We start from the raw sequence: 144,179 nt of genomic DNA on the forward strand, positions 1-144,179 counted from the left end.
AATACCAAATACCAGTGTATTCAAAGTGCTCTGACAGAGGAGGGAAATGAAATGCATGTCTGCTATGAAGACATTCAATTAAGGTAATCAGATGCACACGTTCCAATCTGAAGATCATGCATTGATCTCAAAAGCATTCTTGGAATATCAAATGAAAGACTAAAGTTTCCAATAAAAATGTTTTTTTAAAAATAAATATCTTCCTAACTAGCCTTAAGAAAACAGATCATCTCCAATCACTGTATAGCAACAGAAAAACAGGATGGAACCATCTATTTATTCTTTCAGAATCAGCCAGCATCCCACAAATCAGAAAATGAGTGCAACAGACCATTTGTCCAACATACAGACAGCTAGAAAATTTTATAGCACCCCATAAATGAAGATTGCATTCCAAAACACTGTGTAGCAGTAAGAAATTATCAAACAGTTCGTCAATTTACAAGTCAGAATTCTAGAAGAATTTCAGCTATCAAGCAAATTTTATCTACATATTGATTTGAACTTCTGCATAATGCCTTCCACCTCTTCTACTTTAAGGCTGTGAAATGCAGAGCCATGACACTAAGAAACTGCAGTATTTCAAGCTTAAAGAAATCTGCAGTAGCCACATTTCAGCTTAATATGGAAAATTAATTAATTTGCTTTCAAGCTCACTGCATCAAGAACATAACCTACCTTCCAGGTCAACACACAAGTTAAATACTCATAAAGACCCAGTTGCTTATGGACTGCATACCTTTCCAATTGGCAGTAAGTAAAATAGAGCTTGAAGGGCAAACCACAGAAGAAACACACCAAACACTCTAGTTTCCCAAAGACTTTCAAGTGCTGGGAGAGGAGGAGGGAAGTTCATAATACTGGGGTCATCTTGTTTGCACATCAACAGCAAGTAGAACACAGTAGCAGGCAGGAAAAATATCAGCATGAAGGTCCCTGTAAACAAACATCATGCCTTAGTAGAAGATAAACATAGAAAATAAAAAAAGAAAAAAAACGAGTTTTGATCCCACTAATAAAGCTCAATATTAACTTCAGTTATCAAGATGACCTTGTCATTATCTATTCCTGAAGTCAGAGCAGCAATCCCCCAGTTACCTAATGAGCCAGACACACTTTCCAAAAATCCCACCAAACAGGGAAAACCAACCAACCAACCAAATAAAAAACCATACAAAAAAAGAATACTTTACTACTGACTTCAAACATTTTTAAAAATGTAAAAACTTTGTTAATCCCTTCTGAATTTGGAAATATTTAAATCTCACTGTTGAAAGGAAGACTCAAGACCTTCACTCTATTTCACAAGGGAATGAAGTACAGTAACTGTTCTTTGACTGCCACCAACCCCACTGCAGACTACATGGAACACTGTCATCTGACTATGGATTCTGCAGTCAGGGTCCAAAAACTATAAAACCAGTTCTTGATGTAACAGCATGGTCAATAACTAAAAAACATAAAGGTACAATTTTCAACTATAAAGACAATTTGCATACATACCAATTCTTCCTCCAAACTCTAACTCCTTGGTTTTTGGTGGTGCTTTCTCTGTTTTCATAGTCTCAAAAATCTTTTTCTCTGAATATATCTCTTCTCTTTTCTTCTCCTCTTTTCTTGGACGCAAGCTGTAGTGTTCAAGCACACGCTCTATATCCAGGTCTGGTTTGAACTTCTGCTGTTAATGAATGAAAAAAAATTACTAGTGATTTTAATTACACCGCTATTTCATTTTTAGGCAAATATTATTCAGTATAAAACACCAATATACAACCTGCTCCATTTCTATGCAACGTTTAAGTTTGTGAATTTATATGAAGAGACTGGCAAAACCAGTTTTACACCTATGCCATGATTACATATCAGCACCAGTTCCAGTACAAGTAATCCATTCCCACTCCCTTTTCTCTTCTGTTAGCTAATACACGAAGAGCAATCAGGACTAAGGAACAGATTTAACTTTAAAATACTAATTCCCTTTCTATGGCCAAACATCCACACTGTAAAAGCATGGGAATGAACACAAGCAACCAGTGAGGGCTTGATGGGAATAAACACACAAGAAAAAAAATGTTACACAGCTCTAGCACTCTTTCCTTCTGAGAACTTCATCTCCCTCTCTTCTGAATTTAGCTCACAGAACAACAAACTTATTTAACTTAAGTTTTTTTTATGTTGCATTCTATTTCTCCTTGTTGACTGCATTGCTCCTTTCTAGGGATATCTAAGTGAGATACGAATATAACATAAAACTAAGAGCAAGTTAAATGTTCTTACCTCCAATGCTATGAAGGATGTGTCATTTCTTTCTGTACTCTCAGGTTCACCGTTGTAGCTTCTGGTGTTATTCTCACTTGGTTTCTGGTTTTAAAAAAAAAAAAAAACTAAACAACTATGGTTTGAACAATTTTCCCATATTAATGAAAACAGAACTCATTTTACATCAAATTCTAATGCCTACCTGCCATGTACTGAACAATACATCTTAGAAGTCAGCTACCTTCCTTCGCCCCATTTCACAAGCAGAAGCATATGGCTAACAATTGCTTCAATAATAAAATATGAAAGCATTTGTGTTTCGATGATGGTAAAGTTCTCAGAAAACTGAACTGGAACTTAAAAGTATGTTTACATGTCAAGAATTTCCTTACAACTCAGCAAGTCAAAAACTTTTCTTTCAAAGAAAAAAAAGTAGTTCTGAGATACACTTTTGCAACTGATTATGTTGTTTAGGGAATGTAAACTACAGCTATTTTTACAGTAATAAACCCAGTATGCATAAACCAGATTTTTGTAAACAGCAAACATTTGTTTTTAGAGAAATTCAGCAACCCCACACAAAGAACAAACAAACAAACAAAAAATGTAATACCAGTGGAACTAAGTTAGTTTCCTGAACAGTTTTCTTCTTGTCTTCTTTATGTTCTCTGCTTTGGGACGAAGAACGACGTCTGCCTTTTGCTGGCCGACCAGGAGATCTAGATCGAGATCGAGATCTGCTACTACTTCTTCTGGAGGGAGAACTTGAAGAGGACTGGCTCTTCCTGTGCTTGAATGATGACAGTGTCTAAAAGAAAGAGGGAAAGAAAGCAAAATCTTATCTTGAGGTGGCAAAAAACAACAACCTGCAAGCAGAAAGCGACAAGTTAGAAAGCAGGGAAAAGAGTTGTCTACCTCAAGGCAAAAACATTTTGTCCCAGAAGAAAAGGCCAGTTACAGGGCATGGACACTGCCACCAAAAGGCCAAACTACAGTTCCCAAAGACACACAAGTCAGCTTTGAACTTACGCAGGTTTCAGAATGGGCCTTAAAAATCAACCACAGCAAACATTTGAATAGCTGTGTCTCATGCACTATCACATCTTAAATTGAAATAAAACTTGTATGCGGAGTTTTAAAAGCCTTTATTAGGAACATGAAATGAAATAATAAAGGAATCTGAAAAGGAAGGGATGTGCTCATAAACACATAACCCTTTTTCCAAAGTCTCAAATTGTCACAAATAGAGCAGAATACATTTTGAAGCCTTTGGGGACCTCAGACTGTACAAGCTATTCAGAGATATTTTAGGTGTGTGCTCAAAGGGTATGTGCTAGTTATAATTACAGTAATACTTAACTGCATGCTTGCATTTATTTTCAAATTTTCTTATTTAGAAATGGAAAAAAGTTGAATTAGCACCAATCCACCCCAATTACTACATTTGTAAGATACCCAAAACTATTTTTTTCATGAGCAATCATGCCATAGACTTCCTGTATGATCAAAGTTGTTTTCCCCCAAATGTATCACTGCTATTTCCATCTAAAAGAAAAAGAAAATCATGCTTTTTTTGAAAATAGGGTCACCATTGCGAACTTCTACTTGAGATGTCACATAGAGAAGAGGTACTCTTTATCACCAATTCTTTGAAAGTACAGCTAATGAAGACTTGCAAGACCATTATCCAACATTAAGCTTTATTTGTATCAAGACAATATTCCATTCCAAATACTCATTATATAAATGTGTACTCACCCTTATATCACTTTCTTTCAACGCAAGTTCAGTCCCATCTTTGTACTTAACAGTATAAAGATGAGCAACATCATCATAACTAGCCACTTGTACTTCATAGTACAGGACACTTCCGGGCCAACGGCCCATCACCACCTCGCCATCAGCAAACTTTCGGCTCGGCATTTTCCCAAAGGAATCCCTGTAAAATAAATCAGTACATATGGCATTTAAACATTAGGCTTGCTTTCCCCCCCTATTCTTTCCGTATCATTTAGGCTGGAACAAGTGAACTTTAAAGTAAACAACTCTTCACCTTAAATTGGCAAAAAGCTGCCATGTAAGAAAGAAAAGCAATGATCTCTTTTCAAAATTAACAGACAGAAAAAAACAGGCTTAAAATACAGCAAAGACTGAAGTTACATGTTATTAAAAAATATCTAAAGGTATTAATAGTACATCTAGACCAGTATTCAACTATGATAAACTATCTCAGAATCACAGAATTGTCAGGGTTAGAAGGGATCTCAAGGATCATCTAGTTCCAACTCCCCTGCCATGGGCAGGGACACCCCACACTAGATCAGGTTGCTCAGAGCCCCACCCAGCCTGGCCATAAAAACCTCCAGGGATGAGGCTTCCACCACCTCCCTGGGCAACCTGTTCCAGTGTCTCACCACCCTTATGGTGAAGAACTTCTTCCTAACATCTAATCTAAATCTACCCTCCTCTAGCTTAGATCCATTCCCACTAGTCTTATCACAACCAGACACCCTAAACAGTCCCTCCCCAGCTTTCTTGTAGGCCCCCTTCATATACTGGAAGGCCACAATAAGGTCTCCTCCGAGCCTTCTCTTCTCCAAACTGAACAACCCCAACTCTCTCAGCCTGTCCTCATTGAAGAGGAGCTCCAGTCCTCTGATCATCCTCATGGCCCTTCTCTGGACACATTCCAGCACATCCACATCTTTCTTGTAATAAGGGCTCCAGAACTGGATGCAGTACTCCATCAAGAGACCATCAAAACCAGGCAAAGGTTATATTTGACCAAAATTACATAACGTAATCTTATCTAGAGGGGAAAAAAAGTGAATTAGATGGTATCTCAGAGTCCTCCTACCCTCTTTTCCTGTGGTTCTACAGAAATTACAGCAGTAATGATTTCAAAATATTGAAATAAATCATCCCCAATCTATGCAACACACATAACCACATTACATACTTTCTTCAATTTATTATGCAAAACATTCCTCATTTTGGAATTTAGGCTCCTGTCTGGGTTGAGTATTTTCTCTTTTCCACCTATTTAGCACAAGGCATGTAATACCTTTTGCAGGGGTCTGCAGGAAAACAAAGTACAGCATCACTGCTACTGCATAATATGAAAAACCAAATTCTCTCCTCTTGTTTGCACCTAAGGTTTTTACTTGACTTTAGCAAAACATGGTTTAAGTGACTATCACCCTTGGTCCACCATACCAGGGTGCTAGGAAAACCACAAGTTCAGCTTAAAGGAAGTTACATGCAGAAGATATTTTTACCTGAACTTCTCTAACTCAAGTCTAAACATAAAAAGTGAGGGCATCCTAAAAGTCTAAGGTAAAATACATACTAGTTTCTGTAATATCGCCATTTGTATGATGAATACAGGAGCTTGGGAGGGGGGAGAACAAACCAGGAAATGTTTTTGTTTCAAAGCATTTTAATTTGTTTGCTATAAATTAAGATATGAAGCCACACAAAATAAGGGGAAACTAGGTATTTAACTACATACTCATTTGTTACACATTAACTGACCTGCAGTGAAAAGTTAAGATTCTTTGGCAAAAAAAAAAAAAAAAAGAAAAAAAAAGAAGACCCTGTTAATATGCAATCACAGACTTTCACAGAACATTGGGAAATGAGGCTAAGTGAGGGGTTTTAATCAACATCCATTCTGGCATTTCCTGAAGCTGTTGCTGTAGTTGGATTTACACCTGTGTAACTCTCCAAGCCAAAGAAGAAAGGAGAGACTTGGCAAAACCCCTTCATGTGCACTTCACTGCTAATATGCCTAATTGCTTCAGAACAGAAATATCTGGCCATCTCCTTTGCTATATAATAATTGAAAGAGTGAAAAAAGTGAGGTTTAGTATTTAGTTTCACTGATACTTGCCAGTCAGAAAAATTACCAGAGGTCTAGTCTGTGCTTGTAGGCACATGCACTTCCAGCTTATCTATCTTCTACTGTCTCCTTACTTTCTAATTCTTCTGAATTCCCACTTTTCAGCTGCTTTATCCCCTTCACTTTAATCCCCTCAAATTCACAGCTTTGTTTCTTACAACTCTGAAATACTTCTCATATCACTATTTCAAAGTCGTCTTCATTCTCTCCTTACTCCCCTTTAATTCCTTGGGAATTTTCTGCTTTTTCTGCCCTTGTTCACCAGACTAGTTCCAGTTCCTCTTTGCCACTTCTGGGCTCAAGATCTGACCTCAATCTCCACCTGTCTCCTTGTCCATTTTTCTCACAAAAAAACCCAATTCTTTAGGAGATTCACAACTACTACTGCTCTTTTCCCAGTCTCTCACAATTCCAGCTTCTTCCTCCTCTTCCATAAATAGTCTAAACACTAATCCTCCACCAAGCGCAGTCAGAGCTTTCACCAGATGTCATAGCCTGATCTAAGACTTCATTTCCTCTTTGCTGTCATACTTCCTACACTCCAGGCAGCTATTTCTTCTCTTGACTTGGAACACCTCAGGCATCATCTGTAAACTCAGAGCCTGACCAGAACAAAGCTGCCAGATCCTAGGATAAAGTTGTGAAAAACAGAATCTTTGCAGTTTACGTCCTTTTTGGGAAAGGCAAACTATTTTTCACTAAGTTGTTACTAAGGGCACACAAAACATTTTTCACCCCTCTCTGTCAAACTTCAAAACCTAGCACTTTTGCACACAAACAGGAAGACAGCTCAAAGAAAAGGTAACCTGATTATTTAACTCTTTTTAAAGACAGAAAGCCCCTCCCCTCCTCCAAGCTTGTTCTCAAAAGGAGCCAAGGTTAATTTTAAAAAGTTGGAAAATGTGGTTCAAGGACCTGAAGCTAAATCAGTGTTATGCAATTCAGCCTGAGGTATCTATCAACCATATGAAATTCCAGAATAATAAACTTAAGCAAGTGAAAAATATTATCACATAATTCAAAAGTAATGAACAATCTTATTAATAGACTGTCTTACTTTTCCATTCTTTCCTTGAATATTAAAAAGTAATAATGAGATCAAACATTAAAAAGTATTACTTCTTACCCTATCAAAAACTATCAGCTTTTTCTACAGCCCTGTGCCTTCTGTGAGAAAGGTTTGCAATGCTCATTCCATATACACTACTTTAAAAAGCTACAGCTTTTGAAAGCCGCTTCATCTGTTCAGCTAACAAAAGCCATTACTGGCATCAAGAAAAATAAAGAGAGGAAGTCTTCAAAAAAACAAAATAACATAGTTTACAAACTGCATTTTGAGTTTACAGTTCTTTCATGTTTTATACACACCCCTGATGATTTTCAGGGTATCAAAATTTGTATTAACTTCAAAATAAAATTATTTCATACAATGAACCCTGTACTGTACAAGAAGTTGATTGTAAGTTTGTTCACTTCCTCACAGGATGAAATTTGTGGTTTCTGCAGAATTATGATTTTCCTTTGGGAACCCAGACTATAAGGGAATGGTTCTAAAGGATTTTGTATCTTACACCAAGCCAAGACAATTAATACAAAATTCCCTGGAGCTTAGAATTTGGTCAGGAAGAAAAATTACTGCTGACTCAACCAAGAACAAAACAATTAAAAAAGAAACATGACAGCAAAACATATTGCCCCATATATCCATTTCTGGTCTTTGTTAAAAGACCCTCTCACCGTGTATGTGGAAAGATACTTCAGTCTTGTCAAGAAAATAAGACTGCTAGCTTGAGATCACTAGAGGATCATATCCCATGATCATAAGTTTGGTGTACAATTTTTAGAAGAAATACACAAACCAACCACTAAACAAAATTTTCCCTCTTGGAAGAGGAATATTCGTATGCATCCAGTAATTCTATTTACTGATTTCGACATCTCCCCACTGTTAAACAAGGTGTAAATGAGAGGAGTGAGCCATCTGAGCTTAAGTAAACAAGAAATACAAAAAAATAAAGAAAACGTTGCCAGCTAAGGCTAACACGACAGACTCCTACATGGAAAATAACTACTGAATTCACCAAAGAAAGCAAGCTATGGAGAACCTTTGGAGGCTTACAATTACTCATGCCACATTTCTAGTTCTTTACCTCCATAACGGTGGAGGCAGCTAACACTGTTCAAGGCCGGCTGGACTAAACAGCCAAACTAGCTTCAACAGCTAAGATCAAACACAATGCTCAAGGCAAAACAACAAATTTTAAAAAGCTATTACTGTTTTCAAAAGGCCTTTCACTATAAGCACTACAAGCAGAGAGCAGCTCGGCTCCCCGCGAAGGGCCGCCAGAGGTGGAAGCAGCGGCGGCGCGGTGTTGACAGGAAAGGACCCACGTGCCGGGAGCGGGGGCAGGGCTGTGCCCCCACCCTGCTCCGCGGCCCCGCCCCGCCCGGCTCCTGGCCCAGTCCTGGCGCGGGGCCTTTGCCGCGGGGGGAAGGGAGGAGCCGTGCCGGGCCAGGCCGCCCCTCCGCACCTCTCCTGCGACTCGCTCTCTGTACACGGAGTGGCTGCGGCCTTTCCCCGCACCGGGCTCAGCGGCGGTAGCGATGTGGAGATGAACGACAGCGTTCCGAACAAAGCACGGGTGCCCAGCTCCACCCCCACCTACCCCCGCCCTCAGGTCTCAGCCAAACTGTCCCGGCAACATTAAAGAGCACCGTTCGTGCGCCACCGGGAGAGAGCGGCCTGAGCGAGGCCGCTGTCCGATCCGACGCCCGCGCAAGAAGGAGGGGGGGAACGGGGAGAGGCGGCGGCAACGATTGGCCAGAGCGCTTCCCCCCGGGAAGGCCGCGAAGGGGGGTGTGTCCCGGTTTGCACCTGCCCCGGTCCGCCATTCCCTTACCTGGTGCCCGCCCACACCGGGCCGGGCAGGAGGCGCTTCCGCGGAGCAGCGGGAACCGGGCCCGAGCACGACACTGACCGCTGATGGGAACAACCGCCCTGAGCGACGGTTACAACAGCGTAACCTCCCGCCCCTTCGGCCCGCCCCCTTCCCGCCCGCCAACCGCACCCATTGGCTACGACCCGCCGTTTGAATCCTGGGTGGCCGCACGCTATTGGTTGCCGCCCGATGGCGCGGTGCTCCCGCCAGAGGGCCGCTGCTTGCCCGCCCCGGTGAGGGGACGAGCGGGGCGGTTTTAGGCCTTTCACGGCAACGGGGTGGGGACGGTAGCTAAAGGATGCGTGTGCTGAGGGGAGGAGAAGGGAAGTTCGGGGGTGGAGAACGGGGCCGCGGTGGCTGGTCGATGGGGGAGCCTGCTTCAGGCGCCTGCGCCATAGAGGCCCTGCCGCAGGGTAGTAAACAAAACCAGGGGCTTTGTATACATAGCTCTGCGCCGCTCGCCTTCGCGGCGTTTGAGACGGCGAGACTAACGCTCCTACATGGAACAGCTGCCCGTGCACTCACTGAGGCCGAGATGTGGTAAAAACACACCTCTCTCTCTAAAAGAAGAAAAAAGTGGAAGAAAAAAACAAAATAAACAACAACAAAAAAGGCAGCAGTGAGGGGTTGTCTTTTTGAGGCAACGTTTCCACAAAGAAAGTCATTCGAGTTCTGGCAGGTTTTGAAATCAGGAAGCCTAAGCAATACTTCAGCAGGCAGAAGAAAAATTGGTTGTGAAAAAGTTAACGACTTGTGCACAGTGGGTGTTGATGTAAGTAGTCTCAAGTGTTTGGATCTTTGAAGTCCTTTAGGCATGAAATACAGATGTGTTTGTAAAGTCTTTATGGATCTCCCAAATTCTCTTTAATCCAGGTACAAGCAGCTAAATTGCGTTCTGGCATAATAAAGCTTCCCCAAATCAAGGAAAGATCGCAACAGGCAAGACCACTGTTTTGCAATGCAGAAGGAATATCACACAGGCAGAGGAAAAGTCTTGTATTAAAATAAAAAACTCCCCTCAGAACTAGCATTGACATCACCACAAAATAAACAAAAAAAAAACTCCCAACGCCCACAACCAAAACCAAACAAACACAAATAAATAAAGCATATAGAGAGCATGGGCTTAACTTGTCTGAGGTACCTTGTTATGTATTTGCTCACAAATTTGTGATTTAATTTTACTCTTCATAAAAGTTTCTACCTATGATGTTTCAATTAAGCGTATGGCAAGCTTTTTACCTAATTATTGCAGGAATCAGGCCTTCAAGTGTGAATTAATTTTTTTAAAATTATTCTGCCTACTTTGGTCTTCACCAAATAAGTGATTTTTTTTTTAATTTCTTTTGCATCCCCTCTTTTTATATACCAAATTAATCAGGTTGTATTTTCTTAAGCTTTCGTTATTCTCATGCATTTTTAACACATTCACTGCATTTTTCACTACATGATGCTGTTAGAGGCATCTAAATGAAGTTAAAAGTTACTCAGTCAAACCAGAGTCATGTTTAAGCCTAGGTTTAAATAAGCGCCATCCAAATCAATTTGTTCTTTAGTCGTGCAATGCAATCAGCTTTTATCTGAATGACATTTGAGAACTTACTATGCAAAAAGGATGCAACTGAAGCATTATTTCTGGTTTCAGATAATTAATGCTTTTTGTTCCAGCTAAGATTTTTGCTTTACTATTATTATTGCACAGTTTATAATTAAAGTTAAGAACTGTTTTCAGTAGATGTTTTAATTACAGCAGCTAATGCTTAGAATTAGCCTGCTTCATTCTATTGGCAGCAGAGGCCTAACATTAATATGCTTTAAATATTAAGGTTTTCATTTGTCATCTCATTTAGAGAATAAACTTGCCTTCAGAGAAATGGTTTGGTTTTGGAGATTGTTTATTGAAGTTGGATTAGAAAGCTGTTGGGCCATGAAGAACAGTTTATTGCAATTTAGCCAGTGAACCTGCTGATAATTGGTACACATTTGAGAGACTATTTCAGAAATATTTATGGGTCCACTAAAGGTCAAATGGGGCATTATGTGGAATAAATGTGAAATCAAATCAGACTGTCCTCCTCAAATATTGCCTGTGCACTGCTGGAAGTTAGCTTTTCAGTGTCTCTGTGGAGGACTCAGAAAAAGATAAATTTGCCAATCTGTAGATAAAAACATCTCAATCCTACAACATAAAACTGAGAAAATAATTCTCCAGGCTTTCATTTTAATGATAAATATTAAGGACTACAATATCACATCTACCTGTGAGCACAACAGCCATGCCACTGTGAGATGTTGATGCTTTAAAATTCAACCCTCTGTTCTGCTTTTGATTTCAGTAAAAAAATATAGAATCATAGAATGGTTTCAGTTGGAAGAGAGCTCTAAGATCATCAAGTCCAACCATCAGCCTACAACCACCATGGCACTGAATCATGTCCTGGAGTACCATGTCCACGTGTTTCACAAAATGTTTGGATATTTAATGCATAGAGGTCGGTATCCCTAGAACTGCTTGAAAGTCAGATGGAATGCTTGTCCACATACCAAGACTTAAGTATACAGAAGCAAGCAGTAAGAGTTTGCCATATGGTAGCTAGTCGGAGAATCATTAAGGTTGGCAAAATCCTCCAAGATCATCAAGTCCACCCTTCTACCCAACATCTCCATGACCATGTTTCAAAATGCCACATCTACTCTTTTTTTTTAACACCTTCAGGGATGGTGACTACCACCTACCTGAGCAAGCTACTCCAATGCCTGACCAATTCAGATCATATCAAGATTGCTTTGATGCTGGAGTTGGTCCCACCAAGGATGCCTGCCATCTTTCCTTCTCTGATTCCTGTCTCTGAAATACTCTTCAGCAAGGGGGGCAGATGTTTGGGAAAGAGCTATTGAAGAATCACTGGATGGTGGGTGTTGACTGTGACCAGGCTCAGGAGAATGGTGGAAAACAATACTGATAAAAGCCAGGAAAAATTGCTTCAGATGTAAGTTACGATTCTCAAATCTCTTCAGCACACACACTTAGCAGTAAAAAGTGCTTGACTTTAAGAGAAAATATAAAACTCTTGGCTGTGTAGAAATCTAATATGAATAATACTGTCTGTGCTCTGTAAAATCTGAGTGTTGTCAGAGTGGAATTTGGGATTTCCTGCAGGCCTGAAGTCTCGAATCAGTTCTAATTAACAACCAGGAGGACCTCTCTATGAACTTAAGTAGTCCTGGGAAGTTCAGTTGTCCTGATTGGCCTTGGGCAAGGAGGGACTTTTTACAAGGGCTTGTAGCAATAGGAGAGGGGGGATGGCATTAAGCTGTAAGAGGGGAGATTTAGGCTGGATATTTAGGAAGAAGTTCTTTACAGTGAGGGTAGTGAGACACTGGAACAAGTTGCCCAGGAAGATTGTGGATGCCCCCCCTGCTGGAGGTGTTCAAGGCCGGGTTGGACAGGGCCTTGAGCAACCTGGTGCAGTGGAAGGTGTCCAAAAACTTACAGTTTAGAATTGGCAACCGTTCACAGCCCCTGAATTGTCATTAACCAGGAGATTGCTGCCTGTGACATTAACTACTGGTATTACTATGTGTAACTGCTATTTAAGATAATCCCTGTAGAGACTCATGCCATGCTTTCTCAATGCCATGTGAAAACTCAGATTTTACAGTAGAGCCCTCAAATAATAAAATCAGGTTATATGCAAACAATTTCATGATCTGTAAACACTTCTGGAAACATTAAATTTTAGTATAAATCTTTTGACTTTTATTTTTCATTGCTACATAATAATACTTGCATACTTGTCATACTCAATGTCTATCTTGCGTTTTTTCTCTTCTTATTTTTCATTTTACATGATGCTAGTGGCTGACAAGTAAATCCTGTCTCAGAATAATTCCAATACAGTTCAAAGACCAAAACATTAACTAAACTTTCATTGACCAGGCAAATAAATTCTTACATTCATTTTTACACTTTCCTGGCCATCTGCTTATCTCTTTTAATGTAGTAAGATTCATATCTTGATTATTTCAAAATACAAATATTTTTAAAGAAAATTCGTATACCAATACTTGTCTTTCACAGAATTAAACTCACTTTAAAACTCATCAAACCACTTATGCAAGCATCAAGGGAAAAGTATACCAATATTCCCAATATTCATGAAATACAACCTTAAAATACTGTAGCCAAAAGGGCTGACCATGAACTCCCCTATGTTCAAGAATCCAACTTTAACACACTGTAGCAATAAGAGCTGTCCATGAACTCCCCTAAATCTGTTTACCTCTGAAGTACTTACAGCATTTCTGGTCAAAGTTGATCTTTTTCAGTCCCACAGCTAGATCTAACAGCCTGGCTGTCCAAGGAATTCCCATGTATCTGTACCATACCTAGCCATCTGTGCTTATTTACTATGGGGTTATTTTACCTTTTTTTTTTTTTTTTTCTTATAGCTGTTGTAAAAACATTGCAAAAATTAGTCCTCCTATAAAGCTGCCAGCCCAGGAAAGTTGAGAAGTGTGATGATAAATGGCTGTAGCAGAGGCTTTGGCAGTGGGTGGGGTAATCAGCTTCTATTTCCTCTCCTGATTAGCCCTTTGCTTCTGTAGAAGAAAACACCCATGAGACTCAAAGTGGGGTGTTTTTTGTTAAATAACATGTATATGTATGTGTGTGTACCATATGCATATGCTATATATACATGTACCATATATACATATGCTACCTATACATATACTACATAGTGTGATTATTTCTATACACACACTATATATACTCTCTCCTTCTCTCTAGTATTAGTATATAGATCAAAGCATCCTGGCCTGGCTAGGGAGAGTACCTCTACTGTTTGCATGGAAGAAGAAATCTCCTAGCTGACTGCTCTCTTCGTGACACATGCAGTCAAGCACTTACCTGCTCCAGCCGAGTAGATGGTGATGAACACAGGCATTGTCTATCTTAGATCACCAAGCATAACCTGGGAGAAAAGGCAGACTGAATTCCGTCAATGTGCAAAATTCTGCCAATATTGCACACTGACAAAAAACATCTCTCTGTTTCTCAAGCTGCTGTTCAAAAACTAAGGACAATCCACTTTTTAAAACTGTTGTGAAGGTTAAAGAATGCGATTGTGCTCAGGCACTTTGGGGATTGTTTTAATTAGTATAAGTAATTTTTTTTTTCAGTGATAGAGTGATTCTTTAAAAAGGAGCAGGAAATTTAGAATTAACCTGTGGATTATATTGCACTGGATGAGTAGAGGTTTTGTTTGTATGGGCCTCAGGCGGGTAGGGGTTCCAGCCTTGACCATAGAAGAAGTGTCTCATTCCATATTAATTTATGATGCATCAAATTGGAACTTAGAACCCACTGGAAAAGAACAGCCTGCTAACAAACAGTACAGCTCTGGGTAAATTCAGCTCTTGCATTCTGGGAATTTTTGACAAATGTTTATCTTTACAAACAGCTTTAAAAAAATGCCAAGGCTATCAACACTGCTGGACTTAGCAGTAAGGAGAGGGATACAGACACAAGCAAACTGACTTCAGTTCTCTGAACAGGAGGAGAAAAGATCCACGTTGAAACTTTGATATCCACAGCAGCACACCAAGCTTCCTTTCTGTATTGTATGGGAATTTATAAAGAAGTCTCATTATTAACTAAGGGAAGTTGGTGCAATTCTCCAAGCAATGGGTCTTGAGATAAGAGTTTTGGGTACTTTATCTTCTGCTGGGCTGCTTACCTTCCCATTTTTGCAGCACAAGTTAAATTACTCCAGCAGTAAAGCCCTTGAAATAGTCCATTTTCTGAAGGCTTGTGAAAAACACAGATTGTTGCCACGTATTTGTAAGACATGTCAGAGGTATGTGCATTAGCGAATTGTAAATGTTTAAACAGAAGGTGATTTTAATTCCAGAGAAAGACAAAAAACTTTATTACTTTGAGATACAAAGGGGGGAAAAAAAAAAGCCCCTTTGGCCTCCCAGACATCCCCTGACTCACAAGCACTTTCATGGAAGGCTTACGGGTTCTGAACCAATATCTTCTGGACTTCAGAAAGAGGTTACGCAGCAGAGGGTGACTTCAGCTGACACTGCAGCCATCTGGAATCTCTGCAGGATGGTAGGGACAGAACATACCTTCCTGGGTGACAACCTGTCCTGGATGAAGGGAGAGGCTTCAGTCCCCAGGTATGGTGTGTTAACAGTCTTTACATCCCTAAACTGTGAAGGCACTCTGGTATCTGGGGACAAAAAAAAAAACAACCCAAAACCATGGTAAGTGCAAACCAGAACCCAAAGTAACAACCCAGTCAACTACACATGCATATGTATATGTGTGTGGTGGTTGAATCCATGGAACCATGGAACTGTTGAGGTTGGAAGAGACCTTTGAGATCATCAAGCCCAACTGCTCACCTAGAGCTCACAATCCCACCACTACTACTAAGCCACTAACATTAAACCACCTCCCTAAGCACCACATCCACACATCTTTTAAACGCCTCCAGTGATGGGGACTCCACCACCTCCCTGAGCAGCCTGATTCTGATTGTGTATCTATGATGCATCTAGACGGTGAACACAAATGTTAGCTCTCCAGTCTTACTTTTGCATCCAGCTTATGATTTTTTTTCATGTGGCTGGCAGTATGCACTACTCCCTGCAGGAGCTGAAACTAATATTTTAGAGGCTTTGTAACACAAGCTGAGGAGGGCCACATGCTGCTGGTCCAGAGCAAACAAGCAGTGCAGCTGCTGGTGCTCAGCCAGGCAGGGATCAGCGGCTAGGCTGCAGACTTGGCCAGGCCAGCAGGAAGTGAGGTCCTCCATCAAGGTGGAATACTACACCCACAACCAGCTTCAAAAACTTATTGAAAATTCATTTTAATGTTTTTTATTGATTTATTTTTTTTTTTTTTTAGGAAATCACTGTAATTCTAGGGGGGTATGTAAGGAAAATAAGTTGACTAAATTTGTATGTCTTTCTTTTAGTTCTAAATGTGGCATGTAAGCTTTATAGTCCGAACAGGAAATTTGAGCTTCTAGCTAGAAATAAATGTATGCTGAACGGCTTGATTATATCAGTTCTTATAGTAAGGAGCCACACAGCAGTGTGAAATACACTTTTCTTCCAACGATAGCTTAAATCGCCATTATAGATAGTATAAATAGATTTAGAATTAAAATATATGTGAGCAGTGAAAGAAAACTAATGATTCTTTTAGAGACTAAAGCTTATATCTAAGCCCATATATCTATATGTAGATATATAGAGAGATATATCACAGAATCACAGAATGGAAGGGGTTGGAAGGGACCTTCAGAGTTCATCAGGTCCAGCCTCCCTGCCAAAGCAGGATCACCTAGAGCAAGGCCACACAGGAACCCATCCAGGTGGGTTTTGAAAGTCTCCAGAGAAGGAGACTCCACAACCTCTCTGGGCAGCCTGTTCCAGTGTTCAGTCACCCTCACAGCAAAGAAGTTTCTCCTCATTTTGAGGTGGAACTACCTGTATTCCAGCTTATATAAAAAGTATCTATAAATATATATATATATATAAATACATTAAAAAAATAGGTGTTCTCTGTTTTAAACCAGGAAAACTTCTTTATTGTGAGGGTGCTGGAGCACTGGAACGAGCTGTCCAGAGAGATTGTGAAGTCTTCTTCTGTGGAGGCTTTCAAAACCCACTTAAATGTGTTCCTGTGTGACCTGTCCTAGGTGATCCTGCTCTGGCAGGGGGAGTTGGACTTGGTGATCTCTAGAGGTCCCTTCTATCCCCTAACATTCTGTGATTCTGTGATTTTGAGAGATACTTGTAACAAATATTTCTAACTGCAATATATAGAATAGATGATAAACTTTTAACAGACACCAAAGAAATTATTTTATTTAACATGATGATGCTCATATTCAGTCTCTTGTATGTACTGGTACTGCTATCCTCACTACTTATTCTATTAAAAAAAAAAAAAAAGTAAATCTAATCACTGAAAAATGCAGGCCCACACCAGGAGTGATAAGTGAAGAAATCAGCTTGATGGATCTTGTAGAAAATGAGCTCACATACCTTGCCTTTAGGAGCTGGTGTTGCTGCTTATCTACTCTCAGTTAAATTGACTTCTTCTCTGCTCAAACCTGTCCAGCTAGTTTTTGGGGTTTAAAAAAAAAATACAGTAATTTAAAAGTTAATTAACTCTTTGAACTTCCACAGTTGTATTTCTCCTAAAATGTTAATATATATGCATGCACTTAATTTTCCCACCATGCTTTGTAAAGATAGAGGGTTTGAACAGATGCTGGCAAGAAACAAAGAGCACAAAGGAAGATTCATACAGATGTGGCATTCTTTCTTCAGAAGGGATTTCTAAAAGAACAAACTAGCAAGTTATACATTTTCAGAAGGATTAAGCATTGGAGCAGACCTTCAATATGTGTGTGGTCCTTCTTAGACATTGTTGCTCAACTTTTTCAATCCCTGTTATACAAGAATACCCACATAAAGTTAGTTTCATTAAAGTAATTTCAGTAAATGAATCAGAACCCTTCAGGGCAGAATTTGCATGTAGAAGTCTATACCTCTCTCGTTTCCACAAATCTCTCTTGCTTTCCTCCCTACACTTCAAAATCTGTTTATCTGTACTCTTTATGTGTGGACCATTCACAACACGACAACAAATTCATCTCCAGATTCTTGGTTAAGTAGTGAGCTGCTGGAACAGAAGAGCAGAAAGGCAGAGCTAATGAGAAGAGTTTCAGTAAGCCAATACCCAGAAACAAAGAAGCAGCAAAGATAGTTACATACTTCAGAGTCTTTTTGTCTCTGCCTTTCTCTCCCATTTCTCTAGTTCTGTCGTTTTCCAGGCAGGATGAACTAAGCCCAAAACATGAGTTATGGGAAGCAGAGGCAGATTTCTCATTTAATTAAAGGAGAAAGGATAATTAAGATGGTTTCTAGCCTAAACTATACTCATATCTGAATTTGTAATTAATTCTGTCACTAGGCAGACTGCCAATTTTCAGACCTTTCCTATGCTAAATTTTCAGTGTGGAATTGTCCCTGATGTTACTGCAATAGTCATCTGTACCTGCCATGGGTACCTACCTCCATAGCCTCCGAGTTTCAGATAGCAGTAGCAGGCATCCCCAAGCAATAAGCAGGTCAGCATTCTGAAATGAGTGACTCAGCTATTTAAAAACAAACAAACAAACAAACAAAGGCATTTCTGTTATGACCAATTCCTGCACAATGTTTATTTATTCAGCACAGAAAAGGAAGCTGTGCTTTGTTCTCAGAGAGAGCTCACGTTGCTGCAGACATCGTTATGTTGGCTTCAAGTCCTGGTAGTGCAATTTGAGGGGGGAGGGAGGGAGGGGGGGCTCACAAATATTTTTCCCAGCCTGTGCAAAGCTAGCCAGCCCCAGAGAGATCTGGCAAGGTTTTTAAGGCTGAATTGGACCGCTGTGCACACATGCATCTAGTGATTTTGTGGGCAGTAGGTGGCAGGACTCTGGTTTGAGATTCAGCATTGTTCTGAATTGCCTGCAGGTCTAGGGATGTGATTGTCTCCTTCTACTCAGCACAAGCGAGGCTGCACCCCAAGTATTCTGTTCAGTTTTGGGCCCCTTACTACAAGAAACATTGGGGTGCCAGAGCATCTCCAAAGAAGAGTAACTAAGCTGATGAAGTACTTTTAACACAGGTCCTATGAGGAACAGCTGAGGGAACTCAGTTTGTTTAATCTTCAGAAGAAGAGGCTGAGGGGAGATCTCATCACCTCTACAGCTTCCTCAAAGAAGGTTGGAGCCAGGTGGAGGTCAGTCACTTCTCACATGGAACAAGTGACAGGCAAGGGGAAATGGCCTCAAGTTGCACCATGGGAGGTTTAGTTTGGATATTAGGAAAAATTTCTTCCCAGAAAGGGTTATCAGGCATTGGAGTCCCCATCCCTGGAAGTATTTAAAAGTTGTGTGGATGTGGTGCTGAGAGACATGGTTTAGTGGTGGTAGCTAAGCAGTAGTGGTGGGATTGTGAGCTCTAGGGTGAACACTTGGACTTGATGATCTCAAAGGTCTCTTCCAACCTCAACAGTTCCATGGTTCTATGATTCTATATGGTGTTAAATACAAAAAAACCCTAAAGATGCAGGTACCTGACACTGAACTGCATGTAATTGCTTCCTCCCTGCTAGGTAGCACAGTCTCCCTGCCAGTGCAAGCCATTATTTTGCTGGCCAGAAATGCACCTCTGCGATAACCTGACTTGAAACCACTCTCCCACACACAAAAACAAAGACGCTTCCTGCTCCTACGTGCTTTGAGTTTATGCCAACAGGCAGCATGACTCACTATATTTACTCTTAAAAAGTGCTTTCCCTTCAAAATAACTCCAGCTGACCTGGTCTGGATGGAACCCTCTGCTGCGATGGCCAGAGCTGCAGGGTGTCCAAGCCCACATGCTGAAAGATTCACAGATCATAGTACTGAGTAAAACCAAGCTGTGCTGGCCTTGTGTTCCCTTTGTTTCTCTAAGACGAAGCTGCTGCTGTGTAGCTCAGAAGTTATTATTGCTGCAAAGCATCAGCCTTACTCTCACACACACTCGTGAGAGCACACAGCACATGACAGGAGGACCCTGCAGTGTAAAGGGAACTGAATCTGGAGAACACACCGCAGTCTAAAACAGACCAAATTTGCTTCTTCCTCTCTGCTGTATGTAAAAACACAGTGGGGATCACGTTTCCTCCAGTTAGGAGCTTTGTGGACATTGCAGTGGCCTTCTGGTGAAGCTGTGGTGGTGCAGGGCAGCTGGCTGCAGAGTGGTCATGGAATCATGGAACTGTTGAGGTTGGAAGAGACCTTTGAGATCATCCAGTCTGACCACTCACCTAGAGCTCACAATCCCACCACTACTGATAAGTTGCTACTGCTAAACTGTGTCCCTAAGCACCAAATCCACATGTCTTTTAAATACCTCCAGGGATGGTGACCCCACCACCTGCCTGGGCAGCCTCTTCCAATGCCTGGTAATCCTTTCTGGCAAGAAATTGTTCCTGATATCCAACCTGATCCTTCTTGGCACAACTTGAGGCCATTTCCTCTTATCCTGTCACTAGTTGTATGTGAGAAGAAACCGACCCCCACCAGGCTCCAACCTCCTTTGAGGTAGTTGTGGAGGGTGATGAGATCTCCCCTCAGCCTCCTCTTCTGAAGAGCAGTGATTTCCTGGACTAGCTGAATTTAGGCTCTAGGGAGGTGCAGCAACTGCCCCATGTTTGCTTGCCAGTTTGACACTGAGATATCATGTGAGCTTTCACCTGAGAGAGGGAGAAGGAAAACCCATATGGAGTTGTAGAGCAACCACTGATGGCCCGAAGTGCCAGGCTGAAACCGGTAGGCTCTAGGCAAGGCAAAACAGAAATCAGATTACCACTGTGTCCTCAAGCCTTCAAAGCTGATGTTTCAAAAGCATTTTCAGGTTTGAAGGAGAGATTATTTTCCGTGCAAAGAGGAGAGCATAAACCAGCATCACCTGACACAAAAAAATACATATTTTTAATAGTCCTAGTGGCTCAGATAAGCTTGGAGTAGGGTGAGATGGCCAAAATGTTCCTGTATGAGGTATTCAGGAACACCTTACAATGCTCAAACCACTTTGTAGACAGCTGTGAAATTAACCTTGTTTGCAGTTCCACCTTCTCCCTGCAACCCTCAGTTTGAAAAGTAGACATTAATTAGATTTTTAAAATTAGAAGTAGAAAAATTACATTTAGAAAATTAGACTTAGAAAAAGTAGGTTTGGATTAGATTTTAGAAAAGTCTAATCTGTATGTGCACAAAATCTGGGGAGGTGTCTCATGTTGCTTCAGAAGAAAACCTTAGGGAAAGGCCTTTCTGTAAATGCTTTGTTACCTACATATTAACATTTCAGTGAATAAACTACATAGGTCACCCAAAACATAAATGGTGCCAATACTGCTGTTGCTCTAGCCCTCATTTGAAACTGACTTTTGCTTTCAAGTGCAAGTTGATTTTCTCTTCCTGCACACAGCTGCCAAGTGCTTCTTGAGCCTTCTCGAGCACTGCACGGTTTCCTTTGCTGGGAGAAGGGAATTTCCGCTTTTCAAAGTACCCAGACCCTCCCTGCACCCCCTTCTATCCCCTGGCTGCTGTACAGAGTCTCTCAGAAGACCAAAAAAAATGCAGAATGCTGACTTGTTTGGCCTCTTTGTGTCGATTGAGTCGCTTTGCTCGTTAACTGTAGGCGTCTAAACCTTCCTTCCCTTGCCGAAGCCCTTAACACTAGCACTTAAATGCAAACAGAGCCCAGCTTCTGGTTTGCTTCCCTCCTTACTCTCCACTCCTGAATAAATCAGCATCAGTGACTTCCACTGACTCTCTCTTGGAGAATGAGAGCCTTGCTCATCTTTAGAGACTGATGGATCCTTAGCCTGTATATTTTACCTTAATTTTATTAGCACAGTAGTGCTGGCACATGCACCCCACTGTGCTGGTCTGGCTTTGCAATGCTGATTTTCATGTGCATACGAATAGACACGATGTCACAGCTCTCAAAGGGCCAGGGAGGAACTGAGTCATACACCAGAGAGAAGCCTTCTTTAACTCAATAGTTAATTGTATACCAGAGAGAAGTCTTCTTTAACTCAATAGTTAACAAACAGTGCTAAGCAAAGCAGCTACAACAGGCTTATAAACACAGAATCATAGAATCACAGAATGGTAGGGGTTGGAAGGGACCTCTGGAGATCATTGAGTCCAACCCCTCTGCTGAAGCAGCATTACCTAGGGCAGTGCACACAGGAATGCATCCACACAGGTTTTGAAAATCTCCAGGGAAGGAGACTCCACAACTTCTCTGGACAGCTGTATCCAGTGCTGCATCACCCTCACACTAAAGAAGTTTTTCCTCATGTTGAGGTGAAACTTCCTGTGTTCCAGTTTGTATCCATTGCCCCTTGTCCTATCACAGGACACCATTGAAAAGAGACTGGCCCCTTCTTCTTGACACCCACCCTTCGGATATTTGTAAATGTTAAAAAGATCTCCTCTCAGTCTTCTCTTCTCCAGACTAAACAGCCCCAAGTTTCTCAGCCTTTCCTCACCAGACAGATGTTCCAGTCTCTTAATCACCCTCCCAGCCCTCTGTTAGACACTGTCTAGTATATCCCTGTCCCTCTTGAACTGGGGAGCCCAGAACTGGACACACAATACTCCAGGTGTGAGAAGCTGTGTTTATAAAGATGTGAGAAATTTACAAGTGCAAATCTGTACAATTATGTGGGCTCTGTATTGCACATAACCAACAATATGGAATTAATGTAGGATGAATAACTATACAGTTATGCACAATCATATCATTGATCATTAGGGCCTTTGTAATGCACAACCTCCCCCCTCCCAAATTTTTACATGTGTGTAATACAAGCACTTCAAAATTTTATAATGAGAATTTCACTTGGGAAGTGCTTTTTGCTTGAAATCTAGACCAACCCAGTTAAAGTCTAGGTTGTGGCTCCAGCACATTCAACGTGTAAAAATGTTGCCTATGAGCAAGCATTTCCTGAAGCAATGTGTGTGGGGCCTATTGTTGTGCTCCTCAGGCAGGAAAAGTATTGTGCTGCGGGCATCCTCAGCTGGGCCAGTGGGGGCTGTTCTCAGATACAGCATTCAGCAGTCCTCTAAAGCTGCTGCAGAGTAGCCTGCCTGAGAACACACCCCAGTGCAAATGTAAGACAACACAAGAAGAGGAAGAGGGAAAGAGAAGGAAAGGAAAAGAAAAGAAGAGAAAAGGGGAAGGAAAGAAAGAGAGAGAGAGAGGGGAGGGGAAGGGGAAAAGGGAGGAGGAGGGGGAAGGGAAGGAGGGGAGGGAGGGGAGAGGGACAGGGAGAGGGAGAGGGGAAAAGAGAGGGGGAGAGGGAGGAGGAAGAGGAGGAGGGGAAGGAGGAGAAGGAGAGAAAAGAAAAGGGGAAAAAAGGAAAATAAAAGGGGGGAAAAAGAAAAGGAAAGGGAAAAGGAAAACGAAAAGGGAAAAGGAAAAGGAAAAATAAAAGAGAAAAAAAAGAAAATAAAAAAGAAGAGAGGAAAAGAAAATAAAAAAGAAAACTAAACCTTTTCTTTATTTCATTACTGCTCTACACATTTCTTCCCACCTCTCTTTATCCCTCTTAAAAGTAGCCAAACTTGCCTTACCTCTCCAGTACTGGCAAAGGAGCAGAGGTGAGCTTTGATCTTGTGCTCTGGGTGGGTGTAGCTTCATAGGAGGATGAAAACAAACCCTCATCCGTTTACTGCTGACTAAATGTCATGCCCAGGGTGTAAGTGCATGGTTGTGTGGCACAGCAGGGGGGAGCATCAGGAGGCAGAAATCAGCACTGTGCTGTTCCCAGAGCAGCATTACTGATGTGACACCACAAATGTACAGACTCATTTCCAATCTAAAGTATCAAGGGGCTGGGATTTAGGACTATCCCTTTGGGGCCTGGGTCTGGAAACCCCACAAGTTAGAAAAGTTTTTGGGTTTGTTTTTTTTTAAGTCATCCTGTTTCCTCTCAGTAGAAATACATTTCAGAGTTCTCTAAGAAACCACTGACACCAAGATCATGGTGAGCTGCCTCTGATCTTCACTTTATGGTCTCAGGGGCTGGTTTACTGCAAGATCATACAGATGGAGGGAAAAACCTTCACTTTATGATCTCAGGGGCTGGTTTACTGCAAGATCATACAGATGGAGGGAAAAACCTTCACTTTATGATCTCAGGGGCTGGTTTACTGCAGGATGGAGGGGAAAAAAAAAGGGATGAGGCAGAGAGGAGAAACTCTGCAGTGAATGATACGTGTTTTGCACAAAGTACAGCTAATCACAGCTGTAGGGCCCTTACTGTCAAGTCTGTGCAGTCTAATCTAGGATTAGTTGCACTCTGGTATGTATGACAAAGAACAAAATAATTTTAAGATACACAGATCATTAAGGGAGACTCTTTTTTTTTTTGGTAACAAGAATAAGACCTTCACCTAAACTGGTGGAAGATGGAGTGCTTCTTGTCATTCTGGCAAGAAACATGGGAGCATGTGTGGTAGGACACCAAGGCTGTGGGCTACACCAGGTTCCTGTCTGTTAGGAACACACATTTCAACTGCTGTAGTTTATGCATGATTTTTACTGAGCGAGGTACCAACAGCCCCCTCGCCTGTCTGCTTCCTGTGCTTACACTGAAGTCCTGTCTTGGGGACTGGCTCCTTGTGGACATTAGCTGCTGCAGGCTAGGGGCTTACTTCAGAGAGGAACAGCCCACACAGTGTTCACAGCATGAAAGGAAATAGCATGCAGAAATTATCCTGGTTTCTTCCCATTCCTTCATTCAAAGTTGCTCCTCTCAGCTGTTCTTATGTCCTTCTCAGCTTAAGCCTTCTGAGGGGTGATGGATGATGCAGAGCGTTTGTACCATCTGTGTGTGCACATCAAGTTGCACTATGGGAGGTTTAAGTTGCGTATTAGAAGAAACTTCTTCACTGAAAGGATTCTGGAATGGGCTCCCCAGGGAGGTGGTTGATTCTCTATCCCTGGAGGTGTATAAAAGATGCAGAGATGTGGTGCTGAGGGATATGTTTTTAGCACCAACCTTGGTAGAGTTAGATAATGGCTGGACTTGGTGATCTTCAAAGTTCTTTTCCAATCAAAACAATTCTATGATTCTGTGATCATCCTACTCCTTCCCAAAAGGATGGCAGGTAGCAAGCAGTGTTTTCAGCCCAATCAAACCTGAGGACTGTGCAGGAGGAGGTTGTTATGGGGCTTTCACTGGACCAAAGGCAGCAGTCTGCAAGCCTGAACTGATGAAGATACATCCACAACTTCCCTGGGCAACCTGTTCCAGTGTCCCCCTAACCCACCCTATCCACCTAACCCTAACCCTAATTTCTTCTAATACCCACTCTAAATCTCCCCTCTTCCAGCTTAAAGCCATTTTCCCTCATCCTATCACTACAAGCCCTTGTAAAAAATCCCTCCCCAGCTTTCCTGTAGGCCCTCTTCAGGCACTGAAGGCTGCTCTAAGGTCTCCCCAGAGCCTTCTCCAGGCTGGACAGCCCCAACTCTTGCAGCCTGTCCCCATCAGGGAGGTGCTCCAGCCCTCTGATTATCTCTGTGGCCCTCCTCTGGACCCTCTCCAACAGTTTGATGTCCTTCTTGAGTTGGGAGCCCCAGAACTGGAGGCAGTGCTCCAGGTGGGGTCTCACCAGAGCAAGTGTTAAAGCAGCCCCACAGTTTGCCATTTCAAAATGTGTATCTAGGCACAAGAGCTGGGCTCCAAATGGATTTGTGTCCAACCCCAGGACACTGCAACAGCCTTCAGGTCACATAAGGCAGCAGATTGGCAGAGGGGTGTGCAAAGCTCCCCTCATTCTTGGGCTCACTCCTCTTGTTAAAAGAACATCTGACACAGCATTTTGTATGTGTGTGCATTCAGCCAACCTTTAAATGTCAGGGCTCTAGGAAGGGTTTCACATCATTAGCAGTCCTCTCTGAGTGAGTACCACAGCACTAAGAGACTTCGAGGTAAATTATACTCTTCTCAGCAAAAATCCTAAACACCATGCCACTACAGCAACTTCAGATACCAAACCAGAGAGGACAACACACTTGGAGCACAGGAGATTGGGACTGGTTAGCCTGGAGAAGAGGAGGCTGAGGGGAGACCTCATTCCTCCCAACACCTACCTGAAAGGTGGTTGGAGTGAGGTGGGGGTCCCAAGTAACTAGCAAGAGGATGAGGGGAAATGGCCTCAGGTTGTGCCAGGGGAGGCTTAGGTTGGACATGAAGAAAGAATTCCTTTCCTGCGAGAGTGGTCAGGCATTGGAACAGGCTGCCCAGGGAGGTGGTGGAGTCACTGTCCCTGGAGGTTTTCAAAAAACATCTAGATATGGGATTTTGGTTTAATGGTTTAATGGTCATGGTGGTCTGAGGTTGACAGTTACACTCTATGATCTTAGAGGTCTTTTCCAACCTAAATGATTTTGCTTAGACTGCTCAGGCACATTAGAGCATGCACTATGAATTCTGGTTTGAAGTGCTGCAGTTAGAGCAGGGGAAGCAAAGTAAGCAGTGTAGACCTCTCATACTAGGTGTCTGTCACACATATCACAATTAGCATGCCAATTATCTGGGGAAAAAATGGCCTGCAAGGCCTTTACCCCTATCTTTTCTTAGGAGAAAAAAAGAAAAAAAAAGGAACATAGGAAAAAAGATGCTTTCCATCAACCTGCTAGGCTTTGCCTAAATCTCCCAGTATTCAACTTTTCCTCTTTACAATGGACCTGCACACCACTGGTAGGACTCTAAAAACAGGCTTGTATCTCTTCATTCTCCTCTGTGTTTTCTTTGGAGTCAATGGCAGATCTCCAAAGCTGCAAATTAATCCCAGAATTGTTTTGGTTGGAAAAGATCTTTAAGATCATCCAGCCCAACCATTGATCTAACACCACCATGGCCATTAAGCCATGTCCCCCAGTGCCATGTCTGCACACCACCACCTCCCTGGGCACCCTGGTCCAATACCTGACTAGTCTTTTCAGTATGGAAATTTTTCCTGACATCCAATCTAAATCTCACGTGGTGCAACAGTTCCTTTCATCCTGTCACTTGTTACTAGGGAGAAGAGACCAACCCCCACCTCACTACAACCTCCTTCCAGGTAGTTGTAGTGAGAAATAAGGTCTGTGTCAGAGAGCAGTCTGAGATGGCAGCCACCAAGGCATAGACCAGGATACCCTCCACACACTGGGGTCTTGCTGCACCCCTGAGCTCAATTCCAAAGCCAAATACCTGCATGTGCCCCCCTCTAAGGAAAACAGAGTTGTGAATCAGTGAGATGAGTACAGAGAGAAACTGAAAGAAGCTGGAGGCTGGGGGTTGTGCTGTCCTCCCCAGCATGTGGCTGTGACCTACTTTAGATGTCGTTCTTGGGCTTATGCCCCACTTACCCAAGTAAACCCAGGTCTGATTTACTAGGTGGTGACCTTAAACAGGCTGTGCAAAAGAGATTTTGAGGCTGAGGCACATCACGTCCTTGCCCTTTCTCCCTCCTCACCCTTGTTTATGGAAAATAACTTCACAGTGTGAAATCTTGATCTGATGCTTCTTTTGGGGTCTCTTCCTTCCCCATTTTATGACCGTAGCTGATGCTGCTTAGAGCAGCTCTTGGAATAGCTACCTTGATGCTGCTCTAAGAGCAATGATTGCATTTGCTGTGCCACAGCACTGGTGTGTTACTACCCTTCTGCAACATGGGATGAATAAACTGAAATGCAAAAACATTTCTCTACCATTTAACAAGAATAATTTCAAGCTGTGGGAATACACAGCCTCAGTTTTTAATCTGTGAGTTCAGCATCATGACATTTGCTATTAGCACATGGTTTAATTCATCTGTGAAGGCACTGAGCAGCACCAAAGAAACTGATTTATGTGCTTGCTGGATTCATCATCAGCTCCCAGCTAATGCAGAAAGCTGGGAAGGCTGCTTTAGCTGGTGAATCAGAGGAACTAATTGGATGCTCTTTTTCATCAGGAAACAGCATCCAGTTCTGAGCACTGCACTTTGAACAAGCATCTGAATTTAAATCTGGAGAGAGTTCGTAAACCCACCAACCTTGGGGACCTCCAGGGAGCAGATCTCATCAGAAGCTGCTAATGACACACAAATCAAAAGCCACAGTGTAAATGCACAAGAATACGCTGTTTGTGAGAGCCCAGGAGACTCCAAGGGCCCTAACAGAGTGAATTGCTGTGAACCTGATGCAAAACCCCAGCCACCATTAGTGCCCCTGTGAAGCTGTGACCTACATTGCTCTCCCCAGCTTCAGACACGCTCTGCAGAAGTGAGCACCCATCAGTGACAGCCAGCACAGCATCATTAGCAGGTCTGGCAGCCCACAGAGAAATAATTAACATGCATTATGAAGCAGTGACAGTGATGACAGGCTCAGAAAGCAGCCCATAATCAAATGGCTGTATAGATAAAGAACAATAACAACATACAGTATCTCGAAGAAGATAACAAGTGGGTTATTGAAATATGCTTTGAGGAGAAGCAAGAGCAACTCAGACAGGAGGGAATCCAAACTGGCATCTCTTTTGATTCAAGTTCAACATCAGCTATAACTTATACATTCACAGCTAAGTCCAATTCAGACTACCAACAGACACCCACCCACACCCCTAGCACAACACTTCATGTATGGAACCGAGCTGGATCGCCTCAGACTTCACCTCCATGAGAAATATTTTGGAATGTAAAATTATTCAAAGTTCCCACAAATTTCAGAAGCTAATTTTTCCTTAGGGCACTTTTTTTGTTGCTAGGCAAAAGCTGCAGAAACCCTTCTGACTAAATTAAACGGTAGAATGATGATTTAAGTCTGGTTATTGAAATCTACACTTTATAAGAGTTTTTGAAAGCATTGACAGTCTTTGGGAAATGACATTCTTTTACCATACTAGAAGTTACATATAAAAAAGCTGGAAGAGAGGAGATTTAGACTGGATATTAGGAAGAAATTTTTTGCAGTGAGGATGGTAAGATGCTAGAACAGATTACCCAGGGAGATCATGGATGCTTCTCCCTGCACCTCCCACCTGGAGGTGTTCAAGGCCAGGTTGGACAGGGCCTTCAGCAGCCTGGTCTAGTGGACGGTGTCCCTGCTTATGACTGCGGGGTGGAACTAGATGATCCTTAAGGTCCCTTCCAACCCAAATCATTCCATGAACATGGGACTTCACCCTGTGAAGTAGTTCTTGCTTGTAACCACCCAAATGAACTCTATAGAACATTTTGCATACTAGTAAGTGTATCAAAGCAACTGGATTTGAGGGGAGAAGTATCTTAGAAAGAGGGAAGATCCACACTTGTTACAAACAGAGCAGTATTTTCTAAGTGTAAATACCTCATAGGCACAAGCTGCATTGTGTGAAGTGTGTGGCTGACATGCTGGATGGAAGGGAGATCATCCAGAAGGACCTTGGCAGGCTGAAGAGATGGGCCCAAGTCAGCCTCATGAGGTTCAACAAGACCAAATGCAAGGTCCTGCGTCTGGGTCAGGGCAATCCCAAGCACCAATACAGGCTGGGCAGTGACTGGCTTGAGAGCAGCCCTGAAGAAAAGGACTTGGGGGTGCTGGTGGGCAACATGAGCCCCCAGTGTGCATTTGCAGCCCAGAAAGCAAATCACATCCTGGGCTGCAGCAAGAGAAGTGTGGCCAGCAGGGCGAGGGAGGTGATTCTCCCCCTCTACTCCACTCTAGTGAGACCCCACCTGGAGTAGTGTCCAGTTCCAGAGCTCCTATTACAGGAAGGATCTGGAGGTGCTGGAATGTGTCCAGGAAGGGCCATGAGGATGATCAGAGAGCTGGAGCTCTTCTGCTATGGAGACAGACTGCGAGAGTTGGGGCTGTTCAGTCTGGAGAGGAGAAGGATCTGAGGAGACCTTATTGTGGCCTTCCAGTATCTGAAGTGGGCCTACAAGAAAGCTGGGGAGGGACTTTTTAGGGTGTCAGGTAGTGATAGAACCAGGAGGAATGGAACAAAACTAGAAATAGGTAGATTCAGATTGGATGTTAGGAAGAAATTCTTCCCCATGAGGGTGGTGACACACTGGAACAGGTTGCCCTGGGAGGTGGTGGAAGCCTCATCCCTGGAGGTTTTTAAGACCAGGCTGGATGTGGCTCTGGGCAACCTGCTCTAGTGTGAGGTGTCCCTGCCCATGGCAGGGGGGTTGGAACTAGATGATCCTTGAGGTTCTTTCCAACTCTGACAATTCTGTGATTCTGTGAATTTACTACTCAAAGCAGAAGAGATAGTGAATAGGGAAACTGTGGTTCAAGTTCAGTGAGAGTTCACACAAAAAACTGCTCTAAGTTGCCAAGTGTAGCCAGACAGGCTGTGGAGCCAAGCCCTTAGCAGAAGGAAATGAATTCGTGGGGTTGGTGAGGCTGCGCCAAGCAGCCGCCCACACTCAGGACGTGGTGCGAATGTTTGCAGCAGCATTTCCAACTTCATTCAGCTCTTGTGCACCCTCAGGACAGGCTGGTGGCATCTGAAAGGTGGGGAGGAAATGGCATGGGGGGTGGCTTGGGTTTTTTTATTTATTGGCCTTTTTTTTTTTTGGTGCTCTGGGCAGATGAAAGCTTTTTGCAGCACACATTAAGTAGCTGTCCCAGCAGCAGTTTCTGTGCCTTGGATTATCTCCTGCAAGCTGCCACAACCCACTAATTTCTCTGCCTGTGTGCTGAAGTGCTCACCATGCAGCAAGGATTTTTGTTATATACAAATGCAGTTCCACTAAGCTGTCAGGAATCAGCTGTCCAGACAGCATGGAAAGAGTTTTAAAACAACATATTGGATCATTTAGGTCGACATTAAACTCCTTTATGTGTTTTGTTACTCTGTCCCAAAACAGACCCTGCTGTAATATCCCCAAAACATAATGCACTGTTACCAGAGCATCAGTCCTACTGAGTTGTCTCAAAAAAACATCTCAGACACTATTTAGGATCAATTTCCACTCTACTGAAATAGTCCCAGTTGTGCTCGGTTTCTGCTGTCACAGCTCTGAAACATAACAAAAAAAATCATAGGATCATAGAAGGTGATTCTGAGGCAGAAAGGATTGCAACTCACAGAATTGTTATGGTTGGAAATGACCTCTAAGATCATCAAGTCCAATTATCAACCTAAGACCATCATAGTCATTAAGCCATGTCCCAAAGTGCCATGTCCACGTGTTTCTTGAACACCTCCAGGGATGGTGACTCCACCACCTCCCTGGGCTACCTGTTCCAAATGCCTGACCACTCTTGCAGGGAAGAAATTTTTCCTCATATCCAACCTAAACCTCCCCTGGTGCAATTTAAGGCCATTTCCTCTCATCCTACCACTTGTTACTTGAGAGAAGAGACATCTTCCACTAGACCAGGTTGCTCAAGGCCCTGTCTAACCTGGCCTTGAATATCTCCAGGGAGATGAGCATCCACAGCTTGCCTGGGGAACCTGATACAGTTTCTCATCACCTTCACTCTAGAGAGCTTTTTCCTAACATCCAGTCTAAATCTCCTCTCTTCCAGCTTCAATCCTTTCCCTCTCATCCTATCACTACAAGCTCTTGTAAAACATCTCTCCTGAGCTGTCTTGTAGCCCTCTTCAGGTACTGGAGGTTGCTCTAAGGTCTCCCAGAGCCTTCTCTTCTCTGGGCTGAACAGACCCAACTCTTTCAGCCTGTCCTCACTGGGGAGGTGCTTCAGCCCTCTGATCATATTTGTGGCCCTCCTCTGGACCTGCTCCAGCAGTTCAATGTCTTTCTTGTCCAGAACTGGACACAGTACTCCAGGTGAGGTCTCATGAGAGCAGAACAGAGGGGGAGAATCACTTCACTGGTCCTGCTGGTCACTCTTCCTTTGATGCAGCCCAGGACACAGTTTGCCTTCTGTGCTGCAAGCTCACATTGCCAGCTCATGCTGAGTTTGTCATCAGCTGACACTCCCAAGTCCTCTTCAAGACTGCTCTCAAGCCATCCTCAGGCCAGCCTGTATTTGTGCTTGGGATTGTCCCAACCTAGGTGGAGGACCTTGCATTTGACCTTGTTGAGCTTCACGAGGTTGGCATGGGCCCACTTCTCAAGTGTCTGTTAGACTCTTGATGACCCTGTATCTTTTATGTTAGTGAGCCTTGGGGGAAAATAAAAGGGAGTTTTGCTTGTTTAAATCACTGAACGTCTAAAAAGTACCTTCTGCAAAAGAGCTGAGTGCCTAGTGGTGAACTACAATTCCCCAAACATGCATGGCATTTGCTGGGTTTTCACAACATTAATTCATGAGGGATTTGCATCACATCTGCTTTCTTTTCTACATGTGAGCATCAATGACTTAAATTAGCTCCAAGAGGCTGCACACGTCTAGAGGAACACCAGGGCAACACACACACATAGCTGAAGATGTGCTCAGTGTTCTTCAGGCAGCACTTTTGGCTTGCATTACTCTTCCCTGAGGGCATACTGCTTGCTTTGACAGCATCCCACTGGAAAAGACTGGAATTGCCTGGCTTGACAAGGGACTCACATTCACATGGCTCAGTCATTATTTTTTCATCTATGCCAGACCTCAAAAGAAAGGTGACTTCAGCAGGGCTGAGCTGTTCCAGGCCTGACATTGATTCAGGGAAAGCAAATCCTTAAAATAAATAAGTAAATAAAAATCAGTGAGTTTATTCCACCTTTTTTTTTTTTTTTAAAGCAAACAATTAAGTTTGTAGAGTGGATTACAGGGAAATTCCATCTGGAACAAACCCAAGCAGTGCCTCAGCCAACCTCTGGCTCAGACCAAGGTCAGCTATGAGGTTAAGCCTGCTCACTCAGAGCTTTGGATGTCCTTGGTATGGCATCTTAAATAGGTCAAAAAAACATGCACTAATACCCAGCTCTCCCATCTGTTGTCACTGAAAATGCTGCAGTTGGAAACTTTTCCAGCAGATGCCACTACAGGAAGCAGGGATAAAATAGACAAGCCAGCATGTAGAACTTCTGTTCCTTGGTACATCTTTGTGCCTACTGTGGGATAACTGCCAGCTCATGGTGGGCCAGGAAGGCAAGTTAATTTAATGCACTTCAGGACAAAGGCTGAGATGCTTACAGAATCATAGAATCAACCAGGTTGGAAGAGACCTCCAAGATCATTAAGTCCAACCAATCACCCAACCCTAACTAGTCAATAAGACCATGGCACTAAGCACCTCATCCAGGCTTTTCTTAAACACCTCCAGGGCATTTACCCCACCACCTCCCTGGGCAGCCCATTCCAAGGGTCAATCTCTCTTTCTGTGAAGAATGTCTTCCTAACATTCAGCCTAAACATCCCCCTGCATAGCTTGATACTGTCCTCTCGTTCTGTCACTGGTTGCCTGGGAGCAGAGACCAACCCCCACCTGGCTACAACCTCCCTTCAGGCAGTTGTAGTCAGCAATGAGGTCTCCCCTGAGCCTCCTCTTCTCCAGGCTAAACATCCCCAGCTTCCTCAGCTGCTCCTCATAGGGCTGTGCTCCAGACCCCTCACCCCCTTACAACCAGGAGATGTTTCTGTTATCTCTGGGAATGAAGATGTGTGGAGCTGGTGTGCCAGGCAGCTGAAGGAGAGAGCCTTGTGAAGATAAGATGGCCCTGTTTCAGCTAAAACTAACGAGGCAAGGCTGAAATAACAAAACCCAACAAGTGCAAAACAGATTTTGAAGGCTATCATGCCTGAGTGAAGACCACTACCTAATTACCTGCAAAATGGATATTACAGTTAACACCCCTCAGTATGGTAATCAGATAAACACCTATGACTATGTTACTCTCCACTGGAATTGCTGACCAGCAATGTGCTACCAATGTGCTCTTGTGGCCAAGAAGGCAAATGACATCCTGGGGTGTAATAGAGGGGCTGTGGTTAGTAGGTCCAGAGAGGTTCTCCTTTCCCTCTACTCTGCCCTGGTGAGGCCACATCTGGAATATTGTGTCCAGTTCTGGGCCCCTCAGTCCAAGAAGGACCTCAGAGAACTGCTTGAAAGAATCCACTGCAGAGCCACAAAGATGCTGAAGGGAGTGGAACATCTTCCTTCCTTATGAGGAGAGACTGAGGGACCTGGGGCTCTTCAGCTTGGAGGAGACTGAGAGGTGACCTCATTCATGCTTATAAATATATAAAAGGGTGAGTTGTCAGGAAGATGGAGCCAGGTTCTTCTCAGTGATGTCCAGTGACAGGACAAGGGGCAGTGGGTACAAGCTGGAGCAGAGGAGGTTCCACATAAACATAAGAAAAACTTTTTTTTCACTGGGAGAGTGGCAAACACTAGAACAGGCTGCCCAGAGAGGTTGTGGAGTCTCCACCTCTGGAGACATTGAAAACCCACCTGGATGCATTTCTGTTTGACCTATTCTAGGTGATCCTGCTCTGCCAGGGGAGGGTTGGACTGGATGATCTTTCGAGGTCCCTTCCAGCCCCCAATATTCTGTGATTCTGTGATAAAAGGGAACCACAATAACCTAAGCTGTGTAAATCATGTTAAACATCACCTAGAATGCAGACACTCATGGTTAGGGTATGAAAAAAAAAATGAGAGGAACATCTGCCTAGGTGGGAAAGACTGAGGATTTAACAGTGATGGGCAGAGTTAATGAGTTGTGTTCCTTTTCCTCCACCCAAGACAGTGATGAGAACTGTGCATTCAATATACACCTTAACTTTTGCTGCATTACCATTTCTATTATATATCAGTGCTATAGCCAAAATGTGTATTTCTGACTTTACTGGATGTTACCCAAGATTTATTAACTTGAGCTTAATCACTTGCAGTTGGGACATTTACTACTAGCAATCCCAAATTTGTTGTATCTGTCACTTCAATAAATCAAACCAACCTATTATTTTAGTTTTCTGAACCCATTTCAGTGGCAGTCCACATTGGGGCACTGATAGAGGCAAACACTGATTTTGCCAAAGAGTTTCAGTAAGAGTCCTGGGGCTCTGAGATGGGCAGATGTCAGGATAACATCAACACAACATCTACCCATCAGCATCACAGAATGATGCCCCCACAATAAGAAGGGCATTGAAATGCTGGAGCAGGTCCAGAGGAGATCACAAAGATAATCAGAGGGCTGAAGCCCCTCCACTGTGGGACAGGCTGTGAGACTCAGGGCTGTTCAGCCCAGAGAACAGAAGGCTTTGGGGAGACCTTAGAGCAGCCTTCCAGTACCTGAAGGGGCCCTCCAAGAAGGCAGTGGAAGGATGTTTTACAAGGGCTTGTGGAGACAGGATGAGGGGCAATGGACTGAAGCTTGAGTAGGGGAGGTTTAGAGCAGGTATTAGGAAGAAATTTTCTACAGTGAGGGTGTGACTTAGTAACAGACTTCCCAGAAAAGTTGTGGATGCCCCCTCCCTGGAGATGTTCAAGGCCAAACTGGATGAGACCTGGAATAAAATAGCATTCCCCAAATCCCACTGTCATGTTAAGGATAAGATCCTGATGTTTACCTGCCTCAGAGCGCAGGACCTTTTACTGGAATTATTTGGCAAAAATTAACATTCACCTTTTCCCAGTGCCCCAGGAAGGATTTGCACTGACACAGCTTCCAAAAGCTAAAACAATCAAACGGCTCAATTGTTCAAAGGGAGAGATAACAACAGGTTGGGGGGTGCTGGTGATCAAGGCACTGACTGACTGCAGGGTGATCTCAGGTTGGTAAATCCCGTGTAACATCTGACACAGTCACAGACATGAACCTTTGCAGCAGCTCTCAGATAAAATAGAAATGAACAAAAGTTCAGCCATGTATTGAAGGTGTAATTCTCACCAAGAAAGGTGTCCCCATCTTGGATGAATTAAAAAGGAGCACAGCCCATTGATCATCCTTGTCTGTGTCTGCTCCCCCCTCACAGCTGCTGTTGCTGCAGCTGGTGCTGGCCATGCTGCACCCCACCTTGGTACCAGTGCCAGCAGTGCTGTGCCAAGAGATGTCCCTCTCATGGGTTTTATACCCCACAGCCCAGGCTGTCTCTGCCTTGTAGGTGACATTTAGCATGATTTGAGAGGAAAGTTGAGTGACATAGTCATATATGTCTACACATACTTAACTTTCCTCATTAGCACACTGAAGGGTGTCAACCTTAATATTAAAATTGCAGTTAGTTAAGCAAAGGTCTTCACTCAAGCACCCTGGCCCTCAGAATCTGCTCTGGAGTTGGGTGTTTCTGTTATTTGAGCCTCGCTTCATCAGTTTTAGCCCAAACAGGGCTGTCTTATCTTCACAAGGCTCCCTCCATCAGCTCTTTGGCAGCCAGCTTGGTGGATCTTCATTTAACACAAACACCTGCTGACTGGAAGTGATCTTGGTGTTGAAGCCACTAAATCGATTTGGCTTCCTGTGCCATGGCAAGCTGGGAGGTTTTTCCACACCCACACCACCACCATTCTTCTCAGGGGACTGAATTTACTTGGGTTTAGGATAGAAACAAAAGCACAGCAATGCAGGGCAGGAAGGTATTACTTGATGCAAGGAAAAAGGCTTGGGCATGGCAGATGCTGATCACTATGTTTAACCCACAATGGCAGATGCTGAGGCAGACAACAAGGGTCATGAAAGAAACCTCAAGAGAACTACTTACACTTGTAGCATCTTGCCTGCAGTTTGTGCTGCCTGAATCCTAATGGACTTGCTGCTCATGCAGCCTGAAGCATCTGAGCTCCTTCCGTGAGGAGAAATGGTCTTGGGTTTTGGTTTGGGTTTTTTGCCGTTTTGTTTTCCAAGTTTCACCACAAACTATTAGTTCTTGATACAAGAAACGTGGCCAGGCACAGGCATCATAGGCCAGCAATCAGTAGGCACCAGCAGCCATGTCTAGGGAAGATCAGGCTCCACCTCAGGTAGAACATTTTCTTGGTTAGGTCTCAGTTTGACTCTGCTTACACTCTTCAGAGAAGGAAAGAGCACTGCTATTGTTAGGAAACTGCCTAGGCATTTTGTGCCTGACCTTAGAAAGACTGTGGGGACACAGTGAAAGAACCCTTCTGCTTTTCTTGGCCTGTGTTACCTATAGCTACTCAGTGATAGGAGAAGCCCAGATGCAGAAGCACTCCTGCCTGCTGCCAATTAGGCAGTCTGAGAAGACTGATAAGGCATAAAATGCTGCGCTGGGACTTGATGGTGTTGGCCTATGACTTATCCAAGGAGGAGTGCATCACAGCAGCACAGAAGGCAACACCACACCCTGACCTCCCACAGCTGCCTGGGGATCTTAATTGCTTTATCTGAAACCTCTGGTTACAAAGGTGTCACATAGGATGTGGGGTGGAGGATCGTGTACCGTAAGGAAGCTGTGTGGTGCAGCAGACACGCTGGAAGGGAGATCATCCAGAGGGACCTTGGCAGGCTGAAGAGGTGGGCCCAAGTCAGCCTCATGAGGTTCAACAAGACCAAATGCAAGGTCCTGCGTCTGGGTCAGGGCAATCCCAAGCACCAATACAGGCTGGGCAGTGACTGGCTTGAGAGCAGCCCTGAAGAAAAGGACTTGGGGGTGCTGGTGGATGAGAAGCTCAACATGAGCCACCAGTCTGCACTTGCAGCCCAGAAAGCCAACCAGATCCTGGGCTGCATCAAGAGAAGTGTGGCCAGCAGGTCAAGGGAGGTGATTCTCCCCTCTACTCTGCTCTGGTGAGACCTCACCTGGAGTACTGTGTCCAGTTCTGGAGCCCCTGTTACAGGAAGGATCTGGAGGTGCTGGAACATGTCCAGAGAAGGGCCACCAGGATGATCAGAGGGTTGGAGGTCCTCTGCTGTGGAGACAGACTGAGAGAGTTGGGGCTGTTCAGTCTGGAGAGGAGAAGGATCTGAGGAGACCTTATTGAGGCCTTCCAGTATCTGAAGGGGGCTACAAGAAAGCTGGGGAGGGACTTTTTAGGGTGTCATGTAGTGACAGGACTAGGGGGAATGGAGCAAAAATAGAAATGGGTAGATTCAGATTGGATGTTAGGAAGAAATTCTTCCCCATGAGGGTGGTGAGACACTGGGACAGGTTGCCCAGGGAGGTGGTGGAAGCCTCATCCCTGGAGGTTTTTAAGGCCAGGCTGGATGTGGCTCTGGGCAGCCTTATCTAGTGTGAGGTGTCCCTGCCCATGGCAGGGGGGTTGGAACTGGATGATCCTTGAGGTCCCTTCCAACCCTATGATTCTATGATAAGAAAGGTTGAATGATATGGAGATGGACCTTCAAATTGCAGAACAACAATATAGGTGTCGCTGCTTCTGAAGACAGTTGTGGTGAGGAAACACATCTATAATGGCTTAACTTAGATAGGGCAATACAAACAAGGCAGATCCTTAAACAAAAAACATGGTGTCCACACAGTTCCCCATGGAGCCCACTAGCTTCAGAAAGATGGAGAGGGACTCAAAAGAAAAGTGCTTCCTCCTCAGGAGAGACAAGGAAGGTGCTTGGATTTCTTAGAAGGGAATTGCTCTGCTTATAATGCCGTCTGGGAAGGAGATGCATCCACAGAAGTCCACTCCTTGTTTAATGAGTCTCTCTTCTTTTGTAGTCTCACCAGTCTCAAGCTGGATGATAGAAACCAATTTATGTTACTACCTAAACCACCAGCTGCGAGCAGTCGGGGAACTGGAAAATTCCTTGCGACAAGAACAACCAGAAGGAAGAGCTCCTTGAGGAACTATGGCCTGGTGTTGGTAAGCCACAGCCTTAGAGAGATGAAACCTTTCATCCTCTGGAGGTTCTGGTTCCTCTCTGTTGAATACTATCTAGGCTGAGTAGTTTAGAGTCGATGGTCTAACCCAGATGTGAAAACTGAGATGGCACCAGTCTCTCCTGAAGCTGTAGGTTTCCTGTAGGGCTATCAGATCTGACTTGGGAATTAACACTCCTTACCTTCTGCTGTTCCCAAGAAGTAGTGATTTCCTTCAGACACACAGGGAAAAAAGGATTACACAGCATCACAGAATTGTGCCCCCAGAATAAGAAGGACATTGAACTCTTGGAGAGGGTCCAGAGGAGGGCCATGAAGATGATCAGAGGGCTGGAGCACCTCCCTGATGGGGACAGGCTGCAAGAGTTGGGGTTGTTCAGCCTGGAGAAGAGAAAGCTCTGGGGAGACCTTAGAGCAGCCTTCAGTGCCTGAAGAGGGCCTATAGGAAAGCTGGGGAGAGACTTTTTACAAGGATGTGTGTGACAGGATGAGGAAGAATGGCTTTAAACTGGAAGAGGGGAGATTTAGACTGGGTATTAGGAAGAAATTCTTTCCCATGAGCGTGGGGGGACACTGGAACAGGTTGTCCAGGGAGGTTGAGGATTCCCCCTCCCTGGGAGTGTTCAAGGGCAGGCTGGACAGGGCCTTAGGCAGTCTAGTCTAGCAGAAGGTGTCTGCCCATGGCAGGGGAGCTGGAACTAGATGATCTTTAAGGTCCCTTCCAACTCAAATCATTCTATGATATCTTAGCATTACTGCGGAAGTACTTCTCTCCACGGACAGAGTAGACTTTTAGGAAGACAGCAGAGGGCATCCAGTCTGCAGCAAGGTGCTGAGGATGCAGTAACTCCCCAACACACTCCACTGTGTATTAGCTCCAGTGTTCAGCTTAATAACTAGTATTTCCAGGCTCCTATCGGTGCCAACTCTACTAACTCCCCAAAGCCTTTTTGCCATACCAACATCAAACTCCACTGGCCAGGGGATTGTACCACTTGCATGTTTCTATTCTGAACACATTGGCAGAATCCTGCAGCAGTTCTTACAAGGCAATTTTCTGTTGGCTTAGATTAACTGCACACTTGAGGCACATGAGCATCTTGCCTAACTTCAGGAAATAAAGTAACTCAAACCACAGAAGCAAGATTTCCTTCTCTCTTCTCTTTTCTTGCAATGTTAACAGCAGGGGTTTGGGTCAGCTCTTTGAAACTCAATGGAATCACTGACAGATCTTGTTAGAAGATAAAATCCAGGGTTTGTTATTGGCTGATTATTTGAAGGGTAATTATTTTTGCCTTTCAGAAAAATCTACTTGGAACATAAAACCAAGAGCTAAGATCAAGAGTCATTCAGCCACTGGAGCAAAAGAAAAGAGCTAGAGGAATCCTGTCATAAAAATCACTTAGAAGAAGGAACATACTTGAGTAAAAACATCTCTAATTTACACCAACTGCACGTCTGACAGAACTGAAGCAGCAGATGCAGACCTCTTCTCCTTTTATCCTGCTAACTGTTGGTATGTGATGGGACTCTACCATCATCACTTGGCATCCTAACTGCTTTTTGTGTAACACATCCTGCTATTTGTGTTTTCTCTGTACATATTTTGGGCCACAGGCAAAGCGGACTAAACACACCGTCCTGAAGGGTCAAACCCCAAATATGACCCAGCCCAGACAATGGGCTAACCACCTGGGAATGTGCAAACCTGGACACTTCCTGGGGTCCAGATAAACATGTACCACGTGTGATACATTGTAACAGCTGTGAACTGTGTGTGCCCCTGGACGTGTTTGGATATGCCCTATCCCAAAGGTCCAGTTATCAGGGCTTTGTGGTACAAAAGGGCATTCATTGTCTTGGGACAGTATTTAAACCAGCCAAGAAGTCAGGCAACTTGCCTTGTTCTCACACAGCAAGCAACTATACCCAAATGCTGCCAGAGCAGCAGCTGAGGGTCTGCTTACCACAGACACAGCAGCCAAATGCTGCCAGAGGAGCAGCTGAGGGTCTGCTTACCACAGACACAGCAGCCAAATGCTGCCAGAGCAGCAGCTGAGGGTCTGCTTACCACAGACACAGCAGCCAAATGCTGCCAGAGGAACAGCTGAGGGTCTGCTTACCACAGACACAGCAGCCAAATGCTGCCAGAGGAGCAGCTGAGGGTCTGCTTACCACAGACACAGCAGCCAAATGCTGCCAGAGCAGCAGCTGAGGGTCTGCTTACCACAGACACCAGAGCCAAATGCTGCCAGAGCAGCAGCTGAGGGTTTGCTTACCACAGAAACAGCAGCCAAATGCTGCCGGAACAGCAGCTGAGGGTCTGCTTACCACAGACACAGCAGCCAAATGCTGCCAGAGCAGCAGCTGAGGGTCTGCTTACCACAGACACCAGAGCCAAATGCTGCCAGAGCAGCAGCTGAGGGTTTGCTTACCACAGAAACAGCAGCCAAATGCTGCCAGAACAGCAGCTGAGGGCCTGCTTACCACAGACACAAGAGCCAAATGGTGCCAGAGCAGCAGCTGAGGGTCTGCTTACCACAGACACAAGAGCCAAATGCCGCCAGAGCAGCAGCTGAGGGTTTGCTTACCACAGACACAAGAGCCAAATGCCACCAGAGCAGCAGCTGAGGGCCTGCTTACCACAGACACAAGAGCCAAATGCCGCCAGAGCAGCAGCTGAGGGCCTGCTTACCACAGACACAAGAGCCAAATGCTGCCAGATCAGCAGCTGAGGGCCTGCTTACCATAGACACAAGAGCCAAATGCCGCCAGAGCAGCAGCTGAGGGTCTGCTTACCACAGACACAAGAGCCAAATGCCGCCAGAGCAGCAGCTGAGGGTCTGCTTACCACAGACACAGCAGCCAAATGCTGCCAGAGCAGCAGCTGAGGGTCTGCTTACCACAGACACCAGAGCCAAATGCTGCCAGAGCAGCAGCTGAGGGTTTGCTTACCACAGAAACAGCAGCCAAATGCTGCCAGAACAGCAGCTGAGGGTCTGCTTACCACAGACACAAGAGCCAAATGCCACCAGAGGAGCAGCTGAGGGTCTGCTTACCACAGACACAAGAGCCAAATGCTGCCAGAGCGGCAGCTGAGGGTCTGCTTACCACAGACACCAGAGCCAAATGCTGCCAGAGCAGCAGCTGAGGGCCTGCTTACCACAGACACAAGAGCCAAATGCTGCCAGAGCGGCAGCTGAGGGTCTGCTTACCACAGAGACAGGAGCCAAATGATGCCAGAGCAGCAGCTGAGGGCCTGCTTACCATAGACACAAGAGCCAAATGCTGCCAGAGCAGCAGCTGAGGGTCTGCTTACCACAGACACAAGAGCCAAATGCCACCAGAGGAGCAGCTGAGGGTTTGCTTACCACAGACACAAGAGCCAAATGCCACCAGAGGAGCAGCTGAGGGTCTGCTTACCACAGACACAAGAGCCAAATGCCACCAGAGCAGCAGCTGAGGGCCTGCTTACCACAGACACAAGAGCCAAATGCCGCCAGAGCAGCAGCTGAGGGCCTGCTTACCACAGACACAAGAGCCAAATGCCGCCAGAGCAGCAGCTGAGGGCCTGCTTACCATAGACACAAGAGCCAAATGCTGCCAGAGCAGCAGCTGAGGGTCTGCTTACCACAGACACAAGAGCCAAATGCCGCCAGAACAGCAGCTGAGGGTCTGCTTACCACAGACACAAGAGCCAAATGCCGCCAGAGCAGCAGCTGAGGGTCTGCTTACCACAGACACAAGAGCCAAATGCTGCCAGAGCAGCAGCTGAGGGCCTGCTTACCGCAGACACAAGAGCCAAATGCTGCCAGAGCAGCAGCTGAGGGCCTGCTTACCACAGACACAAGAGCCAAATGCTGCCAGAGGAGCACCTGAGGGTCTGCTTACCACAGACACAAGAGCCAAATGCTGCCAGAGGAGCAGCTGAGGGTCTGCTTACCACAGACACAAGAGCCAAATGCTGCCAGAGCAGCTGCCAGACTATCAAGGAGAAACTAAGTAAAAAAAAAACAAAAAAAACAAGCAAACAAAAAAACCTCCATTGAGAAAAAAAAAGGCTAGAAAAACTAAAATTCCTGTTCCTGCCTCAAAATCCAGGTCAGGCTCTGCCATGTGTGTGGTAGGAGAGGACAACTGACAAATGAGAGGACAGAGGAACAGTACAAATCTGTGTCCATGTGTCTGCCTTTAAAGATTCATTTAAGCCTACAAAGACCATGGCTGAACAGCCTCTATCTTTTCTAAAGCTATTTGAAGTCAAAGAACACCTGAAAGAACTTGTTCTCCAGATTTTGGAGGCAACAGCTCAATTAACAGTTCAGAGATGCTTCAACTGCACCACAGGATACCACCTAGAAGGAAGCCGTGATGACAATGAAATAAATCTAGTTGGATTTTTCTTGTTCTTGTACATGTTGAGCAGCTAAATCTTTTTTGTTAAAAGCAAGCCATCACAGAGCAGACACTTTGCTGGTTTTCTGCCGTCTCTCAAGTACTTCAACTACCTTTCTAAGACGTCATAAAAATCATGGAATGGGTTGGGTTGGGAGGGACCTTAAAGATCATCTAGTTCCAACCCTCTGCCACAGGCAGAGACGCATCCCACTGGACCAGGTTGTTCAAAGCCCTGTCCAACCTGGCCTTGACCACCTCCAGGGAGCTCCAAAATGCACCAGCTGATGATGCCATCCACCTCCTTACTCAAAAAAGAGATTTTTATTGCCAGTAATTGCTGTTCATTTATTTGGTAACTGGATGTCAGTTACTTGGTAAATCAATCTTAGCTTAGAAATCCTGCCAAATGCTTTTCATTCTTTACTCACAAGAAGCTATAGTTGCTAGAGCATAGGCCTCTTACAGAATGTGAAGTTACCATGACATGGATAGCACAGAATCCCCTACCTAAGGACATTCTCTTCCAGAGCACATCGGTTGGAAGCAAGCAATTGAAAATACTCAGTTATCTTGTTGCACCCGATGCACAGATTCATTTTGGTCGGCAAAGACCTTTCAGATCATCAAGTTCAACCACTCTCTAAGTCTACCAAGTTTGGTGCTAAACGATGTCCCTCAGTGTTGCATCTCTGTGTCTTTTGAACACTTCCAGGATGGGGATTCAGCCACCCCCCTGTGCAACCTCTTTCAGCTCCAGAGATGGGGATTCAGCCACCTCTCTGGGCAGCCTGTTCCAATGCCTGACCAGTCTTGCAGGAAATAAATTTTTCCTAATATCCAACCTAAACCTCCCCTGGCACAATTTCAGGCCATTTCCTCTTGTTCTATAACCTGATACTGGGGAGAACACACACACCCCCCTCACTCCAACCTAATTTCAGTGAGTTGTAGAGAGCAATGAGGTCTTCCCTTACCCTCCTCCAGACAAAACAAGCCCAGTTCCCTCAAGACACTCCTCACCAGATTTGTTCTCCAGACCTTTCACCAGCCCTTCTCTGGATGGGCTCAAGCACCTCAACGTCTTTCTTGTAGCGAGATGCTCAACATTGAACCCAGTACTCAAGGTGCCGAGTACAGGGGGACAATCACTTTCCTACTCCTGCTGGCCACACACACATTGCTGATCCAGGCCAGGATGCTGGTGGCTGCCTTAGCCACCTAAGCACACTGCTGGCTCACGTTCAGCCAGCTGTTGATCAGCACCCCTAAGTCCTTCTTTGCTGAACCACTTTCCAGCCACTCTGCCTCAAGCCTGGAGCATTTGCATAGGGTTGTTGTGACCCAAGTGCAGGACCCAGGACTTGGCCCTGTTGAATCTCCTATCATTTGCCTCAGCTCCCCTCCCCCCTCCTTCAATCCAGCCGATCCAAAAGCAGGATTCCTCACCTGTGCTTTAGATATTGATAAGCATTGAGAAGATCCCTTCTCAGTCTTCTCCAAACTAAAGAGTCCCAGGTCTCTCAGGCTTTCCTCAAAAGAGATGCTCCAGGTCGCAGGCTGACTGACACTTCCAGGCTTTGTTTTCTTCCTCGGAAGACCAATGACTTCATGCCAATGAAGGTACGTAAAATGCAATTATCAATTTATTACACAATGAAAAAGGCAAAACTTTATTGCTGGCATAGGCCCTGTTTGTGCCCAAGGCTTCCCAAGGTCTCTCCATACAACATTTATCCTTTGAGCTGCTCTGCAGTTTAGGGGCCATGTTTCAGACCCAAACACTTCCTCCTTTATAATAATCAAACATGGTAAAAACACAACTTCAGTGACATATTTCACCTTATGTTGCTATGCCACTAACGAAACAATAAAAGCACAGCAGTGAAGTTACACAGTAAGAAAATATCATATTTTATGAAGTGCTCTTTTGCCTCTCCTTAATTATTAACAGCTATCAACATCACCTCTGGTATCCCTCACACAAAACGCTTGGGAACACATGAACTCCAGATGCACTAGCCAACATTATTTTGACCATGCTAAACATGCCACCATCATTACAGCCTCTTGCAGCTTCATCCCTTCATTTTCAAGGAAAGAATCTGTATTTTTTATTACCGGATACTCTTTCTTCTACCACTCTTGTAGGCTTCTGATTTCTTCACCTACTTTTCTTTACATACTTTCTGGGTCAGGGACAATCCTCATTGTCAATACAGGCTGGAGGATGAGGAGATTGAAAACAGTCCTGCAGAAAAGGACGTGAGGGCACTGGTTGATGAGAGGCTTGACATGAGCCAGCAATGTGCACTTGCAGCCCAGAAGGCTAATGGCATCCTGGGCTGCATTGAAAGAAGTGTGGCCAGCAGATCAAGAGAGGCAATTCTGCCACTTTGCTCTGCTCTGGTGAGACCTCACCTGGAGTACTGTGACCGGCTCTGGAGGCCCCAACACAAGAAGGTCATGGACCTGCTAGAGCAGATCCAGAGGAGGGCCAAAGATGATCAGAGGGCTGGAGCACCTCTTCTATGGGGACAGGCTGTGAGAGCTGGGGTTGTTCAGCCTGGAGAAGAGAAGGACGTGAAGTCAAGGACATTCAAACATCTAATGTCAATATTCCACTGTAAAAAAAATAAATAAAATGGAGCCAAATTGTCCTTAGTGTACAGAGAGCTCTATTAATCTTTCATGGTAGGTTTTCTTTATTATCAGTATTGAAAATAAATCAGGAACATAAAAGCAGCAAGAGAAATACCTAATTGTAGTTATATTGTTTCCCCCTCCCACAGTCTTTGCCTCTCCCTCCCCTTCTAGATTCTCTGTGGATACAGAGGTCAGTGTGAGAATGTAAATCAAATCATACATTTCAAATGGATTTTAATTTCTGTACAGCAGTTACCCCTTCATGAATGTTAGTTACACAGTCCCTTGCAATTACATTCTTTTGTTAAGGGAAGTCTTCACTCAATCTTCTGATGGAGAAACAGAAAAAGGAAGGGTGAGGAATGATCGTCCAAAACACTGGGAATCAACCAGCCTCAGAGAGTTTCCTACAGAGTTCCCAGAAATAAATGGTTGCAAGGTATAGATATTGCAATTTTATTTCATTCGCTCAAACAAAACGTTAGCAATGTAAGAAATTTAAAATGACACAATGTGATAAAAAATAGCAGAGAAGGAACGGAGAAACTAAAAAATAAAAAATTAAAAATTAAAATAAAATTAAAAAAAGAAGGTAAACCTAAAATGCATGAAAAGTCAACATTCATTAGTGATCATCATAACTTTTTTTTTCCTTCTAACAACAAACTGGAAATCATTATGACTATCTGAAGAGATTTCAGCACCAGCACTAAGTTTTTGTTTTTTTTTGTTTTTTTTTTTTTTTTTACATTCAGTTGGTTTGCAGTTGACTTGGTAGCCACTTGTCTATAGTGCAGGTTTATCACGGGTCAGATCACAGTGTTGAGGAAAGCCAACGCCTTCCTGGCATTAGAAAGGATCCCTTAAACTGCCCCCAGCTTAAGACATCCATTGTACAAAAGCACAGAACCACCACAACATGGGTTTGGTTGGTTTGGTTGTTTTTTTTTTTTTTAAAAAGAACTTAGTTAACCAGTTAAGCAAAACAATCTTAGCTTCTGCAGTTCATTTTCAATACTGAAATCTCTGGAAAGGGTGCAACTGCCAGTAGGACAGGAAATGTCTACAGTAATCTTGAATTCAATCTCATTTTTCTGGAAAGAACCTATTGGGCAGTTTGGGATTACAGAAAGTATGATGTAGAAGCAGCACAAAAGACAACATCTGTTCTTTTCTTTTTTTTTTTCCTTTTAAACAGAAATCATGTTAATTATAGACCAAGGCACAAAACGTTTAGTGCATAAGCCAGTTCCTTGCACAATCTAGTAGTTCAGCCTTTAATTTTGGACCACTTATACCCAATTCCCACTATTCCCACTATGCTACTCCTGAACTCTCCTAGGAAACAAAAAAAAAAAATCAAAGATGACTTCTGACAAGGGTAAACTTCGTTAATGCTGAAAAAAGACCCTATCAAACAAAAAAGTTACATCAACAAAGATGAAAATGCCTCCTCTTGTTTTGAGAAAAAAAACAAACAGAAGTGTTTGACAAACTTACTACAGTTTTTTTTTAATGCCTTCAATAAATGCATGCAGCAAAATGTTTTTTGTTTTTTAAATGATTAATAAATGGAGTTAGGTTGTATTTCCACTGTAGTCTTCTCTTAGAATTTCAATCTATAGAAACAGGAAATGTTTGAATCAGAGAAAAATTTCCCACTGAGGCTGTAAATGCTATTTTGCTTTGGTGTCCAGCACTTAAGACAATATGTTACTGAATGCATTTGTCCTACTAGTGGAGCTGCATAAACTTGGAAGCTGAAACATTAATCTGTCTGAACGTTGAAAGTAAACTTCTCTTTTGGATCAGCACAGATCCCAAAGCAAACGTGGCACTGTTACTGCTCAGAAAAAAATTGACAGTGTAAAAGAAATGGGAAGATTTTAATCCATGTTCTTTGTCCAAAGCATTACAGATCCAATTCACAGGATTTCTATTCCACTGAAATGTACCATGTTTAAAAAAAAAAAAAAAAAACCAAAACAAATCAAGCATACAATCTGAAAACCCTGGGAAACAGGAAGGTATCATCTCTCCTAAAATGATTCTCAAACTGTTGACCAAAAACCATTGCTGTTTTTCAGGGTTTGGGTTGTGTGGAGCTGTGGGGTTTGGGTGCTTTTTTGTTGTTGTTAGGTTTGAGGGTTTTTTGGAAGGAGGGTGGCAGATAAATTAGAAGGGGCACATTTATTGTGACCCGATGCTCTGTCATTCTAAGGCAAATAACTGCTGCTCTGTGTGACTAGGCAATCAAAAAAGGAGTCTCAGAAAGAAGCAGAGGGTCATGGTAAAAAGGAAAAGGACAACACACTTCCACAGGGGCACCCTCAGTCATTCAGATGTTTGTTCTCTCACTGAGAAATGAGTTCGGTTCACATGGGAGTTTCAGAACCATTATGGAAATATTACTGAGTTCCAAATAGAAAAATTGAAAAAAGGATATAAAAGGATTAAGTACCTGGTTCCATTAACATGGTTACTGATAAAAGTCACATTTTCCTCATTGTTACACATGCATGTAAGATGAAGAAAAAGTGCAGAAAGTAATAATAACAAAAAAAATGTGTCACCTTCCCCCTCCCCTCACCCCGCATCTTCCTGGGCATAAATTAAGCCTTACAAATGAAAAGGCTACTCTGTGACATGCAATTTTTCTTTTAATTAAAAAGCTGGCTGTGTTGTGTTTACATTACAAAAAATGTCCACATGCATAAAATCTAAAAAATAACAAAACAAAACAAAAACAAAACAAAAAAAAGCCCCAAAATCTACTGTAAATCTACAACATACTAATGATTTACATTTTGACTGCTGATTCGCATTATGTAGAAGTCTTAGATTTGGTAAAGCATCGTAACAATGTAGGAAGGCATCTACATCTTTAAAGTCTGGACTGTATTTGCTTCTTTTTTTTCCTCTTCTCTTTTTTTTTTTTTTGTGATTTTTCTTTTCCTATAAAATTGCATGAAGGCTAACTAGAGAGGCTTCCTATCATAAAATTCCCAAATCTTGATATGTCATCACCGTCTAAGGTCGTTTGCTTAACAAATGTTGGTCTTTCTAATTGCTCCGTGTTTGGTGAACAGAACTTCTACACATCTGATCTTTTTAAATTAGGCATGGAAATATCAGATATGATAGGAAGACAAACCTGAGATACATTTGAAGTACAACAGTATAACTTGCTAACTCCTTCATTAATAAAGAAAACCTCTCTGAAAAGCCTTCCCAAGCTTTTCCCTGTTTTTATTTGTTTTTGTCTTAACAAATTCAGAAATGTGTGCAATTGGATCTTGACATGAGTAGACTTCAAAGCACTGTGATCTTGTCTGATAGGTGTAGGAATTTCTGCATAATCGTTACAGTAACTTTAAGAGTCTTTTCCACCCTGCTGTAAAGGTCAGAAAAAAGCTGCAAACTAGGAGGGGAATAGCGTTATCACCAGAGTGATGTGTCTGAAGCTTCTCAGAATAGGTTGTTTCTCCCTCCTTCCAAGTGTCTGTCTCCGTTCTTCTTCTAACAGCTCACAAAATGTAGTCAGTTTTATAATCAAGTTAAAGAGTCACATCGGCTTAGTACTAGTCTTTCTATGCAGTATTCGACTTGCTGAGTTCCTGCCTGATGGCTGCAGAGACAGAAAGAGTAAAGTTAGCAAAACAAACAAAGGCAGAAAGTCAGAATACACAACTGACCCCTTCAAGAGGGCTCACCCTGCTTCCACAGTCTGTTGTAGGTTAGAGACTAAGTGTCCTATCACAGAGACAAATTCCTCTAGAAGACAGAGTCCAAGGGGCTGGACAGTACATCCCAGAGAGCAGACACAGGAAACTGTAATTTTGTTATTAGAATAGAATAGAATAGAATAGAATAGAATCAGGTTGGAAGAGACCTCCAAGATCATCCAGTCCAACCTATCTCCCAGCCCTATCCAATCAACTAGACCATGGCACTAATTGCCTCATCCAGGCTTTTCTTGAACATCTCCAGGGAGGATGACTCCATCACCTCCCTCGACAGCCCATCCCAGCAGGCAATCTCTCTCTCTGTGAAGAACTTCCTCCTAATATCCAGCCTATACCTCCCCTGCTACATGGTGTCAATTAAAACAAACCACACAGAACAGAAAACATCGATACAGAACAATCAGAAAAAGTCTGGCACAAATGAAAAGACTAAGAACAAAGCTACTTTTACCAATATATCATTCTCATGTTAGAAACATTATATTTACATTTTGTGCACCTGTAGCTACTTATTCTAAGTAAGACTGAACAGCAGCAAACAGATTGATACCTACCATCAATGAGTTCTTCCTTTAATTTTGTTAACTCCTTCCTCATTTCATCTAAAATGTCCTATGGTGTCAGAGCATAAACAATAGATTAGTTTTGCAACATAAACAGGTTAGTTTTGCCACCTGTAATTTTTCTGCAGAGAGATATCTGAATGTCTTCCAGTTTTAAAATCAATCTTTTACCCTTCTGAAATGCATAATCCACCCTTCAGCTTCCAAGCTGAGCCTCAAAACCTAAAACATCCTCACTGCAGGTAAAAATCAAGAAAAAAAATATCAAATGTGTAGAAGTTCTATAAATTGATTCCTACAGAACTTAGGAGAGAAGAAGGGACCAACTGCAGTTAGAATATTACACTAATGTAACTGCTTAAGGAAAATAGAAAATAAACCCCATACTTGGCATATCCCTTTTAAATAAGAAAGCTTTGCTACAGATGAAATCACAGAATCACAAAATGTCAGAGGTTGGAAGGGACCTCCACAGATCACCAAGTCCGACCACCCTGCCAGAGCAGGATCACTTACGGTAGTCTGCACAGGAATACATCCAGGTGGGTTTTGAAAGTCTCCAGAGAAGGAAACTCCACAACCTCTCTGGGCAGCCTGGTCCAGTACTCTGTCACCCTCACTATAAAGAAGTTTCTCCTCATGTTGAGGTGAAATCTTCTATGTTCAAATTTGTATCCATTGATCCTTGTCTTACTACTGTGCACCACCAAAAAGAGCCTGGCCCCCTCCACTTGACACCCACCCCTCAGATATTTATAGACATTGATCAGATCCCCTCTCAGTCTTCTCTTCTCCAGACTAAACAGCCTCAGGGCTCTCAGTTTCTCTTCATAGGGAAGGTGCTCAAGTCCCCTAATCATCCTCATGGCTCTCTGTTGGATTTTGTCCAGCAGGTCTCTGTCTCTCTTGAACTGGGGAGCCCAAAACTGGACACAATATTCCAGGTGTAGCCTCACCAGGGCAGAGTAGAGGGGGAGAAGAACCTCCCTAGACCTGCTGGCTACACTTCTCTTGATGCACCCCAGGATACCATTTGCCCTGTTGGCCACAAGGGCACATTGCTGTCCCATAGAGAACTTGCTGTCCACTAGGACACCAAGGTCTTTCTCCATGGAGCTCTCCACCAGGGTGGCCCCTAACCTGTACTGATGCCTAGTGTTATTCCTCCCTAGGTGGAGAACTCTGCACTTGTCCTTATTGAACTTCATGAGGTTTGCCTTCACCCAGCTCTCCAGCCTGTCCAGATCTCATTGGATGCCTGCACAGCCACCCAACAATGATGTGGAATGCAAAAAAACTAGCTAATTAAGAACTGCAAGTCAAATATTCAAAGAAAAAAGAACAACAACAACACAAAAACCCCCAAAAACCCCAGCAGATGAAGTTTCCAAGGTATTCCAAGTAGATTGTGAGGGAAATAGGGTGCAGTACCACTCCTCATGATGTTTTTTCTATACTTTTATGTAAGTGATTCTAAATGATGATTTGGTGACACCATTTTTACAAGCAGAGTTACACTAACCCCATGTCTGTTTCTGCAGAGGAGACCTTCACCTCCTGACCAAATTTGTAGTCAGCAGGATCCTTATCCAGAAGATGATTCCAGCTGTTTTTTTTTTTTTTTCTTTCAGCTTTGGAGTTAGCATGCTGTTCACAACAGAGAGTAGTGTAGTGTACTCTAGTGTACTCTAGACTTGTTGAGTCCTTTATGAACTGTTGATGGAACACACCTCCCCTGCCCGAAGTAATTTGTAGTTGGTCTCCCAATTTGTCCAGTCTTAGACAAGACTCTTGAAAAAAGAGCAAGAAACCTTTGAGCAGGAGCATGACCACTAGTTGCTGGGGAGGGCACTCCGGCAAGTAACAGATTGCCCCATATCTGGTAAAAGTAGAGTAAAAGATTTTGCCTCCAGAGAAAAGAATCTTGACAAAGATAGTCAGAGTCAGCAGGCTGGAAACTTGGGAGAGCTGTGTTTTGTGGGACAACAGGATCCCCATCCTCTATGCTTTCAAGTTGAAAGGAGCACCAAGAAGGAGAAAAAAGAATCCCACTAATCTCTTCTGATAGGTCCTGTCTTCATACAAGCCACAAGAGACCCTTGCCAAGCCTCTGGTTGTGTTGGTTTGCTTCGTGAGGGCACTTGACAAAGTCCTGCCACATAGAGGTTGTTACCAAACAATTTCTAAAGCATCCCGTAACATCTTTTCCTCACCAGCAGGCAACTGCCACCTTCCTCCCACAAGACTCTCCCTTGCTGTTAGCCAGGACAGCTACAAAAGGTGGTATCACTGGACCTTCTTTCACCACAAAACTCATGACCATGGATGGTCACATGTGATACTAAAATGGGGCAATGCTTGTTCTGCTAGAACTGTTCTAGGGGCTTGTTGTTTGTTTCCTTGCTTGTTTGCTCAGATAGAGAGGGAAGGTTTTCCAGGCAAACCCATTTCCCAGTTCCATCCATAGCATGAATACAGTCTTGTATGTGCTGTCTAATGCAAAAGCAGGAACAAGCATCTCTGTGAAAAGTAATCACAGAATGGTAGGGGTTGAATGGGACCTCTGAAGATCTAGTCCAACCCCCTGCCAAAGCAGGGCCACCTAGGGCAGGTCACAGAGAAACATGTCTAAGTGGATTTTGAATGCCTCCAGAAAACCAGATCATGGCGAAGGACCTTGGGTCCTGGTGGACAGTAAGGTGACCATAAGAGAGCAATGTGCCCTTGTGGCCAAGAGAGCAAATGGTATCCTGAGGTACAACAAGAAAAGCAGGGCGAGGGAGGCCCTCCCCTGCCTCCACTCTGCCCTGGTGAGACCACATCTGGAGTACAGTGTCCAGCTCTGGTCTCCCCAGTTCAAAAGGGACAGGGAACTACTGGAGAGAGTAGAAATGAGGGCCATGAAGCCTGTCCCAGGAGGAAAGGTTGCGAGACCCAGGCCTGTGAAAGGAGCTGTAATTGTAGGGTGGTGGCTAAGAATTTCCCCACACTTGTTTCAGTAAATAATGACTAGTAATTACTAAATCATTATTTAATTTTGGAACTAGTTAACAAAACATTTAAAAACTAGTGTTGGCCAGCTACAAGTCCTTCTCTAGTGAGAGCATCATGTACATACCTGCTTCAATCTGTCATAATCTAGACCTTCTGACTGTACTCCATTGGCACTGGGTTGCCCCGTAGGTGTAGATTTTGGTCTGCAGTACAAAAACACATCCAGAATTACCACCCACTCATCATGACAGGCTACATAGCACTTCCCCATCAAAAAGTCTATTGAAAACATAGCAAAGAATCAGAGTGGAAAAAAACCCAAACAAACGAACAAACAAAAAAAAAAAAAAAAACAAAACAAAAAAAAACCCCAGTCATGTTGGGAGTTAGAGGGTAGGAAGAATCAGGCAGACCCCAAATACCACACAGAATAAAAAGCAACAATCCAGAAGATTTTCCACATACTGGAAATGAATTACCATAAGAGTTATTAGTTCAAAACAAGAACTTTTCAAGTAGCAGCCAGATTTCACTGTCAGTGGTTTCTGATTGTTTTTTTTTCTTTCATAATGGGCATGAAAAGATGAATGTCTCCAGATGTCAAATACTTTCTCTTCTGCATTTTCAACTGCTTACTCACTTCAAAACAGGACCTCTCAAAGAATCACTCCCACTAATGACTGCATGTCGATGCTGTAACTCTATGAAAGCTGTGGAACCACCTTGGCAGATTCTCAACACTTGACAGGACACAGATGAGCAATGTTATCTAACTCCCAACATAAGGTATTCCATTGATTGCCTTCTAAAGCTTCTTGAAAGCAAATAGTGTAACAGCAGCAAGATCTGTAAGATCATACTTCAGGTGAAGTTCTGGTGTTTTGGAGTCTCTGAAGAGATCAAAAACTTGCTTACCAAGACCATCTTGCATTTTTAACACAAATTCCAGAAGCAGATTTTCTACCTTCTCACTTCTCCTTTTGATCCCCACTGTTTACACAAGGTGTTACTCAGACTCATGTACTTACTATGGTTCCACAGAACCCTGCTTATCTACAACTATGAGCAGAGACAGAACCTAGATGCTAACAGCAGGAATACAGAAACAGTTCTCTGGGATGGATGGATGGATGGATGGATGGATGGATGGATGGATGGAGTGGGACAGAGATGGAGGGACTTTTTACAAGGGCTTCTTGTGAGGGTGAGAGGGAACAGATTTAAGGTGGAAGAGGTAAGATTTAGACTGGATATTAGGAAGAAATTCTTTCCAGTGAGGGTGGTGAGACACTGGAACAGGTTGCTTGGGGAGGTTGTGGATGCCTCTTCCCTGGAGGTTCAAGACCAGGTTGGATGTGGCCTTGAGCGACCAGCTCTAGTAGAAGGTGTCCCTGCACATGGCAGGGTAGTACTTGGAACTAGATGAATCTTCAAGGTTCCTTCCAACCCAAACCATTCTATGATTCTATGAATGTGCTGCTGTTTTTAATTCCTTTTTTACATCTTGGTTAACATTCTTTCTCCATTACTCTATAGAATGTTAAGCCAAAAAGAAGCTGTTGATAAAACTGCTGACAGTTCCTGTGAAGAGGTTTCCCCAGTGTTAGGATTATCACAGTATGCTAATGTTAAGGAAGGGCTGGGTAGCAGTAAATTAAACTAGGTCCTATTTCAATGTCTCTGTGTACAGCACCACTGAACCAAAAACCCCAGCCTAAACTCAGTGTCTCACTTCTTCAAAATTTGTACCTAGGAGGAATTAAACACTGCATTTTTCTGGATTTGCAACCTCAAAGTGCAGCCTTATTTATTGTGAAATATGTCCATTCCATTGTGATGGAAGGTGGCCAGAAACAAAAAAAGATAAATCAGCAGGAAAGGTACAGTTCTGTGCTTTAGCTTCTTCCACATACAGAGCACAAAACTACCTTTTTCAGAAGAAAGCAGTATATCCATATTTTTTTTATTTAGCTAACAAAACCAGCTGTGTTCTCACTCAAGAAAAAAAGTTAACATATATATATATATATATATCTTGTTTCTTTCTAAAAAAATCACTACTCAGCTTTCATGCATCTTCATAGAATGGTTTGGATTGGAAGGAACCTTCAAGATCACCTAGTTCCAACCACCCTGCCATGGGCAGAGACACCTTCCAATAGACCAGCTTGATCAAAGCCTCATCCAACCTGGCCTTGACCACCCCCCCCAGGGAGGAGGCATTCACAACTTCCCTGGGCAACCTGTTCCAGTGTCTCACCACCCTCCCTGTAAAGAATTTCTTCCTAATATCTGGTCTAAACCTACCTCTCTTCAAGCTTAAATCCATTCCCCCTCATCCTACTACTACAAGCCCTTGTAAAATGTCCCTCCACAGCTTTCTTGTAAGTGTACTTTCTTCTTCAGTAAAAGCTGAATGAGCCTCATACTTGATTGTCTTGATGACTTTTATACCCTGACAAGACTGTTTTCTTGATTTGCTAACTGAAGGAAAACACTCAAAATGCACCTCCCTTTAAAAGGGAAGGTCATCCACACCAAAATGTCATTTTAGTACGACAGAAACTTTCTTAGATTTCTGCTGTCCAGCAGATACTTCTACCTCTTGCAGATTCCCTGTGTGCAAAACATTAAGGAAGAACATGGGACACAAGAGCTGCCTATTTCTCTTCCCCTCAACCTGTAATGGTGTGCCTTTTGCAGTGAAGAGCCTGGTATATTAAAAAAATTAAAGCCTTCCTACACATCCATAGGTACCTTGTGAAAGGGTATTTTTAACTGGTACACCCAAGCCCATTTATCTTTTCAAAAGGCAGTAACTCCAAGTTAACTCAGGTTGTGTATCAGGAAAAATGTCTTCACAGAAAGGGTTCTCAGGCATTGAAATAGGCTGCTTGGGGTGGTGGTGGAGTCACCATCCCTGGAGGTATTCAAAAGATGTGTGGGTGTGGTGCTGAGGGACATGGTTTGGTGGTAGAGGCTTAGAAGTAGTAGTGGGACTGTGAGCTCTAGGCAAGTGGTTGGACTTAATCATTATCTCTAAAGTCTCTTCCAGCCTCAACAGTTCTATGATTTCAGTGCAGGTGACAAACTCCTCAAGAATTTCTTTAATGCTTCATGGTAATTTCTGTGCAATGACAAGCCTGGTGGCACTCATTTAGGAAAAAATTGCCAGCAGTTAACCACGCAAAACAGAGTCAGCAGAAGGGATTGCAGTAACTGTCCCTTTGCTGTTGGACTTTGTATCAAAGCGTAAGAGGTACAGCAACGTCCTGTGGTGTTATACCAGCTTGGCTCTTCACTTGGGATCAAAATGCTCAATTGCTACAGCTGGTTAGATGTAGGAATACAGATGTTTAAACATAAGTTCCAAAAGAGAAATTGCTAACATTATTGCTTGAAACACATCAAAATGAAATACACGACCCACCAAGTAAGACAGAACACACAATATTGTAGGAACTTGAAGATGGAAAATAGAATTCACCTTGCAACCACCAGAAAATCTGCAGTGTGTGCTCATGCTATGAAGACAAACCACAGAGTTCAGGATCTTTCAGAGAACGCTTTTCTGTATCAGCTCAGTTTGTTATGAAAGAATTGCTTGCTTGAAAACATTCATCAAGATGAGATCTTTGGCAATGGCTGCTTCATCGCACATCTGATATTTAAAAGCATTACTTGTAGTTTACACCTCATACTGTGAACACTTAGTCCAAGCACAATCACTTCGAGTTTTTCAGACTCTCCATATAGTTTCTGACCATTTCCTGTGACTAGCACTGTGTTCCCAAACACTATGGCATGACAGCATGAAAATAAGAATCAATGTCCTCTCAAAATGTAACTCTTGGCAATTGACAAGAGGCACCTACTATCTGCCTCAATATAAGAAACCCAACCAAGAATATAATTTAATATTTTAATAAAATTACTTATGACTGTAATATTTTCATGAGATTAAAGAAGAGCTCTCCACATACAGACAGCTTCATGGCTTTCAGATATTCAGATTGAAAAGACAGCTCTACCAATCATATACAAAATATTCCTGCTGTCAAAAACATCAAGAGGAAAGCCTCTTGAGGGGCTCTTACCACTCAGTCTGAAGAATGTATTAACTTTTTGCTTCCCGAAATGCAAGACATTCTTGCATTTCTTTCACATTCAAATATGAAAGACTAATTTGTGAAGTAGATGGTTTCTAACATTGGACAAATCTAGCTGTCTTGCCCCAAAATTACCTTATTTTTCTTCCTTTTTTTTAATTTTCTCAGGGAAAAAGATTAATGGTGAATGCAGTTGCCATTAAGAAAAACATCCATGAGTGAAACTTAGTGAATAAAGCACCCCAAACATTAGATCCTAAGATGGCTAAAGAGCTCTCCCGTGTGGTTTTTCATAGCATTGCCTAACAGGACAGTAAGGCAACCTTGACAGTCCCTAAGACACCTTAAATCAAGCATGCAAGAAAAAGATTTTTTTCATGCCAACATGCAGAACACACCATCCAAGATAAGTAGCTGAAAGGGGAGCTTTTCATACAAAAGATTAAGTAGTCACCACAGTGAGTGCCTTCATGAAAAATAAAACTGGAATCTGATGTTTACCTGTGGAAAGCTGTGAAAATCTAAAGGCTTTCAGTGTCAGTATTTTGTGACTGCCACTACAGAGAGTGAAGCTGAGATCTACAGCTTGAAATACAAATTGTGTTAATTCTAACTTGGGAATACACTCCCAACAGAAATTACTAAATTTATTGTATGCTTAGCAAGTCTTTTTTTTTTTTTTTCCAGATGTTTAAATCAGGCAAAATGTATTTGTTATCTTAGTTTCCGAAAAGCAGCTATAAATTGACCTGGGGAATTAATTGCTATTCCTGTGTGTCTGAACTTACATTTTAAAAAACCTGCTCCTCAAAATACTACGAACAGTTCACTAAATCCTGGCATATCCAGCAGAAATCTGTGCCTTTGCAGGTGGTGACTGCCAGAAAAACACAATTTATTACGAAATCATAGCTGCTTCTTAAGCCATCTCAATTTGCTTTCTACATTATCTGCTTTCAGCTGGACCAAAAATGGGTTCAACTGGACAGACAAAACATGAGAAGGAACGTGGTGGTGCATGTGGTGATTACCAAATCCATGTACAAAAAGTCCAACTGTGAACTGGTCAAAAGGGTTATTACAAAGTCTCAAATCCCAACAGGATGATACCTGTTTAATGAATCATAGAACCTGTTTTCAGAAGCAAGCAGATTTTTCCATGGAGATTCCCGTCTACGAAGGGGAGAAACACTACCTTTAACAAGCTATAGTAAGTCTGCAGTTTCTTCAGTTTTAGCACCTTCAATACCATGGAGTTTCACTAGTTGTGCTCCAAGAGTTCCTATTTGAGTGTTTCAGGAAAGCACATGAAAGTCTGCTACAACCCCCCACCCTGATTTTAAACAGGACACTAGTTATTTTAAAACACTTTGAATATTCTGAGCAACAAGCCCTTCATTACCAATCTCTTTGGAAGGTCTGAAGAGAAAACGTTGCCTACTTGCCTGTTTCTTAGGGTATGCTATATTTAAGCCTCCTAAATGACTCTCATGCTCCCTGCTGAGGTCAGAAGCAGGTTCTCAAGCCTTACCAAGCAAAAGACATCCCCTTCTGACAAACATGATACTAGTATTTCAAATAGCAGCAGCCTCTGACTAACTCAACGTTACTTAAGCAAGCTGCTTGCTGAGGTAATTCTCTACAGTTGCCAAATCTAAGAAAATGCAAGGATGTTCAAGAGAGACTTCTACTAATACCTATTACTTCTGAATCCATCAATCATGCCTCATCCTGGCAGGGCAAATTGCCATCTCTGACTACAAAACTGCATCAGCAGTCTTAAAATATATGCTATGGCACCTTCCAGTAGGTTATGGCAGCAGTGGAAAATAATACTGACATTCAATAAGCAAGGAATACTTATTTTGGAAGTACTTTTGGGGTATACACCCAGCAAAGCTCTCATCAAGCTGAATTCTACCAACATTTTCCATTGGATGACCAAACACAAAAGCTTGATGGAAATCTTTCTCAATACATCTCAAGAGAAATCTCAAAATTCCCCTGTACTCCTGTACTTTTCTAGGTCAGAACACATTTTTAAACAGACCTTGGCGGCCTCTGAGTTTCACCAGCTGAAACAAGATCAATTAAATAAGATGCACGAACAGAGAAGCTGTGGCTGTAGGGACACGCAGAATGAAGACTCAAAGACATCCCAGGATCCTCAATTTGAGTCTGATATGGAGAGTTGCCCTATTCATTAATCCCTTCACTTTCCTTTCTCTGATTGCTTATCCATAGGGTATCTATAGCCAAAGGGGCAGGTCAGCAACTGTCATAATATAAAATCTAGAATGTTCTTTAGGATTCCCTACAAAAACTATTTCTATGACAAGTTCCCCTTCAATGCAATGTATTGATACCTCAATCTGCTTGAGGTGGGACTGTGAGCTCTAGGCAAGTGGTTGGACTTAATCATTATCTCTAAAGTCTCTTCCAGTCTCAACAGTTCTATGATTTCAGTGCAGGTTGACAAACTCCTCAAGAATTGCTTGAAAACAAGAGGTCTTGGTTGAAAGTAGGTAAGATCTAATGGGGACTGAAGGGGAAAGAAGGTAGGTTAGATGTTAGGAAAAAGTTGTTTACAATGAGGGTGGCTGAGCACTGAAACAAGTTGCCCAGAGAGGTGATTGAGGCCCCATCCCTGAAGATATTCAAGGTGAGGCTTGACAAGGCTCTGGGCAACCAGATCTAGTTGAGGATGTCCCTGCTGACTGTAGGAGGGGATTGGACTAGATGACCTTTAGAGATCCCTTCCAGTCCAGGTGACTCCATGCTAAGTCAAGGCTAAAGGTAGAACACTATTGTTTCACTGACAGTACAGCCAATAGGACATCACCACCAGTGTCACCTGCTTTTTGACCAAAAAACAAACAACAAAAAAAATCAACCAGAATCAAGTCTGTGGACATTATAAGCTCCCGAACTTAGTTATTTCTGAAAGACAGACAAGGATACTGATATAGGCTGAGAATGTTAAGAACCAAAGACCTTGATGGCAGCCTCAACCACAAGTAATGCCACTTAAGAGAAGAATTGGTTTTTTTTTAGTTCTCTAATCACCAAATCTTGCATGGCTGTTTCCAAGAGACCAGAATTCTAAAGAGAATTCAGGTCATTTCAAGCACAGCATTCTCAAGTTTAATGTGTTCTTTTGTTTTCTCTCAAGAAATTCAAGTAACTTTGTCAGCTTATCACAAGTCAGGATCTTTTAATCTCTGTGGCACAGAATATACTGGAATTCTAAAAACAAGCCTTCTGTTGAACGTAAATGGAAATGAAATATATCTATTTATTTCTTTAAATAAATTACTACATGCAGCTATTTCACATTCTGCATTACTGAAATGCCTACCAAAATGTCCAGTGCCTACCAAAGTTCCAGCTGATCAGTTACCAAAGGCTCATTTAAGCTCTGAAGGATGTATACTATTTCTACACTTCTTTAGGATGGACTTCCTTGGAGACAGCTACCGAAAGCAGTCACAGAAGCAAATCTTACCAAGAAAGTTTAAAGATCTAGATAAGGATTCTATGTCTAGCACAGAAATAGAAAGGAGAAAGCCTGCCCACTAGATTTACTACTAAATCACAGCATTGAATTTGTTTTTTCCCTTGTTGGAAACTTAAGACTTGAAAATTTAAAGGAATAGAAAGAAGTAAACATTGCCATAGGCAAATGCACACCTTGACCACTGAAGTTATACACCAGCAATTGCTCCAAAAAGCAACTCTTCATTCCTAATTAAAACTGCCAAATGCAGCTTCACAGCAGTAATTTTAACCCCATACATTTTGCTTTTAGTACTATTAAGGTGATTTTTCACTACTTTTAGTCCAGGATCTCTAGCAGCAAGAGCAACAGGAATAAAAACATAAAGATAACTGGTGTAAAAAAGAGTACCTGGAGATAACAGGAGACTTGCTTCCATTCACTGTATTTGTTCTTTCCCAAGGCTTTCTTGTTAGTTCTGGAAAACAGAGTGAGAAGATTAGAAACTGTCTTTTTCCATTTCTTGTGTAAGTTAAGCAAGAAATTCAAGTCAGGTCAGCTGTTTGGGGGGGGGTTTTGTTACCACATTGCATTAATTCTTTCATATTAAGCTACCTCCTGGACTATTCACCTTATTTTTAGTCATACTACCATTTATGTTGAGATAATAACTTAAATTCTGCCTTTTGTTCCAAGCACTGCCATTTAACTCTTAATTCAACTGGGAAAAGGTCTATTGATATTTGATGTATCTGATTGCTCCAGTTGTGAAACATGGAATGGTGGAACTATAAGCAAATAGCTTCAAATACTGGGGGAAGATGTTTTTAAGCTGAAAGACTTTTCCTGAGCTGTTAATGAATTATATAAAATTAATTCAGTGTCAATTTCAATGAAGAAACAACCTGCACAAGTTCAGTCTTTCTATAGTGTGACTTGTTACTACTTCACGTTACATCATTACTTATTCAAGACTTGAATGTGCCACTAATTTTACAAGTCTTTACTTCAGATCTGGAGTTTGTTTGCTTTGTTCCCTTTTTGCCCAGCTCTGCTAGGCTGAGATGGAGAAATGCCCTTTCAGAGTCTCACTGACCAGGCAGTTCTCTGGGATGAAATCTAGATACTGAGAAGAGTATCTGAACTGTAGAAGCCTGCTTAGCATAGCCTGTGATCCAGTCAACTAGAAGTTACCAGAGCTAGTAATAAGACTTAAACTTAATTTGATACACCAGGCTCCAGGACTTGTCCTACCACAGGAGTTATTTTAGCTCTATCTGCAAAACTGAGAAACTTTTGCTATGGCTGCAGGTTGCTGAAGGACCACATGATTATTCTTATCTTGCTGAAACAGCAACATTATCCAAGGGTCATATATCTGTTGCCTATTCCATGGTTTTGAGTTTGTTTTGTTTCTATTATGCGTTTGAACTTAGGTTTTACTTAGCTTTCTGTGACTGTGTGTTTCTTCCCCTAAAAGGTATATACCATATACAGAAAAGCACAAATATGAGTAACTCACCAAATATGGTATAACTCTCTCTATAAGCAACAGGAGAAAGTACAGCCCCTTAGAACTGAAATGTATCAAAATAAATGCAAGGAGACTCAAGCTCAGGGTAGAATAAATCATAGAATGGTTTGTGTTGGAAACAACCTTAAAGATCACCAAGTTCCAACCCAGCCACTTCACTTCCAACTTGTTTGGATTTCCCTCTTTTGGGCCTGTACTATTAGAAGAAGTGTTTCAAAAGCAGTTACTTTCCCAAGAGGAACATCATTTCTATGTTTAACAGAATGAAGCAAGCTCCTAAGCTAAGGAAACAAAAAAAAGGAAAAAAAGATTAAAAAGTTGATTTGTATTAAGAAATCTATTACTTTGCAGTCTAACTGCTTAAGGCTACCAACTGTATCTCAATACTAAAAGCTTTGTAGCTAATGTAAATCCAGGACACATTTAGCTCCTAGCTCTCCTTCAACATCAAACTGTTTGAGTGGGTCCAGAAAAGGGCCACAAAGATGATCAGAGGGCTGGAGAACCTTCCTTGTTGGGACAGACTGCAAGAGGTGGGGTTGCTCAGCCTGGAGAATCTTCAGTGGAGACCTTACAGTGGCCTTCCAGTACCTGAAGGGAGCTTACATGAAAGCTCAGGAGGGGCATTTTACAGGGGCTTGTAGTGATAGGATGAGGGAGAATGGATTGAAGATGGAGGAGGGGAGATACTGGATATTAGGAAGAAATTCTTTATAGTGAGGATGGTGAGACATTGGAATAGGCTGCCCAGGGAGGCTGTGGATGCCTTCTCCCTGGAAGTGTTCAAGGTCTGGTTGGACAGTGTCTTGAGCAACCTGGTCTAGTGGAAGGTGTCCCTGCTCCTGACAACCCAAACCATTCTATGATTCCAGCAGTGACTGCCTGGGTTTTGTTAGCCCCATGGCAGTGGTTTTCAATATTAAGGCCTGCAAAACCATGAAGTGGCTGAACCATCTAGTGGAGAAGTGTACACATGTAAGCACCCAACAGCAAACCCTAGAAGATACTCAAGACTGGTATAGTCATTACTCAGTCATTTTCTTCCTGCTTCTACTATCTTTTGGGATTAACTGCAGGCTGTATGGTACGTCCTGCCTCTTCTGTATGCATGTAGTGGGAGTTGGCCAGGGAAGCTAAGGGTACAAGAAATATTATTAAATGACAGGAAAGAGTCTTGAATGTCACTTGCATCCTTATAACACCAGTGTTAGCAGTATGAATACATATGCATGCTGACAATACATGTTGGCCAAGCAGGGAGGTGGTAAGAGGCAAGCTTTCCCTACTTACTGCAGAGGTGCTGCAGTTCCAGACCCTCTCACAGCAACTCAGGAAAAGAACCACGGCTAAAGAATTTCTATCCCATACACTTAAAATTGATTTAGAAAGGATACTTTCATGTGAGAGAATCTATACTGAAGTACCTGAAAGAAGCAACTGTTTCTATCTGACTCTGATACAGTCTGGTACATCTGCCTTGAAAGAAATACTGTCCCTTTGTGTCCTGCAGCGACTGAGACAACACATTCACTACCAACTGCTTTCCATCCATCAGCCCCATAGGTTTGACACAGGAGGACCCTCTACCAAGCACAGTGTTTCATGTTCTTTTTATCTGTCATCTGAAACACTTCTCAAGCAGGACCCATTCTACAGCAGGCTCCAAAATTCAGCAGACCTGACTTAGATGTGCCATTAGATTTTAGCATTTATAGCATCACAGAGTTCAGAAACCTGTGCTACTTACCAGGTGTGCTTGTTGAAGAAACCTTAGAAGTTGAAGACTCTATTTCTTCCTGATTCAAAGGGAACAGAAATGGGAGAAAAAGTGAAAAAAAAAAAAAAAACACAACAAACCACAAAACAAAACACCTTTGACTTTTGGGAATCTATCAGATAAATCTCAACTGTTTAAATATTTATTTCAGTTTTTATAAATATGAATGATTCTGATCAATTGTGTGTAGAAATGTGCAAGCACTATGCACCTCACAAAATAGTGATATGAGATATATATATATAGATATATATATATATATAAATATATATATATATAAAGTACAAATAACCTCTCATGTACACCATTAGAATCTCTCTTACAATCCAATATTGAACCACATGAAGCAGATAAAATTTCTCAACTCACAGTTTTATCTTCTTTCTGCTCTGGTTCTGTTGATCCCTTTTCAGCAATTCTTCTCCTGGAAGCAGAGAAAAAAAGTTACCAAAATCATTCATGCCTTTAAGATGGAAGTAATGTAGGTTTCTTTAATTGAAGACATACACAGCTTGAAAGCTAGATAATTGAAAATTAGTGTTAAAAAAGTACTTTCAAAATACTTTCAAGGACAAAGCCCTCCTGCCAAAGCAACTATACAATTTTTTCTCCTCGTGAAGTCTGCATGCCTTCCCCTACAGCTGCACAAAGACTTACAAAGAAGAAAAGTTCTTGATTACATCCAAGTGAAAATAGCTATTCATATGTGATGGTTATCAGCTTCATAAGCAACCACATGAACAAGCCAATGTTTGTTTGATCCTTAGCCAGCTGCAAACAGGCATCCAAAATCCTACCTCTACAATGACTAAGCAGCTGGAGCACAGCAGAAACAGGTGCTTACCTCCTGGCCAGCAGTGCACTCATTTCTTCCATCAGCCCACTGCCTCCCAAGGGAAGTGGTCCATTTCCACGGCCACTGTCTGTTTTACATGAAGCAGAGCCTCCTCCTCCTCCACCTGAACTGGAGGAGTCTTCACCCTTCATAACATACAAAATAACAGCAGATGTACAAATAAAATGATAGCTGACTTAATGAAAGAAGCAAAGTTCACATATGAGCAAAAAAAATGTATAAAGAATAGGATGGGCTAGGAGTACCATCCTCTAATGCTTTTTTAACAATAAATTAATCCTGGGCCAGAAGTCCTGATTAAGCTTTAAGAAAAATCACAACAAATTTGGTAAGGGTTTAGAGACAGGAATCAGGAAAGGAAACAAGAGTTGCATTTACCCGTGAGACCTTCCTAAGCTTGGCTCCAGCAAGGGCAGCTGCTAGTCCAGTTAAAGGGCGATTTTCTTCAGACACAAATCCCACTGAAAATCCAGAGGCGGGAAGAGGGGGAGCAGGAGGTGGAAGAGGAACTTGAGGAGCTTGGCTAGGAAGTGGAGGTGGTGGTGGTGGCGGCGGTGGCCCTGAAGGTGGAAGTGGAGGTGGTGGTGGTGGGCCAGGAGGAGGTGGGGCTGCTACTGAAGACTGAGCTGGGCCAGGGGGCAAGGGGGGTGGGGGAGGAGGTGCAGGTGGTCCTTGGACAACACCTAGTATCAAAGAGAAAACAAATAGACTATATTAAGGACTTAGAAAAGAAAGATCATCTTCCCATTGAAATAGTGGTTCTTTTGCTCAGTGTATGAGATAGTAACACTGGTAAAGGTCCCTTTTATAGGCAAGAAAGCACTCCAAGCTTCAGCAGGAGAGAAGCATTCTTATTAAATGCACTAAAAATACTACATAGTATGAGAGATCAGACAGTTCCGGAGACATTTACATACGAAACCCCTCCAGTCAGGTTCTGTGCTGCAACCAAGAAGAATCTTAGACAAGAAACAGGCAAAGCTTTTATGAAGAGTCAAGTAAGGCACGAGCACCATATGGCATAGGAACAACAACTCGTGTTTAATAGCACTAAACACAGAGTGACTTCTCATCCCAATACGCAATCAACACACCACCCAAACATCTGAATCCTTCAACTGCTTGAGATCCAGTGCTGCTTTATAACCTGTATGAAGATCTATCTTTCCTCTAAAAAACATCTCAGGAATAAGCCTTAATAATTTAATACAAATACTAATTAGTGAGTTAGAAGACTGACATATTTCAAGCTGATAGATGAAAAACAGAAAAGCTTGTTCCTATGATGCCTCTAATGCTTTAAATCCACATTGATCTGCAATCCGAAATGTGTTTTGAAGAAAGAATACTCTGATAATCACTGTTACTATTACAGGAACACTAAGACAGTGTGACCACGAAAACAGCCCTACACATCCTTTCCACCCCTGTGCCCTAAGCTACTAGAGGTGCTTCACAACTACCTTAAGCAACCTCTACAGGCACAAATTCCTTCCTAATTTCCTACTCTGCTAACCACTGTGTGAATGCAAATCTTTTTAAACTCTCTTGGCATCACTCACCATCCAAGAGCACACTTTTGTTCTGTCATACAAGTGAGGCCATTCACTATTTCCACTCCCATCCTAGAGTAGCTCATGCCTTCATTTAAGACAAAGGGTATGAACGGGATCTACTCTGCATGGCTCCTGTGATGAAGCTACAGTTTGCTCGTACCCTGGGAGCTCCTCTGCTCGTACCCTTAGCTGAGCTATTGTAGTCTTGCATATAAAGACTTAAATCTACTAAACCCAGGGTTAACAGAGACACTTACATCCATTGTTGCCATACTGTTAGAGTGTCCATCGAGACTGCCACCTGCTTAACCAAGCTTTTCTTCTGAAGTCTTACTAGCTATGCTGGTGGGATACCACAGGTCATTGACACGTCTAAAGCCACACACACATTCTTCCAAGTTGGCTGCCATTAGGAAACCAACGATGCTGCCTATTAAAACCGTGTTCCAAATAAACTAACAGTGCAAAACGTACCTAGCCAGTATTCAACAAGCTCTGTTCTTGACAGGTGAGAGCTCGAGAAACCGCAATTTAACTTAAGATAGGCCATAGAACACCAACTCTGATCCACGAAGCTTCAACATTTCTCTTGTCCCAGTTTTCCAAATGTGTTTTTTTTCTTGTGGTATTAAGATCACTGCAACTTTGGAAGCATTATATTAATTTTTTGTGGCAGTTATGGGCTTTAATACCACCTGGTTTCGATTGCATTCCTGATTAGTGCATTAGTAGCAATAACAGAAAGCCTTACCCTGCTGGGTCGTAGGTTCAATCGGCTGAGAGGCTGCCTGCAAGACTGGCTCAGAAGCAGAGGAGTCTCCCAACACAGAGTTTAGAGAGTTCTCAACAGAGGCAGGGGTAGCTGCAGAGGGAGAAGGGAGAACACTAGGCTTGGATGAGGGAGTCGAGGCATTCGGGGAGTTGGGAGAAGGAGAAGCTTGAGGTCCAGAGAGTGACAGAGGCGGAAAGGAAGGCAGTGGGGGAGGAGGAGGTGGTGGAGGCGGAGTTGGACCTGAGGTAGAAGGTGAAGGAGCCGGATAAGCCAGGTTTTCAGGAAGCCCGTTAGGAGCCGTGGGAGACGTGGACATTTGGGTCACTGGATTAGAAGCCGACACTGGGAGGACAGGTCTCGGACCGGTAGCTTTGCCTGGTGGACTGCTTATCATTACTGGAGGAGATGGGGGAAGAGGGGCGAAACTGGGCGCAGACCAGGCAACAGGCTTTGTATTTGGAGGCAATGTCGCTGGGGCATTGACAGGAGAAGGGGGACGAGAACTTTTGCTCAGCGGACGAGGAACCGTAGCGTAATGGGGGAGAACAGGGTGGAAAGCTGAGCCTAAAGATGTAGCAAAACGTGATGCAGAGTGCCTTAGAGGCGGTGTAGGGGGAGTGGAAGTCGGTGGTGCAGAAGTCACTACAGCGTACTCCGGTGCGGCCTCTGACATTGGTGCTGAGACTGCTTTTGCATATGATGGAGGAGGTGCTGAAGGAGGCTGGCAACTGGAGTAGTCAGGAAGTGGAGTGCTATACGGGGAGTTGTCGAAAGATGGAGCTGGACAGAAGATGGAAAGCAGCAGCAAAGGCAGGATAAAAAAAAGGAGAAAGAGAAAAAGGGAGCTAATGAAGCAACAAAACCAGCATTCAAACAAAACGTATAAACGTAGACTACAGTTAGTACCAGAGGATTAGGCACAAGTGAAAATACTGTTAGGAAAGTCTCACATCTTATCAACAGCTGCTTTGAAATTTTACCAACTATTTTTGTGCCAACACTTGAGTTTACAAGTAAGTTCTAGAGCAAGTTTTCTCAAATCCCATCTGTGAGACGGATTAGATATAGGGTTGATTAATCAGCTTTTATCTTCTTGTTTGGTTGCAAGCTGCAAGCAAGCGTAGTGATCTTAACATTTGTTACAACTCCCTACCAAACCTCGTACCATAGGCAGCAGGTATCATCCTTCTCTTCTCCAGAAAAAGCTCCATCACAAACTTGAAAGTACTGGGAATAAAACTACCAATAAAATTCTCTGCTCTAAAATTGCTGGCTCTTAAATAGCTGATAGTGTAAGTCAAGGAATACTGACTACTTATATAAATAGACTTTATTACTAAAGAACATCCAAGTGCTTGACTAATGTTCCATTATATTACCAAAATGAGAAAGCTTTCAGTTATCACTGGATACATTTCTGCAGGCAGTGCATTATCTTATCTACAAATACATACATTTCACTGAAATGTTGCTACAACGATAAATTAAGCAAGACTTCATACTGAAAGGCTTTTCTCACACTATTACTCTGCATTATATAGGTACCTTCCACATTATATATATACATGCCTCACACCATATATATATACACACACACACTCTCAACCTGATATGTTGAGGGGTTCTTTTTCCAGATTGTCAAAAGATATGTCTCAGTGAATAGAGCAAAGATAAGGTATTTTGAAATTTTAACTCGTTTTTAACCACTGTTGGAGGTGCACAATATGATTACAGTTCTTCAAGCAATCAAGAGAGTATGGCAATGGAGTGAGCCAATAGTGTGAAAATATTGCAAGTTAACGAGAAAATTGTGACAGGAAAGTCAAAGCTCTTAGACTTCTTGCCATTAAAAAAAAAAAAAAAAAAAAAAAAGAAAAAAAGAAAAGGAAAAAAGAAGCAATTCCTGCAAACGGAAGCCTCAAATATTGACTGCTGTTACACAACTGTACTCACTGCCCTTTGTTGCTTCACTCCCCACTCCATCACCCAAACACATCAAGAGTAGCCTGGTACATGAAAGACGCTCAATTTGGAAATTCTTACCAGCATTTGTAATTCTTCTCTCTCTTTCCCATTCCAATTGTTCCCTTTCCAACTGTTCCTGTCGTTCTCTTTCTTGCCTCTCCCGCTCAAGTCGTTCAAGTCTTTCTCGATCCTGCCTCTCCTTCTCTTGTCTCTCCCTTTCTAGTCGCTCTTGTCGTTCCCTTTCTTGTCGTTCTCTCTCCAGTTGCTCCTGTTCTAGGCGCTCTCTTTCAAGTCTTTCCCTTTCTAGCCTCTCTCTCTCCAGCCTCTCCCGTTCCATTCGTTCACGATCCAGCCTCTCCCGCTCCAGCTCCTTCTGCCTCTGTTGCTCTTGCAACTGTCTACAATTGGGAAAAAAGGGAAAAGATTAAGCTGCAAAGTGAGCACCAAAAATATCAAGCAACTGTTAGAGATCAACTGAACAACAGTCTTTGCACCAGCAAAAAAAAAAAAAAGCGCACAATATTTGTAACCTACATAAAAAATATCTTGATTTTGCATGTCATTTTCTGAAGTAGATAATAGTTTTATTATGTTTACAGCAAAAGGATCATATATCCAATTTCCTCTTAACTAACTGAACATTCTGAGAGACAGCTTTCAGGAGGTAAGAACAGAACACAGCTGATCATAATTTAGTTACTGATACAATCTTCCCAGCTATGGGATATGGAGTCACATTTCTTCTTTGCATGGTATTTTATACTCGAGGTAGTGAACAAAAGCACAGTGCAAAGTAGCAGTAACAGAAATCCTCATTAAGAAAAACACACCCCAAACAAATTATGTTTCTCAGATAAAGTAGTCAGCTTGCATTTATCCATATTTTACAGAAGGATCACAATGTACATGTGCCCCTCTCTGCTTGGATAATATTACATGCACACACAACTTAACCAGCATCAAGACAAGAACACCCTGAAGACTGCAGAAAACTGGACACAGTCAGAAGAAAGTCCAGGGTGCACTGCAGGGAGATGGCAGGGTTTCCAGCTTGTGGGTGTCTTTGCAAAGGAAAAGAGAAGGAAGGCGTGGAGAGGAGGAAAACAAGTCAGGCAGAGGAAATCTAAAGAACTGCTAAGGGTAATTAGGAATCAAGCAAACTTTTCTGCCAAAGCCACTAGGTTGGCTGAAAGGATGAACCTTCCTGAAAAAACAACTGTGGGAAAAGCTGTAAACAACCCTTCTGGCTTTTTCCCCCTCAATTTCTTTTGTACTTTTTTTAGTGTTTAGGGTTTTACTATATTTTTTAAAGATATGTTTGTAGTTGGATGAAATACAGCTTTTTGATTTTCAAAGCTTTTTCATCTCGAGGGAAGTCGCTATTAAAACAAAAAAAAAAAAAATAGGCACATCCTCCTCAAAGCTGTGGCCAGTACGTTCTTGATCACACAGCACTGAAAATGTTGTAAGTTATCCTCTGTTTGAATTCTTATTTGGACAAAAAAAAAAAATAATCAAAACTTAAAAATTACACTAAACCAAAAACGTTTCTATATAAAGCACACTGCCATTTTCTTTTGTCCCACTACAAACTAAAGACAGCTTCTCAACAAACAAAAAGCCAGCTTTTAACTATGCATCAAAAAGGAGACCTAAATTTTGACACCTTAAGCTACTAGAAATGTATTTTATAGAGACTGCCAGTGTGCAATCTTATTTGGGAAGGTCATTGGTAATTCTATGCTACGTGCTTAGAGACTTGGTGATCTTAAAGGTCTTTTCCAACCAAAACAATTCTACAATTCTATGCTCCTGCATTAATTAGTTCTTCCCCCAGCTCCTGCTCTCTCATATAACAAAAGTTGTAGTAGCAGTCACCAAAATATTAAGGCTGAAACTCAGCTTGTTAAGTGCTTGATTTTTAGCCTTTGAAGTCCACCAAAAGGTCTGGTAATTGACTGATACATATCTGGAACTAGTAAAGGATTTCTACAAAAGATCAAAAGAATAGAATACAGTATAAACCACTGACATTTAGGCTCCAAAAGAGATGTTTTAAATACTTCTGGTATTGTATTTTTGATTGCTTCATATTACATGAACCCAGTTCTACAATGTGCTGGTTTTCCCTTGGATAAAAATTGATTATTAGAGGAAAGTGGGATTTTCATCATGGCTAACTTCAGCTTGGTCATCTTAAACTCTCTGGTTTTTTGTTTGTTTTGTTTGGTTCAGACAGCACCAAGGCTATGATCAAGTGTATCAGTTTCCTTTTAAAAAAAGAACAAAACCAAAACCCAAACAACCACCACCACCCCAAAAAAAAACTCACAAACAAGCACACACTACCACCACCACCTCCCATCCCTTCCCCCAACAAACCAACCAAACAAAAAAAGAACCACCAAAAAAACCCCACACCAAAACTTAAAGAAGCTGAAATTCTGCCTTCTGGAAAAGACAACTCTGGAAAAGTCTCTAAAATCCTCAGTGACGAGGACATGCTAATACAACAAGCTGGGAGGAAACATTCTGTACAACTAATAATAAAGCTAAAAAAAAATTAAAATTAAAATAATTTTTAAGAAAGAGAAACCACCTCTGCACATTAGACAATTGAGCTGTGGAACTCCTTGCCAGAATGATTCAGAGAAAGAGTGGTGTAGAGTCCAGTTGGAAGCCTGTAGCTAGTGGTACTCCCCAGGGGTCAGTGCTCAGTCAAGTCTTGCTCAACATCTTCATCAGCGACCCAGATGAAGGGACACAAGGTACTCTCACCAAGGTGAGTGTTGATACAAAACTGGAACAAGTGGCTGACACACCAGAATGCTGTGCTGCCATTCAGCAAGACCTGGACAGGCTGAAGACTTGGGCAGAGGGGAACTTCATAAAGTTCAACAAGGGCAAGTGTAGAGTCAGGCACCTGGGAAGGAATAGCCCCATGCACCAGTACAGGTTAGGGGGTGACCTGCTAGAAAGCAGCTCTGTGGAGAAATAACTGAGAGTCCTGATGGATAACAAGTTAACCATGAGCCAGCAGTCTGCTACTATGGCCAAGAAGGACAATGGTATCCTGGAGTGCTTTATGCAGCCAGCAGATCAAGGGAGGTTCTCCTTTCCCTCTATTCTGCTCTGGTAAGGCCATGCCTAGAGCACTGGATCCAGTTCTGGATTTCCCAGTTCAAGAGAGACAGAGAACTACTGGAGAAGAGTCCCAGAGGACGGCTACAAAGATGATTGAGGGACTGCAGCATCTCTCTTACTGGGAAAGGCTGAGAGCCTTGGGGCTGTTTAGTCTGGAGAAGACTGAGGGGGGATCTTACGAATACTTACCAATATCTACAGGGCAGTTTCAAAAGGATGGGGCCAGACTCTTTTCAGTGGTGCCCAGTGATAGGACAAAGGGCAACAGGTACAAACTAGACACAGAAATTTAAGTCTAAACATAATGAAAAACTTCTTTACTTCAAAGGTGGTGAAGTTGTGGAACAGGCTGCCCAGAAAACTTGTGGAGTCTCCTTCTCTGGAAATTTTCAAAACCTGCCTGGACGCGTTCCTGTGCAACCTGATCTAGCTGAATCTGCTTTAGCAGAAGGGTTGGACTAGATGATCTCCAGAGGTTCCTTCCAATCCCCACCACTCTATGATAAAATGCACAAAGGAGAAAAACAAAAATAAAAATAAAAAAATCAAAACCAAACCACTAGCAGCACCAAAAAAAAAAAAAAACCACCAAAAATCAGCCATGGAAGGTTATTTAGGGAATAAAAACTGCATTATGCACAACCTGTTGAACCAAAAATGCCCAGAGGACTCAAGAGTAGCAAAGGGAATTATTCCTTCCAGGCATATGCCTTGGCCCAGAAGGGTGGAGACTTCTTGTTAGGTTTTATTTAAAGCAAAAGCTAATTGTTCAGTGTGGAATGTCCATATCAGTGTCTAAGTATGCATATGGGGAAGAGGAAGACACAGCTGATGAGGCTGTATAGAAATGTATGCTTTGTCTCTACACAGGATGTAATTATACTTAGTTATAGGTTAAAATGTAATATCTAAGTCAAACTGCTTGTTTGGGATTGACTAATTCTCCTAATACATGTGGCCCCACTCCCAAGGCTCACCTAGGGTGGGCCATCTCTTCAGGGAGCTATAATGACACACAATGCTCATGTATCATAAGAAGATGCACCTAAGTGTTTGTACACTTCAAGCTTATCTAAAGCAAAAGCAGCATTTCAGTCTGCAATCAGCACTCAAACTATTGACTGTCTACAAAGTTACATATAAAAAGCAGTGAGATAGCCACTTCCATCTACACAGGACTTGAATATAAAAAAATATTCTCATTATTAAATAGAGTGGTTCATTATTTAATGGTTTATCTTTATAAAATAATCCTTGTTTCCCACTTCTTCAGGAAACAATGGAACAAAACCAGGATTTTTTTGAAATGTACAAATGAAAGCTAGGAACAAGTTGAGCACTTCGTTTACGGTACAAATGCTCTACCAAGAGAGGGCAGCAAAATACCTTGCAAACATTTTTTTGTCTCATGTAAGTCCCATGCAGTGGATGAGATTAGATACACTATAGTTGAGAGTAATTTTAAGTTTATTCTCATTACATATTGATGAAGCATCCCCTTGCCAAAAATGCAAAAAGGGGACAAAAAGAAGAAAGCAAAAAGGGGACAAAAAGAAGAAAGCAAAAAGGGGACAAAAAGAAGAAAGCAAAAAGGGTTAAAAAAGAAGAAAGCAAAAAGGGTTAAAAAAGAAGAAAGCAAAAAGGGTTAAAAAAGAAGAAAGCAAAAAGGGGGAAAAAAAGAAGAAAGCAAAAAGGGGGAAAAAAAGAAGAAAGCAAAAAGGGGAAAAAAAGAAGAAAGCAAAAAGGGGAAAAAAGCCGAAAGGGGAAAGAAGAAGAAAGCAAAAAGGGGAAAAAGGAAGAAAATAAGAAAAAAATTAGAAGAAAAAAGAAAAGGGGAAAAATGGGGAAAAACCCAAACCCACAAACCAAAACCCACTGCATTTTTACATTCATATAAACAATTTTAATAAACCTTCCCAACAGAAAACCAAAAGTGGCCCAAGTCAAAAGACTGGTATGCCAGTAATGCAATCAAGCTGCTTTAGCAGAACTTCACAAAAATCAGGGAATGCCAGAGCAAGATCACCTAGAGCAGATCACAAAGGAACACATTCAGGTGGGTTTTGATTATCGTCAGATATGAAGACTCCACATCCCCCCTGGACAACCTGCTCCAGTGTTCTGTCACCCTCACAGTGAAAAAATTTCTCCTCATGTTTACATGGAACTTCCTATACCTCAACTTGCCCCTTGTCCTGTCATTGGGCATCACTGAGATGCATGAGCAAGGACGAATTCTGTAAATGAAGAACTGCAGCTTAACAAGTGTTAATGTAGTAGGTTAAAAAGATGTACAATTATTTTGCTTATTTAAAAAAGATTTTTTTTTTCATGAAATCCTCCTGACTTTGGCTACCATTAAATGATGTAATTTTATTTTAGAATTTGGTCAGAAATCAAAATTGTATTATGCAAAAGCATTAGGAGATTAAGAAGTGTCATTACAATACACTTAAACATTTTCTGCAATGTCAAGACTTTGGCAGTTCTGAAGCCCATGGATTCACACACAGATTCACAGATTGCACCCTCAAGGGTCCAACCGCCCTGCAGTGAGCAGGGCCACCCCAAATTAGATCAGGCTGCCCAGAGCCTCATCAAGTCTGATCCTGAAGGTCTCCAGGGACATTCAAGGACTTATTAAAAGCAATACATTAAAATCTTTCAGCCTTAGACAGCACAGCATCTAGCCTTAAAAAGCAAAAGAGGTACCAAAAATGTCCCAGAAACATATCTTAGAGTGAAATTCTCATTATGCTAAGGAAAAGCGATGCTAATTATTTTCAGTGTGAATTACTAAGAGTTAATTTGCACTGAATAGCTGAGACTGCTATGAGCCTGCTGTAACAGTGTACAGCAGAAGTCAGACACAAGGTACTCTTTGTTACGCATGGCTTTAGATTCAAAGAGTCAACTTGTGAACTTCAGAAGAGCTGCTAGCTCTATCATGTATCCTATTAATGAAACCACCTTTTTTTCATTTTAAAAAGTTTCATGCCAGAAGCATCTCAGGGAACTCAACTTTGAGGTGGTGTGGTAGAGGAGGGTGGGGTGTCTTTATTTTCTTGTTTTTAAAATTCATTTAATATTGAAACAGCTTTTAAAGTTTTTCCACCTCTTGCCCTTACACTTTTTGTCCACTCATGGTAGTATGAGGTGGTATTGTCAGGGGATGAAGAAAGAATTGTATTTGCAATACTAACTTGTGACTTTTAACTCTACCAGCATTAATCCTGCAGTTCTGTGGGCAGCCAAGAATCAGGAGCAAGACTACATTCTTGAAATAACACAAGGAGAAAAATGCAATGAGCAGAGTTAAGTACACACTATTGCACCCCTCCTGAAAAAAAAACCACGCATATTCTGTGATGGTGAGAAGTGTTTAGATCATTTCTCCTACATGACAACTGCAAAACAGGATTGCAGTTAACTTACCCAGGTACAATCAACACCTTCTTAGTGTGTTCTGAATTAGATCATAAAAGGGAATAACAATTAAGTTCTACTGTCTCAGCTCTTGATGTTTTATGAAATGAACCAATACTACACCTACACCAGACAAGTTTCTATTATGCTTTTAGCAAGTAACATCACTTACATTCAACAATCAGTGTGCATGATAATTAACTAGACAACTAGGAAGTCATTCCAAATTAATAGCTTTTGTTGTTTTTTTTTTTCTTTTGTTGTGGGTTTTGGTTTTGTGGTTTTGTTGGTGTTTGGTTTTTTTTTTTTTTTTTTTTTTTTTTTTTTTTTGTTTGGGGTTAGTTTGTCTGCTTGTTTTGGGTTTTGGGGGGTTTTAGGGGTGGAAATACGTGGTTGGTTTAGCTTTTCTTCCTGGATATGAATGCCTGACAGATCATAGAATGGTAGAGGTTGGAAGGGACCTTCAGGGATCAAGTCCAAGACCCCTTGTCAAAGCAGGATCACCTAGGACAGGTCACACAGAAACGCATCCAGATGGGCCTTGGGAAGCCTCTAGAGAAGGAAACTCCACAACCTCTCTGGACAGCCTTTTCCAGTGCTCCAGCACCCTCACACTAAAGAAGTTTTCCTCATATTGAGGTGGAACTTAACTGTGTTCTAGTTTGTATCCACTGCTCTTCATCCTGTCACGGGACACCACTGAAAAGAGATTGGCCCCTTCTTGACACCCACCCTTCAGATATTTGTAAACCTTTGTAAGATCTCTGTCTTCTCTTTTTCCAGACTGAACAACCCAGGTCTCTCAGCCTTTCCTCGTAAGACAGATGTTCCCGTCCCTTCATCCTCCTCACAGCCCTCTGTTGAACATTTTCTAGTATAAAAAGGATCCTTTGATCCTTCTGCTAAAGACTTCAATATAGTCAGTCAAAATAATTGAAGCCTCAGTAAATTCTCTTAAAATGTGTCCATTACCACACGGGTTGAAGAGAAGACAAAGATCTGAAGTAGATTAAGAAATTTCAGTGTTTACTGGTAAAACAAGGTATTAAGAACTAAATAAAATATTCTGTGTCAGAGCAGACTTAACAGCCAGAGAAAGCTGTTCTTTTCTGGCACACTTTTCACATTGAAGCCTGTATCTTGGTGATCTGCAGAAGCATTACTGCAAATGTCTTACTTTGTGAAAAGACTGTCCTTTCACCAGAGAAAGTATGCCTCAACATAAAGTCATGCTTATTGTGTCAAAAACCTGAGCTGCTGTCACAAGAGCACCAGAGGGGGGGAAAAAACAAAACCAAAACAACAACAAAAAAACCCTGCATGTAACAAAGCCCTTGCTGAAACAGTTTGTGAAAATGAATAGCTGTCTGCTCTGGCAGGTCACCTTGTTTGCTCAAGTGGGAGTTTTTCCTGTAGGTTTACATAAATCTTCAGGGTTCTAACACAGGTTTGCTTTGCTCTTGGATGTGAGATCAAACCATTGCATTTTTTCCTAAAAAGATGATAGGAAACTGCACTGAGAAGACCACATATCAACCTGAATACCAGAATTTGGCCACAAACCCAAAAGGCTTCTTGCCAGATATATTAAAAACAGAGGTATTTCCATGAACAGTACAGACAAAAGCATCTTTGTATCACATCCAAATTCAGCAGGCACTGAGCTGACAGACATTCCTAAGACGAACAGAAAGTGGTTTGAAGTATTTAATTTTAAAATTCGCTGTAGAAAACAAAGATCCAACATAAAGCCTGCAGAAAACAAAACATTTTGAGGAAAAGACCTGAGGTAATTGCTGCATTCAGTGAAGTGGTCAGCTGCAGGAAGCTGAATACATAGTATTGGACAGCTGTTAGTCATCATTTATGACCACACTGATTTCATATTCCATTCTCTTTTGGCTAAAAAACTTGGGTGTCAAGGCAGGGCATCAATTCATGCAGAGATCAATAGGAATCATCATCCCTAGAGGTATTTAAAAGACATGTGGATGTGGTGCTTAAAGACATGGTTCACGGGTAGCAGCTTCACAGTATGGGTGGAATTGTGAGCTCTGGGTAAGCAGCTGGACTTGATCATCTCACAGGTCCCTTCCAAACCCAACAGTTCTGTGATTCTATGTTTCTACCAGCTCTGTTCTGTTGTTGTGCCTTTAAGCAGACAAGAAAGATGGGGGGGGGAGGGGGGAATTAATAATTCATAAGATGTATATTGAAAGTGAACACCAAAAACATCACTTTAACACTAATTGAAAGTGAATACCAAAACCATGATTTTAACACTAAAAAAAAAAAAATGTGGAATTAAAAATATGAATCAGATTCTCTCGAGGGGTGATTTTCAAGACTGAGTACCACAAGGGTGTTTTTTACTTTTTTTTTTTAAAAAATAGTTTCTTGTTTGTGATGTTAGGAATTCTAAACCAAACAAACATGGCATGGTGAAAGACAGACACAAGGATGACATCCAAAAGGCAACACAGTGGTAATATACTCTGCACTGTTCTGCAAGTTACTATTAAGACAGAATGTCTAAGAAACCAAGTGTGATTATACCAAAATATTCAGCAATGTATGCAGCTTTCATTCTGTGATTCACTAGTTTTGGTGGGTTTTGTTCAGTTTCTTGCTTGTTTTTTACAATAATAGAAAAATACCTTTGTAACCTCAAATAAATAACAAATCTAGGAATAATGCTACTATGTCAAAGTCTACATAAAGTCCAAGTGTCATCTATCAACTGTAATTATACTCAATCAACTCATCAATCAAAAAATTGATAGAATTTTTATAAGTGCTTTTAGAGATAGAATGAGAGGGAATGGACTGAAGCTTGAGGACAGATTTAGACTGGGTATTAGGAAGAAATTCTTTACAATGAGGGTGGCTAGACACTGGAACAAGATGCCCAGGGAGGTTGTGGATGCCCCCTCCACGGAGGTATTCAAGACCAAGTTACCTGGTCTAGTGGAAGCCCATGGCAGGGGGCTTGGAACTAGATAATTTTGAAGGTCCTTTCCAACCCAAACTGTTCTATGAATTTATGAATTGCTCAAACTGTGTTGTTGATTCAATTATTAAACTTACGTTTACCAATTAAATAAATACTAAAACATATTCACTGATTTTAGCAGCGCCTTGCAATGACAAGCACTGTGAGAAAATGCCTGTAGTATTCCATTCCTGGAGCCTCAGTATGCCTAGGCTTTCAGGGCTGCTCTGAGCTCCTGCACCACCCTCTTCCATAACCCTCCCTCAATCTATGGAGTAATAAACAAGACAGTAATGTTGGGAGTTTTATTCTAAAATGCTCAAAGTCCCAGCATGTGGGCACAGATAGCATTATCTAATCCAACAGTCACTACTTACTAGAATACATCTCACATGATGGCTCTCTCCTCCTCCCACCACTGAGTCACTGCAACAAACAGAGCAGCTGGCTGCAAACAGGCTACACAATGCGCAGCTGAACTAGAGGTGCCAGCACCAGATGCAGGGTGACCTCAGCTCCATCTGAAGCATGTTATCAGCTATACAAGAGTAGCTACTTTGTGACCACATTCTCTCCATGTACATCAATTTAACTAGATACAGTCAACCTACTTTATCACTGTTAAAGCCATTTATGGAAAGAAAGTGCTTTAACGTTGATTAGTTTGAACTTAGCTTCTGGGTTGAGTTTTAGTAGCTTAATCTTCTCATCATTTTCTGCACAAAGTCAGAACATGGTGTGTCTAACGCACATCAAATTTGCAAGACCCTGTGTGAATAATAAAAAATGAATACTAAAAACTGAATACTAAACTTGTTCTTACATCTTCAACATTAAACATTTATCTATCACTCCAAAATTCAGCATTTACCAGGGAGCTCACTCCCCCTGTATGGTCATGTAAACTTAATGAATATGTATCTCAAGGCCTACACATTAATCATAGAACTATAGAGTCATTAACATTGGAAAAGATCTCTAAGATCAAAAAGTCCAATGTTCTACCCAACAGCTCCACGACCACTAGACCTTGTCCCAGAGTGCCAGGTCTACTTGTTTTCTGAACACCTTCAGGGACAGTGACTCCACCACTTCCCTGGGCAGCCTGTTCCAATGCCTCACCACAATGCTTATGTACCACACGATGGACACACACAACTCCCCCAAATTTCATAATTGTTTTACAAAGAAAATACAGTCTAAACCATGTCAGAGATTGCAAATGTCCACCAAACACAAGCAGCCTCTACTGAGACCGAGAGTCTTCATAAACACAAAGTACACTTGATGCAGCATCAATAACATAACCTCGTCACAGTGTCCTAAGCTCACTCAGGTGCATGAACTAACCTAAACTGAACTCTTGTTGCACTGAAACATAGAATCGTAGAACTGTTGAGGTTGGAAGAGACCTTTGAAATCACTGAGTCCAACTGCTCACCTAGTGCTTGCAATCCCATCACTGCTACTAAGCCACGACCACTAAACCACATCCTTGAGCACCACATCCACATGTCTTTTAAATACCTCCAGGGATGGGAACTTGCCCACCTCCATGGGCAGCCTGTTCCAATGCCTACTAATCCTTTCTGGGAAGAAACTTTTCCTAATACCCAACCTGAACAACTTGAGGCTGTTTGGTGTTGTCCTGTCACCTGCTGCATGTGAGAAGAGACCAACACCCACATTGCTGCAGCCTGCTTTCAGGGAGCTGTAGAGACTGATGAGGTCTTTCCTCAGCCTCCTCCTCCAAAGGCTGTCACTGAAACTCTCACCAAGTTAGCTTTATTGCTTTTCAAGTGCTAGACAGTCTAGATAGCTTCCACCTGAGCATACTGCACACAGTTTCAAAGCAATCCAGACAACAGCTAGTCAGCTTGATAAAATGAACAAGGAACAGGCACTTGGAAGTTTGGCTGCTCACAGGCAAGAGGTTTGTGAACTGACAGCTAACTTTGAGTTTCAAAGTGGTTGACCTCTGTTTGTTTAAACAGTAGTGAAAGGCAAGACTGTTTCAAATTAAGTATTTAAAAAAAAAAACACATCAAAGAACACTTTACACCTTATTTAATAAAATACTGTAAAAGCATTTAATTGGTTAAGTGTAATGATCCATGTGTATATAAAATCATTGTAACTTATTTCCAACATTCAAGCAGCTTTCCCTTGATTAATCACCACTGCATGGAACACTTCCACTGCCGAGCTGATTTTCCCTGTGCACTAGTATTAAGAGATCCTGAATACTAGTATTTGGTCTACAGGTTGGTGGGTTTTCCCTCTTAAAACATCTAAACCCAGAACATCTGCTGTTTATTCCATTCTGACCATCAAAATCTGCAGCATCATCCAACTCTTCCTGTTCTCCTTTGTACTCGTGTATCTCAACTCTCAGCAGCAGCAAAGACTTGCTTTGTCCAGCAAAACACCTGCACCAATGATGCAGGAGGAACTGCTTGTTCTTATACTCCTCACACTTCCATAGCAATCCTCCTCTCTTCCACCTTAACTAGGAAATTCCCTCTTGGTACCTGTCGAATGCTTTACTAAAGCCCAAGAACATGACCAGCCTTACTACTTCTGCAAAAGAAATACTGTCTGGGTACAGTTTGCTGTCCTATGATTTATGTGGTCCATTATTTTCTTCTTCAGAAGTACTTCTAAAGCTTTTCACATTACCCAAGTCAAACTTTCATTTCCTTGATCAAAAGGGATTTAAGGTCTGAGAACAATCTTTTATGTCAGAAGCTCAAAACACATCAGTTGGAAATAATAAAAGAAAGAATTTGGTTTTGTCAGTAAAGCAAAAACTAGTAGCCAGCCACTATGATAAAGACATGAAGAGGCAACTACAAATCTAAAGGCTATTAGATATAGGAGTTATAATAGACAAAGGGATCTATTACTGCTCTTTGATCAAACTCAGGATCATAGAACTGATTCGTTTGGAAAAGACCTCCAAGATCATTGAGTCCAATTGTCAGCCTAAGACTCCCATGGCCATTAAATCATATCCCAAAGTACCATGTCCACGTTTCTTGAACACCTCCAGGGAACCTCATCAGGTCTAGTTTTCCTCACATCAACCTTTTAAATATTTTACGTAAACTAACAGAACACTTGCACTTTTCCAGTAGAAGCCAGATCACAGGAAGCCATCTGTGCATGTGAAACTTTATTTAAAAAGTAAGAATCTCAGCAGCAGAAGGAAAAAAAAAATCTGCTTTTATTTGCAACTGTGTTTTAGTGGTATATGCTAGTGAATAGGGTTGGGATGGTCAGGAGAGGTTCTCCTCACCCCGGTGAGGCTGCATCTGGAATACTGTGTCCAGTTCTGGGACCCTCAGCTCAAGACGGACCTCAGGGAACTGCTTGAAGGAGTTCAGTGCAAAGCCACAAATATGATTAAGGGAGTGGAACATCTCCCTTATGAGGAAAGGCTGAGGGAACTAGGGCTCCTTAGCTTGGAGGAGACTGAGGGGTGACCTCATTCATGTTTATAAATATGTGAAGGGCAGTGTCAGGAGGATGGAGCCAGGCTCTGTTCAGTGTTGTCCAATGATAGGACAAGTGGCAACGGGTGTAAGCTATAACATAGGACGTTCTATGTGAACATAAGGAAAAGCTTTTTCACTGTGAGGGTGACAGAGCACTGGAACAGGGTGCCCAGTGAGGCTGTGGAGTCTCCTTCTCTGGAGACATTAAAACTCCACCTGGACCTGCTCCTGTGACACCTACTCTAGGTGATCCTGCTCTGGCAGGGGAGTTCAACTAGATGATCTTTCAAGATCTCTTCCAACACTAACATTCTGTGATTCTGTGATAAAAGGATATCACAATAACCCAAGCCTGAAAAATGCAGAACATTTTCTAATCCTAATTTCCTATTTCACATAGAAAAAAGTAATTCCCACAGAACTGAACATTTTGCAGAAGGGATAAGATTTTAAACAGACATCTTTAGAAGTGTTAACTACGATACTTGTCAGAGCTGTCCTTCAAGCAACATCCATATTCAATTGGAGCAATTAAGGCAGCAATTTTGCCAATGTAGTCAAAAGACTGCTTAACGTAAGAGTGCTCTTCTCAGTCTGCTAGACATGTCAATGTTACCCAACATCTATAGCTATTCAGTACTGTCACCAGACAGCACCCATTACCTCTCCATAAAGCCAGTTATTAAGTTTCTGAAAGCTCGGCTTGACAGAAACTAAGGAAAATTTTATTGTGAATAGGAAGAAATTGTGAATGGAAAGAAAATGAGAGGCACTACAACAAAAACAACAAATTATTGTACTAGAACTGTTCTCCATAAACTGAGGGCAAAGGAAGAAAGGGAAGGGGAAAAAAAAAGGCCTTAGGATGCAATAAACAACACTGATTGATGGGTGGTTTTGCTTCTGGCTCCTTTTGTCTCCCATCCTACTATGCAATGCAGAGGTTGGAAAGACCCAAGGTTGCAGGCTGTCCCATGAAGCTACCTCAGCAAGCCCAACATGAAAAGTTTACACTGATGTAAATCTGATCTGCTGGAAACTTATCTTAGGCATTAAAACCCCCTTTGGTTCCATCTAAACCACGTCCCTGGGATGCACACTTCATGCAGACTTTGTAACAGGTGAGCACCCAATACAATCATATGACAGCATTCTGCTGACCACTGTCACACCCACGCCAATTGCTATGCCATATTCATATGTCTACCTCATAATCCAATCAGTCCATGTTCCTGTAAAGAAATTCCACTTCCCCAAAATAAGCTGTGGGATAAATGGCACTACTTCCAAAGAAAAGGAAAACTGGGAACAGTACATCTGGTCGTTAACAAGGGAAAGGTCATGGGCGTTTGAAGATCAGTGGAAACCAGGCTACCAGGGACAGAAAGCCATGGGCAAACACACCTTCCTTTACTTATTTTAGCTACACTGATCCTGAATTGAGTGCATGGGTTTTGTTTTTGAGTATTTAGACATTTTCAAAACAGCTCAGGAATTACCTATGTAATTTACAGGGGGAAAATAAAAATAAAAGTTACCATAACATTTAACAAGCAAAATGTCAAAATTCTCCCAACTTTTAATCTATAAAAAAGCATCCCTTTAAGTCCACTGGTAAATAAGAAACTGCTACTCTTGCCAGCCTCAGAATATGCACTAAAACTAAGAAGCCTTCAAAAGCATGTCATGAAAACCACACCACATCAATACTACTTTCTAGCACAGTCTTACATCCAGTTTTCTTTAGCAGTATCACCCCAATCCATTAAATAAACTAAACTTGTAAGCAAACAATTACAAAACTCTAATATTCTGCTGCTGCATTTTGCAAACCTCTTGCATTTGTGAATACTTACGACAGAAATCGGTCAAGTTTTGGTCCATTACGTCCCTGAAGGGCAAGGGGTGGCTTGTATACCTTCATTATTCCTTACAATCTATACACTTTCTCTGTTTCTGGTGTTCTTGGTCTCTTTATTTATGAAGCAGTGATGATTTTGAAGTTATTTATAAATATTAACTCATTAAATTCCCAAGTGACATATTAGATACCAGCTCAGTGACTCATATTCCTGACAATATATTTACCAGGGTTGGAAGGGAAGGTAAATTTACACACACAAGTGGCACACACAGGCATGCCATGAACTAATCTTATATTTTAAAATGGTATGTGACATGAAGTAACTCTGAAGTTATTAACAAACACCTATGTCAACTGAAGTTCTGAAGCTGGCTCATTATCAAACGATCAGCGGCATTTATAAACACTGCCTGAAGACCACTCTGGCAAAATGGAAATTAACTCGTATAACCAAAAAAAAAAAAAAAATCCCTTTCACTTTTGCGGACTGAAAATGGAACCTGAAGTGTTTTCAAGTTTCTCATTACTGTACTGAGTGCAAGTTATCTTCAAGTACTCTCTGATGGAAAACGTACACCATGTGTTAAGGTTCGTTAAAAGTAACAAAGTTATGAATTCAGCAGGCAAAAATATTTCATGGATTTGACTTTATGTGAAATCTTGGCCTCAAAAAAACCTGTGTTTTGTATCACACATCTGGCCAGACCTTCCTTATGGGGACAGGCTGGGAGTGTTGGGGCTGTTCAGACTGGAGAAGAAAAAGCTTTGGGCAGACCTTATAGTGACATTCCGGTACCTGAAGGGGGCCTTCAAGAAAGCTGGGGAGGGACTTTTGACAAGGCCTTGTAGTGATAGAATGAGGGGGAATGGATTGAAGCTGGAAGAGGGGAGATTTAGACTGGAGGTTAGGAAGAAACACTTTACAGCAAGGGTGGTGAGATACTGGAACAGGTTGTCCAGGGAAGTTGTGGATGCTGGACAGCATCTTGAGCAACCTGGTCTGGTGGAAGATGTCCCTGCCCATGGCAGGGGATTTGGAACTAGATGATCTTTAAGGTCCCTTCCAACCCAAACCATTCTATGATCTGGTCCTAATGGCTATAAAGACTGTCACTGAGTAATAAACAATGCAAATACTGAAGTAAAAAGCTCTTCAGCAAAATAACCAAAGTAATATTACTACAGTAGCACTTTTACTCAAAATAAATCTTGTCTAAAGAGATAAAATATCTAAACTAAATAATGCACTTTTGTTGGCAATGATGTGATTTAATTCTTCAGTTCTCAATTTCCCCAAGATTCTTGCACACTAGTTATAAAAGTGAAGGAAAACATCCTTCACTGGTCACTCCTTTGGCAAAATATTTTTGAGGAAATGTTCCTATTTGTACCTAGGAAAACCCTGAAGCTACAAGCCACATAATTTAACTTCAAAATTACTCCTGCTTTCAACAGAGGGTTGGACTAGATGACCTCCACAGGGTCTTTTTTTTTTTTTTCCCAACTTTTAATTTTTAATATAATACACCTAAACTTTTTCTTCCTAACTATTTACTACTCTATATTTTTTTGGTAGCAAAGACTTCTAATTTTTATGTAAGCACATTTTTTTTCCTCAAGCTTAGAATAATTTCAGAAGTATTTTCCTGAATTTTACATGGGAGTCAGTAAAACACTACTGAATGCTTAAGGGGAAGCATACAAGACCAGCACTTGAAAGACAACTATTATCAAGTCACATCCTAATTAAAAAAAAAAACAAAAAAAAAAAACAAAAAACAACACTTTGAGCCACAGATACATTTCATGAGCAATAGACTCAGCAAAGCCTGATCCATCAAAAACCTCGTGTTCCTTCCTACACAGTAACATTTATTCCTTTCTCTTGCATTCCCTGTAGTCTTACTGCTCCCCAAGGAATTCAGTTCTGCCCACACTGTCTCTATCCTTCACTGAGACTGGAAATACCACTTGTGGATTATGTTAAAAGTAATATATACCTAAACTCTTGTCTTCCCAACTATTTACTACTCTCTATTATGGTATTAAGACTGTGGTTACTACAGTCTGCAAGCTGAAAGACAGTTACTACAGAAGAGAAGCTGTAGCATAGAGTTAATTGAACTGTATTATAATAGTGTAGTTATGGTAGTAAAGAGACTGGAGAAGCATTTGTGAATGTTTTAACACAATTACATGTTCCTCTTAGGCTTAATGACAATGGAAATAGTCTTTCCACAGACAATCTGGCCAGCAACATGAGTGAGCACTCATTCCCATTCTCTATTCTTTTTTAAGGGAAAAAAACAAATCAAAACCAGGACTAGACTTCAAAGAGGACATTGTATTAGATGTAAACAAGTAGAGCACATGGATCAAATGAGACAGTGAAGCCTTAAGAAAGCCATCTGAGAACATGTCCTTCAAACTCAACAAATTTTGAGCAGAGTTCTTAACATGGGGCAGCACTTTTTTCTGAAGAGACATCTATCTACAAGTGTTCCTCTGAAAAGTACTTCAGCAGTATAAATTGCAATTAATATAGCCTTCTAAAGGAACAGATGGGAAATAAAAATATTAAAAGCCACTACAGTAGAGCAGCAAAAAAAAAAAAAAAAAACAGAAGAAAAAAGCTTTTAAGAAGTCTGTCAAAAGAAGTGACATGAAAGACCTATACCATGAGAGCAGACTTGCACATAAACACATGAGATTTGTAATGAGCTTCATGCTATTTGTTTCTGAACAAGGGAACTTTCAGATAAATCAAGCCTTGCTCAATTTTAAGAACATACTGCAGACAGACAAATTTGACCAACTTCTACATCAAAACTTTGTTCAACACATATAGCTAGTTATATCAAATCTATAACATTAATTATTCCCAAATTAGCAATCTGGTTTTGCTCACCTTTGTTTATGCAAACTAAAGGCAAAACATCAAACAAACAAAAAAAGAACTTCAGTGTCAATTAGATCCAACATGTTGAAATATTTTTCCAGTTACCACTGAAAGCTATTAAGTGCATTTACACCACCAATTTGGACCACCCCCTATTTATTCAAGGATCCTGTTCCCTGCATCTGACCTAAATTGCTCCCAGCATCCCTTCTGGAAGGGAACAGCTAATCTCCCAGGAGTATTTTGATGGTAAAATAATCCAGGATTGCACCATAGGCAGTATGCTTGAGACAACCCAAGGTCTTGCTGTTACCACTTAACCCAGTTTGACACCACTATCCTAGAAGACTTTGCTACTTCATATATCCATATCCCAAGCACCCAACCTACAGCACTAACCCATATGGCCAGGTAACAAAAGCAGGAGATAGGGCAATTAGAAAGTTTGTCCCCACACCCTGGGCGCATCATTGATACTTAAAAGGATACGAAACCTTCACCTAACAGCCCACCATAACGGATATACTTCGACTTGACTGAAATAATTCCCACATAATGACTGGGTTATGGGGCTGGTAACAGATTTAATTGAAAAGAAAAATGTGGAAAACAGACTACTCCAGAGGCTCAGCTTAGTTTATTTATGGAATCTTGGATAGTTAAAAGTCATTTGGAGGATATGGGATAATTTTTAATAAAAATTTTAGGTGTGCTTTAATGATGCAAGTTAGTGAGGGTTATGGGGTTTGTAGTGGCAGTTAATAATGAGTATTACTAAAGTGACAAGAGGTTATTGGAGATGTTAGGACAATATTTTTGGGGATAGTGGAGGTTGAAAGATATGGGTGTTAAGGTTGTACATGTAAGTATACTAGGAGTTGTGGAAGACATCTGAATGTGTCTTGTATTTATAGGAGGAAATTGGGGGGTAATATGTATGGTTGTGTTAATTAATTGTTGTAGATGAGGGTGAGAAACTGTTTATTGGGATGAAATTAGTAGAGAAGGATAAAGGAAGGACTTAGAGGGTAGAGATGTGGAGAGAAGGGGAGTGAATGATAGATGTGGGGTTGGAGGATGATGATGAAATGGGTGGTTGAAGTTGAATAGGGAATTTTTAGGGTGGGTGGAAGAAGGGGGTGTTGGTGTTGAATTGGTTGGGGGTGTTAAAATTAGGTTGAGGGATGTATTGTGGGGGGTTGAATGGGGGAGGTAGGGGGGTGGTGGGGGGGGTTTGTGGAATGGGTTTGGGAGTGAAGGGAATTTAAATGGTTTATGGGGTAGTGTAGAAGGGTGGGTTGAGAGGAAGAAGAAATAGTATTATATTGTTATGGTTTGTTTGATTTGTAAGGGAAATGTATTGTGGGTGAATATGAATAGGGTGGATGTTTTTGATGGAGAATGTTGGGTTAGAGAGTAGGAGTTTTGGTTTTTTAGCGAAGGAAGGGCGGAGGTTATTACATGGTAATCTTACCTTGTCAAGAACTGAAAACGCAGTCACTGGAAAATTAGCCTGGTTGAAAATGACAGCAGTGAAATCCTTCACAGTTCCCATCGGATCTTCGCCACTTTCATGACAGGGCAAAAGCCACTGTATTGTTTGAACGAGTGGAGATCATGGACAAGGGATCTAGCTACAAACAAAAGCTTCCACACAGGAAAGCTGCACGACTAAAACTGCATACATACAAATGCTGCTGCAATGTTAAGAGTAACTCTAAGTCCCTGACATTTAATTTCTCGTCATTACTAAGGAGTTACTACATTCTTCAGTTGAAGAGCTCTTTGCTTATAATACCACACCTTCTCTGGATTTCCAATTCTTCTTGTGACGGACCATTTTGTACTTGAGAGGGAAGCTGTGAATTCTGTCGAGGCAATGTAGGACCTAAAAGTGAAGACAGACTATAAATTAATGATTTGAACTTTCACCATGCAAAAAAGGCATAACATCAATGAAAAAGGCCAGGCATCACATGATATCATAAGAACTGCTTACTTCTGCTTTTTAAGCCAAACAAGCTCCACAACAGCAGCAAAAAAAAAAAAATTATTTACAGAATGGATTTATTTCACATTGATGAAAAGGCTTCACAGAAATGCAAAATAAATTTTATATACGATAGAACTTCACAAAAGCTTTGAAAAGCAACTTCAAATCTGAGTTGTTTTTTTTTTTTAAAACAAATGAACAAGAGTACTCTTGGTAAAACAGAAAAGGCTCAAAAAAATTAGAACACTCACCTAAATAGAACACTGGAAATAAGAAAAAAGAAAGAAAGGAGAAAAGGAAAAAAAAAAAAAAGAACAGGAGAAAAACCATCAGAGGCTTATCAGCATATTATGAGAAGGAAGATAAAAGTATGCTTGTACAGGTCACACCAAAATTTACTCAGATTTTAGGCCATCAACTTGGATCAAAGACCATCCTTTTTGGATGGGTAAGTATTGTGTCCAAAGGAATGGAGGCATATAACACATGTACAAACTCTGCATTCTGCTAAGGACAAGAAATGCAAAAGAGAAGGACATGCAGATTTGTCTCTACTTTTACTGATGAGCAGTTCTGAATCACACATCTTTCAAATAATTGTAGAAGATGCATCGTTTTTCTAGAATCAAAGAGGCTTTTCCATTTCCCTTACAAAGATATTTACAGCACAAAATAATTTTAAAAGAATTAACAGAAGGGAAGAGTGAAGAAATGTGGAATGGAATATATAGATCATTAATAAATTTTTTCTGTAAAAATGGGCAGTAAACCAGGAAATTATTTAGAGTATAGCTACACTTAAAACAAGTAAAATTAAAACAAAAATGTATGAAGTTCTGAAAAGATCCCAAAGTAAAACAGTAAATTCTTGCTGAGGTTCCACCAAACTAGAGTGATGGAGTTGTAATAAGACCTCCCCCCATCTCAAATATCAAAATGTAAAACATTTTTGCTATCTGGACTTGTGAAAGTCATCCAGAAAACATGAAGAGACTTTGTGTGATATACCGAGACATTAAGGAGAGGTGATCTGCCTCAGACTCAAAAAACAAGTGTCCTGGTTGAAGGCTATACAAAAAAGGTTGATTTACTCAAAACTGTATTGTTTCCACTGTGACGATAAAGACAATAAAACCTGAAAAAAAACCAATTTCTCTACAGCACCCCACAGTCAAAAGGTAACGTAAGAACTTTCTTCTAGAAAATAAAAGCAAGAAGTATTCTACAGAGGTTGTGTCTGTCTTATTTACTCTCTTCAGCAAGCATTAGTCCTCATATCTGAATACACAATGTTGCCCTGGATGTACTATTTTTGCTTGGAGTATCTCCAAGAGATGCCCGCAGGTATAAATCAATATTCATTTTAATCTAAAAGATTTAACTGCAATGGTAATCAATAATTAAGTTAGCAGTAAGCAGAAACATCTGTCGTATTGCTCATCTGGAAAACTTTTCTGCTTTCAAACTTCCAAAGTCACACATCCTCCTCCACTGTTACCTCCCCTGGATTGCAGGGAAGGCTTTTATGCCTACTAAGCCATGACCACAGCTCCCAAGCAGCTGGGTTATTTGCTGTCTGCACCGTGCTGTAGCCTTTCATGGACTATTAGAAGTAGACACAGTCCAGTAACAGTTGTGTTGCTGCTTAGAGGTGCCAGATACCCCTACTGTTTGCCTTCCCTCAGAGACACTGTTTCTTAGTATGAAACACATCGACCTAAAGATTAATAGCAAGGAACAAAAATTAAAAAAAGAAATGGTTGTACAACAGCCATTAACCAACTGGGATTATTTTGTACAGAAAAATTCAGTAGAAATGGAAACTTCAAACTTCCATCAATTGAATCTTTATGGGATTTAACAGGTTTATTTTGAACAAGTTAGTATCATAACACAGTAGCTGAGTGGGGACCACAACTCTACAACCTTTCTGCCAAGCGTCCTCCCAACTCTTTCTTTTGCTAGAACTGCTGGAAACCAGTGACTTAGCTCCACTTGCACTGGCTATTCCAACCAGAAAACCTGTTCTCATAGCCTCAAAATTTGCTCTAGAGCACTGTCATGCAGAAAATCACGTTATCTGTCAGTTCTGCAGAATACAACCATCAGTAAGCCCGAGCTAGCCTAACCTGCCCAAACTACTCTGCTAAGCAATCTGATTTCATAGCTATGTATGCAAGAGAGCTGAACACAATCATCTGCTAACCACTAAGGGGATTGTTCTAGAGTTTCTCATGTATTTGTGACATAAGGAAATGCAACCCGAGTTTACCAAAGGCTTTCAAGAGAGAAAAGTTCAGCTACCAAGTCATTTGGTCCATTCTCTGACAAATTCCTCTCTGCCAGCATAGATTCTTAACAACCCCCATGCTCAAGGACAACAGCAAGCTAAACATACTTGTCCACCTGGCACATATCTTATATCCTGTAACACTTACTACAGCAAGCCAAGACCACCATTTTATTGCTAAAAATCAACTGTCTGGATAGTAGGACAAATAGAATAATAAATAAGCAAGAGCTAAACTAATAAAAAGCCCTTTCAGAGGCTTTTGAACACTTCAGAAACATCAGCTGCCAAGAGAAATATTCACAGACGCTGCCTGGAAAAAAAAAGTCCCATCCTTCTACAGGATCATTTTATCTTCAAAGACCAGTACAAGCCAAGTAAGAGAAGAGGATGACTGGTCTATTCATTCTGAGTTTTACAGAAAATCTAACATCTTTCTTTTTCTAAAGAAAGCACAGATGGTACTCTCTGCAGCATACTCTGACAGAGGATATAATTCCATACTAATTTGTTCAGCAGCTATTCCAGTTCCAATGCTTTCTGGTTTTCAGCTTATTCTCACCCTTGCATCACCCTTCCTCTATGACAGTTCAAGCAACTGCATAGTGAGAGATGGAAATCTAATGCATTAAAAACCCCAGGAGAAAAAAGCCTGCAAGAATTGCTGGCAATTCCTGATCTAGCTTTCACCAAAAAAGTCCTCAACTTCGTTTTCACCTCCAATTGACTTCTTACCTCTGCATCTCCATTCCAGAGCTGAATTAACTCCAGTTGCACAATGCTACAAAAGTATAATAAGCAAGCTGGAGATGGAAAAAAACATAGTTTCTCCACCCTCAATGCCTTTAGGTTCATCAGTCCCTACAATCTTTTTTCTTACATTGTCCAACTTGGGAGTTTCACACCAAACTCTCTCACTTCTTTTAATGTTACCTGCCTTATACTACTTGGAATCAATCATCTTAAAGGTCAATTCCAACTGAAATGATTCTATGGATCCAGCAGTGTTGACATAGCACCTGGCTGACACTGAAGACATCACTTTCCTATAAGGCAATAGCCCTAACCCCCCTCTAAGTGTCTACTGCTCAAAATTGGGACATCATCTGTACCACAGGTTGTACAATGAGCTAGAATATGTGGTTGGACAGGCTTGCTTGGGAGCTGGTAAAATAGGGATAGGTGAAGTGTTTTTTTGAGGTTCTCTGGCAGTTGTACCATGTGAAATTTTCCTCAGAATTTCACATGCCTTAGGGTCAAAAAAACCAAAACACAAAACAAACACCCCCCCACTCCTGCAACTACCCTACTGTTTAGAGCACAGCGTTAGAAGACAAAAATCTACTTTAAAAAAATTCTAATACCTTTAGAAAAGTTGGTCAACATATGAGAAATTTAGTTTGAGGTGAAGATCTCAGTTTTCACTGCTAAGAAACAGTTTTATATAAACAACTCAGTAATTCTCACTCATTTTTCAGGATGTGAGCGCTAAAACTAAGCAACATTCCAGCTATAGAGTCTGAAAGTCAAATCAAAGCATGGTTGGCTTTTCAAAGGAAGAATGGACCAAAAGCAGACATCAAGTTAATTTATATAGGCATATGCCATAGAGGTAAGTGTTCTAGGTATAATCTCTAGGCAAGATTTTCCTTAAGTACAGTTTGAGTACATCTCTTAACCAAAGAACACAATCCAGCAAAAAGATGTATTTCTGTTAAAGAATGTAAGAACTTCTCTGAAAGTTTTTTTTTTTTTACTAAAAGCTTCCATTCATTCAGAAACCTTCTAAAACAGGATCTTTTTCAGAGACTTATACTAGGAACTAATACTTACAGAATGAATTGGGTTGGAAGGGACCTTAGATATCACCTACTCCAACCTTCCTGACACAGTAGGCAGGGATGCCTCTCAACTGGGCTTGGTTGCCTAAGGCCTCATTCAACCTGGCCTTGAACACCCCAAGAGAGGAAGCACATCCACAACTTCCCTGGGCAGCCTATTCCAGTCTCACTACCCTCATACTGAAGAACTTCTTCCTAAGATGCAGTCTAAACCTACTCTCCCCTCAGCTTAAAACAATTCCCCTTCATCCTATCATTAGACACCCAGCCTTCCTGCAGATTCCCTTCAGGTATCGGAAAGTGAGCTATAAGGTCCCTCTAGAGTCTTCTCTTCTCCAGGCTGAACAACCCCAGGTCCCCCAGCCTGTTCTCACAGTGGAGGTACTCCAGCCCTTGGATCATCTTTGCGGCCCTCCTCTGGACACACTCCAACAACTCTGATGTGCTTCTTATGATGGGGACAAAAAGATAAAAATCATGGTGATGTAAGCTCTTTCACTTGTCTCCATTCCTTCTCTTCCCACTCAGAGTCTGCCCTGCTCTAGGTTATTACAGAACAAAGTCTGAGCAGACTTGCTAACTGCACTTCAGCAGAAGCAAAACTGCACCAGTCCTTGGGACCTGGACTTATGGATCAAAGCTGGAGACAGACTTTTTAGCAGGGCCTGTTGTGCCAGGATGAGGGGTGATGGTTTGAAATTAGAAGAGAGGAGATTCAGGCTAGAGAGAAGGAAGAAATTTTTGATGCTGAAGATTGTGAGACCCTGTCCCAGGCTGCCTAGAGAGGTGGGAGACGTCCTGTTTGCTTTGGGACACGGTTTAGTGGCCATGCTGGTGTTAGGTTGGCAGTTGGACTCAATCTTGGAGGTCTTTTCCAACCAAAACAATTCTACGATTCTATATGGGAGACTGTAACAGTCAAAAATGAGGGCATTAACAAGTGACAAAATTATTCTCTAGTACTTCTATTTGGGTGAATCATCTTGCACCTGAGACACAAGTGACAAAATTATTCTCTAGTACTTCTATTTGGGTGAATCATCTTGCACCTGAGACACCTCTTTCCTTCAGTGACCTCTTTCCTCATACACAGCTTCCATTTTGCAAGTACCTTCAGCTGAGTTCATTCATTCATTGTTTTGATTTATTTATTAGAGCGGTAACTACACCACATTTTCTAAACTGAAAGTGCTTTCCATTCCACTGCACAAGCACTTTTACCTGATCAGGGTAATAAAAGAAAACAAGAATAAAAACCTTCATTAAAATACATTTTAATTTAAGTAGAGATAAGCCTCCTCTCAATGCCAGCATAGCCTTGGAAACAGTGCTGATAACCTGGATGCTGGGCCTGGTTCAGCACCAGCTTGCTGTGTGACCTCGAGCAGGCTTGTGCTTTTCCTCTGCCACCCTTTGATGCTGCGGGAGACAGAGACAAAGCCACAGGAGTAGAGAACTATGGTTGCTTGATGAAACTACAGCATCACAGTCTTTAAAAATCTAGTATCAAATATATCAACACCATCTACTGCAGGACATTTATTCCTTTTATTTTCCAGTTCTGTCCCAATTTGTTTAAACGGCAATGTTATGGATAATGACTATAGAAGAGAACACAATCTCAAGCTGCACCAGGGGGAAGTTTGGGCTTGATCTCAGAAAGAAGTTCTTCACAGAAAAAGAGATTGCCCATTGGAATGGGCTGCCCAGGGAGGTGGTGGGGTCAACATCCCTGGAGGTGTTTAAGACAAGACTGGATGAGGCACTTAGTGCCATGGTCTAAGTTGATTAGTTAGGGTTGGGTGATAGGTTGGACTTGATGATCTTGGAGGTCTCTTCCAACCTGATTGATTCTGTGACTGTCACTGTGTATAACACTACAAGAAATAAGCCTAACAAAGCTGTAGTTCCTGAATTTATGACAATATCCCTGTTCCCCAAAGGCAGTTACAACTTCTACTGGTAATACCTTTAAGACAACAACATGATCTCTCAAATGTTATTAAACAAAACTTTATCCACAAAATTAATGTACCTGTATATCTGTTTGCCATCAGTTAAGACCAACTACAAAATTTTAAAATTCTCTGGATTGCCCACCCAAACTTTAATGCTTTCACCAGATAATCACAGAATGGTTTGGGTTGGAAGGGAACTTTAAAGGTCACCTAGTCCAACCTCCCCTGCAGTCAGCAGGGGCATCCTCAACTAGATCAGGTTGCCCAGAGCCCTGTCAAGCCTCACCATGAATATCTCAAGGGATGTGACCTCAACCACCTCCCTGGGCAACCTGTTCCAGTGTTCCACCACCCTTATGGTGCAGAACTGCACGCAATTGAATCTGCTCTTTTCTAGTTTGAAACCATTGCCCCTTGCTCCATCACTACAGGACTTTGGAAACAGTCTCTCTCCATCCTCCCTGTAGGTCCCCTTCAGGTACTGAAAGGTCACTATTAGGTCTCTCTTGAGCTTTCTCTTCTCCAGGCTGAACAACTCCAGCTCCCCCAGCCATGTTTGTAGAAGAGATGTTCCAATCCCCTGATCCTTTTTGTGGCCATCTGGACCTGAACACTAAATTCTGCCATGCAAATCAACCACACAGGCAACCAGTAAAAGTGAATATTAACTCTGAAAACTTAACCAGCCTCCCTTAACTTCCAAATATCACCATTACTGCTGATGATGCTTTCAATCTTATGTGCAATTAAAACTAATGCAAGTATTTTGTCCAATAAGCAGTTAAAACTTGTTTTAGATCAATGTTTTAGCATATACATCAGGATTAGCTACTATAAAATCTAGCAACTAAAAAAAAATAAGTAAGTCACAGAATCACACAGAATGCATTGCATTGGAAGGGACACCTCATCCAACCTCCCCTGCAGTGAGCAGGGACACAGAATCATAAAATGGTTTGGGTTGCAAAGAACCTTAAAGATCATCTAGTTCCACCCACCCTGCCATGGGCAGGAACACCTCCCACTAGCGCAGGTTGCTCAAAGCCTCATCCAGCCTCCAACTAGATCAGGTTGCTCAGGACGCCATCAAGTTCAACCCTGAATGTCTTCAGGGATGGGACCTCTACCACATCTCTGGGCAACCTGTTCCAGTATTTCACTACTCATTGTAAAGAACTTCCCTGCTCCAGTTTAAAACCGTTGTCCCTTGGCCTATCACTACAAGCCCTTCTAAACAATCCTTCCCCATCCTTCCTGTAGGCCTCCTTCAGAAATTGAAACGCACCTATAAGGTCTCCCCAAAACCTTCTAACATTTAATCAATCCCAGATTTAAAAGGGAAGGAAAAACTTAGTAGCAAAACCAAAGATATTATCCAAGACAGGTAATGATACCACATCATGTTACTTCCATTCTGACAGGGAGTGCTGACAGCCTGCTCCAGGGGCTTGCCAAGAGTGCAGGCATCCCATAATTACTTCCTTGCAGTAGAACTATTTTTCTCTCAAAACAAGTTTTAGCAAGACGTGAGACAAAACAGTACAATGAGAAGCATCTGAGAACCCCTCCATCAGCCCCACATAATACATTTCTCATTCAGCCTCCTGTAGTCACACAGTATATATCAGAGGTTGGAAGGGACCTCAAGAGATCATCAGGTCCAATCCCCCTGCCAGAGCAGCATCACTTAGGGTAGTCTGCACAGGAACACATCCAGGTGGGTTTTGAAAGTCTCCAGAGAAGGAGACTCCACAAACCCCCTGGGGAGCCTGTGTCTCTACACACATTCCAATTAAGCAACCTTAGTTTGTATCAGTCTGCATTCCCCAAAAATACTAAGTTATTCCATCTGATAGTAAATGCATTCCCCTGTCAGCAAGGACTTAATGAACTATCTTTGCTGTAAGAAAAAGGCCCACACATCAGTGGACAGCTGTGCAAAGAGCATGCATCTTTTCCTCAAGAAGTTTGTGTATTTGACAACTGGACAACCTAACTAAGAATTTAAACTTCAATCTCAAGGCTTTTTTCCCAAGACTAACAAAATAGAGACACTGGGGGGAAGGAAAAAAGAAACAAACACACACACCCAAAACCAACCAACCAAAACAACAAACACCAAAAAACCCACAGCACTACTAACTTGTTTCTTTTTCCTCCACTCCATTTTCCTATGGATAGAATCACAGAATCTTTAGAAAATACCTCTAAGATCAAGTCTAACCATCAACCTAAGACCACCACGGCCATTAGACCATGTCCTGAAGGTGTTATCCAAGGCAATACTAGAACAGCTTCTCTGAAGCCATTCCTACCCTTGCCTTTATATCCCAAACATCCCAAAATCTCTTCCAGATCCTACATGTAACTGTTAATGATTAGTACAAAACCCATGATGAGTCTTACGTAAATGTAATGCTGTTAAAAAAGAATGAGGCTTATCTGTGGTTGTATGACATTCTTCAGTTCTTTAACTGCTTTCATCTTCGGAAACGAATGAGCCAGAAAACCTCCTCAAATGCAAATTACACACATATAAATCTCATTCAGTTTCTTATTCTCTTAGCAAGGCTTTCCTGAGACAGCAGACAGATGCCAAAACAACAAAACACCAGTTCCAGCTGAACTAGAAGGTACTTTTTGCAGCAAAAGCAGCTATGATGCCCCTTTGTTCCTCCCATCTCCCAATGTACTTCCCCTACTTGCCTTTATTCCTTCAAAGGAATAATCTATTTCCTCATACATCAGAGAATTTTCTCAGCCACCTAATTTCCACCCATTGAGGCTTTTTTCTCATTCTAGTCACTTTGATTGCAACACTGAGTTCCACTTAATGAAGATATGAAAAATGTCTTTGTAATGGAATGTAAAGCCTTTGCAGAAAGCACCCATTTTCGCTCTAGACAATTAAAACCAATTACTGGATATCTGAACACCCAGCCAGAAATCCTCTTCAAATGACCTCTTAAACTGATGACACATACTTGTCATTTGATGAAGGTATAAACTTCTGACAACCTCAGACAATTAATTAATGCAATGAGTACATCTGCCAAAATTTTCGGAAACCAGCACCAGAAACAAATCTTTGTTCATTTTAAAAACATATCCTAAGCAGTATGGGCCAGGAACTTGGTAGTAATAGTACTCTAAGAGAAAGTGCTGTCCTAATTTCTTGTCTTTCTCTACTGGATTTGCAGGTGGCTTACAATCTGCTCAACTAGCCAGCAGGAAAAATAGGGCCTGGTTAAACAGACACTAGCTAATTTAATCATTCAAACGAGACAGAGTGAGAACACTTTGACTTTCACATTGATTTAAATAAAAAGAATTCAAACATAAGTGGTTGAAACCCCATTCCTGGAGGTGTTTAAAAGACAGGAAGATATGGTGCTGAGGGGCATGGTTTAGCACCAGATTTGGCAGAATTAGACAATGGTTGGACTCAACAAGCTTAAAGGTCTTTTCCAACCTAAATGATTCTATCATTCTGTAACAAAAATCAGGATGACCATTTGATCAACTGTGTAGATCGGGGGAAAAGACTCAACTAGACAGAGTGTTTCTAACCATTTCACTGATATGGTGGCTATCAGTTCAGAGTCTTTTGAGAAAAACCTGTAGTGTTTTTAGTCTTTTTTTTTTTTTTTTAAAGGAAACTGTACACTGCAATAAAGCCTTTCCTTCAACTTCAAACCCTTGCATTCTGCACTCATTAGAAAAACACCAAGCCCATCACTGTGAGCTCAGTGGTACAACCAGTTACTTCCCCTCTGCTTCACAGATCCACTAGAGGGAGAGCTGAAATTAAACAACTTGTAACAGCTGAAGATGCCATCTGCAAGCAAAGAGCAATGACCTTTTTTTCAGATACATGCAAGAGAAGACTATATGATTTATTAAAAAAAAAAAAATAGCAAGAGAGCCATAAGTAACAGCTGACTTACAAATCAAAAGAATATCCACAAAATAATCTTTGATATTCCTCAGAAGTTGTCTAGATTTTTGTGAACCTTTGCACAAGTTTAAAATTCATCTAGAGCTTTATGAGTTTCTGAACAGTATTCCCAGCTAGCATTGAGACTGCTTTCCTTTAACGAATAAAATGTGACTTAAAATAACCAACCTAATAAAAGAAATTGCCGAAATGAGGAAACAGAGCAGAAAATAAGGATACTGCAATAATCAAGTTTTAATTGTAAGCAATTCTGGAGGAAAGGGGAAGTTAACTACATAAGATTTCTTTCTTTTCCTTGGGTTGGAGATTTTAAATGCCATTTTAGATACACCAGGAAACAGCAATTTATGTAAATTATCAGAGAGAAGTTGCTGCCTTCAGGTACAGATATTTGGAGGAGTATCATCAGAATACCAAATAGGAGTGCATATGTAAGAAAATTTTTAAAATCTAGCAGTTAAATTGGAAGAAACAAAACTATCAATACATAATGCACCGATCAGCATTAGATTGGATGTTAGGAACAGGTTCTTTACTATTAGGGTAATGGAACACTGGAACAGGTTGCCCAGGGAGGTGTTTGGGACCCCATCCCTGAAGATATTCAAAGTGAGGCTCGACAGGGCTCTGGGCAACTTGATCTAGTTGAGGATCTGACTGCAAGGGGGGGGGTTGGACTAGATGACCTTCAGAGGTCCTGTCCAGCCCAGCCCATTCTATGATTCCATTAGCATAAATTCCTTTCATAATAAACACCCTTTTCAAGAGAGGCTAAGTTGTTTATAAACAGAGAGAGACAATTGCAAGTAATTTCCTAAAATGAAGAGCTACTGTTAGAGCCTCAGAGACAGTGACCAGTCTAAGTCAATATTCAGCTGTGTCCAAGATGTTAAAGAAAAAAAAAAAAAACATAATAAATTAACTCCAAGGATTCATTTATAGCTACAACTATAGAAAAAAAAATATTATCCTTTGAGCAAGAAGTTCAATTTGTTTGTATCTAAACTACAAGCTATTTGGGTTCCCTATTCCCATTATTGAAGCAGAAAAATACTCGTTTTTTTTTTTTAATTTCATTTTTTACTTTTACACTGATTGAGGTGAGGAAAATGAAGTATTATGTAGATCATACACTGACAAACCTCCCAGCTGATAAAACTTATGAAGACCTGTTGACAGTATTCTCACACAGATACCTTATGAATGTGTATCTTCAAGCACTGTCTGGAAATGGTAACAGGCTTCCACAAAGCAAGTCTACATATGCATAATTATGATGGGTTTTGCAAGCAGCAGTGCAGAACTACTCATCTTCAGGCATCTGCTGAAGCGAGGCTCATAACATTAAGCTTTGTTTTCATTTCATTTGGATGGGAGCTAGAGCACCTCTGTGTCTGTGAAACAGGTTAAGTGATAGATAATATCAAACAGCCACAATCCTTCTTGGCTGACAGAAGTTAAGAGGAAAACAGTCATCTCCTCCTGTGCTGATGGTGTCCATCATTAGTTCATGACATAGCTGATGACTGCATTTTGACTTGCACCAAGTCAAATCACAGGAAGGAGAAAAAAGCCACTATCTTACAATTTAAAAAATCCTTACAGGTTACAACCAGTCACTATCAAATGTAATTACAGCAGTTATGTTCACAGAATCACAGAATGCCAGGTTGGAAGGGACCCCAAGGATCATTTGGTCCAATCTTTCTAGGTGACAGTGTGGATGAAACAAGATGGCCCAGCACCCTGCCAAGCTGAGTCTTCAAACTGTCCAGTGCAGGGGAGTCCACTGCTTCCCTTGGGAGATGATTCCAATGTCTAATGTTCTCATGGGGAAAAATTTTCTTCTACAGTCCAGCTAGAATCTCCCCAGCATTAACATGTACCCATTACCCCTTGTCTTTTCCATGGGACTCTCTGGAAAAAGGGAGTCTCCATCCTCTTGGTAGCCACCCTTTATGTACTGGCACATGGTAACAAGGTCTCTACTAAACCTTCTCTGCTCAAGGCTGAACAAATCCAATTCTCTCAGCTTTTCCTCATACAGGTGGTCTGTTCTTGTCAGGCCTACACTCCAAAGCTGTTAAGAACTAGGTGGACCTACAGCACTCTAGCCAGCAACAGGGACATATTACATTCTTACTCAATTCTCATTTCATGAGCTACACAAAAATCCACCTGAAAACAAGACCACCACCACCAACCATCAAAGAGTGGTATTAAACTGAATTGAATGAAGCAAACTAACTGAAGAGCCACTCCAAAGATCAACGAAGAGACTGCTGGCAGAATGACTCAGAAGACTTCACGATTTGGGATGAGCAGAGGACTCTATTCTGAGTATGGTGATTTTCACAGTCATTGCAAAGCCCAGCTCCCCTCTCCATTTAATAAATTACCAAAGAGATACAACAGGAAAAGATATTTTCATCATTTGCTCCTGTAGAATCACACTGGTTCTAGGCTACAGTTTGATTGAGGTTTTGTATTACTGAAGTTACATTTAAAGAACCCCCTAAAAACTATTTCAGTTTTATCCAAGTCTTGATGAACTGAAGTGGCATCTTAGTTCAATACAAATTCTACTACTGAAGAATAAAACAACGCAGGTGTTAGCACACAGATACTGTGCATAAAGCAGCAAGAGAACTAGTCATGAGACAAATCACAGTAATACAGGAAACAAAGGAACAGACACACCAGTCTATTAAAACCTGAACACTGTAACGCCTGCCCATGTCACTTCAGCCTCTCTAGTAACTTGATTTTAGCATCAGAAAGAGGAAGTTAAAATTAAATGATGAAAACACACACACACACGTATAAACATACGTGCTTGCTTGAAACAGATTCATAGAATGGTTTGGGTTGGAAGGGACCTTAAAGATCATCTACTTCCAACACCTCTGCCATGGGCAGGGACATCATCTATTAGGCCAAGTTTCCTCGATGCTCCATCCAGCCTGGGCTTCAACACTTCCAAGGAGAGGGCATCCACAACTGCTTCGGCAACTTGTTCCAGTGTCTCACCACCCTCACTGTAAAGAATTTCTTCCTAATATCCAGTCTCCATCCTCCCTCCTCCAGCTTAAAATCATTCCCCCCTCACCCTATCACTACAAGCCCTTCTAAATAGTCCCTCCCCAGCCTTCCTGTAGTCCCCTACAGGTACTGGAAAGGCTTCACTTCTCCAGGCTGACTGGTCCCAACTCTCCCAGCCTGCCCCCTAGGGGAGGTGCTCGAGCCCCCTGATCATCTTCGTGGCCTCCTCTAGCCCCACTCCAACATTTCAATGTCCTTCTTCTGTTGAGGGCTGCAGAGTTGGAAACATCACTCCAGGTGGGGTCTCAAGAGAGCAGCAGGGCAAATACAGGTAATGGGAAACAATGTAAAACCCTCAAATTGTAGTTAACTGCCACAAGTCAGGCCTTTTCAGACTTCACATCCAACGTGGAGAAACCACCACTTCACATGTTTCCAAATGTTGGTTGGGAGGTCTGAATGCATGAAATGTTTACAAATGAGTAACCCTTACGAAAAGGAAAAGAGAGGGATTTAGAAGAGAAAACATCCAACTGAGAGGCAAGAGAATGGGGTACACAACTAGATAATTTCAATGGCAAAAAGAAACCTTATGTCTCTGGTTACCCTTTCTATTTTGGCCTCATACGGTGGGTGCACAACAGCATAAACACTGCAGAATGTATCATCCCTGGTCTAGATTGCTTAGTTTCAAAAGTTATATTGGAAAAAACTGTAAGAAGGAAAAGTATCTTGAAAAAGTCACCCTTTTTTTGCTCTAGTTGTGACACTCTACAGCTTCACGTTTACACAAGAGAAAAAACTGGTACAGAAGTACCATCTCTTGTTACACCAGCCATGTTTAAAGTTTAATAAGGACAAAAGAACTCTATTTGGTTACAAGAATACAAAAGTCTCTTTTAGTCTTTTGAAATAAAAACTCTGTGTGTGTCCACTGATAATTTGCTGTAGAGCCTACCTAGAATACATTACAGACAACACCTGAAGACTGAAAGCTGCTCACTTTTCTATCCATGTTTTAAACTGACTATGTCAACCTCTTTTCCAAACCAATTAAATGATAGACTTGTTGTCTAAATTACATGTGCTCATATCTGAATGTTACCCCTGGAATCAAGATCTCCAAGCCAGAAAACTCTGTATGGCAAGAACTGCTGAAGAGGATGACCTCAATTCCAAAGTTCAGAGGAAAAAATACTAAGGTATTCACAATAAAGCAGCACTCAATGAGAAGCAAAAATAACAACACACATTAAGAACACTGGGTGTCTGTGGAAATCCTGAAAACTACTCTGATTAAGAAGTATTTTGGGTTTGCTTCCTTAAAAAAGTTAGCAAGTTTTTTATATGTAATAAATCACATGAAAATTGATTTACTTGCTGGGAATTGCATTTACATGGCTGGCAGTCAAGTTGAAAATCACCCAAATGACGAAAATGGCTAGAGGCTGAACTGCAATTAGGTACAAGACATACTGACTTCCATGCACAACTATTTGAATTTTTTCAATCTCTATAACTGAACAATCTTTAAAGAAACTTAAGAGGCTCTTACCAGCTTCCTGTGAATTTAATACTTCTAAGGCATGCATCATGGCACTTGCGAAGACATTGGCATCTTCTTTGCTGCCAAAATTCAGACCATACACCTGCCTAGCATCACGCCACTGGTGGAAGGTCTGTGTAGCTTGATTGTACTTCAGCCCTTTTGGAATGGCACAATTTATTACCACCTATAATGATTAAAAAGAAAAAACAACAACAGCAAAACACAAACAAAACATACAAAACACCCAACAACAAGAAGAAAAAAAAACAAGAAAAAAACAAGAAAAAAACCAAGAAAAAAACCAAGAAGAAAAAAAAAGAAAAAAAAACAAAAAAAAAAAATAAAAAAAAAAAGCAAAAAACCAAGGAAAAAAAAACAAGAAAAAAAACAAACACACAAAACAGAACAAAAAACCACAAAGTTACTTATGTTTAAAAATTGCTGCTTCAATCCCAAGTTTCAGCTTTATGTAGATTTTAGTCCTTACCCATGAGGGTGAATTCAAGACCCATAATAAATCCAAACTAAGATCACGATGCTGAAGCACATAAGCATTTCAGTTTTAATTCCAATGCCAAATGAAATCAGTGATGGGAATACACAAGGGGACTAATGAGATATTTTCTATCACTTTTGTAGCTTAAGCTTTCTTACTTGAAAAGCTGCAGTGATGTTTTGTAACAGTAATGCAGCAATACCAACAACAGTTCTAATTTTTTCAAAGCAGAGTACTTGACATGCATATGCATTTAGATTTTGGAAACTAAGTTTTCCATTAATTTCACAGAGTGCTTGTTAAAATAGTGGGATTTTAACCAAGTTACTACCTTGTCTCTGTGGCTCCCCTAGTCTGCAGTGCTTTCACTCAACTATGCATCACAAGGTATTATTTTTGCAAGATCATTATTGCTCACACAAAAGATCAATTGTAACTAGTAGGAAAACTATTACAAGCCATTCATTAAGAAGATCCCATTGCACTTGGATAACTATATTCTCTCACCTTTTCCACTGAATAGTGGGAGAAAAAACCTTACATCTGTTCTCAGATGAATGCATGGAAACCATTTATTACTTGGAATTAAGTGTTTAATGTCAAATCACATGGGAGATTATCAGTCTATGCTCCAGGTGTGTGATAAATTGTTTGATTAAATGCTGGGAGAGAGGGAAGTAGATATAGAAGTTCTCCTCAAAGAAAGAGATTAGATTTTTAACCCCATGCCAAGTATCCAAAGGCAAAGCATATTTCAAGAAAGAGTGCTAAATCTGCCATTTAGTCAAGAGCTAATAACTTCATCAAGGAAATTAAGATATAATCCTTATTGCTCCCTTCTCAGTCTCTCGTCATGGTAGATAATCAGCATTACCAAATGTCAGAAGGTTTTTTGAATTAAATTATCTGCAGAAGTGAGATACACATCCAACTTTTCATTATACAGGAAGAGCTACAAGAGAACTGCCAGTACCTATATAAATTGCAGCTGACAGCATAGAGTACAGATGAAGAAAGTTTTTAGGTTGCCACTGTGCCTTAAAAAGAATCAGATGACTTCTCTGTATGTACACCACTAGCCTTCATATCTGTCTGTAGGAAGGAATGGTAAAACGGGACTATCACCTTGGAGGTCCATGAAGTGCTTAGTTTGAGGGAAAGGCCATAACAGAGCTTTGCTACTTCAATTAAAAAGAAAACTATTTACAGTTCCCATCATTTTCCTGAAGACTTTTCTTAATGTTAAACAATCTCAATTTGCTAAAAATTACTATTCAAGATTTCCAGAGATTCTCTTACCTGATGATCCTGAATCTTCCTGCCCACTACTCTGAACGTGTTGTTGCCTGTGTGATGATATATATGAACTCTGCTGAATCCAGTTGATCCACCAGCAGGTACCCATTTCTTATTGGCATCATCGTAGACCATTACAGCAGCTCGTGCTTGGCAGATACTCTGTTCACTGTCAAAACACAAGCATTTTAGAGTAAAACATACAATGACTTGTAGCAAATCAGCATTTTTTTGTTAACTTTGGAGGGCTTTTTTGGCTCAAAAAAATGTTAAAGCAATACCTTGCTGAAATATCCACCTTTCTAAATACAAAAATCATTAGCACTTTGGTATTTTGCTTCAAGGTGTTGGTTCTGAAAAATTGTGGTCAAGACAAACAGGCCTAATTACTAAAGAAAGAGATCTAAAAGATACTTTTTCTACATGCAGGTGGTTTCCCCTCCTTTCCTCTCACCCCCAAAGATGAATTTGAATAAAATACCATAACCACACACAAATTTTCTGCAAAAACTGAAGAACAAGGAAAGTCAAGCTGCACTAGTGTCAGCGTTTGCATTTTCCAGTGGTATTTACTTCTACAGGAAAGGAAGATTACAAGGCCCTTGCTTCTTTCACCGCATTTAGAAGAAAACACACACAAAGGGGATAAAGTTCAGCATAAAAAAAATCACCTGCTCATAAAGGAAATGCTTTTTGGGTTTGACTTTTTTTTTTAAACAGTTGACATCTAGATCATCAAATGGGTTGGGTTGGAAAGGACCTCCTAAGGTCATCTGGTCCAACCCCCTTGCAGTGAGCAGGGTCATCCTCCACTAGATCAGGTTCCTCACAGCTTTGTTGAGCCTGATCTTGAGTATCTCCAGGGATGGCACCTCAACTACCTCCCTGGGCAATTTGTTCCAGTGTTTCACCACCCTCGTCATAAAGAACATGCTCCTAACATCCAATCTAAATCTGCTCTTCTCTCATTTCAAACCATTGCCCCTCATCCTGCCATATTGCAGGCCTTTGTAAACAGTCCCTCCTCTCCAGCCTTCTTGTAGGCCCCTTCAGGTACTGCAAGGCTGTTGTGTTGCTTATTGAAACATGCAATTTCACCAGGAGATTGCTGTCAATAGCTAATCCTGATTATGGCAGTCATCTGGAAGCTAAGTTAAAAGGAAGCATAACACAAATGTCATCATATAAGAAGCACAAGGAAGCAAAACATACCCTAAACACACTGTTAGGAGGAAAGGGTGATATGACACAAGTTGAATGTAAGAGAAACGTCTAGATGCAGACAGGAACTAAAAATAGAAAGGAATGATTCCTTATCAGTAAGTTAAACTCTCTGAACATTCCACTCCAGCACATCCAACGTTATAGAAACCACATGATGCCTGGCTTGCAAGGAATGCAGCCTGCCATGTGGAAAAGGGAGAAGGCTGAAGAGACTTGCATTCTTCATAAATGACAGAAGGGAAGCAATGAAATATTTCTTCACATTTTATGAAGGATAGGAAGACAACTCCACCCCAGCCTTTCTTCATTTGTTTTTTGTGTGTATGCACATGTCAGGTTTTGTTCATTGGCTTGATGTTGGGATTTTATGGGGGGTAGGAGGTGTCCTTGTTGGGGTTTTGGTTTGGGGGATTTTTTGGGGGGTGTGAGGTGTCTTTGTTGGGTTTTGGTTTGGGGTTTTGTTTGGTCGGTTTCATTTTGGTTTACGGTTTTTTTTGTCTGTTTTTCTTTGGGTTTGTTTGTTTGCAGGTTGTTTTTTTTAGGGGTTTGTTTGTTTGGGTTTTTTTTAATAAAGGCTATGCTGAATTTCCCAATATCTTATTTCCGTCTCCCAGCACAAGAAAATTCAGCAGTGTATCCAGCTGTTTTGTTAGCTTTCAATACTGACATTTTTGAAATTAACACAATACCAAGTTCCCATGGCACTCCAACAGTTAGAAAAGTGCCCAACACCTGGGATGCTTTTCGAGGCTGAAGGAGAAAAGAAAACAGATTGTCCAGGGACGTAGTTAAGGTTCCATCCCTGGAGATGCTCAAGGTCAGGCTCAACAAGGCTCCGAGCAACCTGATCTAGTGGAGGATGACCATGCTTCACTGCCAGGGCATTGGACTAGATGACCTTTTGAGGTCCTTTCCAATCTAAAGAGATCATTAATTTATCATATGCATAAAAGACAAGAACAGAGAATGAAATATATTCTTAATTTTAAAAGACCAACAATCTAGTCTCATCACCTAATCCACAACTAGATCAGAATATAACAACAATTATGTTACACTAATAACAACCTCTAACTAGACTATCCTTTTTGTAGCCAGAAATTAGTTCAATATAGGGATAGTAATAGTAAAATTTACATCTGCTCAGTACTTCTTTTCTAAGCATAATTTGCAGTTTAGACTGAAAGGCCCACATCTGATCCAAGAAGATTAGATGCAGAATAAATAAAATTCATTATAAGCTTCAGATGTTTCAGTCCCATTTAAAAAAAAAAAACAAAAACATGTCACAGGTATATCACAGTATCACAGAGGTTGGAAGGGACCTCAAGAGATCATCAGGTCCAACCTCCCTGCCAGAGCAGGATCACTTAGGGTAGTCTGCACAGGAACGCATCCAGATGGGTTTTGAAAGTCTCCAGAGAAGGAGGTTTCCTCATCTGAGGAGAGGGCAATGCAAGAACCTATTGGATTTATTTATTTTTAATTACATACAAAAATACTCTAAAGCTCACACCTAGAAACATTCTATACTGTTCACAAGGTCCATGACAAACAGCAGTGGTTTTTCTAGAATGCATTATAGTATTACAGAAAACTTGGAAAATTTCTGAACTCAAACCAGATTTTTCCTACATTTGAATCTGGATCAATCACAGGCATAATAAACCATAGCTGACAGGACCTAGATACCAATTTGGAAGCAGAGCCATGTGGTTTGCAGAGTTCTTGCCAAAAAATAACTTCATCTCAATCATGTGTCAGATAAAAAAAAAAAAATTAAAAAAAATTAAATTCTATTAAAAAATGAGACTATGATTATAAGCTAATAGGTCTGAATTACAACAAAGGTAGAACCAGACAGTGATTGAGTAATGGTACAATGATCACAAGACTCAATTAGGAGGACAGGCTAAGTTCAGACATTCTTATTCAGAGCATTCTCACTCTTTGCCCTGCCATGGCCCTTCCACAGGTCTAAGTTTTATAAAAGTTTTTACATTATTTTATCTAACAAGGAAAAAAAAAAAAAAAAAGATTCTTTTATGAGCTATTTGGTATTCAAGTGGCACAATTCATATATGCAAATAAGATGACCTTGAGTAGAATTTCTAGCTTTTCTCTTAACAACTATTAAACTATTTTTAGTTCCACTTCGCAGGCTATGCCTTGTAACTGGAAATATTACACAAGATTAAAATCTCAAATACTTCATGCTCCATTTAAAATAAAAGAATTTTCTTCATAGCAGGGGATTTTACCCATATAAAGATGGGATGCTTCAGAGATTTAAAAACAAAAACAAAAAAAAGGACAAATACAAACTATTTCCAGATGACCTATTCAAACACTACACAATAAGCCTTCTGCCTTTGTTTCACACAAATCTTGTAACTGAAATTTTAATGTTCCAGGTCTATAATTTTCATATTCAGGTACCAATTTGAAGGTGACACCCTCCCATCCTGCCAGCAGTTCCCACCACCCATCACTTTGCTTAGACTGCAGCAGTTAAGATGGAAAAACGAAGCTATGACTGTCAGAAACAAATTAAACCATGACAGTATGCCAGCCTTTTTTTCAGGGTTCAATAAATACACATTACCAGTTGTAGGGAAGATGAATTCAATTTCTTTCTCTTCATAAAAAGTTCTGCACTCTAAAAGTGATTATATTTTGAAAAAAAAAAAGAAATAGCAGAGGGGCACAAGCTTTAGCAAAGGAGAAAACTTAGATCTGCTCTTAGATCTACAGCAATTAATCACCATAGAGTTAAGTATTTGAGCCTCAAGAGGGAAAAACAAAAAAAAAATTAAAAAAATAGGATGGACAGCTCAACTCCACTAGCTTCAGGGGGCTACAGCCCTGGGTCTTTAAAAGATTATTTTAGCACTAGTGGAAAACAAATTGTCTACAATCACATCAAGAGAAAAGAAAAAGGGTCTTCATCTATTTGTCATGTCATTAGGCCTTCAAAAAGCATCCTACAGAGTTTACTTACTTATGTACAAATTTTCTTGTTTCTGGTGTGCTAGCTTCAGTGGCTGGACCCTAGCTTGAAGGTCTTCTCCAATGTAAACAATTCTATGACTCTAATGCTACTGTCAAAAGGCACAGCTGCTCCTGTGCTTACTGACTGGTAACTTGTTAGTGCAGTGGGTTGGGCAACTAAAGTGAAAATCTAAACATTAACTAAGAAAAATTAAGAAACTGTCTGCTCCCAAGTGAACTTCCCACACTTATTATGTAGAATTATATGCAGAAAACAGAGAATTCAAAAAAGGGCAGAGAGCAGACAGACATACATAGATATATATGCTGTTAAAATGTATTTTTATGATACACATATTCATACACAAGAATATCCATGCAAAAACATTGTTTACCAAACCTTGGGAAGAAAGTGTACAAGCTCTCTTCCCAAAGTGAAAAGCTTGACAAATAGCTGGATAAATATACATTAGGAGGAGTTCTTCTCCAGACAACGATGTAAGACTCCAATTGTTAAAGCAAACCATTATTCTGGATAAGTCCACCTACAGCAATACCATATAAAGCCAAAGACAGGGTGGTTGTTTTTTATTTGGAGTGGAAGAGTGAGGGGAGGTCTGACACTCAAAAGGCTCACAGAAGAAAAACCCACAGTAGTAATGAATCACAAGGATAAGATTATTCTTATGGGAGAGCATACTTTCCCCCTCCAGTGATGAGATCATACAGAAAGCTCAAAAACCATAGCAAACTGAACCCTAGCAGACATCATTCTTTTGGCCAGATGGAATGTGTCCCTTCTTTCACATCTCAAGCTCTTAACCTCAATGCACAGTGACACCAATGCACAGCCTGCTGACCTAAGCCTTGCTTTTTTCTCCTCCCCAAAAGTGGATGCTTGGTTTTCCTTTCTCAAGAACTAAAAATGATAAACAGACTTAAATGATCAAACTCATATGGAAAACAGCATGAATGCAGCCACAGAAAAGATCATTTAAATGCACTAGCAAGAGCAAGAAAAAAAGCTACAGTTGCTCTCATTCTCAACATTCAGTATTTTTGTCAGTGATGTAACTACCCTACTACCACTTCTGGTGATTCAGGGTGTTGGGGTTTTTTGCTATGTTCTCAATTTGCAGAAACATAACAACATGTTCTTAAATGTGCAGCCTTTGTGGGCCAAGGAGGAATGGAAAGAGACGCTGATTCATCAAACGCCTCTTTAGGATTTTCAAACCATGTGGCATAAAGCTAGAAAGAAACCCCAAACATTTCCAATACTAACATCTTAAAATACACATTTTTAAACAGCAGCTAAATGCAGGTCCAGATATCAAGTTTTATATCTTGGCTGAGGCATTTTTCAAGATGATTTTCACTGCTTGTTCCTGAATCCCAACAGTCAAAATGTGTGTACTTTGCACACTTAAGAGTGATTAAAACCACTCAAAAAGACCCCAACCACCCAACAACAACCCCCCTCAGAAAACATACTGTGTACTGTACCACCGCTTTCTATTAACCAAAACAGACACTCTGTAGATAAAGTTGTCATGTATTCTAAGCTGCTCATTTGTCTTCACTCAATAGCTTAACTACTTGTTAGCTTAAAGCTTAGAGCACTCTCAAGTATGTTCCTCACGTTACAGAATCATAGAATTGTTTTGGTCAGAAAAGACCTCGAAGATCAAACAGTCCAACCCTCAGCCTAACACCACTACACCCTCTAAACCATGGCCCAAATTGCCATGTCCACACATTTCTTAAACATCTCCAGGGACAGTGACTCCACCACCTGTTCTAACGCCTGACTGTACTTGCAGGAAAGAAATTTTTTCCTCACATCCAACCTAAACCTCCCCAGCACAATTTCAGGCCATTTCCTCTCAGTCTATCAGCTGATACTAGAGAGAAGAGAACAACCCCCTACCTCACTCAACCTCCTTCCAGAGAGTTGTAGAACTGCTGAGAACCAGACTGAACTTAATGACACAGATTAGTATTTATTTTTGGGATCAGGGGAATGTGTTTGGATTTGTTAGTGGGAGGTTGATGGGAATAGGTAGAGGGGAAAAACTGCAGGTCACTTAAGTTTTTAACTCATAATACACTGCTTTAATTTTACTCATTTTTTTAACTTTAGCACTTCAGCCTAAAGCAAATCTCAGAGTAAGCAGCATGCAAGAATTACTATCCTCCCTCCCGCCAAAGAGACCACAATCTACATCATCAACAGGACATCATGGGAAAAAAAAAACATTCAGGATAAGCAAAGGTTAACATAATAGTTCTTGTAATAAACTAATCTTCTCTGTAGCTCATCCTCAGTTGAAAGGTAAGAATTTCAATGTTTCCTTCATTACTAAAGCCTAGCTGAATGTGCTGCTGCAGTGGAACATTATATGCTTGGTACAACAGCAGAAGGAACCACGCCGTGCTATGCTACTTGCATCCAACTTCAAATGCTATGGTGTGCCCACTCCAACGCTTCAGCCAGTACAGAATTTACTTGCTATTCAGGTTTTACAATTAGACTAAATTGAGACCAGCTGATTTATCTGAATGGCTTTCATACAGATTCTTCTCCAGACACTACAATTCCCTGAGGCCAAGAGTGGTTGTTGATTTCTTCCAGCAAGTCAAACTCAAAGAAGAGTTGCTATTCAACCAGGAGGTGAGTGTGGAGGCAGTAATTCCAGATTGCTTCACTAACAGCTCTCCTGCTAACGAGCTAGTACTTGCCTGTGCCTGGAAAACTTTTGATTGATAACTGAGAGATTCATTCATCTCTCCCACTTTTCCATCTCTGATAACCAAGGGATTCATTCATCTCTCCCACTTTTTCTTCTCATGAATTACTCAGAATATAGATTAGCTGCAACAACAGAAACCAAAAGAGAAATCCTTCATGGGAAAAGTCTCAATTAGAAATAAAACTACTACTGCTGAGGAGCAAGGAAAGCTGAATCTGAACGCTGGAACTAATAGCTGGCAAAGGAAAGGTGCTTTGGATTCTGAAACACTCCATTCCAGAGCTTTCGTTAGTACACAGCTTATTGAAGCTAAACTTCCTTTGCTTCATGAACACCTTCCACTGAAAGAAAATTGCTCTTCATCTCATGTATATAAACATTTTTTTAAATAAAAACATTAATTTAGGAGTAGTCTGCTATTGGAGCAAGTGCAATTTGCAGAATAAATTTCTCCTGTGGCTATAAATCTGTTCCTTCACAATTTTGCACTTGCAGCCTGTTACAGCAGCAGGTGAATATCAAACAGGTGAAGGAAACCACTGCAAGACATTCAGGCAGAAAAACAAACAGAACAACATCTTTATGCCAAAAATGTTAGTATGCTTTTCACTTAAAACCACCAACTTACAACCCCAGATATTTTTTCTTCCACTGTTCCACATGCCTTTAATGTAAGAGTATTTCATACAATGGACAAAGTAATTTTGAGTTGGCAATTCAATATTGTCTCTAGGTTTGTCACATGCTGATTCACATTTAAAAAACAAACAAACAAAAAAATCACTTATTCTATCAAAGAGAATCAGGGATATCTAAGAGAGAATACAATGACAGTCAAATCAAGAAATAGCCAGGCTGCAGAGACAAACCTTAACAAAAACCAAGAATTCGCAGGGATTAACAGCAGACTAAAAACCATGGATGTTGAATACCATGAAACCTGTTATATCAACAATGGTTAGCTGTATATATAATATGCAATAATGTTGTAATATTAATGCATTCATTATATATTATTATACATGTGACTAGTTATAATTCATTTCAATCTCCATCCTAAACTTGTATTCATAAATACTCTCTGAAGTCAACCTTCCAATTTTCATCTCAAAGTGAAGATGATGTAAGATACCTAACACATACATTTTGGGCAAGGAACTATTTACTACTTAACCAGTGCAAAAAGATACATCTCAAATCCTAAACTGAAGAGACTGACTACCCAAAACCCTGTAATCATTTTCAAAGAGGAACAGAAGCTAAAATGATTTTATACACACAGGAATGGGTGTTTTGTAAGCAATTAGTTCAGCTGACCAAAGGAATGACCATTTGCTGCCTTGTTTTTCAAAAAGGAAGAATAAATGTCAAAATTTCTTAACTTTCATCATCCATAGTACAAGCTGGCTTCTACAAACCTGAAACCACAGATGCTCAAAATTATTATCTAAAAAAAACATGATCCAGCTCAGGACTTCATCACTTCACTTCTCCATAGCTAACCTGCTAAACTCGATTATTTTTTTCACCTTTAGATGTTTGTATTACTGTACTAGCCAGGCACTTATCTACTTTTGTGTCTGCTACGAGGACCAGTTTTTCAGAGTTGGCACTTCAGGTTCAAGGTCTTCCTTATAACTAATTTGGATTGAAAAAGACCCAAAGCACTAGAATGTTGTATGTCCAAAAAGCATGCTCAGCCTTGGTACAGACAATACTTGGGATGCTTAAAAGAAGATGTGAGGTTTTAAATCTCAAAGAATTCACTTTAATAAACAAAGCTTACTGTCAAAAAATACAAGTTTTACTTAAAGTGCCAAGATATGAGCCGGAGAAGTAAGAGCTTGGATATACTGGAATCTTATAAACAAGATTTGGTCATTGCCTTTTATGGAAATCTAGTAATAGCTTCATGGAAATACTTCATTTAAAGCCTTCATTATTTAGCTTCGATATCAAATTTTTCAACCAAGCAACCTGCAAGCAACAAAAATATATTCACATGTTCTTCTAGATTTTCCTAGATACAGTAAAGAATGTTTTGAAAAGTTCAGAGCTATACAGAGGCTGTCTGTTTCATTACAGATTCACAGATTGCATCGGGTCGGAAGGGACCCTTAAAGATCATCTTGTCCAACCTCCCTGCAGTGAGCAGGGACAGCTCCAACTAGATCAGGCTGTCCACATCTGCATCAAGTTTGGTCTTGCATGTCCCCAGGGATAGGGCTTCAACCATATCTCTGAGCAACATGTTCCAGTATTTTGCCACTCTCATCGTGAAGAGCTTCATCCTTTTGCCCAATATAAACCTACCCTGCTCCGATTCAAAACCATTGCCCTTCATGCTGTTGCTACAAGCCCTTCTGAACAGCCCTTTCCCAGCCTTCCTTAGTCCCCTTCAAATTTTGAAATGCAGCTGTAAGGTCTCCCTGGAGCCTTATCTTCTCCAACCTAAAGTCTTTCAGCCTGTCTTCACAGGACAGATGCTGCAGCACTCTGATCATCTTCGTGGCCCTCCTCTGTACCCACTCTATCAGGCCATGTCCTTCTTGTGTTGGGGGCCCCAGAACTGGACACAGTACTCCAGGTGAGGTCTCACCAGAGCAGAGGGGCAGAATCACCTCTCTTGATTAGAATGGGGCAGGGGTTGGAATCTTTCTAGACATGACATTCATAGTAGTAAAATAAAGTATTACATTTAGGCCACAGAACCATGAAACAAGATCAGTTTACACTTCTTCCATGCACACATCCATATTCTTGTTTTCCTTGATCATCTTACACAGGGTGGCATTTTTGATAATTTATCCAGATATTTTTCCAGAATATACTACATTGTTATAATCAAATCCATTTTTCCACTGATTCTTCAAACATATTTCTAAAGGGCATTTACTAGTTGACTCACACTAAAAGGTTACGCAGGATCTATGCAGTAATTGAAACAGATTACATTTCCTCTATGCAGATTTGATACAGTGGCATTGCAAACCAGAGGGCTGGCCAGAGTCAGGCTAACACTGCATGGATAGGGCTGTCACTCAGCAGTGAAACAGGAACAGAAGATTTCTACCATGACCTTTCATCCACATCAAGGCAAATGTTTACAGACACCTGCCCCTCCCCCCACCCCAGCCAAATAAAAATTTAAAAAAAAAAAAATCAGTTTCTTGGTTTAGCTACTTTTTGACAAAGCTAATGGGAAAAATTAGCTCTACATCACAATCTAGAATGAACCAATTTGTAAATACCATGCTATGCTGTAAATGAACAGTGCTAACAGCCGTTAAATCAATTCCTTCACTGAAGAACAATTGTGACAGATTTAAAAGCTAACAATCTTTCAGCTTAAAGGTCTTTAAGACCAGGGACAAAAGCTAGCTAGATACATCACTTCTTTCCTACAAACAGTCTATTCTTGATGGTTTCATAGAATTGTTTTGGTTGCAAAAGACCTCTAAGATCATAAAGTCCAACCTTCTACCCAACACCTCCATGAGTAAGTACCATTAAACCATGTCCCGAAGTGCCACATCTATTCATTTTTTTTAACACCTCCACCACCTCCCTGGGCAGGCTGTTCTGATGCCTGACCACTCTTGCAGGAAGGAAATTTTTCCTAACATCCAACCTAAACCTCCCATGGCACAATTTCAGGACATTTCCTCTTGTTCTGTCACCTGATACTAGGGAGAAGAGACCAACCCTCACCTCACTCCAATCTCCTCTCTGGGAGTTGTAGAGAGCAATGAGGTCTCCCCTCAAGTCTCCTCTTCTCCAGACTAAACAATCCCACTTCCCTCAGCCACTCCTCAGCCCTGTTCTCCAGGCCCTTCACAAGCTTTTTGCCCTTGTCTGGACACACTCCAGCACCTCAATGTCCTTCTTGTAGTGAGAGGCCCAAAACTGAACCCAGTACTCAAGGTGTAGCCTCACCAGTGCTGAGTACAGATGGCAATCACTTCCCCGGTGCCGCCGGCCCACACTTTCCCTGATCCATGCCAAGGTGCTGTTGGCCTTTTTGGCCAACTGAGCACACTGCTGACTCAAGTTCAGCCATCCCTTTTTGTTTGTTGCTTTCCTGGCCACAATTCCATGAATCAGAGTGCAGTCATACTGTAGAAAGCCTTTTCAATTGAGCATGAAAAACTCCATCTTCAGCAACCAGACTGACAGTTGATGATTTCCTATAAAAATCCATTTATCATACCTGCCCTGTCTTCTATACATAATCTAACAAAAAGTGACCTTTCTTCTTAAGGTTCCAATACATGGTACAAATCACAGCCTTCAGAGTCCAGATTCCCTGGGCAATCCAAGTTCCCAAACACACACTGAAACAGAATCTGTCATTACACCACCATTGCTGAGGATCATGTAACTCATTTTACTTTTAGATGAAGAACATCAAACTCTTCCTGGAATAGTGAGATAGTAGCATTACCTATGCAATATAAAGGCTGGCTCTGATGTAGAGGGCTGTGTAAAGAGGAAAAAGGCTGATCTTTGATTAAGACCCCAGCGTTACTATATGAATGTGCAATTCGCAGTTCATTACAAGAAGCATTCTTGGACAAAGTGTCCTTCTAAAACTTTCTTTCACCTATAAAAATCATAGAATCAGTCAGGGTTGGAAGGGACCACAAGGATCATCTAGTTCCAACCTGCCTGCCATGGGCAGGGACACCCCACACTAGATCAGGCTGGCCAGAGCCTCATCCAGCCTGGCCTTAAACACCTCCCTGGGCAACCCATTCCAGGGTCTCACCACTCTCATAGTGAAGAACTTCTTCCTTATGTCCAGCCTGAATCTACCCAGATAAATCACAGAATCACAGAATTGTTTCAGTTGGAAAAGACCTCTAAGATCATCAAGTCCAACGCCTTACGCCACAACAGTAAGACTGAAACATTTAATTATTCTGTTAAATCCTGTTTGTTTAAATACCTGTTATAAATCTAAGAGTGTGTCAACCAAAACCAAGGTAAATCTATCAGCCTGAAGACAGCAACATCCAGCTTTGCTCCGTTTCCCCTAGACTTATCACTACCTGATATCCTAAAAAGTCCCTCCCCAAAGGGAGTAAAAATTGTATTTTGCTAATTATAGCATCATTGAATTGTTTCACTTAGAAAAGACCTCTAAGATCATCAAGTCCAAACCTCAAGCTAACACCACCATGGCCATTAAACAGTGTCCCATAGTGCCATGTCCACACACTTCTTGAACACCTCCAGGAACAGTGACTCCACTACCTCTCTGGGCAGCCTGTTCCAATGCCCAACCGTTCTTGCAGGAAAGAAAATTTTCCTAATCTCCAACCTAAACCTCCTTTGACACAATCTCAGGCCATTTCATCTTGTTCTATCAACTGATACTAGGGAGAAGAGAACAACTCCCACCTCACTCCAACCTCCTTTCAGGGAGCTCTACAGAGCAGTAAGGTCTCCCTTTAGTCTCCCTCTTCTCCAGACTAAACCACCCCAGTTTCCTCAGCTGCTCCTCCTAGGACTTCTTCTCCAGACCCTTCACCAGCTTTGTTGGCCTTCTCCGGACAGGCCCTAGCACCTCAATGTCAGCACTTGTTTTTCAACACCAAGTTGACACTAACATGAATTACTCAAGGTAAATACACAGAAATGACACAGGTTATCTGGCAGCAAAGGACACAAAGCATGCTACATGTATTTGCCCTGGTCTCTGCTGACAAGTTTTGTTCTCAGATTTCCCAGGCCTGCATAAGAACTGGAGTACTACCTGGAGTTGAAGAAAATTATGCTAGTCACCCCAGCTAGATAAATCGGCTACAAAGAGTCTGTTGGATTGAATAGCATGCACCCAACAAGAGTGGAGGTAGCTACTCTGGGTGGTGACGTCATGACACAACTAACACTTTCACAAGGTGATCAAGACAAAATCCTGACAGCTGGAGAAAGGTAAATGTGACCATCCTTCACCAGTGCAAGAACCCAGGTTCAGGGAGTCAAAGGTTCAAAGGGTTGCTGTTTGACACCTGACTGGTAAGCCATTACTGGTCAATTTCTCAGAAGTCAGTACTGCCTCCAATACTGTTTAACATCCTTGTTAATGACCAGGAAAATGGGATGGAATGCAACTTTGGCAAGTGTGTGCATGGCATACCCTACACTGGGACAGACTGGACAGAGCTACTTTGCAGAGGTGGCTCAGCAGCTTGAGGAAACCGCTGACAGAAGACCTAAGAAATCTGAGGGCAAGAGCCAAACCTTGCACCAGCACAGTGTAGAAGGTGACCATTCACCTCTATTCACACTGCCTCTGCCATATTGTGCCTTAGTCTTCCCAGCAGAAAGAAAGACTTTGGCAAACTGGAGCAAATCAAACAGAAAATAAGTAAGGGGGGTAGAGAAACAGATGCATGAGGAGAGGCTGAGACAGCTAGGTTTGCTCAGTTTTAAACTAAGGCAGGAATGTAACTGCCACTCTCAACTACTCAGTAGGTCATTACAGAAGACAGTCCGAATCTTCTTCAAACTGCACAACAGAAGGATGAGATGGAATGGCCAAAAGGGCTGGAAAAAGAGCTTTCAATCAGATAAGAAGTCTCACTAAGACAGCAGTGAAAACAGTGGGACGGGATTCCCAGAGCAGCTTTGGGAAACTCCATCCTTGGAGACTTCCAAATTGAGGATGCCAAGGCCATGAGCAACCTGACTCAACTTAGAGGATGGCCTCTCCAAGGAGGGGAGTAGAACAGACAGACCCTCAGAACTCTCACCTTGAGCAAGTCATTCTATGGCTATAGAAGAAACAAGACCTTTAAGAAGACCCCACTGAATTGCAGACACATGATAAGTACCTTATTTATGATAATTACTGCCTTAGCATCTTGTTTCATCGGAATGTCCATCCCAAAAGTAACAACAGCCATTTCAAACTCGGTGTTTCAACCAGCCTCTCCTTCTGTAGCCTGCAAAGATCTTAAATGCCAGTTGTGGTTATAATGCTCAACATCTACATGGTTTAAATAAACTACATAATATTTGTATCACTGACATGTACTGCAAAATAAATGTCTGAATGTTTAAAATAACGCTTTACCAAGCTATTTCAGATTGTTATGATTAGCTGAGTAACAGAGAAAGGGGAACAGAACATTATTCCATTCAGTTGAGAACTGCAAAGGAGAGCACAACAAAACCCGCTGAACTCAAAGATTAGTACATAAAGATTTTTAAGAGAAAGCAGACCCCTCAGCATCTTCCTTTCTAGATCAAACCAATTAAGTTTTCAGTCTTCACCGACTGGTAGCTCTTCCTAAGCAACTCAGCATTATTTCTACTATTAAGAAGACCAAAATACTAAAAGTATAGTGAAGTGAGACAAATTCAAGCACCCTACTTCAACCGAGACCCTGATCAGAGTAAAGTGGAAGAATTACTCCAAACATCTTGTATGCAGTACTTGCATAACCCTACTGTGGCTCCACTCACCACCCCCTCTCTTTTTCAAACACCCAGATGTAGAGAGGAGAATCAGTACCAGTACACCCACTGGAATAAGGTACAACAAGTAAAACATGGTTTTAAAAACATCAAGTGACAAAGTAAAACATGGTTTTAAAAATATCAGATGACAAATTATTTTCCCTGTACAGGAAAAAGGAGAAGAAAAAGAAAAAGCTTTAGTAATAGACTTTGGTCAAACATGAGAAGAAACTAAACAAAACAGTAGTTATGCTCCAGGACAGTTACAGCTTTTGCTAGAATTATGTCTGCCCCTGCTTTACACACACACACACACCCCCCCCACAAAAAGATGAGACAAATACCTGTCAAGGATGGTCATGGTATTACCTCCTTCCTCTGAGAAGATGCTTAACTGATTAGATCAGTCCAGCTTTCTTCTATAGTTTTTGCATCCTCTGATTCCTCCTGTCCTCACTCAATCCTTTCCCCTTTCCATATCTACTGTGCTACTGGCTACAGCTGCTCCTCTCACCTCCTGTTGCCTGTCTCCCTCCCTACTCGAGGCTTTCTTGCCCCAGAAACTGCCCTTACCTCATTCACTCCACAGCCCCTGCTCACCAGGACTGGCTCCTCAGATTCCCCAATCCCATACTCACTTCTCCAGGTAACACCATCTCTCATTATCAAACCCACTAACTCCTGCTCCTCACCAGTGCTTCCTCATCTCACCTGTATCCACCTTACCACACATGACCCCCATCACCCTGCTACCACCAGTAAGATGAGCTGCACCTACCCTGCTCTCTGAAACAGCCCCAAATCAAGCTGCACAACACAGCATGCCTTAGAGACACAGACTGCATAGCGACCAGCACAGACTGTACAGGGAAGATATTCACTGGAGAGGTCTCTCTCCTTGATTTAGAAAGAATGAACAAGAAAAGGCTCATTTCAAAACATAACATTCTTTTTCTATACACTCCAAGCACTCACCTGGATTCATAGCCTGCCAGAAAAAGAACTGTAAAACCTGACAATTACTAGTCTGTGTTTTCACACAGAACTATCTCACAGAGCACAGAACTCATCATTAAGTTCAGAAGCAAGCCATGGAAGAATTCAAAGCTGAGCAAACTCATACTAGCCTTATAAATGGCAACATTTACTAAACACTGCAAAAGAAAAGTGTCAGCATACCATTTTACCATGCTGAGATAGAGATGATTAACTTTTTAGAACAAAGGAAAAAAACCAGCATCTCCAAATAAAAACCCTAGCTTCACCACCATAACATTGTGCAACTAAGTAAGCAGGACAAGGGATGTGATTCTCCCCCTCTACTTTGCTCTCATGAGACCCCACCTGGAGTACTGTGTTCAATTCTGGTGCCCCCAGAATAAGAGGGACATGGAACTGCTGGAACAGGTCCAGAGGAGGGCCACAAAGATGATCAGAGGGCTGGAGCACCTCCCCTGTGGGGACAGGATGAGAAAGTTGGGGCTGTTCAGCCTGGAGAAGAGAAGGCTCTGGGGAGACCTTACGGCTGCCTTCCAGTACCTGAAGAAGGCCTACAGAAAAGCTGGGGAGGGACTTTTTACAAGGGCTTGTAGGGACAGGATGAGAGAGGATGGATTGAAGTTTGAGGAGGGCAGATTTAGAGTAGATATTATAAAGAAATTCTTTGCAGTCAGAGTGGTGAGACACTGGAACAGGTTGCCCAGGGAGATTATGGATGCCCCCTCCCTGGAAGTGTTCACAGCCAGGTTAGATGAGATCTTGAGCAAACTGGTCTAGTGGAAGGTGTTCCTTTCCATGGTGGGAGGATTTGAACTAGATGATCTTGAAGGTCCCTTCCAACTTAAACCATTCTATGAATCTATGGACCTCATGTACTCACAAGTATTGTGCCTGCTAAGTCAGCATAGATACACCTTACCAAGGAATGAGACCTTCCACTAAAACTAAGCTTATTGTTTACTTTAAAAAGCAGTGCCTGATAAGCATCCCAGTCTGCTTTGCACCACATAGCAAATCAGCCCAGTGACCACCTCTAAAGTAGAGCATACTACTCACACTTTTAAATTTTCAAGTAATGATGCTTAATAAACATTACAGATGTGTTCATGAATGTGACATAAATTCTAAACACTGTTAGCATTTTCTAAGACCATTATGAAATTAAACCAAAAACTAACTAGAATAGGATACTTTGTTTCACTAACTAGAAACTTAGCATTTTTATAGGCAACTACAAGACCAAAGAAGTATCCATGGTGTTAGTAACCCTCATGTTCTGAACAGATAAACCATACCCAGCATAAAGCTATTTTCTATTCTTCACATAAAGTAGCAAAGACAAAGCAACACTCAATTTTCTCAACTCAGTCTTGAAATACTTTCTGTTCCATAAAATAAATGTACTACTAAAAAATCTTATGCTATAGGCATTCCACTCTACCTTATTTTTCTTTTGAAAGCAATGAATTTATTCTGAACTGTGTGCAGGAGGCAACATTTTTTTCTACTAGAAATACTTAATACAGACAAAATAAATTTCATAATCTGGGACTTGACCACAGCAGCTTAGTAAACTGTTTTAATAATCATGCCAGTTCCTTATCTCTCTCTCTCTCTCACACACACACATATGCTTTCAATACAAACATCTCACATTTTTATATTTTGTATCAATTATGACCAAAATTAATCCTTTAAATGAAATATTAGAAATAAGAATAACTAATAATACTAACCTAGCAAGTTATAATAATCTCTTGAATAAAGAAAATAATTAATTAATATTAAACAGAATTTTAAAATTTTCAATAATTATTTCTGGGATAGCAAAAAGTGAAAAACATTGTGGTAAAACTACCTTTGGTTTCTCAACAAGACAAAAACCACACTGCCTTTTGTGCAAAAGGTTTGATTTCTTGCATGTTCTCCTCCAGCCAAGCATGTAAAATAGATGAACTGCTGACATCTCTTCACGAGTCTGCACTACAAAACACTTCAAATACAACCATGTTTCTTGATAATCTGGTCCTTATTTCCAAGGGCTCAAAGATCAGTCAAAGTTACAAGCTCTGTTCAAGAAACTCTAAACAGGTGGCTCCTTAAGCAACCCAAGACCAGCCAGGGTGTTTAACCAAACACTGATCTGTAAGAATTACTCTAGGTACAACTTCTTCCTTGTACAGGAGAGGGGATCGATCTCTTCTTGTACGCAACAAGGTACAGGAGAACAGGAAAGGGCCTCAAGTTGTGCCATGGGAGGTTCAGGTTGGATATGAGGAAAAGTTTCTTCATAGAAAGGTTTATCAAGCATTGGAACAGGCTCCCAAGGGAAGTGGTGGAGTCACCATCCTTGGAGGTATTTAAAAGATGTGTGGATGTGGTACTGAGGGACGTGGTTTTAGCAGTACTGGTGGGATTGTGAGCTCCAGGCAAGCACTTGGACTTGATGATCTCAAAGGTCTCTTCCAACCTTAACAGTTGTATGATTCTATGACAAGATGACCTAATGAGCATTCTCACCTTGTGTATTCACTATAGGCAAATCTCATTACCTGTGAAAGAGGAACACTAAATTTCCATTTACATGTCTATCTAGAGTAGAGGTTTCCATATACAAATTCCACCACAATTCAAGGAGAGGTTATCGTCGAGTTGATGCAACCTCAAAGCATTTTGCTTCCACTTCATTTATGATTTATATTTGCCTTTGAACACAGTCAGTGCTATCACCTACATAAAATTTGAATTCAACTTTCATGACAAACTACTGCATTTATTCACTGAGTACTTTCCTTCCACTCTTCTCTTCTTTGATCCAAATTACATTTTGGCACGCCTAACTCAGCCTTATTTTGAATAACTCTAATTTCTTTCCCATGTCATTTAATCTTTAAATATCACTTTAGAAACAAACTATTGTTTTTTCACCCCTCCTATACCCTTCTTTAAATATCACTTTTAGAACAAACTATTGTTTTTTCACTCCTCCTATACCCTACCTATACTCCTCCTATACCCTTCTTGGAGTGGTTACACACACAGCTTTTAAGATTCACAGATTTCATTGGGTTGGAAGGGACACTCAAAGCTCATCTTGTCCAAACTCCCCCCCTGCACTCAGCAGGGGCACCTCCAACTAGATCAGGCTGCACAGGGCCTCATCAAATCTGATCTTGAATGTTTCCAGGGATGGGGATTCAACCTAAGATGCTTAGTGAACAGAGGAGAACCTCAGATTCTCATCTAGGACAAGGTTATTTACTCTTCCTCCAAATTCAAGTCAGTCTAGATTTCAGCCTACAATTTAAAGAAAGTCCTGGTTCCACTCCATACAATCCCCAATTCCCCACTTCTCACAGCAGCTTTTACTAATGCACTTCCCTCAGAGTACCAAGGGCTTACCTTGAAAAATATAGTCCCCTAGGTATAAATCCACTTTCATACACCCTTCTATTAAATGCAGATTAAAGTAACCTGCAATCAGTAAGAGCACTAATCAGTGTTGCTTTGAGTACACTTCATACAATGCTATTAAACAAAAACAGTAAAACATTTTGCACTTCAGAAAGTCTAAACTTTAGGTTCATCTACTGGTTTTTATGACAAATGCAATTTGATCTACAAGTTCTACTACTGTTTTATGGTGGCCATGCTTGATTTAAAAAGAAAAACCTTTTTCAGGAGCTGGTGGAGGAATTCAGATGATTCTGTCCTGTGACATATGTGCTACTGGCATTATAACAGAAGGGATAGGTTAATTTTACATTAATGAGGCTATAACCAAAAGGCTTGAAGGGTTCTACTCTTCCTTCCTCTCGAAACTAACAGCCAAAGAAACAGCACAAGCAGAAATACAAAAATCAATGCTAGAATTCACTGCAAAAGCATTTTGAGTCTTGGTGACCCACTTTTAACTTTGAACACCAAGAGATGATTGCAGTAACTAATTCAATCTAGTTAATAATTAACATGTGTGCATTCATCACATCTAACATTCTGTCCTAGAAAAAGGGATGATCTAGATGCACCACAAACCATCAAGTAGCAGCTGTTTGATTTTTTTTCCCCTCAATGTCACCTAATTCATGCAATAAAAACTAAGCAGCTAGTGCAAAGTGGTCGTAAGCACAAAGCCCTTGAATGGAACTGTGCCCATGCAGATGTGTGCTCTAAACACTTGCTTGAAGGGGTTTTATCCATGCAGAGTAGACAGCATAAAGGGACATTCAAACTATCATCTTGCCACATCTGGAATACTGTGTCCAGTTCTGGCCTCCCCAGTTCAAGGACAGGGACTTGCTGGAGAGGGTACAGGAAAGGGCTACAAGGATGCTGAGGAGACTGAAACATCTCTCTTATGAGGAGTAAGACTGAAAGAATTGGGTCTTTTTAATCTGGAAAAGAGAAGACTGAGTGAGGAATCTCAAATGTTGAGAAATACTGAAAGAGTGAGTTGTCAGAAGGATGGGACCAGGCTTCATTCCGTGGTGCCCAGTGACAAGGCAAGGGGTAACAGGCACAAAACTGAACATAAGCTCCATCTAAACATGAGAAGGCTGAGATTGCAGTATTTTATTGCCTTCATTTTAGGATGTTTTGTTAGCTGCTTAAATATTGTGAGTGAGCTCTGCCTTCACACCAGAAAAAGCTACCAAGTTAAACAGTGAGAAATTGTGTTTGCCTTGGTTTCCTGGTCTTGATTCCCAGGCAGCTCAGCTGTTTCTCCAGTTGTTCTCTCTGTTTTACAAATACTTCCGTTCTGAGACAAAAACTGAATTTTAAGCTCCATCTAAACATGAGAAGGAACTTCTTTAAGGGTGAAGAAGCACTGGAACAGGCTGCCCAGAAAGGTGGTGGAGTCTCCACCTCTGGAGACATTCCAAACCTACCTGGATGTGTTCTTTAGGTGAACCTGCCTTGGGAAGGACATTGGACTCTATGAGCTCCAGTGGTGCCTCCCAAGCCCTACCATTCTGTGACTCAACAAATAAAACAAGAACTATTTTTCAACATATCTTGCCTCTTTGAAATAAGTATATTATCAAAACACTGTAAATATGGTTATCTTGTGGAAAGAAAACACAAAAAACAGTCTTAGTCCAGAGCAGACAACACACACGTGTAAGAAATGACTAAGCTACAACGCCACTTCACCAAAGTCATAAAACTGATCAGCATCTTTATCATGAGATTACACACTGTTTTTCCAAGAAACCAGCTCTTCCAGCATTTCAAGCCTCTTGGCTGAGATTGCAATATTTTATTTCTCTCCTTTTAGGATGTTTTGTTGGCTTCTTAAATATTATGATTGAGCTCTGCCTTCACACCAGAAAACCAGTTATCAAGTTAAACAGTGAGAAACTGTGTTTGCCTTGGTTTCCTGGTCTTGATTCCCAGACAGTTCAGCTGTTTCTCCAGTTGTTCTCTCTGTTTTACAAATGCTTGAGTTTTGAGACAAAAACTGAATTTTAAGACTGAAAAGTCATCTCCATTTCACCATGTACACTGGCAACTAGAAGGCCAACCATATCGTGGGCTGCATCAAAGGAAGCCGATTCTCCCACTCTGCTACTCTGCTCTCACAAAACCCCACTCAGAACCAGCTCTAGGGCTCTCAACAAAGGAGGACATGGAACTGTTGGAGCAGGTCCAGAGGAGGGTCACAAAGATGATCAGAGGGCTGCAGCACTGCCCCTGTGGGGACAGGTTGGGAGAGTTGGGGCTGTTCAGCCTGGAAAAGAGAAGGCTCCAAAGAGACCCTTAAAGTAGCCTTCCAGTACTTGAAGTGGTCCTACAAGAAAGATGGGGAGGGATTTTTTACAAGGGATTGTAGTGGTAGGATGAGGGACAATGGATTGACACTTCAGAGCAGATCTAGACTGGATATTAGGAAGAAATTCTTTGCAGTGAGGGTAGTCAGACACTGGAACAGGTTGCCCAGGGAAGATGTGGATGCCTCCTCCCTGGAGGTGTTCAAGGCCAGGTTGGATGAGGCCTTGAGCAACCTGGGCTACTGGAAGGTGTCCCTGACCACAGCAGACAGGGTTGGAACTAGATGATCTTTAAGGTCTCTTCCTATCTGAACCACTCCATGATTCTATGACTGTAAATTTAAATATGATAATCTGTTATACAGGTTATAGGGACATACCCATGTTCACCTGATGGACTTCTGTTCCATTACAATACCACCTAACCCTACCCTCAAGTTTCAGAGCAAACAGCATCGCATCTAACAGTGACAGCAGCAAAAGGAGACTATTTCCCAAGAGTCCTTCTACTTTAAAACTTTCACAGACATTCTGAAGAAACCTAAGAGTTGTCATATCTGCACAAACAAGCACAAATAATTTAACAAATCCAGTAAATCCTTTCTCTTTATATTTGGGCACAAGCTTTGACTCCAGAGTGTGCCAAATCTGCAGACAACATTACTCAACAGAGAAAAGCCCATGGATTTTTAGAGTTTCTTATGTTATATTGTATACATAATGAAAAGGGAAAAAAAAAAAAAAACAACCAACCAAAACCCATTGTGCAAGTCTTTTATACACAATGCTACTATCAGCAATACTCGGGAAGTCCCTTAAAGTTCTGACAAAAACATTTTTTCCTTTTAGGGCAAGGAGGAAAGTAGCTACCAGCTTCCTTTACTAGAAAAACAGGAAAATAAAGTTTTCAAAACAGCAGTCAGATTAAAAAACAAAACAAAACTAAATCAAACCCAAACCACAAAAAAAAAATACCAACCTGATCTAGTAAGAGTGCATTTATGACATTACTATCAAAAGTGGAAGAGATGCTTAGAAACTTCTTTCGAATATTAGTTATAATCAGATGTCAGTTATTCTGTCTCCTCCTCCTTAAGGAGTATAACTAACTCACTGTACCTTATCTCACACTGAGAGCCCAGCATTTTCACCAGAAGTAGTGCAAAGGTTACTACTGCTTTGTGCTTAACTTGTCTGCTAACCTTTTCTGACCTAAATTTCATCAGTGAATCATTACATAAGAAAAATCTTTCTCATTAAATACAAATTATAAATTCAGTCCAGAAAACACACAGCTCAAACAGAACAGCACCTCCAGTCTACTAAGGCTTTTATGCTATGGTTTTAATACTAAAAGTATTAAAAATACATCAGAGGAATAAAAAGCTGGAGACCATTACTAATCATTACTTTCCAACTAAACAACAGAAAAACCTCAAACCCACTTGCAAGCTCCAGCTGGGGGGAAAAAAATAAAAAGAATATTTAAAAGCATAATTATGTAGTCACTGATTATTTGTGTTAATAAGTTATTTAGTGGAGTAACTATGACACAAAGGTGAGCAGAAGAATGATTTTGCTCACACTAGAAAATTAAGACTCCTTATCAGCATATCCATTGTTTAGGTTTGTGCTAGCTGCAAGTGCCAGAAAGCTTTATCTGAACAAGGATTTTCACTAGTTCAGCTAATCCAGCAGTAATTATTGGAAAATGCTATTTTAAAGTATAAAAGCAGCACAATCCAGCTGGCATCCCATGGGCCTCTTTCATTGTACAAGATGGCTGTTATGGAGCCAGAAATTTAATGTGGCTTTCATTATTCTAGACCAACAGTCCAACCATTGTATTATCTTTCCTCTCCACCTATAACTTCATTTCAGAGACCACCTTTTCCAGGCCATCTTGTTTTCTTTTAATCAGTACCTTAGTCTGTTATTATGATAGTCATTTAAGTGCTATCTTAAGCTTCAGGACAAAGTTCTGCTATTTACAGCATTTACTACTAGGCTGGGTTCTTCCAGTGTTATGACACCCTTCCAACAGGTACACTGAAAAGTTTAATCTTTAAACCACACAGGGAGTGTCTTCCATCCTGCCTCTTAACAGAAACTTTGGGAAACCCCACCTTCAAACAAGAGCCTTCAGGTTCTGCTTGCCAACAAAAGAGCTTTGAGGCAGCTTTGGGGTTTCATTTTTTATTTTTAAGTTCTGTTTGGTTTTGGTTGTGGTGTTTCTGTTTGGTTTGCTTGGTGGGGTTTGGGTTTTTTTTTTTTTTTTGCTTTTAACTCAATCTATAGTCATATACTATTATGCTATAGCACACGCAGTTTGATAACACCAACTACACACTCAAGACTTACACACCTTCAGTTGTTATCGGTCCTACTAAAGCACTCTTTTAGTTAAGACAAAGGCCTTAACACGATACTGCATTTCCAGACTAGCTAAGCATTCAGAGTCTGGAATATATTATGTGATCAGCCACAACCTTAAGGTAAGCAAACAAAACCAGGCAGACTGCACTACCAACCTTAAATATATATTTTGTGGGGAGACAGAGATGTTTTATCGTCATTTTTATGCCATGCGTGGGCATGTTACAACCACAATTAGCTGGTCCTGACATTGTATCATCCATTCCTCATTTATGCATATTCAGTTGTCCAAATCCACTTATTAAAAAGCATGTGATGAAATTGAACAATAAATCTGGCTAATGTAACATGAAACAAAGTCAATAGAATTTAGTTTATACTTCAGCACCCGTAAAACAGAAAGCTTATTATAGACTTCAGAAAACTGTATACTTCAAACTTTTCTGCACTATGACCTTTTTTATTCCTTACATTGGCATATGAGTTGTGGAGTTGTTTTTTCTTTAAAGTTTATAATTACCTTTAACAAACAAAAAGGTAAACAGCTTGTTCTCTTTCTTCCTATGCACAAAGAACGGCATTTACTGCATCTATGAAGTACCTAAGGGCTGTGAGTCATTTGTTTTGGAAAAAAGCTCCCAAGGGCTATCAAGCAAGGCTGTTGAGATAAAGCCTTTCAAGACTTACATCAGGGTTTCCCAGACACTACGTGTACCAGTAAGTGCAGACTAATCACATTTTGTCAGACGGCACACTACTTCTGAATCCATCTACCAGCGTGCCAGTGAGGATCATGTAAGAATAAACTATTAGAAACACATGCTACTCCAGACTGCTCTTCTGCATCCTCACACAAGTCACTTCAGAAGCACTTCCTGGCTTTCTACAAAATTAAAAATTAAGACAAATGGACAAACAAGCAGGGGGGACTCAAGGTTCTGATTTCCAGCAGCGAGTGAACAAAGCAGAAAGCTACAGAAAGGCCGTTTCAGACCGTTGGAGAAAAGAAAACCCAGCAAACTGGCTAGCTACCCCATCAGCACAATCCACTCAGTGATCCAAAAGTTCTGGTTTGGTTTAGAAACCAGTTACTTCAGCTTTTATTCCAGTGATCAAAGGCTGCCAGTGACCTAGGCACTCTAATCAAGTCCAGGCCTTGTTAAAAGCAGTAGTTTGAATGTCAGTAGCTGTTTTCCTTGTGGTATTTTGGTCAGACTAATGGCATCATCTGCCCTCAAAGCTGGACACAAGGTTTACTTAAATCTAGGTATGGCAAAACAGCTCTCTCCACTAGCAGGGACATCAGGCAGTGTTCTTTAGCAACCAGTATCTGTTAAGTAGATGCACACACAAAAGTTCACAAGGAGAAGTAAGAATTCTCAGAAGAAAACAACCCACAACAATGAATAGCACAAAAAGCCCAAAACTGTGGTAATCACTTTAAAGAAAATACCCAAGTGAAGGAAAAAAAAAAAGTAACAACAAGCACCAACATGCATCCTTGCCTCTTCCTGCCTAACAATGGTCAGAAAAGTAGTCAACGTGTTTTAAATAAGCACACAAAGCAACTGGAAAAGTCTGGGTGTGGACCAAATACTACTCTCAATTCCTCACAAAACACAGCATACAGTGGGACCCACCATGAGCAACAGTGCTTCCATCAGTTCAACTATAGAAAGAGAAAAACTTTCAAAGGGGTGAAGTAACATCCTGAACCACCCAGAACTACCACTGCATCAGGTATGGATGTTCAGTTTATGGAACTGACTCATGAGAAAAACAAATGAAGCCTTTTATATACAATCATACAATTGTTTTGTTTGGAAAAGACCTCTAACATCACTGAGTCCAGCCCTCAACCTAACACCACGATGGCCATTAAACCATGTCCCAGAGTGCCACGTCCACACATTTTTTGAACACCTCAAGAAATGGTGATTCCACCACTTCCCTGGGCAGCCTGACCACTCTTTAATACAATTTTTTTCCTAATATCCAACCTAAACCTCCCCTGGCACAGTATCAGGCCATTCCCTCACTTTCTATCACCTGGTACCAGGGAGAAGAGACTGACCCCCTACTCACTACAACTTCTTTTCAGGGAGTAGTAGAGAGCAATGAGGTCTCTCCTCCACTTCCTCTCCTCCAGACTAAAAGAACACCAATTCCCTCTGATGTTCCTTACCAGATCCGTTCTCTAGACCCTTCAGCAGCTTTCTTGCCCTTCTCTGAATATGCTCCAGCACCTCAACATCTTTCTTGCAGTGAAGGGTCCAGAACTGACCATGGTATTTGAGATGCAGCCTCAATAGCAGTAGAAGCCAAGACAGAATACACTTATACAAAGCTAAAAAATACACATCAAAATCAGATGTACAGAACAATTTCTTCACCTCCATTAAGTAATCAGCATTCATACTGTAAGATCTGGAGATATGAATGCCAGCTTAGCCAAAACAATTCAAATAGTACCAATTACTGCCAAGAGCACAAACTTCCTCTTGAGAGGCACATCTACCCCAAAGTATGAAAAATATGCTCATAAAAAAAACCCTAGACTCCCAGTTACCTGTGGAATGTAAGATTTAGCACTGTACAACCCTTTGTGTGACATCTATTGATCACTAGCTTGTCAAGAAACAGAAATATAAGTTGCAACTGCTAGTGGTCATTTGAGAACTCTCTGTAGCAATCTGGCTCAAAAACACAAGCACATACAAGATAATATATGCAAAATACCACCTTGCTACCAGGAAGGACAAGATACCACATAGAATGGAGATAGACACTAACCCTTCACTATTACCCAACCTACTGGGGTTGTGAGGGGAGAAGTAAAAGGAACTGCACACTAGGTATATGGGCTTGATATCTAAAGCCTTACCATAAAAAACAATTAGTAAAATAGAGATAGATGTAAAAAAAAATCTAAAGGATAAGGAAAATATAACATCAATAAGCTTTGTAAAAACATGAGCACAAAGTAGTAAGCTTTGGTACACAAATTGGGAAAGCTCTTGGGAAGGCAGAGTGCATTGAGAAAAAAAAGACACAGGGGTTACAAAAGAAAAGAGCAAACTACTCAGAGGAAAAGAACTGAGAATGTACCAACAACCACCTCCATAAACAAGAATGAGTAACAGGAAAATTCCCCTAACAGCAGCAGCAATGAAATACTACAACAGCTTATTTAAAAATGCTGTGAAATCTCACAGAAGATCCTGAAAAGGTCACACATATCAAGAGAACTTTATTTGATTCTTGCTTCTCAATTCTGTACTTCAGGAGTGTCTCTGTGTGAAGGCAACCCTTGAGCCTTGCAACAGCCAAGCAAGGCTTGTAACTTCCAGGCAGAAGTTACAAGCACCCACACACATACTCTCTGACATCTCTGAGGAAAGGAACACACAACCCCACTGTACATCCCCCCTTCACCCCAGGCAGGGATGCAAGTCAGTGACTTCAATATCCCAGCACCCTCCGTTCACAGATATCATTCACATTGGAAGAGGTTGCCCAGGCAGGTGCCAAAGTCACCATTCTTGGAGGTGTTCATGAAATATGTGGACATGGCACTTTGGGACATGATTTAATGGCCATGGTGGTCCCAGGTTGAACTCGATCTAAACAGTCTCTTCCAACCAAAACAATCCTCTGATTCTGTGTGCTGGGATGAACCCTGCCACAAGAGACACCAACGCTGGCTCTACACAAAGTAAGGTCAAGATCCAGCAGAGTTACTAAATGTATTACAGCACTTAGTAGGTGCTGGTTTTATCATTTTCAGATCAGCAGGCTACTTTTTTTTGGAAGGTATGGAGTAAGAATCAATCAGCCAGATTAATTTGGCTCAGATGTTCCCAGACCATGGCTCAGGTCCCATGTCTGAGAAACACCCAAGGAGCATGCATAGCTTTATTAGGATGTGAAGCTACAGCTCAACTAATTTGCAATTACAGCACCAGCTGGAGGCCCAAAACACCCTGCTTTGTCATTTGTGCCTCCATATCACAGCTCTCAGTATCTGTGGCAGTAAAAAAAAACCAGGATGCCCACAATATTCCAACTTCCTTTCACATTCAAGCAACCAATTTCTATGTAGAAAGCAACCAAGCAAGGATCTAAACACTCACACTTATGTTAGCAGTTTAGGAAATGGACAAGAGTCTTCTCACAAAACACACACTGAATTCAGAATACCTCATCAACACAAGTGAGACAGAGCTTTACATCCTTAGAAGAATACTTGCTGGGTTTTTTATCATCCTTCTCCAATTGATTTGGCTTATCTGCCAGGGATAAACAGTCCCTCAAATGCAGTTGTGTCTAGCAATGTTCCTGTTAAATTATGAGTTGGCATCTGACTAATTCTGAGTCTTAGGATAACAAATTACAGAATGAGCTCTTTATGGTTAAAGTAGAATGTTCTACCCCTTTAGATACAGTGACTTCCTTAAGATACACTGAAGACTTTCAGGGCCACAGACAAACAACCCCTCCTCCTCAGAGAAAAAAGGGCATTACTTGCATAATAATGGTCCTCATTAAGAGCTTCCCATATGCTGAATTGTATGCTTTCAAGGTAAAAAAGCAGCACTCCTCCTAAAGATTTCAGACAAGCTATGAGAGATAAATGTTCCCACTCCAAGTTTCAAGAATTACATATTGTAGACATGTACAGAGAACTTCTCTGGGGGAAGAAACAAAACAGAAATTATTCCTCTGCCTTCATAGGAGGCATTTAATGTTCCAGGTATCAGGAGATACTCCACACAGCACTATAACATATCCTTACGGATGGCCCTCTCAATTAATGGGAGACTGGGAAAGGAGAAAAGTGAGGATTGTCCAGGGAGGCAGTGGAAATGCCACCCCTGTGAGGTGTTCAAGAAGCGTGTAGATGTGGTACTTTGCGATATAATTCAGTGGTCATGGTAGTTTTTCCAACCTTAATGACTCCATGAATAACAAACATCAACTGTTACCTGTCCTTATCATTTCTAGAAGCCATTAGCCTGTGCAATAACCTTCCTTAAAAAGAAACAACCAATCCCTAAACAACAGGCTCTCAGCTGCAATTGTTAAAATAGCAAAACTGACCATTTCTGTTTTAGTTTCATTCTACTTAACTTTCATTTTTTAGAATCATAGAATCAGTCAGGGTTGGAAGAGACCACAATGATCATCTAGTTCCAACCGCCCTGCCATGGGCAGGGACACCTCACGGAGATCAGACTGGCCAGAGCCTCATCCAGCCTGGCCTTAAACACCTCCAGGGATGGGGCCTCAACCACCTCCCTGGGCAACCCATTCCAGGCTCTCACCACTCTCATGGTCAAGAACTTCTTCCTTACATCCAGTCTGAATCTCCCCACTTCCAGCTTTGTTCCATTCCCCCCTAGTCCTGTCACTACCTAATAGCCTAAAAAGTCCCTCCCCAGCTTTCTTGTAGGCCCCCTTAAGATACTGGAAGGCTACAATAAGGTCACCTTGAAGCCTTCTCTTCTCCAGACTGAACAGCCCCAGCTCTTTCAGTCTGTTCTCGTAGGAGGGGTGCTCCAGCCCTCTGATCATCCTTGTGTTTCATGTTATAAAGATGTCCAGTGAGCTCATTCCACTGTAGATACTCAAGTGGCATGTGTTCCAACTGATAAGAAAAAAAAAAAAAAAAAAAAGTCTTTCCCTCAAACCGCTTGGACCTTTATCTGCTTTTAAAAGTTCTGGGCTACAGATGCTTCCAAAAATCCCAAGCATATACAGCTTCTCTTCATGGGTAGTGCACTGACAACTTTGCTACACAAATGCTCAAAACTCTGCTGTTCTTGAGTTGCTCTAAAAACACAAGGAAAGTCATCTGCAGGTGCCTGGCAATTGCAACTATGGCAATTGAGTAACTCTTTGCCCCTTTGCCAGGGGTTATGCCATCTCTGCAGCACAGCTGTAGAAGCATACATGCATTAACCTCCCATACGCTGCAGTCCACATTTGAGTCTAATTGAATCACAGAATCACCAAGGTTTGAAAAGGCCTTCAAGACCACCAAGTCCAACCTTCTACCCAACACCTCCACAACCACTAGAGCACGTCCCAAAGTGTCACATCTACTTGCTTTTTCAACACCTCCAAGAATGGTGATTCCACCACCTCCCTGGGCAGCCTGTTTCAACGCCTCACCACTTTCAGTCAAGCAATCCTAATACCCAATCTAAACTTCCCCTGGTGCAGCTTGAGGCCATTCTCTCTTGTCCTTTTAACTACTTGGGAGGACAGTTTGTTTTCTCCAAACCAATGCAGAATAGCAACAGCTAAGAAATGAAATCACAAGATTTATGGGGTGACAACAGTCAGAATCATGTCCATCCTTCATCAATAATCAGTTTTGGGTTCTCCAGTGATAAAACTCAAACCAAATGATTCAGTTATAATAGGAAGTTGCTATAAACAGCATTTCATTACCAATTTGGTGTCACTACAATTTTAGTAGGAATTCTGATTTATTGCAGTATTTTTTAGATTTTAGGTATTATACATGTCTGTGAAAACAATTGTCATAAAAAAAACTCACAGATACATTTATAATATTCATTTATTAATTAAAAAAAAAAAAAACAAACAAACCAAACCTTGAACACCTTTTCAGTCCAGAAGTTTGATTTGATAGAATCAGAGTTGTTTTTGTTGGAGAAGACCTCTAAGATCAGTGAGTCTGTCAAGCTAAGACCACCATGGCCAGTAAACCATATCCCAAAGTGGTATGGCCACACATTTCTTGAACATTCTACCACCACCCTGGGCAGCCTGTTCCAATGCCTGACCACTCTTGCAGGAAAGAGATTTCTCCTAATATCCAATCTAAACCTCCCCTGGCACAATTTCAGGCCATTTCCTATCATTCTATCACCTGGTACTATGGAGAAGAGACAAAAAAATAGTATGTGAAAAGAAGCTGCATTCAAAACACCCAAGTACACTCTAATTTTTGCAGCTGTTTGCAAAAATACTGCAGAAAAACAAAAGAAATACAACATTTGGATTCTTAAGTGGTTCGAAGAGATAATTCATTTAGTTTACAACAGTTTTTAAAGGAAACAATACACAAAGATATTATGTATTAAAAAAGCTATACAGCTTGGAGTTCACAAGTTAGTTAGAAAGGCATCTGATTGTGATCAGCATATATTCTCATTAGGTAACAGCCCTTTGTAGTTCTAACATACAAATAAGGCCTTTTCAGCATCATTCACTCTTCTAAAATCTCCAGAAGAACCTAGTTTGGCCTAAATTTAAATTACATAACCTCTACTTCTTTCAACAGGAGCTATACAAGTGTAAATTAAGACAGCTTTTGGTCCTGACACAGGAACTTAATTGAATTTTGAATGAGCTAGAACACAACTGTGTTTTCTTACTTACAGCTACCTTCAGCCCTTACAGCCAGCCACTATCAGTGAAAAAGACTGGTGCTGTGAATAAATATATATTTAATTTGTGTGTGTGTGTACACTAGATGTGAATTTTTGTAAACAGCATTTCAAATTCTCTGGAACAAATGAGGAAGAATTACTCATCATCTTCTTGCCTGTACTTCAACATTAGACTGTTCAGCTCTTCAATACCCAAAGCCCAGAAAACTGCCACTTTCCATCACTGAAGTTCATGATATTGGAGGATATAAGGCAGAAACCAAACCCCAAGCCTTCACTAGTATCAGATTAAGACTTACAGTTCCCAAAGTAATCCTAACATTAATGATATACAAACTATGCCAAGCCAAAAATATATGCAACAAAAATGTAAGAGCCAGCATGCAACTTAGGAGAAGTCCTTTCCAGCATTTCACTAGACTTTAACTATATAGATAGGCATTATAGATAGGGGGGTGGGGAGGATTTCCAGGCAATAAATACACTGAAAACCTCAAGTGCCAAAAAAAATACTTCTATTGAAGTCATGCTATATGGAGTGCTGCCACCATAACCATCTTCTGAGGTCACCATCTTTTCTCTGGTTTAGTTTTACAACTCTTGATAACAAGGAGACAGAGGAAAGGAATGAAGAAGAGTCAACTGATACTGCTACCTGATAAAAATCTACTGACATACAAGGGTTCTGTGAATTTAAGGACTTAGTGCTAGCATTTATTTCAGCATTACTTATACTATGCTTGTAAATTTAATATTCCTCTGTGTCACAGGATTTCTGCTTTTGTTTTTCTGCTTTTTGCTCTACACACAGCTACCTAGGTATTGTTAAAGGAGGGAGAAATAAAGAAAGAAAAACTAGCAAAACTATACTGACCTGTACTATGAGTAACAAATGAGGTACAACAGCAGGACAGTGGCCTGAAGCAGTATCTGCTGAAAAGTCCTGTCCTTGCATAATAAACAGGAGCTGTACAAGTCTCAAGCTCTTCCCTCCAGTCAAAAATTATGCAACCTGTACAGCCTCCATGCCACAGACACAAAAGAACACTTCTGTAGAAACTGCTTCATAAAAACACTACAAAACTGCTAGAGAAATCACTAAAGTATCCTGTCAAAAAATTGTCAAAATGTTGAGAAAGATCTTTCTTTACTCCTGCAGACCTTCATTTGCTACAAGGAATTAAATTGGAAGGTGCTATTTGGATAGTCTAAAACTACATCATCTGCATACCCACTTAATCCACCCTGAAGAAAATAAACAATGCCCTTTTGGGCTTGAAGTTACACAAGTAACACGATTGCTCCTCCTTTTCAGTTCACTTGCAAAGAGACATATATTCACTATACTGTACAACATACAGAACAGACTGCTTAACAGAAGAACAGCTCTTAACAAAGGACAAAAGTGAAGCCAGTTGCCACATTTGAACTTTTGAACTGATTTAACATCAATCCCTACCACCCTAAAGGTTAAAAGAAATTACATACAAAGGCAGTGAATTCCTGTTGCTACAGGAAGCTATGGAGGGAGATAAAAATCAGCAAGCTAGAAAGGGATTGGGATTAAAAGAATTCATAAATAACAGGTCCTTTTTAAAAAATGGAATCAACAGGTATGCTCCAAAACATCTCAAAACAGACATTGGATTCCAGGGTGCTAGAAGAGAAGGAAGAAAAGGGACAGCTAAGCAGCAGCAGGTAGTTTCTTCCCAGCAGGTTTCTCCTATTGCTACTCTTCAGGACAGAGCAGGGATCTAGACAAACAACTGGTCTGCTCCAAAATGACACTTCTCTCATTTTTAATGCTACTCTATAATTGAAATCTCCCTAGTTCACGCAAAACCTAACTCCTTCCACAGACAGGGAAACCTAGAACTCCAACATTTATCCGAAGTTATACATCCTGTTTTCTTTGTTTTGTTATCAAGGGAGTTAAATCTAAGATAGGAAGCAGAGTTTTGTAGATTAAGAGTCATTTTCTATTGTTTTAAGCAGTCAGAAGGAAGTTCCAGTTTGTTTAGACAGCCACACTGCCCAGAAATCAACACTGGGGAAACCTTTGCAAGCTTGCTTTCTTTCAATCTGACCTTAAACGTTAGATAGAACAGCTTGCAAATATATTTGCATGATTTCACAATTTACTGCTACACTGCTTTTGGTATATTCTTATCTAGTATTTCCTAACAAACCGATCAACCTAAACAAAGTCCCTAAAGCCCCTGCTGTTTATCAGGCAAAATCAGAAAAGCACTGTTAGGTGCTCCTCTAATAGCATGTCACCAGATAATAAGAAACTCAAAAAGACAACACATTTTTCAAGTACAGTTGCAGACTGACTGAGTTTGAGACATGGAGTAGATCTGTGCACTCCATGATAAAACTGAAGAGTTGAGTGTCTCAGCTTTACACCGAGAGAAAAAAAAGAGAAGGCAAGCGATGATGATCTCTGCTGCAACAGCAAGGCAGCAGGCATATGTGGGTTAGTGATGCTGTTGTGTTTACAGGCTAGATGTGAACAGCCTTGTCCTCATTACTATCACACACACACACAAACACACACAGCATTTCATCTCCCACGGTAAGGAATTCTCCAGGAAGAGCGCTCATACTTCCAAGAGACTCCAAGCAGAAAAGGAAAGCTGAACCCAGTGAACTTTGTACTCTTCTAGAGATACACTGCCTGTAGTCTTCTTAAGAATTTAAAAGCCAAGCCAACCACCTAAGCTATGGGCTCCCACATCTCAGCTCCCCCACAGCTACTAAGAGGATGGGAAGCCTGCCAATACTATCACCTTTAAGTACTCAAGCCCCATACAGCAGTGTAGCAGGTCTGGCTAGACAATGTCAAAAGAGAAAAACAACTCCTACTCTTGCTTCAGCTGGAGAGCTAACAATAGATGCAGTGCATTCCATGGATCAAATAGAGCTGCAAATAATCCCAGCATTTTTCACCATGGTCACACAGAGTAGGCAGGCTGTCACTGAAGTTCCCTCCAAATGGGGAAATACTAAGGGAAGTCTTGGGGTTTCTGTAGCCTTCAGACACTTAAAATGGCTTTTAAAATCAGAATCTCTGAAGACGAGCTTAAGCCAAGAGATACTAAAGTTGTTTGAGCTGACCAAACCTTGCCTAAACTGTAGATCAAGACATTCTAAAGCTAAGAACACAAAAATTCCCATTTTAGACAAGAATCTGTTTTGCAAACAAAGCATTAAAAAATTTGCAGAAATGCAAGCTAAATTTAGGATTGATAGTTCAGCTAAGTTTGTCCAGTTAGTGCCAGGCACAGGCAAAAAAAACCCAGCCTTTTGAAAAATAGTTCCAATTAGGAAAATGAAAAGTCATTTTCCATAACAACAACAACATTCAATTAACTTCAAAATTAAGGCAAGACTAACAGTTAAGAAAAGCAGATATGTAATTTTAGAAAACAAAAAATATGATACTGCTTCTAATTCCCACAAAGCTCAAAAGAAACAACGATTTTAGCAAGTGCTAGACAGTGCTCATCAGCATTTACTGAAGTTTAGACAAAGCACAGATCAGATAAGCCTCATAAACAACATTTCTTTTGACCAAGCATAATTAAGGTCCAAAACCCTCAACTGAGCTCAGTTATTTAGGCAAACACAGAAAAGAAGGAAAACAGCTATATGCATTAACATGAGTTTGAAAACTCCACTACCAATCAAGTCCTTTCCACCCCTATTAATTTTTTTTGGTAGCAGCTCCACAGCCTCTGGGCAACAAACCCAAGCTATCAAGATGGCCTTGTGGATATTCTCCTGCTCGCCCCATCTTCAGGTATCTGTAACTTTACAGTAATCATCTGAAAAGCACACTTGGCAAGCTGAGCTAACAGAAAGATGTTGACTGCCAAGTGAACAGACAAAGCATTTGTTTCATTAAGAACTCCACTGGCAAAGGTTTAAAATGCAAGTAGCTGTTTCAGGTTTTCATTTGTGCCTTTCCTGGCCACGCTCATTAAGGTGGGAGTGAGAAGCAGCACTCCTTTTCTGAAAGGAAAAATGGTCACTTACCTCACACTTCTGGATTTTACCCAGTGCAGCAAGTGTAAGCACTTGCTAGAGTTGGATAAAAAGACTGTACAGTCTCCTCACTCCCACTCCCCTTCTGATCTGTTCTTCTGTATTGTCTGTGAAGTGTTTTAAGGCTAACAGCCTATATGGAGACAAGCAGCATGAACTAACTCACTTAAGCCTAAAGATACTCAGCAGTGTACAATAAATTAAAGGAACTCCAGGAAAAGACTATAACTACAAATAGTAGCTTGTTGCAACATGAAAGGAAAGCAAAATGAAAAGTTTCCACATTTTTGAGCCATTTTGCAGACACAAGATGTCATACTGGCAATTTTTAAATGAAAATTAAGCTAGTTTCTAGAAGTACTCCATGATTACCAGTTTAAGAGCTTATCCCCTAAGTGTACCAACTAGCTACACAGAAAATTAGTATTTAGTAACACTGTGCAGCAGTATTTCCAACACTTGGAGGCTGTTGTGAAACACACAGGAGTCGAACACAAAGAAGCCAAACTGTGCCTATCCTTTCAGGTAGTATTTTTTGCTAGGTATAGAAGCCACCACTGCTGCTAATTACATCTCAGTGAAATTAACTCTCATGGTACAAATAAAACAGCTTCAGTCAGAGAATTACTTTCAATCAAAACGTTTTGCTCTAAAAACAATTAGTTTATAGCGTAGGAGGACAACATAGTATAAGTCACAACGTGTTCTCTAATGCACTAGACCTCCTTGAAGGCAAAAGACTGAGTACTTGAAGGTACCTGAAGTAAAAGCAAGCTGGGGAAGGACTTTTTACAAGGGTTTGTAGTGGTAGGACAAGAGGGGACAGATTGAAGCTGGAAGAGGGCAGATATAGACTGGATGTTAGAAAGAAATTCTTTACAGTGAGGGTGGTGAGACACTGGAACAGGTTGCCAAGGGAAGTCATGGAGGTGTTGGAGGTGTTCAAGGCCAGGTTGGACAAGGTCTTCAGCAACCTGTGGAAGGTGTCCCTGCCCATGGCAGGGGGATTGGAACTAGATGACCTTTAAGGTCCCTTCCAACCCAAACCATTCTATGATTCTATGATAAACTATGCAGATTCTTGTTACAATATACCTCAATCTGATTGAAAAGATGGAGTGTTTCCTGAAAGTGAGAGCAAGTTCAAGCATTTTAGATTCAGTACAGAACTCAGATACAATTCACTGCAGCAAACCTATGTCAAACTGAAATGATTTTAATAGGTGCCTGCAATACACCAATACCATGGGAAAGGAAACATATTGCAGCTGGACAGCTATAAGAAGACAAGAGTTTATGGTAAAAAGAAAGTTAGCCCTGCAAAACTAACCTGCTCCCTTCTTTTAGGTTATTATCAGTAGGCTGTAGCCCAACATCTTATCCCATAAACTCTTATAACCTACTTGGATCCCAAGAGGGTAAAGGGTAATCCAACAAAGCTGGTGAGGGGACTGGAAGGCATGTTTTATGAGGAGCAGCTGAGGGAGCTAGGATAGTTTAGTCTGAAGAAGATGAGGCTGAGAGGAGACCTTATTGCTCCCTACAGCAATCTGGAAGGAGGCTGGAGTGAGGCCACTATTGGCCTTTTCTCCCAAGTAACTAACAAGAGTAAACAGCCTCAAGCTGCACCAGGGGAGGTTTAGATTGGATACTAGGGAGAGTTTATTCACTGAAAGAGTGGACAGGCATTGGAACAGGCTGCTCAGGGAGGTGTGATGGAGTCACTGTCCCCAGAGGTGTCCAAAATATGAGTAGCTGTGGCACTTCAGGACATGGTTCAGTGGTCATGGAGATATTAGGCAGAAGGTTGGATATGATGATCTTAGATGTCTTTCCCAACCTTAATGATTCTATGATTCTTGACATGATTCCATGGTGTAATATTCAAGGCATCTCATGCCGTTCTCACTCTTCACCTTCAGTTTTTTCTCTGCAATACTCTTCGTGATGCTGGCAACAGATTGCTCCACGCTGCTTTTTACAAAGTTCATGTTTTCAACTGTGTAAAAATTTGCAAGCTTCAGCCACAACAGAGAACCTCGAATGCCATAGCTACAAGCCTCAGTTTTCAGAAGACTGCAGTTGTGCTTACACTTCCATTCCAAGCTGAGGAGAGACTCAGCAAAATTTTCTGAGATTACTACCACTGTATTTTCAGCTAGCATACAGAACCTCAGACCATAAAGGGATCTTGACCAGATCTGCAGAAGCCTGTACCTCTCAGAGCAGATGCAAGGTTCTGAATGGGGAAATAAATTGTCAAGTTTCTAAACATCTTACATTTAACTTCAATCCTAGGAAAAAAAAACAGCACTGAGTAGTAGCAAAAACCTACTAACAGCTAACAAATACATCTTCAATGTTACTTAGGAACTAATAAAGTCAAATAAGTTTAAATTTCCTCTAAGTCTTCTGGGGTTCTGTAGATGCTATAGCACAGCTTGGTTCTTGACAGAATTTACAGGGCATTTCTGTAAGAAAGGTGACACCAAAATTACTGTAAGGAGAGCAAAAATTAGTTTTAAAAGTCATATGTGGATATGGATCTACTTATGTTACAAATATATCAAAAGCACTTTTGCGGTGCCTGTGCTGCAGTAGAACCATGAAGACATGGAAGAGTAAGCTTGCTATCATCACAGGACAGAACTCCAGAAGATGCAAGCAGAAAGGAAGACAGGATAAAAATTCTGAACATTATGGAAATTACACTTTTATCAAAAAGTGACTGCAGAGTGAAAAAAAAAAAATTAGTTCTTAGATATATTCCAGTGAGCAGATGTCAGTCAGTACAGGACAGATCAGACAACCACCAACCTTGGCTTCCAAGTGATGTAGACCAAGAAGAGAGTAACAATTGGCAGGAGGTCTAAAGAACAGTCCACAATGAAAGATTAATGAAATTTGTGACTTAAATCCCCAAAATACTCAGAAGAAATAATCCTTTATATACACTAGAGGTAGCTTCAAATAAGAGAACGAATTGTTATCTACTGCCTACAGTTAGTGAGTATGGAAGCCTTAATATACAGAAATAAAGATTTAAATCACAACAGCTCCAAAGATAATTCAGAACAGGAGTCAGTTTCCTGATGAAGGTGATACCACCTGTAACAGTATGAGAGCTGAAATCCCCCTCCTACACTGACAATGACCAGTCTGGAAGCAAATGAAGCTGTATTTTACAGGCAAAACTACAATCTATGATGAAATGCAATGAACATGTACAAATACACACTATTCACAACATTTACAAACATGTACAATCAACAGAAAAACACAACCAAGCCCCCTTGGGGCCCCCAAAAGAGAGGGGTCCATGCTTCTTTCCCTCCCCCCTCTCTGAGCAGGCAAAAGGGAAGAAAGCCAAGAAGCAGAGAGAGGTTGTTAGACTTAGCTTGTCAAGGTCAGTATGTTATCTTCATCCAGGAGAGAGAAGAAGCAGGCAGACTGAGAGAAGACGGATTGTGAGACTGCCCAACCTTGTTTTGAGTAGTGATTCTTAAACATTTCTCTCTCCAATGGAAGTGTTTAGAATAATCATTATTTTGCCTCCTTACACCCAATAGTGATTTATTTACATTCTTTCACATTCTCTGCTCGAACTTTGTGAGAAGAAAAATTAAAGACAATCTTAAAACCATCACACCACCTCAGGTTAAAGATATCTTTAACTGAGGTGGTGTGATGTTTTTAAGACTGTCTTTAATTTTTCAGATACCTTTAACTGAGGTGCCCAAACTGCAGTCAACAGACCAGAGGCACAAGAAAAATCTGTGTCTGCCCAGATTGCTCCCTGGTATCATTTTTCCCCAGAGTCTCCCAAGATACAGCCAGGAAGTGTGTACAGTTATTTTGAAAACCTGTTCCTTGCTGCTCAGAGGGTACCACACCACCTCCCTCCTTAGTAACCAGGCCTGTGTCTGTCATGTAACCAAAACACATAGAAGTGACCCAGTCCCTCATTCATTATAGAGCAGTTGCACCTCCTGAGTTTCTAAAAAGGAGTCACCTCAGTGGTCTGTCCCACTCTGTAAGACAGGTGAAAATTGCCTGTCTTAGTTATATGA

General features: G+C 41.2%; 2 protein-coding genes across 4 annotated transcripts in view; both read right to left on the reverse strand.

The window, feature by feature from the left end:
• LBR (lamin B receptor) overlaps nt 1–4,203 on the reverse strand; it is an 11,483-nt gene extending 7,280 nt beyond the window's left edge. The window contains exons 1-6 of one of the 3 annotated variants that reach the window (XM_054394632.1): nt 4,018–4,203; nt 2,873–3,067; nt 2,278–2,361; nt 1,775–1,777; nt 1,504–1,678; nt 740–936 (exon numbers count right to left, since the gene is read on the reverse strand). In XM_054394632.1, the coding sequence (XP_054250607.1) occupies nt 740–936; nt 1,504–1,678; nt 1,775–1,777; nt 2,278–2,361; nt 2,873–3,067; nt 4,018–4,182 (819 nt within the window). In that variant the 5' untranslated portion in view covers nt 4,183–4,203. The remainder of the gene's footprint in view (nt 1–739; nt 937–1,503; nt 1,679–1,774; nt 1,778–2,277; nt 2,362–2,872; nt 3,068–4,017) is intronic. The other 2 variants (XM_054394623.1, XM_054394613.1) reach the window with 2 other exon arrangements.
• Nucleotides 4,204–48,364: 44,161 nt separating this feature from the next.
• On the reverse strand, nt 48,365–105,373 carry ENAH (ENAH actin regulator). The gene is made up of 16 exons (XM_054397265.1): nt 105,336–105,373; nt 105,058–105,223; nt 103,269–103,446; nt 88,876–88,887; nt 88,435–88,519; nt 68,888–69,207; nt 66,824–67,624; nt 64,895–65,199; nt 64,505–64,641; nt 64,030–64,084; nt 63,631–63,679; nt 60,761–60,827; nt 57,964–58,026; nt 52,869–52,947; nt 49,742–49,799; nt 48,365–49,069 (listed from the first exon to the last, which is right to left on the reverse strand). Exons 1-16 carry the CDS (start codon nt 105,371–105,373, stop codon nt 49,032–49,034), a joined length of 2,451 nt encoding a protein of 816 aa, XP_054253240.1. The 3' UTR covers nt 48,365–49,031.
• Between the last annotated feature and the right edge of the window lie 38,806 nt (nt 105,374–144,179).

The sequence above is a fragment of the Indicator indicator genome, chromosome 2, assembly GCF_027791375.1.
Source record: "Indicator indicator isolate 239-I01 chromosome 2, UM_Iind_1.1, whole genome shotgun sequence".
In the NCBI taxonomy this organism is placed as follows: Eukaryota; Metazoa; Chordata; class Aves; order Piciformes; family Indicatoridae; genus Indicator; species Indicator indicator.

What these genes read in the sequence shown, in the direction of transcription:
- ENAH (XM_054397265.1), bottom strand. Translation starts at nt 105,373, where the DNA reads ATGATTTTTGTATTTAGAAAGGTGGATATTTCAGCAAG. An exon ending in AGTGCACTGCTGGCCAGGAG is followed by an intron (nt 64,085 to 64,504) that starts GTAAGCACCTGT and finishes CTCTGCTTCCAG; the next exon opens with GAGAAGAATTGCTGAAAAGG. An exon ending in AAGTCTCCTGTTATCTCCAG is followed by an intron (nt 58,027 to 60,760) that starts GTACTCTTTTTT and finishes TCCCCTTCGTAG; the next exon opens with ACGGGAATCTCCATGGAAAA.